Source organism: Gymnodraco acuticeps, unplaced genomic scaffold (assembly GCF_902827175.1).
Source record: "Gymnodraco acuticeps unplaced genomic scaffold, fGymAcu1.1, whole genome shotgun sequence".
In the NCBI taxonomy this organism is placed as follows: domain Eukaryota; kingdom Metazoa; phylum Chordata; class Actinopteri; order Perciformes; family Bathydraconidae; genus Gymnodraco; species Gymnodraco acuticeps.
The window spans coordinates 610,683-754,196 of record NW_022991180.1 but is presented as its reverse complement, the minus strand read 5'-3'; the positions used below and the strand labels follow the sequence as shown (position 1 = coordinate 754,196).

The window sequence follows — 143,514 nt, the reverse complement described above, 5'->3', positions numbered from 1 at the left end:
CATAGAAACAATGGCTCCTGCTCTCTCATTACATGTTGCAAATGTTTACCCACCTACAGCCGTAATCAGATCAACCTTTTCATTTCATTCGGATCATGTATTGTTTTCGACCAATCATCTGAAAGTCCACGCAGCTGCAGGGACTCGGTTTGAATGTCATGCACCTTTTGTGTGTATTTATTTGAGTGTTAGAGCGAGTCTGCAGAGGTTAAAGTTGACGCTGCTTTGTTGTCCATGTCTGTCATTCAGTCTTTCACCCGTTTGTATAGAAAATACCTGTTTACATTTGCCTCCACACGTTTCATCATTATGGCCACATCACAGTTTTTTTTCATTCTTTTGTTTTTCCTACGTTTTATTTCTGTTTAGTTCTTTTTTTGTGGCTTTTAATTATTTCTCCCCCTTCCTCCCCTACTTCACTGCGTCTCTCTTTCTGTCTACTCAGTAAGTTTCCCTTCCCTTTTTCCATTTATTTGGGCTTTTTTAAGATGGAAACTGAACTGAAAGTTACTTTTTTTTTCATTCCATACATGGCATTCAGACTGATACTAGCTGCAGAGTACTGTGGGTCTATATTAGCTTATTTCTTGTATTCATGAAGTGACTGCCAAAAGATTTGCTTTAAAATCTTTTCACTGAACACCATTTTTCGCTTTGAATCAAATTATGAAAGGTTAATTTGATACAGATAGAGAAGATAATTCCACAGCTGGCACTTATAACTCAGCATGTGGCAGCTACTGGATACCATATCGCCCCAATGTGCAGTTATGGCAGCAGCATCTGCTATTTGTTTTACTTTTTTAACCATCAACACTGTCAGTTGAAGTTTGTTTGTTTGTTTGTAACTGTTTTGAATTCCCAAGTCTGAAAAACATGCCTGTTTATTTTCACCATAAATAACACACAGTTCTCTTCTGGGGAAAAATAGTATGTCATATTCAGTGTGATTAAAGCTCTTAAACATGCTAAAGATTCCCCAAGTAGCCATTTATTTTAAGAGCAGCAGGCTTTACCTGAGTTGACCGTTTAAAATGAAAGTACCCTCACAATTAACCTTGCACAAAATCCCTTTAATGTCTGATCCAACTTTATTATAATGACTCCATTAGTCAAAGTACACACTGTACTGCCAATTATAATGTTTAAGAGGCTCTGGTGTGGCATGTGATGACGTGAACTAGATTATAACACACACTTGGTTTTACTAACAGAGCAGAGCGTTCATAAAGAAGGGGATTTATATGGACTCTTTTAAAACTTGTTGTTGAGGGTGAAAGACAGTCCTGCATTTATTTGTATAATGAACACTGTAATTTTGTAATATATGCCTGAGTCCGGTGCGTATTTTCAGTTTTTGGGTTTAATTCTGTCTGTTAGGTACACCCTGAGCACCTCCAATTCAGCCATCGCCGCTCTGCTGTGCGCCCTGTACCCACACTTTCCTGCTCACAGCACCGACAACCGGTGAGAACACACACACACACACACACACACACACACACACACACACACACACACACACACACACACACACACACACACACACACACACACACACACACACACACACACACACACACACACACACACACACACACACACACACACACACACACACACACTGTAATAAAAAGACCTCAGTCAAATTGTGTATGTAGTTGCTTTATAAAGGAACATTTTGTTTATGATTGATGGGTGAAAGACATTTAAGATATTAACAAAATACTTGCTGTCAGTCGATCAAGTTTTTCCCCAAAAGGATATTCCTAAAACCTTTTTAAAAAACTAAAATATATGATACAATTATTTATAAACTCGGCAGGTTTTTCAGTTGTTTTTGTAATAGAGAAGCTTCAATCATTATAAAACGATAATGACATGCCTGTTATTCTCTGAATGTGTTACTGTGTCTCTCTTTGTTTTTTCATTGAAAGCTACTAAACTACTACTGTAGTCATTAGCAGAGTGTTGATGTTGTGTGTCTGGCTGCAGCTACCACCTGCAGGCCCTGCGGCACCTGGCTGTTCTGGCTGCAGAGCCGCGGCTGCTGGTGCCCGTGGATGTGGACTCTCTGAAGCCCTGCTACGCCCTCTTAGAGGTCACCTACAAGGTACGTTGCAGCCTATCCTGAGATCCTTTAACCGTGCCTTATCATTGCACTTTTAGCTGCAGCCAATATTTTAATCGCTTTTATGAATTATGTTTTTGTTTGTGGGTTTGTTTTGTTTTGAATTATTATGTTTGAAATGCCTATGTGAAGCACTTTGAATTGCCTCTGTGCCTTTAAATGTTCTATACAAATAAACTAACCTTGAACTTTACGTTCATCAGGTCACACTGACAGCTACACACAAACAGGGCTGCACAGTTAATTTAAATGTTATCATAATTGCAATATGGACTAGTGCAATTTACAAAATATGTGAGAAGGGTTATCTGGAAAAAATAGTGTGGTACTGCAGAGAAGTCCTGGCCTACAAATGTTAATCTACAGACTTAATACAAAATCCTTGTTTGGTACAAAACCTATTCAAAAATCACACCATGATTATTTTTTAACATGTTTCTTAATGAAAATGTGTATGTAATGTTCTCAGAACTGGTCATTCCCTCTTGTCCTTACAGTGCTTAAGTATAGAGCAATCTTTTTTAGCATTGCTTCACCTCCGCAGTACCTTCAACATCCAAAATCTACAAGCTAACATGCCTGACTGAAGCCTTTGTTCCCTTGTTTAATATGTGTAGTGAAACATGAGCAAACACTCAAGTAACATATTTTTCTCTGTATGATGGCATCCACTTCCTTCCTCTCTCTATTGCTCTCTATCTCTGTCACACATGTTGTCAATATCTGCATTTCCTCTTGACGAGCTTTTTGACATGCAACCACACATACTGCTTATATGCTTACACAAACTGTAATGTAGGTGAGAGAAAAAAAAACTTCACGCCTGAAATACTTTTCTGTTTTTCTGTTTGCTAGCATTACTGCTGTCAGCTGGACAGCTTCCTCAAACTGGAGTTGTAATTGGTATATTTTGTTCAAGCAAAGATCAGCTCTTTACCTGTAACCTTAAATTAAGTTCACTCTTTATCGGAAAACGTAAACTACCACTGCATAACAACTACACTGTGGCATCTCATCCACATGTATGCTTTACTTGTTAGGTAAAGCAGTAGATTGATGTGTTTGAGTAGCTAACCAGCTAACATTTATCATTCTTAATGTGATTCCCAATTGCTTCTTTTGAGCAGTCTTCTTTGGGATCGTAAATACACACAAATTGGACATGGGGAAAACATCTCCACATCATTAGTTACAAATAAAGAGGAAAATAAAATAAGAAATATATAATTCAACACAAATGAAATGGTTAATACATTGTTCGAAATAAATACATGACTACAGAGTTAGGTGTTAACACTAAAACGATCCTAACTTGAATATATTTCACTTGCCGCCGTTTAGATAGCAGCGCACATCAAATGCATTTGTTAACAGATTACAATCTAAGGAAGCTCTGTAACGAACTCTCTTAACAAGCAATGTGTTTTCAGAAACATGCACAGTAGTTTGCAGTAAGATAGTGGTCCGGAAAAGTCTTTAAAACTGTTTGGGATTGCTCTGAAAAACGGCATCTTTTAAAATCCAAAAGCCCTCCAGTGAAACGAACGAGGAGTCATGGTGCCTCTTTGTGCCAGTTGGAGCCAATGTGGTTCAGACTTCCGGTTTTGCGTCTCCAAAGTGGCACAGTGTGTCCATTCATTCAGATCACGTGCGCTCTGTCACCACTCTTTCCACATTTGGAGACTCTTTCATAAAAACAACAACCCGTTATAATGTTCGACCAGAAAATGAGACGGTTAAATAAGAACTAGATGTTTTTCCATGTGTTCGATATTTTTACCCTGCTATTATTATCCTCCAGTCTATGTGAAGTGCATCAGCTTTTAAAACATGTACTTTCAACAGCAATTGCTGCAATACCGTAGCTGTGTCTCGACAGATGCAGTAAATAGCTCCTGAATTACAGGAACAGTCATTTCTACATTTCCCTCAGTGAGGTTTTCATGCTGCTTTTTTTAGATGAGGCTATTTGAGAAATCTGTTTTGTTTTAGAAGCACTGTGAGGTTCTGCTGCTTGAAGTTTTGTAGTTGTGAAGTATTTTGATTTTAAGCCATACTGAATATCTTTTATGTTTTTCACAATACTTCTTTAATGTTTGAGTAAACAATCATCCACGTGGCTGTGCTTAAAGTAAAATGTCTGACCTTTAGAGAAAATGGGAAACGCCGAAAATAGTCTAACTGGATTGTAGGTGGAGTTTTATTGGAGGCCTGTGACTGTAAGTTTGCCAATATAAATCCACGATCATGTGGAAACATATTTTAGAGGAAAGTGAATTAGCAGCACCTCCAGGTTTATGACAGGAAATGAGGGGGAGATAAATATGCAAAAGTCATCCCAGGATAGACTCAAACTGAGGAAGTCAGGACCACCTCTGAGAGCATGCCTCACCTCAATTTAATTCATATCTGAAAGCTTAGTGTGACACTGTGAACATCATCAGTGCTTACGTCACTGCTTGTGTGAGCGAAATGCAAATAAATGATACATCTTAAGCTATGGAGGTGTGTTTTTATCTACTGAATGGACATTAAAGACAGTTCGACTCAATCTGAATTAAATTGAATGAAAACATCTTTACATCAATGAAGTTCTGTTTATCTCGAGTCTGTTTTTGGCATCCAGCTATTTTGTTTTACTGCTTCTTAAACCAAATGGTCTCTTTTACTCTTTCATTGATAAAGTACAAAAGCAATACTCACAGCATGGCTATATAGAGTAAGGCAATGCCACATGAAGCCACACTGGGTATCAGTCCAGCTTTGATGCAATGACGCCATTTTCTATTGTTTTAGGAGACAAAGTGGTACGACGAGACAACTGTAGAACTGATGGCTCCCACCATGCTTCCTGAGCTGCACCTCCTCAAAACGGTAAATCCTGAGAACAACAGAGTCTAGTAGAAACGACACTGTTCAGTGTAGCTCCCTCTCTACTGAGGACTAGCTATGTGATATGAATGAAGGATATTGATAAACGCGAAAAGAATATAAACGGCATCAATCACTTAATCACTCAAATGGTTTAAACAAGGCATACCCCCATTTATTAATTATTTTATTTTCTGATGTGTGTGTTCATTTCTTTATTGCAGGTAAAGGTAAAGGGGCCGAGATACTGGGAACTGTCCGTAGACCTCAGCAAGGAAACACAGCATCTAAAGTAAGTATAGAGGGATTCAACAGTGCTTGCATCTAATCAGTCAAATAAAAACCACTAAATAGACAGTGTGTGAAAATGTCTAGGAGTAGAGAGAAACAACATACACCAGTGTAGAATTGGTATAATTATAGGTATTTATTTATATATATAATAGTGGTAACAAAATAATAAAGGCATACAGCCTGGCACAAACAAAGGGCCAAAATACCGGTTGACAACAACCAAAAGAGAGTCTTACAGATTATTCACAGTATTATTCACAGTACACAAAAGGGAAACAAAAACCTCACTTTTAACGTGGTACCCGTAACTGAAAAGGCTGTAGAAAACACAGCTGCTACTAATCGACAGGTGCTAACCGCTAAGCTACCCTGGATCCTATTTACACAATTACACTGCAATATCTACCTAAACACAGAAGCTCTAAGTTAACACGCTGTTAAACAATATAGCTTTCACACAGAAGTCACTAAACCATCACAAGAATATCAAGAGGCTAGAGGCGTCTGTCCCACATCACAGAGCCTCCAGAGTGATAATTGCCCCCAGGCTTTGTAGTCATCTCCAGCAGGTGTGCGCCGGCTGTGCGCTGCGATTGGAGTGCGTCGGGCCCGGCGTGCTCCAATCACAATCTTCAGGGATGGACCAGAGGATGGGCAGCCAATGACGTCAGGGCTACCGCACATCTCACACACACAGCTGAAAACACTCACAGACAGATTACTGAGCAGATATAAGGCGGAGACCGTAACACCCCCCCCCCCCCTTAAGACACAAACTTATAGTTTTGTGAATCAAACACACTAACAAACCTACCTAATAACACACACTAACATCACAAACTCAACCTGGACAATACATCGGCCAACACATTCTCTGAGCCCTGTTTAAGACGGATGTCTTATGTGGTAGTCCCGCACGATCAGAGCCCATCGCATGAGACACTGATCGTGCTTGTGCACGCTAGGGCAGACTACGTAGGGATCGTAACAAAGGAACACGACTATGATTGGCCAAAGGCTGAGTCCTACACAGATCTCAACATGTTGTAGAGCTAACACCAAAACTAGGATGAGTATCTGATAAATTAAACCAACTCTTTTTTTAACAATTACTTACTCACCGCAAGACTGAAATGCTGCGCTATCTCATTCAAATCGTCCTTACGACACCGGTCCAGCTGCTCATAGGACGGACAGACTAAGAAAGACTCAAAATCGAAAAGTGCCATACTCAGATGAACTGCTTACAAACCTTACCAAATTGTTTCCAGCTATAAAAAACCACCTATAACCCCAGGAATTATGTTAAATATCCCGGACGAGCCCCCATGTAAGTTACGCCCCTCTCTAGGAGTAGAGAGAAACAACATACACCAGTGTAGAATTGGTATAATTATAGGTATTTATTTATATATATATATAATAGTGGTAACAAAATAATAAAGGCATACAGCCTGGCACAAACAAAGGGCCAAAATACCGGTTGACAACAACCAACAGAAAGAGTACTCCAAAAGGGAGTCTTACAGATTATTCACAGTATTATTCACAGTACACAAAAGGGAAACAAAAACCTCACTTTTAACGTGGTACCCGTAACTGAAAAGGCTGTAGAAAACACAGCTGCTACTAATCGACAGGTGCTAACCGCTAAGCTACCCTGGATCCTATTTACACAATTACACTGCAATATCTACCTAAACACAGAAGCTCTAAGTTAACACGCTGTTAAACAATATAGCTTTCACACAGAAGTCACTAAACCATCACAAGAATATCAAGCGGCTAGTGGCGTGAGAGTGATAATTGCCCCCAGGCTTTGTAGTCATCTCCAGCAGGTGTGCGCCGGCTGTGTGCTGCGATTGGAGTGCGTCGGGCCCGGCGTGCTCCAATCACAATCTTCAGGGGCGGACCAGAGGATGGGCAGCCAATGACGTCAGGGCTACCGCACATCTCACACACACAGCTGAAAACACTCACAGACAGATTACTGAGCAGATAGAAGGCGGAGACCGTAACAACCTTCTTTGTCTTTTTGTGCCACAGATTGATTAGCAGAATCCCAGGGGAAGCTCTGATCTCATGTATTGACCAATGAGTCGTCAGATGTAAAGGTCAACCTGTCTCTGAATACTTACCTCTCCCTCAGGTCCATCCTGTGCAGAGATGGCGTGTTGTACGTGAAGCTGCGGGCTGGACAGCTGCCCTACAAGGACGACCCTCAGGGCTGGAAGAGCCTGCTGGCTTCAACCGTCAACCGCCGCAACTCTGGAGTCAGAGCGTTCAAGGTGCACACATGGATATCACATGTAGTGCTATGAGGATATAACTGGGATACATATTGTATTTTCCTCTGTGTGTCTATTATTGTGTCTTAGTAGGGGCTTTATATTTAATACGTCCAGCTGTAGATGTTGTCACGCCGTGGCTCAAGGACAGACAAAAGAAGGAGACCACACATGATTCATTTCCAATTAAAGTACATTTACTTAAAGGTGCAAATGCACTTTTTGATGTCTTTTATACATAAATATGTGTCCCCGGTGTGTCAGGAAATAAAACCCTCTCTCTTTTCCTCCGTACCCAAATCTCTAAAAACGGGGCTACAACGGAGCTGATCCAGATTTGCGTCCGATATGACGTAATATCGGAAATGTGGACCCACGGCCCTATCAGAAACGTTGCTATCAGAAACAATGGCCGACTGTTTTGGACGTAATATGGTCTGTGTTCACATTAGCATCGCTAACACTCAGAGCTAACCTGTACTGGAGAGCATGTGTGTGAAGAAGCAGGAAATAAAAAGGAACTCACCTTGTGGTATAACCGGCAAGAGAGAAAGCCTTTGAGCTCCAGACTGTTTCAGAAATACTCCTTGATAATCCATGATATGGCGTTTCATCACGGCAGTATTTAGTTTAGACAGTAGCTGCCGGGTCCCGCATGAGCTCGGCCCCCTCCTTTTTTATTTTTTTAAAGCTTTATACCCAAAATCAGCGCTTTAGAAACAGGAAGTGAAATAGAGGGATATGAGGCATGGCTAGAATGGGTGATCTGTTTGGTATTTTGTGCAAAACACCTCATAGACATGTTTTTTATATATTTGTATATATCTGAGACCTATGCTATTGCCTAAAAATAGGTGACCTTTAAAGAAACAAAGTTAATTAGGAAGTCAGTTAATCAGTAATGTGTGTAGTGTACGGGTATGGGGCCGTCACAATGTTCTGATACATTTTCAGAATAGATTACATCGAACAGTTTATCACGAACAATGTTAATTGGTTTTTCACATGTCGTTGCTGTCAAACAAACTACAGGTCTGAAATGCCCTTAGTTTTGCATTTCATATACCCGGGTTTGAGAGACATTTAAAAACCTAAATCTGCACTAATAACCAGCTATAAATAGACGTGAGTTGAACTGAACTGACCCCCTCTCCAGTGGCTGGATGTGTCCGGTGTTGGCAGGTTGTCACTACAAGTAACGCAGGCCGCTGTGTGTTTGACAGACTATTACTGGTTTCCTGATGGCCTCAGTGTGAGCTGTCAATACACCTGCAGGTCCGCAGGGATACCAACAAAACATTACTGTTTTATTCCTGTCTGTGTCCTTCTCCCCTTTCTCTTTTTGTTTTTATGCATTCATTCTTCAGTGTCTTGACCAACTTTTCTGGCACCCTTTTCTTCCTTACACCATCCTCTTTTGTAACCTTCCTTGCTTCTCTATACATTATTCATGTGCTGTCTCATTAAAATAATTGTGAAATGTTCTTATGTGTGTTTCTGCAGCCTGAAGCCATCTCTACGTTCACCTCAGAGCCGGCCTTGGTCTCATTTGCAGAGTTCTTCTGTAAAACATCTGAAGAAATAAAACAAGTGAGTTGTACACACAAATAGCCGCTTTCATACCAAATACTTTGCCGCACTTAGTTCCCAGCACTTAGTACCCCCATGGAACTAAGAGCCGATCGTGTTCACACCGGAATAAGTTCCCTGAGGGAAGATTAGGCAAATGAAGCCGCTGACGTCACTTCTTCTTCTTCTGCTTTGGGTTTACTGGCAGGCCACAAACAACTTCACGGCGTATACTGCCGCCCGGAATCCCCGGCCGGAAGTCCCCGGAGTTGGGGAAGGCTTCAGTAGAAGCTGCTGGGACTCCCAGCTGCTTCTACTGAAGCCTTCCGAGTAAATCACCAGAACGCCGACAACTCCTCATCACTCCACTGCTCCCATGTTTTTTTTTGTGTTGCCATAAGTTAGTCTCTCTGCGTTGGTGCGTGGGGCTAATGCTAATGCCAGCAAACTTTTTACCACCTCTCTAGCAGGCCCTAAAAAGGGGGTAAAAGTTCTCATGAACTAAGTTCTCTTTTTCCCAGGAACTATCGGAACTAAACGGGAAAAGTACTCCGGTGTGAAAGCGCCTTAGATGTAGCTGAGGCCACTGTTGCTCCTTGATTGCATGCCATCTGCTATTTGATTTTCCATATTGTTTTGTAAAAGGTAATGAACGAAGAGATTACAGTTGTCTCTGGATTAGCTAATTAGTTTCACCTGTGTCTGTGTGGTGTTGATGGAGATCTTGAAAATATCCAGACAAAGACATTTAAACATGACTTAAATGGCCCAAAACAAAATATTAATCTCTGATATGCAGCTGCCTTAAAAGGCTTGGAAACTTAAATGTAGAACACAGAGCAGGCACCAAAGGTTTTTCTGCTGCAAGATGGCAGATGTTTCAGCCTTAAACACAAATGACTATATATAGCACATGTGATTCACTGAGTACCTAAAGAATTTAAATAGATTGTATAGATTGTCATGAACAAATGCTCACTTTGCTTATTAATCACTTGACTCTTATTTTCCGAGTTAAGAGGTGGCTTAAGGTTAATTAGTTGGATTGCACATAGTTCACTGGTTTCAGATTGAAGATTGAAATGGAATAAAATGACTCATTCTGTAGCCTAACATTCGGTAATTGAATTGAATGACATGGCAATTTTCAGTCCTTCAGTTTCATTCAGAAAACCTTTAAGGTCATTTGAAGTCATTAATTTTGTATATAGGAAGCCTGTTTAGAAAAAAGAACTTGATGAAATGCACTTTCTGGTACGTCAGTAGTTGTTGAACTTAAATGTCAAACATTTCCTGAAATTTGAACTCTTACTCCCAAATGAGGAAAAAGTTATATTTTGGCTGCTTTTTCGCAAATTCCTTATGAGGTTATTTATTTGATTAACAGCATATGTGCTCAAATGGAGAGGTGCAAACTGTTTCCAACATAAACTATCATTCAAACTTTTACACACCAAGCTACAATGTCCCTAAAATAACTGAACTATAGGCTCAAATCAAATATAAATGAGTTTGGCATATGAGATTCTAGGAACTGTTTTTTTTTTTTTACTTTTATACGTTTTGAACCGTCACCTAACCTGTGTGTGTCATGTTTGCAGAGAGATGATACTCTCGTGTTGTTCTCGGCGATGCTGTACGAATGTGTGACGCAGGAATGTCCAGAGATGCTGCCCACCTATATTGCTATTGAGCAGGTAACACACACACACACACAAATATGTAAACTTTACTTTAAACAATCTCGCCATTTTTAGTACATAACTTTACCAAGCAACAATAACTTGACGAACAATTGGTAGTTAAAGGGGGAGTTCACGTTTTTTGGTTGTCGGTCTTCAAAAATTGATTTACAAACCGCAGTGAAATTAACTGAAATCATTTGAAAATCATTTATGCTTTAGAGAATGATAGAACAAAATGTAAAACACTTGCAATTTAGGGATTAAAGATAACATTTAAAGTTGAAGGTAGAATTTTGTGAATTGTCAAGCATGAAAAGCTGTTTGCTGGTTGCAATTGTGTTTCATTGTTGCCTATCTCTAGACCAGAACTTATACAAAACTTTCACTAATGCCCCTTTCACACCAACGCGTTTTCAGCTCCGGCTCGGAGCTGGAGCCTGAAAAGTACCGTTTTTTCCTGTTCACACCGCAGAGGCGCCGCTTCTTAGCTCCGGAATCCGGTTCACTTCCAGCTCCAAAAAATTGTCGGTCTAGAGGCAAGAGCTTCGGCGCTAAGAGGCGGCGTCGCTTACGTCTCTCTTACGTCGAGGCGGGTTGAAGTAGATGCTGAAGACCACAAAGAAGTCTTGCATTTCACATGTGATGTTTGTAAAGTTCCAAGTAAAGTCGTCCCTTGTAAAGTCGTCCGATGCCTTCCATTTCGTTTCGTAAGAGGATAACCAAAGCGAACAGCGCTTCAATACAATCGTCCATTGTTGTTGTTGTCGATGTGAGGGATTTCCGCGCGGTTTGGATTTTATGAAGCAGGCACGTAAACGGTGACGTCATGACGCAGCAGCGGCAGCTCTGGGCGGTGTGAACAGAGCGGGAGCAGAAAAGGGAAACCGGAGCTGAACCAGAAAAGCTCCCGCTCGGAGCTAGAAAGGGAAAAGCGCTGGTGTGAAAGCCGCACATGAGAAAAATGCAGCCGTAACATTACTAACGCTGGAGTTATGCTTCTGAGGAAATGTTTGTACATTTATTTTTTTGTAGACCTACACAACTGAAAAACAATTCTGATCAGGTTGAGATACATGTGATGAGTCATACAGTCCACTTTAGAGAAGCCTACATTTTTAATCATGGGAAGGATCTTAAAGGTAGGGTAGGTAAGAATGGAGAAACCAGCTTGAGTGCGCTAGAATTTGAAAGTACGCAGCCGAAATAAATCGGCCACTTCCTTCAGACTTCCTTACAGAGCCCCTCCTCCAACACACACGAACGCGCACATGACCAATGAGGGCACGAGATAAGTTTGTGCACGAGATGGAGGGCTGACAGGCAGGTAGGCCATCCAGTTACTTTAGCCGGGCCGGCTCAGATGATTGGTCGTGCTTTTTACAGCGCTACGGCTTCCTCAGATGACATTTTTTTTAATGTATTTATTGTCAAAGCATTTAATATATTCATTGCTATCGGGATGTTAAGAGCATTCCATGGAATATAACAACAAGTGTTTCTGAAGTGAATTACCTACCCCACCTTTAACATCAACCCAAAAAATTATTTTGCAGTAAAGTTTTCTTTTTATAAACCCATCCAAATAAAAAAACTAGACATATGAAAACATATGATTTCTACCTCAGGTATCTCCACTTTTCGGGGCCTCAGTTCCTCTAATTAAGGATGTTGTCAACCTTTAGGCTCGCTCGTGTGAAATATCTTGTGATAAAAATCTATTCTGCGTTCGGCTCATGGCTCAGTGGGTAAGACTAAGTCCATGAGGTGGGGCTGAATCCGGGGCCTGCAGTCATTTAACACAGTGATTCTCAAACTTTTTTCAATAATGTACCCCCTTTGAAAAGAATATTCAGCCATGTACCCCCTGATCAGTGCAAAAACTATTTGTTAGGGGAAAAAAGCCTATATAAAGAGGTACAGTACAGCCTTGCACCATCAGTGTCTGATTTATTAAAACAACAACCTTGTAACTGAGAAACACTTAAATGCTACATTTCAAATGTTTACAATCCATCACTAAATTCATGGCAAACCAATTTTAACATCATGCAATAACACTAAGACGACATTAGTTGCATTGAACTGATCTTTTTAATAAATTGTACTTACAATGTAGTGAGAAACATGGGCTTGAGCTTCACTGAGGATCTTTGTCATTCTGACAGGGAGGCAAACTTCAGTTATTACACTTCGTGTTTTGAAATATGTGTAACTCTAGTCTATTAATATAAAACCCACACTGCTCACTGCTTCTTTTTTTCATTAACATAAAATAAATCTCACGTACTCCAACGTACCCCTAGGGGTCCGCGTACCCCCATTTGAGAACCACTGCTTTAACACATATCATCCCCTCTATCTCAACATGACTCACTTTAAATGCTAAACTGTCCAAAACCATTTCCCTTCTTCCCATGTGCCGGTACGTTACCCTGTGCTCGCTGCTGTCTCCCAGGCGGTGGGGGCTCTGCGTCGGAGGGATCTGCTCCAGACCTTCCCCCTGTGGCAGATGCGTCTGGTGGTGGAGCTGTGGGACAGCCGGGTGCAGCGGGGGCCCAACAACCGCCACGACGCGCTGCTCACCTCCGAGTTCCTGCCCGTCATGAAGAACATGGTGGATGTGGCACTGGACAGCTGGCTCAAAGGTGAGGAGGACTGTGTGTGTGTGTGCATAGGAAGGCATATAAAAAAAATTCACAGAAGGGGCACAAAATACCAAATATGTACTGAAAATGACTATAATATTGCCTCTTTAAAACCCATTAAAGCTTTTAAGGCGAGACACGGCAGGCAAAAACATCGTTTTTCAAGTACTGGTCAATTTTGAGATTTTGTGCTATTTTGATTCCATAACATGTTGTCTTTCAGGCTTTTGGAAGGAAAACGTACAAAATACACATTTAAGTGTTTATTTTACTATAGTTTGTCTATTTGCGTCTGTAGATTTCTCCTAAATTCACCAAAAGTTATCATTCTAACGTAACATAAAGTACCGCGACCGCTGTGTGCACCATGTCAACAGAGGTATCGCTGGAAAGCTGTGTCTCTCCTGCACAATCTCATCGGATCCAAATATGGTCATTTCCTTTGTATCAGCAACCAATCGTGAAAGCACAAAGGGGTCTTAAACCAAGAAACGAAATCTCATTGGCTGGTGTCAATTTCTGACAACGTGATTCGTTCAGATGCGTCACGTGATGTGCTAAAACACTTCCTGGTTAGCTTTCAGCTAGAAATTGAAATCTCAAAATGCCAAAAGAACAGCGAAAAAAACGTTCACAGAGAAGACGACAACAATTGTCACTTGCACGAAGCAAGGTTATATAAAAAAAAATGACCCTGAACATGAAATACCTTCACGGAGTGCGTCGATGCGCAAGCTGTCATCCAAAGAACAGGAGGGTTTAGCGAGCGCCTCACTGCAATCTTTAAAGGTCGTTTTCTCAAAATGAGTTTTTTCTCCTACTCTGAGTTCGAAATGTCAACTTCAGTAGCACGTACATACACCAAACCTTCCAGTTATATTCCTATCAATATTATGAAGGCTTTTACAGAAGGGTTTGTTCATATATAATTCATAGCCTGAATTATACAACATTGTATACCTAAAAACATGGCGAAAATGGATATTTTAGGGCTGTTGACAGTATTTTCTGATTTATGGAATGATAAAAAGAGATATCCAATATCCCTTCTGTAAAAGCCTTAGATACTAATATGACTACAAAATCAAACAAGAATTTTGAATCTGGCTATATCCAAAGTTCAGATTTCGATTCCTGAAATGTGTTAAAATATGTGCATATTTAATGAGATAATGGATAATTTGCATATTTAAACATGCTATTTCAGAAAACTTGTAATACAAAAGACAATTTCCTTATTGTAAGTAATTAACTGGAGAAATGTCTAGCTGATACCTTTTGTTTAGAGTTTTGAGAGGTCCTGATAATTTATTCCGGTAAATTACTCTGACCTACTAATTGACCTTTCCGAAGATTATTGAGTCTATGTAAGTTTGCTGCTTGGCTCAGATCCACCAACGTCAGCAAGATCTCACCTCTTCCTAACCCCCCCGAAGAACCAGGTTCAATTAACTGCTGTTTCAATTCAGACAACTCTTTTTTAATCTGTTTAAGCGATCCCGAAGGATTTTGATATCAGTAAATGGAGTGTGCTCCTACCTAAGTGTGTGTGGCAGGGTGCAGTCTTACCTTTGACGCAGGAGAGGAGGGCACAGGTGTCTTTTAAAGGATCCCAATCCAACTGGTGGGATTCAGTTTATTTGAAGAAAAATAGGTCCAAACTAATACAGGGTTTTTACCTTCTCTCTCACAACATTATAATCATACTAACAAAAAAACCGTGCTGTGATCATGTTCAAATGAAACTTTAATTCACAGTCTTACATTTATTACCAAAATGTTTTAATTTCAACTGCCCATTTCAGTTGTGACATTTTAAAATTCTCCCGATAGAATTTAGAGGTATTTCCTCATAAAAAGACCGGTGACAATAAAAAGCGCATTCAACTTTCCATTCACCCATTTATTCACATCAGTTTCATACCGTTTTTTCCGACACAGACGGCGGATTAACACTCAAAAACCCATACCTCTCAGCAAAATTCGGGGGACCAGATTTCCCCACAGGTCGCGGTATTTATAAAGGTTCATACACACATCTCTCATCAAATCATTCCACTCAGCCAACAACCAATAAATTCGAGAGATATTTACCCCATCTAGAAGGACCTTACCGAGAGCTATTAACCCAGCTCTGAAGCACACAGCCTACCGGGAGAGAGTCTACCAGGGGTCACCCCCCCTCTCTCGCGCTCTCTCAAAAAACCAGTCTCTTTATGCTAAAAAAAACTGGATCCTAAACCCAAAAAAACAAACTCCTCTTCACGTAATTTGTGAAGAACTGCGCATGTCCTATAATGTACAAGGCTGAACATGCCTCAACATGTTCCACAGCTGTTATGGGATAAGACACCCTTTCATATGAGGTAAAAAGGACATGAACTCTCTTTGGCCTCTTAATGTTTCTCCCCTTAGTGTGAAGCCCCCCCCCCTTCCCTGTGGACTGCTGCCAGAGGAGAGGAAGAAAACTCAACCTAAACACCACTTTGTTTTGTTTATACTGTAACTATAGAAAACCTAAAATATGAAGCATTTTCATTGTGGGTTATACAAGAATATAATTGATTATATTTGATTATAACTAACTTTCGTTTTTAAGTATTAAACATACTATGAAAACTCACAACACCCTCTTTTCAAAACGCAAAGTTATCAAAATAGCAACAGAAAAAATTGTAAGCATAGATACATATTCAAAAACCGTCAAGAAGCATTCTCATTATGGGTTTATACAAGAATATGATTGATATATGATTTATAATTAACTTTCGTTTTTAAGTATTCACTTCATACCATGATCTCAATTTACTTTCGTTTTAAGTATTCACTTCATATGAAGATCTCAACACTTTAAGTTAAAAAAATTACCCTATTCACCTGGGGTGTCTCGCCTTAAAGGGGTAATATACTCCTTATTCTTAAAGGTCCCATGTCATGGCCATTTCTACTGATCATAATTCCATTGTTGAGGTCTACTAGAATAGATTTATATTGTGCAATTTTCCAAACTCACATTAGTTTCTCATACAGCATCTCTGTATGTGTATTCACTCTCTGTCCTAAACGGCTTGTTGGAGCTCCTGCCCCCCCCTCCCTGCGAGACACAGCAAAACGAAACACACACACACACCCGCAGCCTGGCTGGGAGTTTGTGTGTGTGCCCAGGCTGAGTTCCGCGGTGTCTCGCCGACACATCAGTGAGCCGGCTCACAGTGTCCCGCTCCTCGCAGCAGCGAGCCTCGCAACGTCCCACCGAGTGTGTGAGTGTGTGTGTGTGTGAGGAAGTCCGCGGATTGGTCGAAACGTCACGGCTCCGCGGACGTAACGTCACTATACCCGAAATACGTCACTATACCCAAGAAGTAAACAATGGAAAAAGAGATATCTCCAACGAGGCGTTCTGGGGCAGCATAGACAGTTTTATTCGCTACAGGGTGTACTTTGAGGATTTGTGACTCTGCAGACCGTTTACATGCCGAAAAAGCTACATAACACACAAGGGGACGGGTAATAACCAGAAAAGCATGACTTTAAATGTCAGGCAGGTCAGGGAGTTAAAGTCCCTCTACAGGAAACCTGCGTCAGCTGAAAGTGAGAAAGCCTTCCTCAAACAGTTCACATCTCATATAAATGTTGATCAGACGAGCGAGAGGAGTCATTTCTTAACATTAACTTAAGGAATTCACATTTTGGGAGTGGAGAAAACGAATCGTTGACTATGTGTTTCAGCTGGATTTCCTGTAAAGGGTGTAGCACGATAATTACTGACAGCCTGTGTATCACTCCAACAAACACACATTCCATACCTTACTTGCGTGCACACACACACACAAACACACACAGACACCCACACACTTACAATAATAAATGCACACTGAGAGGCATGGGAAACAGGTGACTGCTGTCATGGTAACAGTTCAAACATGCCTTTACTTTCATTTCTCATGAAGACTTTGGCAGACATTTCAAAGGAAAAACAAACTAGCAACTAGCTTGACATCAACTTTCAGGAATGTTGCTTTTGACTGGAAGTCACACATGATGAAATAGGTTTTCTGATACAAACCTGTTTTGTAGGATTTTTTGTTTCTACTTGGTTCCATTTGTCTTTCTCAGAGGTCCTTCTTTTTCGATAAAATACTGGAAGTGTTTTACAGACAGAGAACTATCCTAAGGGATGCAGTTTCGAGGAGTTTTAGTTTATATGGTTTTATCTAAGTGTTCCAGTTTGTGTTTAAAAAATAGTTTATTATTTACTGTCTTTATTTTGGTTTCTATTTAAAATCCAAATGAATTCAGATGAGGCATTATAAATCTAGTTTCCCCCTGTGCGCAGATTGTATTTACTGGCCAACAGTGATGTGAGCAAACGTGTTTGATCAAATGTTTTTACATCTCACACCCTTTTTTTTGTCAATCATAAACCTGCTTTTAAATGTGTCTTTTATTTGTATCCTGATTAAAAAAGACATTCATTTATTTAAATCCCACCTGTAGGTACACCTGATAAAACATTGTGTGCCTTGTTTGTGTTTCCTAGAGAACAGCTCAGTGTTGAGGTCCTACATGAGGGGCGAGGCCCTCCCTCAGAACGGACAGTCCATGGCGCTGGCCTGCTTCCTGGTGTACCGCTCCATCCCCTGCCTCAGGAACACACACACTCAGCTGGAGAGTAAGACACACTCGCTCCTCTCACTGAACCTCACCTGAGTGTATTTGCATGTTAACACGTCCGGTTCACACAGCAGCAGGAATAAAAGCTCTCTTCAACTCCTGCTGCCGTTAGCTTACTCAGTGGTGAAAGTAACTAAAGGTATTTCATTTAATAATAATTATACGTTTATTTATTATAGCACCTTTAACAGAAATGGAATTCACAAAGTGCTTCACAAGTAAGAACAAAAGTAAAAATGAAGACCACAGAAATATGAATACAATAACCACATGAGGCAGAAATGTAAGGTCAACATAAAAACAAAACACAGACCACGTGGAGTCCTGAAAGGAACAGACATAAGAACAGAACACATCACACACAGTTCAAGTAGACAAAAAAGCCAATGTAAAAAGATGGGTCGTCAGTAGTTTTTTAAAAGCTTCTACAGAGACTGCAGAGCGGAGGACTATAGGGAGAGAGTTCCACAGTGTTGTTAAGATTTGATGGTACTTGTACTTTACATAAGTATATCTACTTTATGCTGCTTTATACTTTATACTAGGGCTGTCAGTCGATTAAAATATTTCATCGCGATCAATCGCATGATGTCCATAGTTAATCGCGATTAATCGCACATTTTTTATCTGTTCTAAATGTACCTTAGAGGAATATTTTTCAAGTTTTTAATACTCTTATCAACATATGAGTGGACAAATATGCTTTATGCAAATGTTTGTTTATTATCGTTGGAACAATGACAAATATTCTCCTGAATATTCTCAACACAACAACCTGGAACCTCTCTCTCTCTATCTTACACTCTCTCCCAACCCAGTCTACTTCTCTGCACTGAGCCAGTTGCTCAAACAGACAAGCCTGTTTACAGTTGTCGGCGAAATGCCGCTCCTCTGTCTTCATAACAGTCAAAGCATGAGACTGAAGTTCCCACTGTGGGTCAAAATAACGCCCTGTGATGTGCAGTCGACACGTTGGATGCGATCCGAATGATCTCACGCAGCCCCTCGTCCTCCACAATGTTAAGCTGTAGTCACCCATTTAGCTATCGCTGTTGTTGTCCAGGCGTCTCCCCGGCAAAGCGTGGTCTGCCGCAAGCGAGCAGCAGGAGCGGGGCTGTCAGCATCAGCTGTGGGCGTGGCTTGCTGTTTAAAACACCTTTTTTTGTATCCATATCTCTCGCTAGAATCTCCCACCATCCAACTAACAACAACAACAACAACAACAACGTCAAGCCTTTGGTCTCTGAAACTACGGGGCGGGCCAAGGACAAATACACATGCGTTAATCGCACGTTAAAATAATTAGTGGCGTTATTAACGCGTTAACTTGACAGCCCTACTTTATACACTTATACAAGTTACTTTATACAGTAACAAACGAGCATTTGCTGTTTACACTTCTCAGATTGTGTCATTATCAACTGTTAAATATGAAATAAAGCAAAGATTAGGCAAAGTGCTTTGTTCTAAACCTTTGTCAACTTTCTTCTGGCATTAATGATCTAATGATTCCCCTAAGTTTTAACTTGTGGTTGTCACTTCACTACCGACAGTATACTTGATATACAAATAGTTCAAACTAGCTCCATCTCAGACTAACAGAGTATTTATAAATTAGAAGTACTTTGACAAATGAATGAACTTACTTTTATCAAGTTACAAGATTGAATTAAATGTGTGCTGGAGGATATAACTTGGCAAAGAGAGCATACAAAAATTTCAACATCAATAATAACTAAATGTTTATGACCCCACATAGCTGTCTGGTGTCTCCTTAAGCCAATCCCCATCCCAACATCCTCACGCAGGACTCTTCTGATGCTCCCTCCTCTCTCCTCTCTCCTCTCTCTGCAGGCTGCAGCTCTCTGGGAGATGTGTTGTCTCGTAGCAGCCAGTTGAGGATCCCTCTCAGAGATCTACTGCGACTGGTTCCCGTCCTGCTGGGCTCTGCCTCCGGAGCATTCCCTCTGCAAGCATTTTGATCCCGATGCTCAGTACTAGTCACCTGGCTAGCTCCCTCTCACAGGTGCTCTTCGTAACCGTACGTTCCCACTGCGAGCACAGGTAGGATCTGATTTCTGTAACACCTGCGAGTGTGTGCAGGAAAGGGAACAACGTAACGGGTGTCCTGCCTCTGAGATGAACTGTTTGGAAAACACAGACTTTGTTTTCTTCTCAGTCACTAATTAGTAGAGTTTTGTAAAATAATGTTGCCATTTAGTTAGTTTTTTACAGCATGAAGACATTAGGCTGCAGTAATGATGCAGCACATGTGCCATTTCTTTGGTACAACAAATCCAGTACCGTGGCTTTTTTTAGATGGGTGCCTCTTCCTCAATGTTCCAACAGAAAACACATTTTCTCCACCGCCAAACAAGGACAGAAAGGACCGGTCAGTACGATGGAAGGATTCGCCTGTAGTTGTATTGATGTTGCCTGTGAGCTCAGGCCACTGTGTTCTGTCAACGAGAAGGCAGGGGCTATCAAATAAAAAAGTACCTGCACACTTGATGTTACTGTGAGTAATTATGTGTCTACATTTCCCAGTCAGCCAGTTCTGGTGCTGATCCGGACGACTTCCTTTTTATTTGTACTCATAGTATGTCCGCTTAGTTGAATTACACTACTTTAGCTGAAACTGCTCAGGCTTCTTAAAGCGTGGTCCATCATGTCTTTAGTATTTTACACAGATGTCGTTGTGGTTACGATCAAAATTCACGGTGGGTTTTCCGGGTGGTTCCCTGCATTAAGGGAGTCCCCTGATCTGCTGTAATACAACACTTTTTTAAAGACGGAATATACTCTTTTTTGCACAAAAGTTGTCTTTCATTGCGTTTGTGTTTTTGTCAAACAAACCAAATAACACCTTTTAAATTGCTTTGTGCTTTGCTGACAGCTCTGATCATCTGGCCTGTAATGAAGCTGCTTGCCTCTAATGTTTGTTATTTAGGCAAAGTAATACAACGAGAAACCACGTTCATGAAAATAACAATAAACAAATACTTATTTTAGCAGACCCAAGTGCCCAAAATACGCTTATTCAAACCACTTAACCTAAAATGGTGAGGGCTGCTAAAAACCAGACAAATATTATAAGAGTTTGTAAAAAAAACGGTGAAAGACTGCTTCTGTTATGTGCAGGAAAGATTACAAATGTTGCCGATGGGAATAATCTGACATTTAAAAAGGCACATATAGCATTTAGAAAGTCCCAAAAATACAGTCACACAGCAGGACACATGCACACAGCTTGTAATGTGATATAGTCCACAGGGGCAGGGTGCTTTCTTGAATACATTTGCACAGTTATGTGAGACTGTTGAATTTTCTCATGCAGCTGGACCTCAATGATGTGTTCAGCCAACACATTTGAAACCCAAGAATGTGGGACTTTCCTGCCGGTGCATGAACGCAGCATGAAAGCCAATAACATGGAGACAGTTGCTATAATTCTGAATAAGGGGATCCCACAGTGTCAAATTTGGAATGCCTTTCACTTTTAAAATCGTCGAAAGGTCTTGGATTTTGATAACCAACTGAGTTTGGAAACCTTAATGTCATGTAGCTAGCGTGTGGGAGGATATACAGTGTGTGTTTGCACCGAGTCTTTGATGTTTTCTAAACAACAGCTCTGAGGACATTCCAGAGCAAATGGTAAACACACGAACAAACAAGCAAAACACACCCTCCGCACAGAGCTGCAACACACAAAGCTGCTCCTCACACTCACATCAACGTCTTTCAATTAGCACTTTTAATTTTTTTACCGTAAAGTTAGTGTCAGAGTTGATTAAAGTACCTCATAGCCAAGGTCATCATTATTATGAATGGTAGTCAGTGGTTAGCTGCACAAAAGCAGGATATAGTGATGTCTTTTCTATCTGTCGTTCGTCTTCTCTACCTCATATACCGGGATCATTTCTCTGGTTTTTGGGCCGAACAAAGCACAGGATTTGAAGCATCTGTTAAGCTCTGGTGTTTAAATGTGGGCGGACTAGCATTTTCATTGTGCTTTTTGCTGAGCAAAGTATTAAAAAAAGCCTTCTCTCAACGTTTTTTCTCAGCATTTGAATTAGGAAAATCCCTTATAATATCCCGCAGACATGACACATACTTTTTTATAGTTTGAAATACTTTTTTTAGACCTGACTGCATGTTCTTTCTTTTTCACTTTGCCACAAAAGCACATTTTGTAGTTATGTATATATCTAAGTACTTCCTGGCTTTTAATTACCACATCAGTTATTATGGTGGAAATTGACCTGAACAATAATACTGTATTGTGTCAGCACTGTTGTGCTCTTACTTTGTGGATATTTTACTGGTTGTGTGACAATGGAAGTTTGTGCATCCTTTTTTCTTGAGCGCTAATAACGTTTACATTTTTAGAATCATTGCCAACAGCAGATCCTGGAGTGATTGAAAAAGTGATGGGGAAAATGACCATCTTTCTCTGTAAAGTCAAAAGTAACTTGAAAATGTTCTCGAAAAACAGTCAATACAGTTAACTCTAGAAAACTCACATTTAACAGTCTCGTTTCTGCTCCAACAGTGGTACAAGTGAGATGCATGAACCGAAAACACTATTGAAGCTTTAAGACAAAGACATGGAGGTCACCCAAACCAGAAAACCACGAGGTAGCAACCTCTCAATCACAAGGTAGCCACGGTCTGATGCATTCACTGCTCTATTGTGTGATTTACTCCAAATGGCGACATAATTCACTGAACGGACACCATGACCAAATCAAGGGTAATCTATATATAGTCCAATATCACAAAACATGTCTGTCTCAGTGTGGGGTTAACAGATTAACAACAACATTGTAAACAATATGAGGTAACGAAGAAGACTTGAAAATGGCTATCAAGACAAAAAACTCTTAATGAAAATGTTTAATAAAGTTCATAAATCAGTTCAGAAGTAGGACCAGCTGGGCATTTGAAAGAAAATGCAGCTTCAAAGCACTTTGCGCTGGCTTCACTTGCAGGTTAATCATCATATTTACCTGAGGACGCATGTCGTAGTCCATAGTCCAATATATACAACAATAATGTTGACTTTAGACTGTGTGTGTTGACTGAAAATGCACTACATGTTGCCCTTCCTCTGCTGGATGTCTAACTTGGAAACTGAGCTCACATGTTAAAGTTATTAAGGTCAATTTTGTGTTTCTTTAGCTTGTTCTGCTGCACCTAAAAGATGAGATCAAGATTAGATGCAGCTTTAATGCTCCAAAACGAAAGACTGGTAAATACTATTAAACATTAAACGGCAAAAGATGAATAAGATAAAAAGTTGACTTGAACATGTTCGGCATTAAAGTAGTTATTAGATAACAATCTTATCATTCGGCCCCCTGCCACCACAATAGACCTCGCTTCTCTCTGTGCCAACACACGGAGTTTACCACGCTTCAATCTCCAGTGTAATTTGTAAGATAACCAAGCCTTCGGCGTCTTGCTGTGTTTAACTCGCTGTGTGTGTGGTTTCCTGGAAACACTTGACGCTTTCAGTCAACACGTCCTAAAAAACATTCCAGGGAAAATGTCACATGAACTGTAAACGCAGAGTCCGGGTCAACAGGAACTGGATTAGCTTGCAGGCGTCTCTGTTTGTCTTTAAGAAGTGTTAAACCCGAGAGACCCCGGTTCCGGGGGCCTTCTGCAACATCTTGCAGGAAACAGTGTCTGAGGGCATGTTCATTTAATAAACTATGAATGTTTTATATTCATGTAACGGAAAGAAACTCATCTAACTGATCATTTAAAAAAAAATTCTCAAAAAAAACCCCACAATGCTAACACTGAGCCTCTGAATTAGCAACGAGCGAAGAATGCTAACAGATGACTGCACCGAAATTCACTCACAAAACCTTATTATTTATCTTTGCTGCACATCTCAACCCATCGTGAGGAGACACAGAATTGATGGGTAGCCTCATTATCACTCAATGATACGAACTCTCGGAGATAATAACAAGAACACACATCAAAATATATGGAGCTAGTTAGCCAAAAACGGCAAAATGGCTCACCTGTGTGGTAGTCTGGTCAAAAGTGAAAAACGATATAAACGATGCTGAAGTTAATCCATAGGTTAATCCAATGTGTCTGTGTCACTTTGAATGATTTCTGATAATCCATGAGAAATAAATCAGCTTTTCGGTTTTGAGATGTCAGACCTAGAGACAGCTTCGCTCTGGAGCAAAACTGTGAGCGAAGACACCATTTTTTTAAAAACGTGTGTGTGTGTGTGTGTCTGTGGGGAGATTCCCCTTCGATTCTATTGGCTCTAACGGTCAGAAAGAAATGTCACATGTCAACATCGAACAAGGGGGGCCAGAGATAAGGAAAATCCACCCAAATGGCCCCAGAAGAGGTTTATTTGCTAAATCTGTCTAAACATGTCAAATATCACTTATTTTGCATCAATCTTGATACAGGGTCAGTGGCGGTTCTAGAACATTTTACATGCGGGGGCAAAGGGGAGGCAAGAGGTCATGCCAGGGTGGCATAGGAGGGCGGACAGTACGTGGTATGTTATACTGTATATAACCTATTTATTGTTAATTCATGCCCTAACACAAGTGTTCTTAATGCACAAGAGAAACAAGGTGTTCAGACAAACAATCGGGTGCCCTTTGAGTCCCCCAAGCTTTCCTCAACCATTTTAAATGAAAGGAAACTACTAAATGTATTTTAAAGCAATGAATTAATGGAACAGGTTGTTTTGCATTACAATGTAAAATTAAATATATATATATATATTTTTTTTAAATTGGTTGTCTAAACAAATCAAAATGACCAATTATCCCAAAATGTTGCTGCTAATATAATCACATGCTTGTCAACTTTAACTGATCAAAAATCAATTCTGAAAAAATACTTGAATTATCTATGAAATTGCAATATTGTCCCTCAGTTTGTTTCAACCCCGTCACGCCATACCATTTACCCTCCTATTAAAATAATGGATCAGTCCATGTGTGATCTGCATTGAGGGAATTACATCACAAAAGTGTCAGTTTCTTCTCTTACCTATATTTCAGATTAAGATTGACAAACTCAACATTTCAACTATGTTGTATGAATTAATAATAGTAAATAATTGTTTATTACAAAAATAAACAATAGTTTTGCAAAATATTACAATTTTGTAATGTCCTTGACTTCCATGTGGTGCCATATCTTAGCTAAACAAGGTCTCATGCCTACTTTTTGTCAAAAACTTCAACCCTGTTACATTTTTTCAAGGAAATTCCTAGTAATTATTTATATTTTGTGCCTGAGGTGGGAAAATGTAAGTAGTCCACTACCAGATGTTATGACCAAACATTTTGGTTTCATTTTTCAAAGATATAAAGACCCAAAAGGCACCCGATTCAGAGAATACTCAGAATTCTGCATGCTGTAAGTACTTAATTATAATTAAGTACACAAATGACATCACCCACCTCTTCAGAGAGCTAAAGGTGACCTGTGCAGCAACACATTTCAATCAATATTAGTCAATACTAAGAGCTGCTAGATTGTGCTGCTGTAATGGAATATGTAAGGAGAATAAGAACATACCATGTGGTCCAGCTGGAGTTTCATCTGCCTCCTGATCCCTGCCTCTGGCCCTCTTTCTGATACTTCATCTTTATTCCTCACATATATTTCTTCTTCTTCACTAATGTCTTCATCTCCTCCTCTTCCTCCTGCTCTGAGCCTCCTGGTCTCTTCATCTCCTCCTCTTCCTCCTGCTCTGACCCTCCTGGTCTCTTCAGCTCTTTTTTCCTTTTCCTCTTTCTGTTCGTCCTGATCACTTCTCAGATATGTCTTTTTGTTGTTGTTGAATCACTCCTATACTCTGGCCTGCAAGAGTCTACTTGTGAAAAGCACTGGTACAAATGCTTGTATAACTTTACACGTTAGGGCCATGTAGCCTAGCTAATATGTAGCATATCATAAATATAACATCAGAAAGTATTGATCAAGCGCACACATGCAGCTGTGTTTGGATCCAGTTTTTACGGTAAAGGATGTATCCTGGTTTCATTGATCTGGCCTCATGGCTGTGATGTGTAGTTTACGTGGATTTAATAGTAGGCAACCGCGTAGATCCGCCCCTGTACAGGGTACTTATTATATGTTGTACTTTTGATTCCTAAAGCTTTTAGTCTACTAACCCATCATCCAAGGTTAGTTTTCACTATAAGTACAACATATTTTTTGGACGGACAGTATAATTTACAGTTTTTTACCATGTTCAATCTGAATTTTCTTTAAAATAAAAAACATCTATATTGATTCTGACTTTTCTACATCCAACTCACAGGTTTATCATTACTTTGAGAAAAAAGATTATTAATTTAACCCTTTTAGAAGGGAAGATATGGTCATTTGTTCTGGGAATGTCATTTTCGAGCCTGAGACCTGAAAAACAGGCTCAGGGCTTAACAGGTTAAAGTCAAAGTCAGGTGGTTTTAAAGACCTGGAGTCTCCACTGAAAGCCTGTTTAAAAGACTCTTCAATATTTACTTCTGTTTCATTGAAATAAATTGTCAAAAAGTCATTCCAAAAGCTGTTTATTGGCAACATTTCACATTTACGCCTATTTGTTCTCATGGTTATGTCTTGCAAATGTGAATTTACCTTTAGAAATATAATAATTTTAAACCTTTGGTATCATAGTTTAATGTTTCCTATTCGGCAAACAGACCTGGTTGAAACTTGTGATAGAGATTAAAAAGAAAATTCAAACAGAGAGAAAGTGAAACTAAACTGACTCTTACTTTATCTGTTCTTCGTTTCATTGTGGTACACCAGCAGATAACACTTGGCAATACTCAAATAGAAAACACTTTTGATACGAATTTGACTTATTAAAATGTCGAGAGTGTTCAGGAACCGAGGGGGAGGAAATTAGGCCAGGTCAAATGAACCCATTAAGTCTAATATATAAAACCACAAACATTAGCCTGATTTCCTTCTGGTGAGCCTGGTTCCTATACTGTCGGTCTGTCACATTAATAACGACTTATTGCACAGTATTTTAATATGACCTTGATTGCGTTTGCTCATCTCAATATTGTGCATTGTGTTTACGTACCTATTGTATACATTAGTTTGTCGCCAACATGATGCCAGAGTAAAAACCATTATAAGATTTGGTCATTGAGTATTTTTTTAACAAAGCCCAAGAGTGAATTTTAGCTATTCTATTTGTTGGGTGGTTATTTTATTTCTATTCTAATTATTGCGAGTATTTACCTTTTTTAGTAACATTGCAATAACAAAAGTCAATGACATTATTTTAGGGAATTAAAAGTTATATAATACGAGCATTATATCGATGCTGGCCTAAAATAGTTTTAAAATTACAATAACATTGTGGAGTTTGACATTTTCAGGTTGAACTTTAAAATGAAATCCCAAATAAATGATAGGTACACCATTCTTGCTGTAAACCTGTCAGCCTCTATTCATTTTAATTTATGTATATTGTATATGTTATGATGAAGATTACCTTGAACATTGAATAACCCGTAATATTGGGGGCTTTCCTGTTAACTAGAGCTAGCTTTCCTCTAGTAAGCAGGGGCGGACTGGGACTAAAAATCAGCCCGGGACTCTCGAGCGGCCCACTTCGGTACCGCCGGCCCACCTCGGTACCGCTAGTAAATACCGCTAGTAAATACCGCTAGTAAATACTGCTAGTAAATACTGCTAGTAAATACTGCTAGTAAATTGTCAAAGTGGGGGGCTGGTGCTAGTGACTTATCTGACCGGCCCACCTCGGTACCGCTAGTAAATACCGCTAGTAAATACTGCTAGTAAATTGTCAAAGTGGGGGGCTGGTGCTAGTGACTTATCTGACTGGCCCACCTCGGTACCGCTAGTAAATACTGCTAGTAAATACCGCTAGTAAATACCGCTAGTAAATTGCCGATGGGGGGGCTGGTGCTAGTGACTTATCCGACCGGCCCACTTCAGTACCGAACGTCCCGATGGCCAGTCCGCCACTGCTAGTAGGCCATCTCGAAAGACAATGTGGAGATCCAACCTTTTACAAGGGTGTTAGATCACTAAATGCGCTTCCACAATCAAAACCCCAGTACCAAAATATTAGTTTTCAGTCTGGCTCATGTCCTTCGCCTCCCTCGCTTCCTACTGGTATGTTGATACTGCATTATGCTGTACTTACTTTAAAATAGCTCTTGGTGGTGAGAACACAAGCTCAAACAGGAATGCAGATTGAGAAAGGAACAAAAAACAAACAAAACTACATAGCAGAACAAATAACACGCCAAAATACAAATATTATCGTACTGTATCTGTAGAGGTTACATAGTCATGGGTTGAGCTAACTTTTAATAGATCACCACAATACTGAATCTATAATACAGGTGGTGTGTAATCTAAACTTTCTATTGTTGCATTTTTTGAAAGTCACACATCAGATTTAAATGACCAAGGATTGGTAGGATTGTGTAATAGTGTGGGAGTTGTGTTGTGTCCCAGACTACACCGAGGCATGTGTTGTGAAACAGACAGCCTCGAGTGTTTTAATAACCGTGTGTCTGTATGAGCCTGTGGGAAAAAAGAGTTCTGACTATAGGAAAATAATCCTGTTTGTTTCCACAATATGCCCAGCTAAGTGTCATAATGATCACGCCCTCTCACCCACTGGCTTTTCTCACATCTGACTGTACAGAGAGAGTTTTGTTTCAACCCTTTACATAAACAACCTCACAAAGGACACTTTAAAGCAGTGGTTCTCAACTGGTCAGGCCTCGGGACCCACTTTTTACTTTGTCAATAAATCGCGACCCAACATTTTTGAACCACTCAAATCTATTCAACAAAAAATCGTGCTGTAATATATACGCTTTTCAGCATACAATAGTGAAGTACAGTGCATATATCCCTTATATCCCTTCACAGAACCACAGTATGCTTTAAAAAAAGGTTTAATGAGATGATGGAATCAAAGCTGAACTGTATCACATAAAAACGTAACATTCTGAAAACCCAACCCCAGAAGGGGGTCTGGGGGATTTTTTAGAAATACTAACATATAAACTACGCATTCTGGTACACTCTGAGAAGAAGAAATATATATATATTACTACCGACATATTAATAATATTTTATGCCATTGTTTGTTTTTCACTTTGTTCTGACAGCTGAACTTGTCTGTGTGAATTACTTTGTGGGTAAGGGTAGATAGCCCCCATTGTTCTGTGACCTGTCAGTCATCAAACCGGGGGTCATATTTCATTGTGTTCATTTGTATCTGAAGTTGTACCCATGGATGTATAAAGAATAGTTCTACCGCAAAGTTATTCTCCGTGGGGACGTCCGGCAACAATCTTGATTCTGATTGGCCTGAAGACTCGAAAAAACATCAGATGTTGTATTGCCTACTGCATGCACAGCGTTAGAAAATCGGGCCTTCAAAATAAAAGTTTGACTTGTTTCCCAAAAAACAAAAACAAACAAATGTTTTTTTTACATTTTTTTTCTTCCCTCACACATCCCACTCGAAACGGGTTCGCGACCCACTTTTAGTTTGCGACCCACCAGTTGAGAACCACCGCTTTAAAGGACTCTGACAGCAGCTTCCTTATAAAACCATATTTAATAAAGCACAACAAAGAAAGAGTTAAACTTCTTTCTATCCTTTGACAGTTGTTCGCTGCGTCCTGGCAGCTGGGGGATAAAAGATAATCCACATTTACTTTCTCTTTATAGTTTTGAAATTGCACTCATCAACCCTTTAAATTACTACTTGAGTAATTGATACGAGAGCTTGATTTTGAAAAGAGAGAGAAGAAATGAAAGAGCAATGACTAATGAACACGTCTCATCTTGTTCGCCTAATATCTACAAAAACTAACGTCTATTTGTGAGTTATTAATGGTTTTCATGTTGGGTTATGTGCTGTTAGCATCTCTTGACCTAAGTATAACAATTGTACGTTGCTCTTGCCCGCTGTTTTCAATCTTTATGTTAAGCTAAGCTAATCACCTGCTGGCTCTTACAAATATTAAACGCACGAATATAAAGGTGGCTTCACTCTTTTCAGTTTACTAATGGCAAGTAAAGCCCATAAACAAATGAACAAAACAACAACTATTCCTGAAAGAACAAGTTGTCTCCTTGCAATACCGTCGTCACGTATTCAACTCAAGATCAACCTGAAGAAATAACAACTTATAATTCTATAGAAAAAAGGATAAATACATGCATTTGTTTAATACAATTGCATTTTTCCTGCATTCTTGCCCTATAAATCCTCTTTAAACCCAATCAAAATGATCTTGGAATTCTATTCTGGGGACACACTGATCTGGGTTATATTTACTTTTATTACACCAACTCACTTCAGTGCGAGTCCAAAAATACAAAATCCTACAATAGATTCCTTAAAATTAGAGGATGAAAGGGTTATTTAAACATCTATACTGGGACACTTTTATTATCACAACATAATGACGCGTTTCCACACACATGTCAATCGTAACAGGACATTTCGCACTTCTCATTGACGCAAAAACTGGGCAGGGCATCTCTTCGTCCATTTCAAATACAGAAGTGTGTATCTACAAGAGGAAGTCATCATATCTGTCCCATTGCAGCTTCAGCAGAACAATGACTGACAGAAGTTGACACTTACAAACATGCAAAGCAGTGACACAACACACCTCACATTTCCCTTTTTTCAAAACCTGGTGACGACTTTTGAGCAAGGCATTAAACGTAACATGAAACAAGCTGCAGGGAAGTCGCCCGAGCTCTTGACACAACTTCTGCTTTTACTTCCTCTCTGTGAGGTTTGTGAAAATGAGCTGAATTTCCCTGACATTCTTTTTAAAATGCATGACTTCTTTTCATATATCTGCACAATCTCCTGTATTATTAGTGAATGAAGCATGAGGGGAGGAAAAGAGGAAATATCCTCTGCATGTGTCCAGTGTGGCTTGTTTTATAGGACGCAACACTAATGTAGTATTTATGGTATTATTTGAAAAGTAATTGAAGTGATTTATTGAATAAAATAGTCTTCCTGAGTTATTGATCTCTGGTTTTTGGTATTTATAGCTTATAGTATGTTCTCTAATCAGTGTTTGGGGTTCGGATTGGATGGAACAACTGTTATTACAATGGTTTTTGGATTAAAAAATGTAACTTTGAAGCTTGTAACTTAGAGTAGTTTGGTAAGAGACTATCATGTTCTTTTTAGCTGAAAAAATTGGGTACAGGACAAACTTCTTACAAAAAATTAGTTTTAATTGACTCTCCCTGGACTCCAATGGCTGGATGAAAGAACTTGAAGACCACCTGCTGAGAAACATCAGCCAGGTAAGTTTTCATGAGGTCGTAAGGGTTAGTAATAGGTTTGTGAGCACTTTAACACAATTGTTCAATGAATGAATATGTCTATGTGCATTACAGTATGTCTCACTGTCTGTGAGGGATCCAGTACACTACTGACAACCATAGAGCTTCATTCACGACGAGGCGTCCCTTCTGCAAAGAGAGGGAAGGACTGAAAGGAGGTGGGTGTGACCAAAATTACAAAATGCATTACACTGGAGGTCTCGCAGCCACTTCAGTATGAATGGTAGAGCTGCTCAGGACATCTGGTGCAGCAAGTAAGAAAGTTAGTGAGGGAGATAGAGAGGGAGAGGAAGCGCTCACATGCTTTGCTCAGGATGACTTTTACTCCACCAGGCAAAAGTTTTAAAGTGAAAGAAAATGTCAGGTTTGGTGCAAATCTACAGTCTATGGTGCAAATGCGTGCCGTGCAAAGTAGAAAGGGAAAGGACGTGCAAAGTTTGCGCATGAAAGCCAGTGATGAGGGGTAAGTGCGAGTTTTTTTTAATGAATAAAACTCACTTCTAATTTTTAACTTCACAGGTGTACTCTCTTCAAACTCCAAACCAGGAAGCTGTTGGTGGTTTTGATACAATTGCATTCACTTAGGTTGAATTTGTGCAACTACACAGTGATATTTCAACACTTTACACAGAAGTAGACATTGTACAAACTGCAGTTTCTAAGAAGTTAAGTGTATTGCTCACTCATGCGTAATGGGCGGTTTGCAAGATAAAAGGAAGTATGCGGTGTCAGACAGAGATAGTAACCAGGTCTTCCTCTTTCTTTTGTATTTCAAAAAAGTTGTTGAATGACATGACTTTACACGCTTTTCTATGGTTGCACCCTGTTTTTTCTGCGTGTATGTGTGTGTTGTATCCATGAATGAACCACAAGCGTCAGAGGAGCAGCATCCGGGTTTTATTAACATTCTTGTGACTTGTGTTAACTTCACTGATCTTTTTATAGTCTGATGATCATTATCAGCATGTGGAGTTTGGATGGTGAGCGTCACCTCCTGGAGAAAGTTACCAGAATCCGGTGGGCGTCACTTAAATACTTGAATACTGCACTCTCAGTAACTAGCATATGCTGCGTTCAGGTGCTGTCGGAAACGAGTAAAGCGGCCATTTATATGCACCTGCATCAGAATAAACAACTGATTGACCTTTTATTTAAACATTATGACAAAACAAACTGAAAATGATGATATTTAGCTGTTAACATGGTATGTGCAGCATCAAAACAGTAAAGAGAATATTCGACTCATAATTCAGGTTTTCATTTGAAAGAACCACACATTTCATGACTGAATTTGGTACCACTTTACAATAAGACTACCCTTATAAAGGACTCATAAAGGGTTTATAATTAGGTTGTAAACACTTTATTAATCATTAAGAACCATTTATAAACCAGTTCTAACATAGTTTTCATTCATCAACACAGGCTCACTATTTGGCAAGATGACTAAGCCTTATATTGGCTACTTAGCGGGAATCAAGTCAGTGAACAACAGATACCAAGGATGCTGGCTGATGAAGAAGACAAAGTAAGCTAAGTAGCCAATATAAGGCTTAGCAGTGCAGATAAATGTGGGCTCACTATTTGGCAAGCAACCGGTCCCAGTTGCCCTGTTTATCTCATGTCTTATAAAAGCTTATTAATGATTTATAAAGTGTTCACAGCCTAATTAATCAATGAATTACAAACTATTCGTAAACCCTTTATAAGGGTAGTCTTATTGTAAAGTGGTACCCTGAATTTTACAGTGATACACTTAACATAAGTGTGGATGTTGCCTATTCATACTCTGCCGCCTTGTCAGAATCAGTTTTCTTACAATTGCTCAGGACAAGTACTAAATATTTTGCCCCAAAGTCCATTCAGTAATTAAAGTGCTTTGGATTGCATCACACAATCTTCCAAAAATATGAAAGCCATGAAAAAGACCACAAGAGGAAAGAGACACTACAGAAAAAATTCTACCAAATGTTGTCTTATTTTCACTTCCTAAGAAATGTTTTTTCTCCCACTCGTAAATGTTCAATGACTTTCAAGACTCCCTGGACTCAGAGATCTTTTATCTTAGCGGGACTTACCGTCTAGGATAAATTGATCAAGTTGAAAGAAAAAAGCCTGACACGACATCGCTCAGCTTTTTATTACCTTCTGTTACCCATCATCTTGTCACCATTTCATTTCTCCATCATTTGGATTTACATTTGGATCAAAAAGATAGAAGGCAAGGCAAGGCAAGTTTATTTATATAGCACTTTTCAACACAAGGCAATTCAAAGTGCTTTACAACAAATGAAAGACATTAAGAAAATGGCATTTAAAATCAGTCATTAAAAAGAAAAGCTAATAAAATAAACATTAAAAGAAAAAATACATGGATAAAAGTTACAGTGCAGTTTAAGATGTGAATAGTTCAATTAAAAGCAGCGACAAAAAGAAAAGTCTTCAGCCTGGATTTAAAAGTAGTCAGAGTTGCAGCGGACCTGCAGGTTTCTGGGAGTTTGTTCCAGATATTTGGAGCATAATAATGAACGCTGCTTTACCATGTTTAGTTCTGACTCTGGGGACAGAAAGCTGACCAGTCCCTGAAGACCTGAGAGATCTGGATGGTTCATAATTTAGCAGGAGATCAGAAATGTATTTTGGGCCTAAACCATTCAGTGCTTTATAAACCAGCAGCAGTATTTTGAAATCTATTCTTTGACACACAGGAAGCCAGTGTAAAGACTTCAGAACAGGAGTGATGTGATCCACTTTCTTAGTGTTAGTGAGGACTCGAGCAGCGGCGTTCTGAATCAGCTGCAGCTTTCTAATAGATTTTTTAGTGAGACCCGTGAAGACACCATTACAGTAGTCCAGTCTACTGAAGATAAAAGCATGGACAAGTTTTTCCAAATCCTGCTGTGAAGATGAAGATGTGTGTGTGTGTGTGTGTGTGTGTGTGTGGTGTGTGTGTGTGTGTGTGTGTGTGTGTGTGTGTGTGTGTGTGTGTGTGTGTGTGTGTGTGTGTGTGTGTGTGTGTGTGTGTGTGTGTGTGTGTGTGTGTGTGTGTGTGTGTGTGTGTGTGTGTGTGTGTGTGTGTGTGTGTGTGTGTGTGTGTGTGTGTGTGTGTGTGTGTGTGTGTGTGTGTGTGTGTGGTGTGTGTGTGTGTGTGTGTGTGTGTGTGTGTGTGTGTGGTGTGTGTGTGTGTGTGTGTGTGTGTGTGTGTGTGTGCGTTTCATAATGAGTGACTTGGGGTTTCCCTGCCCCTGTTTCTTCCATTCATGTGGCTGGAGATGGAGGGTATAGAGCTGTCAACCCCGGAAACCAGCTGAATATTGAGTGAATGAGTTTGAGGGAGAGAGAGGAAGAGTGACTGTAAATGTGTGACAGTGAGCAGGAGTGTGTGTGTGCCTGCGTGTGTGCTACAGCAGTGAGATAGATTGTGTGTGAGGGAGAGGCAATACAAGGGAGTGTTTGCATATTTTATTTATACAACATACCTTTATTAACAGTGGTGTGTTCTTTCAGATCGTGTGTGTATGCTTGCTTGCTTGCTTGGCCTTATTAGCACAAGCTTCCTCTTCCTAACTTTCACCATTTTGCATCCCTAGCGACTAAATAATATGATGCTTAGCAGGAAGGAACAAACACACACACGTTAACCATGATATCATATGTTTTTGGCACCGACACAAGCTAACATATAACATTAAGAATACCTATACATTGGAAAGATAAACTGCATTATTCCCAGGCAGATTTTGATGATATGCAAATATTCCAGCTGCTGCATACATTAAGTTAAAGATAATCTGTAACTCACATCAACATCCAATCATCAATGGCAATGTTACTATGGCTGGTAATAAACAAAACTATTTATATACTTGTATTCTATTATCATGGAATCATGATTATGAGTAAACATAATTCCTGCAATTGAAATACTGCATGTCTGCGAGTCAGTCGTGGCCTCGTCCGCCTCTGTTGATCTTGTTAATGCTACTAGGGGGCAGTGCTTCTCCAAAACTGTGTGCGGTCTTAAATTCGTTTTGAAATCAAAAAATCAGAGCAGCTTGCAAAGCAATCAAAGTGAGACATTAAGGATTAGAACAGGTGATCCTTTCAACCCTTGCACACATGTTATATTTCATATGGTACAGTACACAAATAAATCAAAAAGCCAAACAATCAAACCTTCTCTGTTTATAGTTTCTCAGACGTTAGGAATGGCTGATTTGTAGTTTGGACTAGTATGGGACAAGACATCTGAAAATGTCATATAGTGCTCTTGGGAAATGCGCTGGGATTTTTAAAAGATAGACAAAAGTACTTATTTTTTTACATTACATTACATGTCACTTGTTAGACGCTTTTATCCAAAGCGACTTACATACTCAATACTGTGGGCAATCCCCACAGGAGCAATTTGGGGTGAAGTGTCTCAGGGACACAACGACATGCTGACTGCAGTGGGGTTTGAACCTGTGACCTCCTGATCCGAATACCAACTCACAACCCACTGCACCACACGCCTCCTTATTTCATTCTCAATTCATTCATTATGAATATCCCATTATTTTGCAACCCAACTTAGGCTAGCTTTGCATAGAGACTGGAATCGGGGGTGCCGCTAGCCATATTATTAACCTTTTAAATGTTTTCCACCTGGATATATGTAGATATTTCTGTAATATGAAGCCTTAAGGATGGGAATTGATTCAGCATTGTGAAGTGGCACTTTGATGAGAGTTAAGAATGACCTCTCCATCATACCTGGGATATTCAGCTTTTGTGTCGTGCGCTGAGGTGCTGCATGGAAATGCATTCAAAGCAGGAAGTGACTGATAATAGGTGGCTCTATTTGCTACGCCACCGCTCACACAAATGAGGGGAAATGAACATGAGAGATGTTGCTATGGAGATGCAAGCAGAAGTGGAGAAAGGTGTGAGCCAAAGGTGTGAAGTTCATCACAGGTTCAAATTCATCCGTCACAGCCGAGTGAGATAACAGTTCAATATATCGTCAGATTGTCAGTTGAAGTATTTGGTAGAGAGAGAAAAATACAGGAAGAGGAACCAGACTTCATCTAACCAATCAACATATGGCTGCAGAGGGAAGTGAAAGCATATTGAATGCTCGACTAGAATAATCTAATATAATCCCAGTTAGTGTTGCATAGTCAGGCCTCCCTTTTCTGTCATGCTCAATGAAGTCTGAGGATATTCCTTCTGGAAATCTGAGCACACTGTTGTTGGAAAGAGGCTAGACGAATAGGTAAGAACAGGGCAAATACACTTTTGTCACAATTCAAACACTACAGAAAACAGAAGAGGAAGCAAACACAATGAACTGTCCAATCAAATGGCTGAAAATGACTGCTTAAATAAATTACCATGTTTTTTTAGGAACGAAAAGATTAACCTTGCAATGCCCCTTTGTTAGACCAGGAACAAACCGAAAAACACAACATATTTTTTCCTGTTTTGGTCCCCACCAATCTCCTGAAATAGAAATGTGGATCTTTAATTGCTAAATGCGCAACTGTGTTAACAGCAGGTAGCTCATTTCTGTCTGATGTCTGATGCTTGGTAGGTGGGGTAATCTGCTACTTTTGGTGGCTTCATTGTTAAGAAAAAAAACAAATCGTTGACGTTGCAGATGTAAAACCAAAACAATGAGCTAGCAGATGCTAAAGCGCTCTGCTGAGCTGAGGGGAACTGCTGGGTCAGGTCATTGTTCTCTGTGCGTTTGCCACTGCTAGAGACCCCTTTCACATATTTGAAGTCATTCGATCCATTGTGAATACAAATATTACTCAGCACTAACAATTTCAAACCGTCAGAGCATACAAACTTAAAGCCAAACTTACTCCCACCAAGGTGACCGAGCTGGCTGCTACAGTTCAGTCATTAACAGAAGAGTTTAAGTGAGTTTGCTTCACTTCCCTGAGCATGCTGCAGTCAGCAGACGTCTTTAGAGGCTTCCTCTGCTGCAGAGACATGCAAACCACAGGTAGCTCATTCAAATGAAAGTAAACCTTGTGTCTATTTGTGCAGGGTCAAATACAAATGTGTAGGCAGCGATTTACATTACACACACACACACACACACACACACACACACACACACACACACACACACACACACACACACACACACACACACACACACACACACACACACACACACACACACACACAAAGACTAAAAATAGCTCGAGTCATCTTAGTCCCATGTGTAGTCCTTTTGGAAGCCATTGAAACATAGATTTGTCCTGATTCAATTAAATGAAAGCTGCAACTATGCATGGAGGGGATTTACTTTGAACTCTACTAATACAGGATTCTGTGTTTGATTAACACCTTAAAAAAAAGGTTGCAGCTGCATTTCCATTTCCATGTTCTCACTTCAGTTGAAGCAGTACCTTGTTCCTCTGCGTGTTCCTGCTGTTTCACAACCTTTAGTTCCTGAAACCTCTTCCCAACCGCGGTGGATACAGTCACAGATAAAAAGTGGCTTCTCTTAATTTTTTTTTTTGAACATTGTGTTTTCCCAAGCAACTACTTTGTCTCTCGTTCAGCAGGAGTAGTTTCAGTGAAGTGTTGTAGACTCTCATTATGGTCTTGTATAATTAGTTTGACATAAAAGGAAATGCTTATTTGCTGAGCGTTGGATTAGAAGATACCTAGCCCTCTTATAAATGGAGCCAGGGTCGGCAGCGAATTAGTATAGCTTAGCATAAAGACTCAAAGCAGTGGGAAACGGCTAGCTAACTCCTACAACATGAAGCTACGATGAGGAAACGAGCAGAGAAATCAGGAAGTCACTGCACTCGGTTGCTGTTCATTACAGAAATCTGCATTGGCCAGAGATGCTGCTGAAAAGATAACCTTGTATTCTTTTGAGAAATATTTCCAGCACACAATTCACCCTAAATGATAACACTTCTGTATATGTAGATTGAAAACACGAGCTACCATGCTGTTTGTAATTAGATAGCTTTATCGTTGGTAGGCACGTTATTGAACTTTGGTGAGAACAAGGCTTGTAGCGTGCCCCTGCCTCCAGTCTCTATGCGCAGCAATCACATCATGGTTTTAACTTCATATTTAGTACAAACATGAACATGTTTTATCTTCAAACTCTTGGCAAGAAAGCCAAATAAATGTTTCCCTAATCGCCACCTATTCCCTTAATGTTCTTGGATTACTTTTCACCCTGATATGAATATTTCCTGCATCATATGAAATGAAATTGCAAAGAAAGAAGTACGTCCACCCTTGAATCATAGCTCAACTTCATACATTGTGCAGCCTTACTTGTAAGTGCTAAAAGCTTTCACATCCTCTTTTGGCCCTGAAGATGTCGGGACATTGCAATGGTGACACAATGTTGAATGACAGAGTGTTTGAGTCCGCATTGGAATACTATTAACAAAAGGATACAGTTAGTGTTCAGTGTGCACTTCCTCTTCTGACTTTGTCAAGCCTCGAGCGATTCTGACATGATACCCCTGCCAGGCAAAACCCCTCATCCTCATCCTCATCCTCACCCTATCTCACCCATCTACACTGTTCAGGAACTAATAACAACGACCTTGTTTGTAGCTCGACAGTCAGCGTGTTGCATATTTCAAACTAGCCAATGGGCTTTGAGCTTTTTCCGAAAGCCTGTGAATTTATGAGAAACAAGATCTTTTATCTGAGGTTGAAAAACCACAACTTGTTTTAAACAATTTTCACATGACAAGAGCATTGTTTCCGTGAGGGTTTTTTAGAAAAGTCTGTGAGGGAGTGAGAGGAATGCATGTCTGTGCTCACCTTAGTGGGAGTGTTTAGTCTTTTATGTGGATTTTACGAGGTTGTTTGTGCATACTATAAGAGTGAGTGGGTGCATACCTGTCGCTCCTGTGGCCAGCTGTAACCTTTTATACTATTATTTTGTTGGCATGCTAATTAGGACAACCTTTCAGCAACAGTCATGTCAGGTCTTAATGTGTGCACATGTAAAAATGTGTCTGACTGTGTGTATATATATATATTTGCACACATATTTTCACATGTTTATATACATTTGTTTTTATATTCGGGACTGTGGGAAACAGTTTTTCGATCTCTCTGTCTGTACACACAAACTGTAAGATTGACAAGTTGACTTTGACTTATCAAATTAACTATTTATCTTCTGAAATCTTATCAGCTGATAACTTACAGGAGATTTAGTCTGTGTGGGTGGGTCTTATCACGTGTTTGTTTAACTACCTCCATGAAGACAGACGACAGGAGGGCTGTTTTCTTTACTTTCTCTTTCTCAGAATGATGTCTCAGAAAGTGTCTGATGTGGTAGCACAAAAAACAAGAAAATAGCTAATTTGTTTTGTTGCCAATGCTATCCAGATGCTTTATTTGCTCATTGGTGTCACAGAAGAGGTCTGGGCCTGAGGGCTAAATGTGCTAATAGGGAGAGAAGAGGATGAGGAATAAACAGAGAGCTAATGTGTAAGAACAGGACTGTTAAATAAGAAGATGTCACAGGTTTGTTATAGATAAGCAGAATACAGTCCATATAATAGTGCCGGAGCCATATGGCCAAAATCTTCTGCCAAGATTTATCTTACTGTCCCAGCGATGTAAATAACCATATGTTTGGTCAATAAATAAATGGTCTATATGAAATAGCCACAAGGCCAATTTTGGTATTTTTCTTTGTGAAATGAAGACTCAACACATTTAAAATACATACGTTATAGTTCCAACTTATTTACAAAGAATCACATTATAAATATTTCCGTTTATACTCTGATGATTGCAATGAACCGAATGGTAATGTGAAGTTGGATATCATAAAGAAAAGTCGCTATCTGTTCCTCAGAACATTTCGGACAAATTTGAGAAGGGCTGGGCAATAATTACATTTCATTTATGCAATGGAACTGTATTTCATAAACATGTACATCATGATATCCTTATAAACAATAATGGCATCTACCGTGATAATAACAAGCACATTATGGATATTAAACAGAGTTTGAGCTCGTTATCTCAACATATGATTTCATCACGATACCACTCCATTAAGAGATGATACATTATCATATTTAATTATTTATGCAAACAACTGTGCAGAACCTGTAGCATTTTTACATCGCAATAGCATGAAGGAATAATACATGTAATCTTAATAAGCAACACTCCCATGTCTTTTATCAGCATTTAAACTTTGAATTGGACTTTGAGTTGCTCTGTCAGAATTGTAGTTGTAACAGCTCACTCACACCCATCATGTTTGTGGTTTTTGTGGGCAGGTGCTGTTGGGCGGCCTTGCTGGTTTACAGTTAAATCTACTGGAGTGGTTTCCAGTAAGATGCAACTGGGTGGATGTACGATGTCTGACAGTTCATGCCTCTAACTAACGGCTCCCCAATGTGCTCAGTATACTGTAGTGGGGTTTTTAGTCAGAGCTACTGGTTTCCAGTTAAGACCCAGTGCCTTCACAGCAGAGGAAGTGGTGGTGGAGGCTGAAACTGTTCAGAAAAAGAAAAGGAAAAAAGTTCACATGCATATTGCTTATCATTTATGTAACATATGTTATTTGCATCATTTACATATCTGTTTTTATTTAATTGAGCTGATGCTACAGTAACTTCATGTGAGCGACACAGTGACAGAGAAGGGTTCAAAGCCACAGCACACTACAATTAACACAAGTTCTTTTTTTTAAACAGAGCTGATATTTGTTTTTGTCACAAAAACTACCAAAAAAATTATGTCCAGATTAATTTTAAGATATTTTGACAGTAAAGTTACAAAAAACACCCAAATTGAATTTACTTTTTGCTCTCCGCAGTTTTTAGCACACCACACTTAAATGCACGTGTAGCCAACGTCATCACATTGTGCTAAACACAGGGTTATATCGCCATCTGGTGGAAAAGCACAGCCATGCAGCTAAGTGTAGGGACCTTATAGGGACGCTCTTCTGCCAAATATCTGTCTGAACAATGAGTTGCTGCCGCAGAGAAGAAAAGACACAGCAGGTTAATCTGATGATGTTGAAGTAGGATTATGTAGTTGGATTAAAAAGGCAATAGTTTCTTATATGCTGTTAAAAGCATTGAAAAGGAATACATCTTAATAAACGTGTAATGGGAAATGTTCATTATATCTTTGGCATTTTCTAAACTGTACCATTAATAATTAATCAATTAATCAAAAACACAAGCTTGATTTCACTCCTTGTTAGCAACAGTTTTAATCATTATTCAGTAATCTATTTTTTCTATATATTTTTTTATTGAGTCAGGCGCAATGAGTTACATAAATACGGTCTTTAGTTTTCCTCCTCATCATTCGGTGGTCAGGTAGTACTCCTAAAATGGCAGTTTCTGCACATGGTGTCAATACCACGTCCAAGGCCTCAGCAAGGTGTTTGAAAATGCTTGTCCAGTATCCTTGTAGGCGAGGACAAGACCAAAACATATGAGTCATGTTTGCTGGTGACATCTGTTACAGGTATCAGTGACATTAGGGTATATTTTGGAGAGTTTAGAGTTGGTGTAATAGATACGGTGGACAACTTTAAGTTGTATAAGGTTGAGCCTGGCACAGGACGTACTATTGTTCACTCTCGCTAATGCGCCATCCCAGACCTCATCATCTATTGCTTGGACTAGTTCCTCTTCCCAATCTTGTTTGATTTTACCAAGCGATGTTTCTGTGAGACTGGAGATGGAATTGTAAATTCTTGAAACCAGACCTTTTTCGGTTGTTAGTGTCCAGAATTGAGTCAATTATTGAATCCGGAGGGATATTGGGGAAGGAAGGGTTATTTAGTTTAACCCAGTTACGGACCTGGAAGTAGCGAAATAGATGAGAGGCTAAATTTGTCAGAGAGTTGGCTACCGAAAACATTGTTGATGGAAAGGTCCCTTACTCTGATAAGACCTAATCTCTGCCACATAGAGAAGGCTCCATCAGTGTAAAGGGAGAGAAAGAGATAGTTGTTGCGAATGGGACGAATAGAGGATCCATGAAGTCCATGAGCACTTCTAAATTGGGACCATATTCTTAGGGTGGAAACAACTATCGGGTTATTCGAATATTGAGTTGGCCGGCTGGGTAATGTAGATGTAAGCAAAGCCAACAGTGAGGTATTAGGACAGGATTTGGCTTCAAGCTCACACCAACTCAATGTTGGTTCCTTAATCCATACAATTATTTTGTGGATATTGGCTGCCCGATAGTAGTGTCTTATGTTTGGAAGCGCCAATCCTCCTGTAGATCTGTGCCTTTGTAAAAGCTCTCTCCTAATTCTACTTCCCTTGCCATAAAAAAGAGGAGATTAGTGTGTCTATTTTGCAAAAAAGTGATTTGGGTAGGAAGACTGGCAGACATTGAAAGAGGTACAGGAAGTGAGGAAGCACGTTCATTTTGATACAGTTTACCCTCCCAGCGAAAGTTAAATGTAAATGTGAATTCCAAATCAAATTTGAGTTTGTCAGTTAGTGGTGGGACGTTGTTTTTGTAAAGGTCTGAGATTATTCAGTTATCTTGATCTCATTTGATTCTATTCTCTTTATTTGAGTTATTGAGTTAGACGGCCTTTAGACCTGGAGAGAAAAGAAAGTCAAGCACACATTTATAATTGTTTTATTTAATAGGCACCATACATATAACCATAGCAACATTGCATTACTGATATCTGGAAAAGGAGGGCTTGGCAGCATTTAACAGTGTGGAAAATAAACTAAGAAACTGAATCTTTTAAACATAGAAATCTTGTTATATGAAATCCCTTAACTGCATAGAAAAGTCTCTATAAGGGCAACAAAGACACAGATATATGTAGGGCGTACTTAAATCAATAGAAACAACTAATCTGGTAAACATATCAACAAATAGTTATGTCTTTGTCAGTTTTGTAGAGGTTTTTGAAGGCTCCATTTTATTCTCAGCATCTCAATGATAAATAAATGACCTTGTTGACCTTGGTGTATGTCCCTGTGATCACCAGAAGAGGGCAGTGTTTTCCACATCATCCCCTCAGCTGAGTGTCTGTGTGCTGGAATTGACTATTTGTGAGTTTGTGCCCTGCAGCACACAGTCAGTGGTTTCTTCCAACCTCTGTCATTTCCAGAGGGGGAATATTTGAAACCCGACCCCCTGAGGAATGGCTGCTATCGATTGGTTGGGTGTCAGCTGCTGGTATTGATCGGAGACTTCGGGGGAGAGCAGTGAGAAGCAGGCAGGCTGCGGTTCACACACAGTGGAGGAGCTCAGCTGTGCCAGTGCATTAGGCTAATTCCAGTGTGTGTGTGTGTGTGTGTATTGATTGAGCTGTAGTTGAAGTTCTCTAGTATTGTCTAACAGTGAAGCAGCTGTACCATCTCAGGACACTACTCAGGATGTATATGTCCATCCTCGAGGGAATACTCCACTGTTTGTCGCCTCTTCTTTTACAGAGAACAGTTGCTGTTCAAAAAACAAAGAAAAAGGATTCCAGTTTATGGTCATCATGTTCATCCTCTTATGTGTGAGCATGCTAACATTTGCTAATTAGTACCAAAGCACAGCTCAGTTGATGAGAAAGTCATATGTTCATTATTTTAATTATTATGTATATATACATTTTTTAAATAAAAAAAACATGTAATTTATTTATTTACTATATTATTTAATTATTACAGTTTATCCCGAGGGGAATACAAATGTCTAAAACTAATTCTTATGACATTTTATCCAATAATTATCAAGATATAGAACTAGAGGTCAACAAGATCACTGTATCAGGTTTCTTGTCTATTCTTTAAATAATTGTTCAGATATTGTCTGAAACAAATGAACCCTTATGTTGTGTTCGGGTCTTCCGTGACCCGTTTCAATTTAAAATTATATAATAACTACGCTCTAGTTTTTTTTATTGGAACAAGGCTTCATGATATCCTCCAAAACAGCTGTATAAACACTACAAAACTGATTTTGACAATGTAAAAAAAAAGTGTATAATTTGGTGTTCGGGTCTGGGAAGACCCAGCAGAATTATTTTGGGTGACTCGAGGTAAAATTTGGCCCAATCAAGATTCATCTTTGACTTTAGACACCCCACCCCCCCTTCATCAACTGTAACAATTTTTTTCTCGCAACATGCACCTGGTCTCCCCTCCCTCTGCCCCCCACGGGAACTCCACCTTTCTCAAAGAATATGTACACTAACACTTGAACCTGAACACACACATGCACGTGTGCAATATGTGGTGTAATGTGTTTTGGGCCATAACATTCAATTACAACAGGATTGTACGGTTATGAATGCATTATAAGTTAGTCATGATGTAGTTAAAACAATATTGGATGATAGTCATTTTTGTGTTTTGGACTGAGATAAATCATGGGTCAAAATTGACCCACGAACACCATGAACGGTAACAGCTTTTGAACACAACACAAGGGTTAACAGACAGACCAACAATGCCATCACTGACTGGATTACTATGCCAAAAAATGCATGATTGACACATGAATAAAATAAAAATAAAATAGAATATTGAAGTGCAAGTAATCGCACGTTTGAAACTTCAACCAACCACTAAATAATTTGAATTTGTACTTATGAAATGAGTTAATGGTTAAGCTTTTACCAAAATACTTTCTGATAAATGTTCTGTGACTCAATGAGTCAGGCACTCAACTCATTGTGGAGCTCTAATATAAACATTTGTAAAAGCAGTGACTTAGGAAAATGGTGAATTTGATTAAGTCATGCCTTGATGATTCCCAGTGTAATGAATGTGGGCAATGATAATAATAGTAAAGTATCAGATTAGGGCGATACTTTTATTAAAGCATGGGTTTCAACGAGACACTGAGTCATAACTGGACAACCACCTGCAGCAGAGACCCTGGTGGTCTCACTCAGGCTTTAATCAGGGGAAACACACACCTTTTCCCTCTTTCTGTCACACACTCAGCCAACAACATCAAACACATGCACATCTGGCAATACACACACATGCCTCACACACTAATACAAACTCATTGGCAGAGGCCCCCACACCGAAAAGGGAAATTCCCTCACTCCACTCCTTTTCTATCCCAGCACCCCCCATGTCTGTCCGTGTGTCCCGGTGGGCTAATCAGAAACACAAAAGCTTCTCAGTGAACCGTCTGGATGGACATGAGTCAGCCCCTCTGACTCATGACATACATCCAGACCAATCTGTGGGAGGGTGAGGAGGGATGTGGGACAGAAAACACTCCACGGTCTAACATGTGCCTAAATGAGACAATGATTACTTTAGGTTGAGACTGATTCATCTTTATTTTGGATTCTGCTCGCTGGTTGCTAAGTAAATATCCTGTTAGGATGCAATACGTCAGTGTTACCGAGTGACCACTGTTTGATGAGGTTACCCTCTTAGATGTGAAGTTTTTCTACATCATGTTTTGTGTTTCTGTTATCTTAGAGAGATTCGATTTTTACATTCGATATTTAAAAAATACAACAGCCAGTCTGGTAGACAGACGGATAGATAGTTAGATACATAGATAGTTAGATAGATAGATATATATATAGATAGATAGATAGATAGATAGATTGATAGATAGATAGAGATAGCCAGACAGATATATAGATAGTTAGATATACAGACAGATAGATAGATGGATAGATACTGTAGATAGATAGATACTGTAGATAGATAGATAGGTCGATATAGATAGATAGATAGATACTTTATTGATCTCAATATGGGAAATTATTTCGTTATAGAAGAATGTGTTCAGACATTGAAATACAAAAACTTAAAATTGAGGTAGTCTTGCTGTTTTTGCTGAGCATTTTAAGCACCAAGCACTGTTTTTCTAATGAAACACAACATCACTGAAAACTGGAATTTGCTGTCTCAAAGAAAATGTTCTTTAAAAGAAAGAATTTGTGGTCTGGTTTCAGGCGCTGCTAAAATGAAATGCTCTGAACATGCAGAAATAATACCGTGATGAAAGCAGAAGACCAGGTCTCCAATGTGGACAGATACTGACCAGCAAGAAGTAATGACTTAAAAGTAATTACATGCCAGTTTGAGGAGGAAAATCCAGCTCAATTTGTTTTAAGACGTTTATATATAGAGAACAGTTGTATTTTTGTCCTTTTTTAAAGAGGAAACTCAAACCGTTGATGTAAGACAGACATGTTTGTATGCCTTTAGCAGATGTTTTAATAGTTAGAAAGCTCTTCAGGGTCCCATTTCTGTCACTTCCTGTATGACTACGTACATTGCGTCCAGCTTTGTCAAAGAGCATTTGTGTGTGTGTGTGTGTGTGTGTGTGTGTGTGTGTGTGTGTGTGTGTGTGTGTGTGTGTGTGTGTGTGTGTGTGTGTGTGTGTGTGTGTGTGTGTAGTGTGGTGTGTGTGTGTGTGTGTGTGTGTGTGTGTGTGTGTGTGTGTGTGTGTGTGTGTGTGTGTGTGTGTGTGTGTGTGTGTGTGTGTGTGTTAGGAAAAGTGTGGGAGCTCCAGAGGAGGATGTATGTTACAACATTCCCATGATTTCCTTCGAACAGGAGACTGAGTTGGTTGGGTCGGGAATTAGTTTGTATCAAATAGAAAAGGCTGACTTGTTCAATCCAGAATGTATTACTTTTAATATAACAGATCATTTCATGTGTTGCCTCTCTGAAGTACGTAACTCTGTCCTGAAACAGTATCAGAATGTGTGTAAGGTAACATCTGACTGTGCAAGAGCTTTGCATTTAAAAAAAAGACAGATGATACATTGTCAGCACGATGCAGTCATTCTTGTTTTCCCTTTACCAGTCTAATAACTGATGTGTCACTGTTTAAAACCATGGGCAAGATGACAAGTTCCTAAATGTCACAGAAAGTAATGGTCGGGGCTGAGGGTGCAGATGTTTCAGATTTACAAAAGAAAATACAGATTACATGGATCCATTTGTAATGATTAAAGCTCCCATGTCATGGCAATTTCTACTGATCATAATTCCATTGTTGAGGTATACTAGAATAGATTTATACTGTGCAATTTTCCAAACTCACATTGGTTTCTCATACAGCATCTCTGTAAAGTATGTGTATTCACTCTCTGTCCTAAACGGCTTGTTGGAGCTCCTGCCCCCCCCCCCCCTGTGTGCCCAGTGTGCTCTGATTGGTCGTGAAGCTGAGAGGCTCGTTGCTGCTCGCAGCTGTGTGAGCTGCTGCAAGGAGCAGACAGGCTTTCCGTGTCGGCGTCTCGGCGATACAGGAGAACAAGCGAAAATCATCCTGAGCACACACAAACACTCACAGCCGAACTAAAAACAATAAGTGTGGCTTGAAATTGAGTAAGAAAAAGGTCTATAACGCTGTGAGAATGGGTCTGCGGAGAGCATTTCTCCGCGATCCCAACCTAGTAGTCCGAAAAACGTTTACCCATTTAAAACAGTCGTGGTAGATACCTTGTTTGTTTTAAACATCATAAATACACAAACAACAATGAATACTTACAGGTTGTGTACCCGAATCTCCCGCTGTTCCAAACAAAGTAGGATAAGCATCGTTCTTCAGTGCCCTGTGCTGTACATATCCGGCATGAATCGCTGAAAGGTTTGGGAAGCTTTGTTCGGTGAAAGCTATGAGTGAAAGGCTGGCAGAGGGTGCGGCCATAGCTCTGGGCGTGGCTACTGGGTATCCCTACGTAGCGATACCCAGGAAGTAAATGAGAAATCTCCAACGAGGCGTTTTGGGGAGGTATTTTCTGTGTTTTACTCCCTACAGGGTGTACTTTGAGGGTTTTTGACTCTGCAGACCGTTTACATGCATAAAAACCTTCATAACACACAAGGGGACGGGTAATAACCGGAAAAGCATGACATGGGACCTTTAAGGGGTCATCACAGGTCACCACACATGAATTTCTTGACCCAAGGTTGTGAAAACATTCACTTTCAACATCAGCCTTATTTCCTGTTTTGACCGAGCTTCACTTTTGCTAAACCACTTCCGTCTATTTTCTGTTTGTGCTTTACAGGATTTCAGATGAAGTGTTTTAAGAGGCAAAAAATGACTGTTGGTAATCACATAACTTTTCCTCAAAGCTCAGCTGTACACTTAACTGCACTATGTGTGCACTGTGTGATAACAAAACCTTGGTTTGGAAATTAGCTTTTTTGACTTTTTTCTAAAATATAATATGAGATATTAACCTCACATTTCTGTGATGAGGACAGAGCTGTAGACCTTCAGGTGGCGTAGATCAACGTACAGTAAAGTGTTACAGTGTGGGGAAACAGCTAGCCAAGTTAACATGTTGTACCTTCTGGTTTACAGTACATTACAAATATATATTTCTTTATAATAACAAAACCAGGCAGAAGTGACTCTGCACAGCCTGAAGTTGAGACATGCCTTTACAGAAGTCAAAACTGAAACCTAGACAGAGATGCTGCAGCTGCTCTGAAGATCATTTGGTACAGTGTTTGCCAATAAATAGTTTCAGCAAACAGCACCTGCTAGAAATCAAAGCTTTTAAAAAGATATATACTTTTATCTGTAGGTATTAAACAATCAAGATGCATTATTTAATTAGCTTTAGAGTTGTTGGTAGGTATAGAATTTTGCCCCTTATAGAGATATAAAGTCAAGGAATTGACTCAGTAATGTCTGGGTCTATTAAACTTTGGCTAACATTAGCCACATAAGCTACTTGTCATATCAGACCAAGCAATGCTGTAGCAACAAAAGCCCTGATGGTACTAAATGGAGTGTGATTTATTGTCTTTTAAAAGTGTCGATTTCTTTCAATCATAAGGTTGATATTCATATAATGATTCCACTCAGAAATGTACCCAAACAGATTAAGTATTTCCTCAAGTCAGGCGATTCAGTAACCCTTCACTGGATGGAAATCATTTAACCATGTCTCTGGGAATTCTGGGAAATGGCAAAAATATGTTTATTTTGGAATGTAGCCGCATATAGTGCTGTTTCTCATGACACACATCGCAAGGTCAGTGTATGTGTCCCCTTCTCAGGCTTTCTTCTGAGAACACACACACACACACACACACACACGCGCACACACACACACACACACACACACACACACACACACACACACACACACACACACACACACACGCACACGCACAAAAAAATAATTGTTGGAGCAGTTTGAAGCTGAGTGAGGGAGGAAGCTTGCAGTTTGAGTAGGAGATTCTGGTGTGTGTGTGTGTGTGTGTGTAGGAAGTGGTTTGTCACTGATGACTCAGCCGGGCCGAGCCTCTCATTTTCTCTCCCTCCCTCTCTATCATCTACTTTTCTTTATAGACTCAATTCATGTCTCTTTTTCTACTCTGTCTCTTTTTTTTAATGTTCTGTCCTTCTCTTATCTTCTCTCTCCCCCTCCTCTACTCTCTTTTCCTCATGTATCCTTGACCTTTGGAGGTATTTTGATGCGAGAGTGTGTGTGTTGGTCTGCTAATACACTCAGAAATGTGTGTGGGAAGCTAACTGGCTTCTTTCAGTGACATTAAAACATTCCTTTTGTCTCCTTTTTCCTCTCTTCTCTTTCTTTCTTTGCTCTTCTTAGTGTGCAGTGAAGACTTTCTGATGAAGAGCAGGATGGAGACTGACTGACAAACCGGTGAGTAAAAAAGCGCTGGACCTTTTTTTCAACATTGGCTGGTATTTATCAATCTTTGAAGCAATGCAGTTCAAGGAAAGTCTCTTTGGTTTTACATTTCAATGTATTGGCTGGTAGAAAAGAACTGCGCCGTTATTGTAGATCAACATTTCTGCTTTGAAATCTTTGAACATGGGGTTTAAAAGCAGGAAGGATTGAAGAACTGAATGGAAATGATTGCGTTATAACATTTTTCGACTTTGGTGGATTCGACTTGTGTGTGAGGCGCTGCTTGGCTGCCTGATGGTACTTTCAGTTGATTTATAATCTCTTAAATCTTTAAAAAGCAGTTGATAGCACAGCATGCAAAGAGGTTTTCAGCCCTATAGCAATGTGATAAAAATGTGAACTGTAATGTAAAAATGAACTGGATTCTCCTAGTGATTAGCACTGCGAGGACTAATGTGTTGAGATATTTGGTGGTTGATCTTGTTGTGGCAAATATCGGCTATATTTGGCACCTGGCACATATCCCGCTACTTCCGAACTTAGTCATGTAATCACGGTTTGACGCACTGACCGCGCCTGTGAAGGGCTGAAGTGAAAGTAAATCCCGCTGATATCACAGCAGCTGATGGTACAAGAGGATCAAAGAGCTCCAACTTTAATCACCTTCATCGATCTGAGTACCAGAGCCTTTTATTGACGTCATTGGGAGTTTCACATTCTGTATTGACGCACAGTGTACAAGATCTGAGAGCAGAAACACATATTGCACTCAATTTTGAATCCACTTGTTGATTGGACTAGCTATGAGTGGCGACTTGTTTTCTTCAGAGATTGCTTGTGTAGTTTAGTAATCATTTGTAACACATGCTAACAATTGAAATATACATTTTCCTCAGTGGCTTCTTTGTAGGTCCAGTAATACTGCAGTATCAGAAACTCGAGACAAACGTTGCCAACACGTATCAATTCCTCCAGCCAACCTCAGAACATCTGACTGTATCAGCTCTACTTGGCATCTACATGCTCCACCCTCTGGCAGCCATATTCACATCAGGACCGTACTCATGTAGTATGTGAATACTATCTATTTTGCTGATTGGGCAGTGATCATTTCACCAGTGCATCAATATGACTTTCTGTTTGTCTGATCCTCAACTAGCTTGTAGTGTCATGAAACCATCCCTTCTAAAAAGTATTTTGGACATCAAAGCTGAAGTTATTACAATACTGAGAGTACATTCAGAGTGTCTCTGACACACAAAGAAATGTCTCATAGTTTAACAGCCCTTACATTTGAATGATTGTACAAATACATTCTGGCGTGTCATGTTACTTGTAAATCTGACTGTGACACCACAACAAATGCCTTCATGCACACTAGCGGTATCTATCAGATGCTAGCAGTAGTGCTGAATAACACAAAGTATTTTATGCTAATTTAGCTTACTGAGCTAGCTAAACATTAGTATTATGGTTTGCAAAGGTACATTTCCCATTGCAATATCTATGCAATAGTTACATTAAATAAAAACCATGTTACATTTTCCATAAGATGCCTGTTGTATGTTTTTTTCTTTTGAGCAAAGCCATTTATCGTCTTGGTTCATATGATACATTAGAACCATTTTGAATGTCAGTGCTGATCATTATCAGGAAACTGCGGCCTAGAGAATTGGTCAGTACAACACACACACACACACACACACACACACACACACACACACACACACACACACACACACACACACACACACACACACACACACACACACACACACACACACACACACACACACACACACACACACACACACACACACACACACACACACACACACACACACACTGCCTAACCTATGCCAGCCCTGTTCCATGAAGGCACCCCCCGTTTACCGTAAATAAGTGTTTTTGTCATCCGTGGGCTTCGATCTGGTGATGCAGTAAGTTTTGGTATCGTATCCGTGGCCGAGTATCACTGAGAGATACTGAGAGCAGTGCAGCGTGGGTAGGCGTGGGAGGGCTGCGTTAGAGATGACTCAGCGCTCTGTTGCCGGGTAGAAGAGCACCAAACATCTCCCACCCCCATACATCTGAAGGAATACAGTATCTGATGTAGCCGTCAATGTTACCCTGACCTTGAATAAACTTTAAACTGAACAAGGATAATATTTGCATGACTCATTAAGCAGCGCCAATATTCCCTCTAGTTCAAAGATAGCTGTGTTTAAATAATGGATTAATAGATAACAAAACCAGAAATACCTGGAAAATATTGTCGTGGATGGACTAATATTAAAGAAGTCCACTTAACAAGGCTGTGTTACTTGCTGTTTACTTCTAAAGCTAATTCACAAAGCTTATTAATGGCATCCAGTGAAAATCTAACCAAAACTATTTTTGTAGCTAGTTAGCACTGACTTCATACTTTGGTTAAGCTGCAACAGTGGCCTCTTAGATGCTCCTATGCTATGCTTTGTAACCAGAAAGCTCTACAGTAGTAATCATAATAATAAATTGAATTTATATAGCGCTTCTCATCTGCCAAGACAAATCCCGAAGCGCGAAACAGTACATTCTGAAGCTAAGGAAAGGCAAAAGCAAGCTGCAATAAAAAGAAGAGAACAACAAAGTGCAGAAGAAGCTAAATAGGGCAATAATAGTTGTTATGTGCGTGTCTGCATGTGTATTCTTAGTAGTGGTTTGAATCAAACTTGCTTTGGTTTGTTTGAACATGAAACCGTGACATTGGCCTTAAAATGCTTCTCACTGCAAATACTTTATGTGTCAGTAGTTGCGGCTTATGTCGTCTAAATTAAATGCAACAATTGAGAGCTGATGATTGAGTTGACTACCTAAGTGATGATAAACCATATGTGTGTGTGTGTGTGTGTGTGTGTGTGTGTGTGTGTGTGTGTGTGTGTGTGTGTGTGTGTGTGTGTGTGTGTGTGTGTGTGTGTGTGTGTGTGTGTGTGTGTGTGTATATGCTCATCACTCATGTCAGGTTCAAGATCAATAAATGTCAAAGCTGAGATGAAAACAAGGCAAGTTTATTTATATAGCACTTTTCAACACAAGGCAATTCAAAGTGCTTTACAAAAAACGAAAGACATTAAGAAAATGGCATTTAAAATCAGTCATTAAAAAGAAAAGATAATAAAATAAACATTAAAAGAAAAAATACATGGATAAAAGTTACAGTGCAGTTTAAGATGTGAATAGTTCAATTAAAAGCAGCGACAAAAAGAAAAGTCTTTAGTCTGGATTTAAAAGTAGTCAGAGTTGCAGCGGACCTGCAGTAGGCCACTAGTTTGTGGGCGGGCGGAGGTGTGTGTGTGTTTTTTGTGGGTTATTTACTCATCAGAATTGTCCTGTGAGTTAAAGTAAATGACTAAGTGCACCACAAACATCCCTCTGCTTATTAGTGAGGAGTTGTAAGAAAAGTTACAAATTACAAAGATGTTTTCAAAAGGTTCGCTGTCTCGTTTTTTGCCTAAAACTTCTCTCTTATTTTCTGTAACTCTTTCAAGTCCCATAGACAAATGAGTAATTTCCTCCTGCCTGTAGAGACGGTGATTCCTGCGTTGTGAAATATGAAGGTTACGCAGTTCAACATGTGTTTTAAAATGGCTTTGAGGTCTGTTGGCCTCTAGTGGCCTCTAGGATGCATTATTTTTGTTACGTTGCTTTTAACAGTCAAGCTTGTTTTACTCACTGTTTTGAATTTAATACAAACTTTATACTTTTGTTGTGTCTACTTTTCCTTCTGATAGATTGATCCAAATCAAACAACATACAGAACTTAAAAAGTGAAAACAAATCTGAATATATTATGAGCATAAACTAGGACTACAAGGACATTTCCTGGATTGGTTGATCTGCGAAAATGAATTGGCAACTGTTTTTATAATGAATCATTTTAGTCATTTTTATGCTTTTATTTTGTCCTATCTGATAGTAAATTGAATATTTTTGGATGTTAGAATGCTGGGAGAATAATTATAGCAATTATAATACCTCTCTTTGGGATTCGTGAAGTTATGACATGCCTTTCTTACGCACAAAACCAACAAAAGATGTCGCCAGTTTGGACAATTGTCAGGGAAGTACTCAGATCCCTAATTTAAGTAAAATTACCAATATCATAGTCTCAAAATACTCCATTTTAAGATGTTGTGGTCTGTTGCACAAAGCCTCCCTAGTTTTTTCTGATAAGGGCGTGATACTATAAGAAAGAAAAAAAAACCTGTTGGTGCTTTTATCCAAAGTACAACACATCCACAATGCTTACAGTGAACATAATTTAAATGTAACACTCATAAAGCTGCATTAACATGTAACTGTGTCCACTTTAACATAACTTATCAGAGTGTTTGGCCCTGATGAAGACTGTACATTTGTGCTTTCCAGGAATCATTGGCAAAGTTTGACTGTTTACACTTCATTACAGCATTATTGAGAAATGTTGTGTGTATGTTAGGGATACTGTGTGTGCAAATACTGTAGACACATGGGTTTTATACAGTTTCCCTGGGTGGGGGCAGATATAATGTGTATGGGTGGGTGTATGAAACCAAAAGCAGGCAGATGACTGACACTACAAGTCATAACACTGGTAAATAGCGACAGTATGATGAGGGAGAAAACAAGACAGAGAAGGATGCATGTACATGTCTTCTCCACTAGAGGGCGCCTCCTGCCCACAGAAAATACCCTGAGCTCCCATCACTGTTTTTCTCTGCAACAATCCTCCATTTTATCTGCGTCTAAAATACTCTTTCACTCAACTTAAAGCGTTGTTTTCGACGCTTTTATGTTGAATTTCGATGTACCACCAACATAAACCACACACCGACACCGTTAAGCGTTTATTAATCACAGTATGAGCTGCAGGAAGTAAGCTATGTTATTATCTTTTAAGTATTTAACAGTTTAAACAAACACTTAAAACAATACTCCTCCAAATAATCGCTATACTATGCCAGTAATATGACTTTAAGCTCTAATAATGAAGCTCTGGCAATAAACTCTGAGTTGACAGCCATTTTATGTTCACCTGCTTCATGCTGTGTGTTTTCTCTCTGATGCATTTCTGGTATTCCTACGAACTGAATTTAGCTGCTATATGTGTACATTTCACACATAAGTATTGGCTTTTACTTAACTACGTCAATTTCTTAATTAAAAGTCACTTAATATGTTAGTTTTTGTTATTATGAAACACTGGTTTTGCTGTCAACTATTTCGCAACAGATCTCCCTTTGTCGTGCACCGTGTAGTCCGTACATTAATTATTAAAGGTGGCCAGTTAGTCAATTTTTCAGTTTTTATGATAGACAAGACAACCACAGGTTACATGTGATTTTTAACAAAACGAAAAAGATACACATGAGTTTTCCAACATGGGTTTATCAATTAATGTTTGAACTACACACCACCCGTTTCAAAGAATAATAACACAACGTATAAATAAGTAATTAAATGCATTTGAATAGTGTCTAATAAACAGTGCAGTGTTGAAGCTGTGGATATTAAAGCATTCATCAATTTTTTTTTTCTTACCCCGGATAGGATAATAAAATAACTTTAAAACTTTAACACTTTAAAAAGTGTCTCAGCACGTCGTTACTTCAGTAGATGTTATAAAATTCAAAAGCAGCAAAGTCTCTTCATATTTAACAAAAGCACTTCTATTACCTTTTCTGCTGTTGCTGGGAATTACATATACAATGTCTGGAGCTTCAACAAAAAGTATGACTAATTACTGGTCCGAAAGTGATGAGTAATTATTAGTCTACTATGTTTCCAAATGAATGTCTGTGTATTTTCGCTTCTTGTTTTTCTAACTCAATCAGCCACAGATTTAAACACAATGTATGTTGAGACATGATGGCCTGCAAAACTCATAACATGTCAGCCGATGCTCTGCTGCTTTCACAAACAAAATGGAGCTAAAAAGGAAGAACAATGAAATAAAATGAAGTAAAAAAATATGACATTTGTTTTAAAATGTTAACATATTAACGTCCTGTATCCAATGTGTTTCCTTTATACGTTTGTATTGTAAGGTGGAGCTGCGGGGATTTAAAGGCGAGACTTTGCTTTTATTACCACATTTAATAACCTATTAATTTGTACTTATTAATCTTGTTATCACTCATGTGCATACTTTATTATTTCACGTATCGTTTCACAATAGCCTCGGCAAAAGTTGTATTTATCTATTAAAAACCAGAGGAACTCCAGTAATTTAACGCTATGCGCCTTTTAGGTAAAACAGGTCCTCATTGAATCAGCACTTCAGGTATTTCCTTCATTATAATACGGTTGAGTTCTTAGGAGAAAACAAATCCCGTGCGATTTAAATAACATTTCTAAATGTCAAGTTTTGCATGACTTGAAAGTATCCGTTTGTGTCGTTGTTTACGGCACATTTTCATTCTGTAAACATCAAAACAACACCGACTGATATTCTAAATGTCACAGCAAAATATGCTTCCTGTGAGATGACATGGCAACCATTAGATCTTTCACACACACTTGTTTTCACACACACAGAGAAGGAAAACCACGCAGAGATTAACGATGTGTAAAGAAATGTGGACTGCGCTTTATTAATGTTAATACCGAAATAAAGTAAAGACTGCCGTGTCTCAAAATAATAAAAGCTTTACATTTGAAGTGGTTTATTTAATAATTCTTCCATCTTTAAAGAAACAGTTATTCCAAAACGGGAAACATGTCTAGTTTTTGTAATTTAGCAAAACTAATTAATTAGCTCTTTTTCTTTTTGATTGTGGAATTGATTAAAAATATTTACAGTGACGTCCATTTTCTCTGTAAACTTGAACTTTATAGTACATGGCTACAATTATGTGTAAGATAAAGAGAAGAGAACTCATATTTAACTCAATAATTGAGTGATAACACAGAAAAACATCCCAAAATCAGTTGTAAACATGATAAAAGCAGCACTGAGTCGTGAAATCTACTTCAGCTATTCGAATTTCATTTTCTTTGAACTTGAATATATAAGGTTTCACATCTTAATTCTCCTGTGAGTGTGTTTCTGAGTCACATGCGGTTGTGAAGAAGATAACATTTAACCCACTGTCTTTTCTCGCTTTAAGTCAACGTTAAATTGATATTAGAAATGTTAAAGGTTGCTTTCTGCAGGCGTAGAGGATCAGACGTTTAATGTAGGAGGTGGATTGTTTTTGCATTGTGTCGCTTTTGCAACCTGGGCAAACGGCTGCTTTAAGACAACACATATATAAAGTGTGTGGGGAAGAATAAAGGAGGATGCTTTTATTGTTTAGCCTGTCTTAATTATAAATGGTGTGGATAAAAATAATAACACATTAAATCCTTCCTGATGTGTATTTATTGCAAACTGTGATATTAGACATCATAAATTATTTATGAAGTGGACATTTTTAACACTGTAAAGCTGTATAGCCAAAGAACACTTAAGATTAATTCATATATTTACTAGATTTTATTTATATATTTAAGGGTTTTAGAGGTGCCATTTTCTGTTATGGTGCTCTTAATACATGTTCATGTGATGGTAAAATAAGGCCTTGGGTATTCAATTGTGTTAGTAGTGGATTTTACTATTTGACGTATGTAATGACTCCTCCTGGCGTATTTTAAGAGTTATACAAATACTAAGAACATGTTTTTATTTGTCTGCTGTTGTTAAGATACTTGGTATTCAAGGTAAAAACAGAGATGAATAAAACATTTGAGTAAATGATTTCAAAGCAGTCTAGTGTCAAACTCTGCACAAACATAATCCTGCACACTAAAACTCAAACCTTCAAATGTGGTAAAAAATAAAAGGCAAAACATATTTTTATATACAACATTTTATTTGTCTTTATTCCCAAACATTTAGGAAGTGTCAATCACAACATTTTCTCTATCACAACGGGGAATTCAGGAAAGACACTTTAATTTGTTCTAAAGCAACTCAGCTTACAGTTTGTATCCGTGTTTTGTGCTGGTCCCCTCATTGTGACATCATTTAGATGGAAATCCAACCTTATCCTAATAGCAGATAAACCTCAAGTGAAACTACATAACTAAACAAACAAAGCGGTAGGCTTTCTTCCAAACGGTAATCATATAATTGGAGCACACACCTGCTTCTTCTGCAGGCATCAAAGGAGAGCATGCTTTATCACTCTGTTAATGATAATCCTGTGTCTGTCTACTGTAAGTGAATGTTCAGTTTCAGACATAAGGGAGACAAAATATCTAACCGTTACACTCGGGAAGCATAAAATGCGACATCTTAATGAATATATTTAAGCATCATACTGCTTCAAGGTGACTGTAGTGGCTATTTGTCAACAACAATAAAACTTCAAAAGGCCACTGAGGTACCAGGGGGGTATACTACGAAGCAGGATTTTCGCTTAGCCGGCTAAATTCAGGGAAAACTCCGGCTTTCCGGTCCTACGAAGCTGGTTCTCTTTTTAGCAGGCTAGATCTCCATGGTAACTTATGCTTAGCGGCTAACCTGGGGGGTATACTACGAAGCAGGATTTTCGTTTAGCAAGATTACTTCTGGGATTTCCGGTACTACGGAGCTGGTTCACTTTTTAGCGGGCTAGATCTCCATGGTGACTTATCCTGGAACCTAGTCTGTGCTCCGAAGCAGGATAGGTTCCAAGATAAGAGATCAACTCAGCGAAAGCACCACGCCTGCTGACCAATCAGAGTTCAGTGTGCGGAGGAAATACAGTTTAAACTGCCGTTGCAGGAAAGACGGCCGGCCAAAATCACCGACTGTGTGAAAATGAATTGAACATCACCTCCCATCTTCATAGCAATCTGACTATTATAACTATTATACTATTATGTTAAGAAAGCTTAATTAAATATCTGCCACAACATAAGTAACCGGATCAAAGTAACATTGCGTAGCCTATAGTCCACGCCGCGGCACTGTGAGGGCAGACATCGATATGTCCCATTATAATTCATATCGCATCATAATGTATCATATATTTCCTTATCTGAGTCAGCTGAGCCGTATCTGGCTGTGCAACACTCACAGTGTCACATACTGTATGCATAAGTATTATTTTAAGCAACACATAAGTTGACGAAACACTCGAGACAAATGTAATGAAAGTCAGATCGTGTCTTAGATGGGGCAGTGATATCATAAACCTGTTAATGTACGCATTCAAACACTTTTTCTTTTGCCAGCTGTATTCACCTTGCAGGTGCAGCTCTGTGGCTTTGATCCTGGATAAAGTGTTTAAGTCATGGATGTTTAAAGTTTAACTTCTTCATTTTTGACTAGTATTAAAGTTCACTTTTCATTCAGGAAGTATGACGTTGCGCTGTTGGTGCGCTTCTCCATGTTTGTGATAGGTCGAATGCTCCAGATACCACCCCTTTCATGTGAACGCGCACCTAACTAGATAGGGAACGGCTGGCGTGAGCGATCCACTTGATAACCAGTGTCGTAGTACAGTTTAGCGAGAGCCCGTATGTTTTGGATTAGGCCAACCGGCTAACTCAAGCATATCCAGGTTAGGTTGAACCAGCTTCGTAGTATAGGCCCCAGGTATAGTGGATCTTACGCAGATCATGAGTTGGTAATGAGTCCATTGTCCAAGGCATCAACGTTTTTGTGGTATTTATTAGTTTCACCTTACGGGAACAATACAGCAAAAGGTGTTGAAATGTTAGCTGAACTCAACCCTGATACTGGTAAAAAACCTTTCCCGGTGCCCACTGACTGCTGCTGTGCCCTGATTGACTTAAATAAACCCAGCTGTGTGCCCAAATTGACCCATCACCTTCAAAATAAAACATTTTAGCTGGAACTTAACTTAAATAATATGGCTGTAAATTAATTAATTCTACAAAACAAAAAATAACAAATAAATACATTAAATAAATGTGAAAAATACTGAATAGCTTCCACAGTGATGCTGATGACTTCTTTATTTAATTTAAGCTGTTATTAATGTATTGTATTCTATTATCTCTCTTATTTCTGGTCTGCATAGTGATCACTTGCAACATTTTCTGGCACTTTCTAATTCAATTTATGTTTCTTTTTCTATCTACATTGCATCGTTGGGGGAGCCTGGGACTTTTTAAGACTTTCATTGCCAAAACAAGCTATTGTGCACATACAATAAAGCCTTTGAATCTTTGAATGACGTTCAGTGTGGAGACCGTATTCTCGGATTTGATTCAGGGGACCTTGTTTCGGGAAGAATCTAATCAAACAACATCTGAGGAGGCGATTGGCAGTGAAACGATGTGCTTCTCTCAGGTGTGCATGCCAACAGATTTAGGTTATCTAAAGCCTCCATGCAAGACGATGTTGAATCAATAACCGCCTCACTGTTTACATCTGTCAGGGATGTAGTTGTCCTACAATAACTGGGTCACTTAGAAATGCTGAATTGCAGAAGACATGTTTTCCAGTTAAGGTCTTTTTTTAAACTGTATGTAATCACCTTTATGCATGTGTCATATTTAAGGAGGAAGTTAAAGTGTGTGACACCTGATGTTTGAGTTGCTGTTGTTGTGAAGTTTAATAAGGAAATGATAGGCAAAGACCCGCCGTGACGCAGGCCAGTAATGGGAACGTTGTGTTGAGTCCAGGTGTGGTTTTTATTACATCCAACTCCTTACTTTCTCTCTTCCACATCCAAACCTCTAACCACCAGCACATGGTCGATCTAGTGAAATTATATATTTTATTTAGTTTTCTAAAGGCTTTTGGTAGACTGGGATATTTTTGGGTCACCTTGACAAAGATCTTACATTTTCTGTTTATTTTATGTATTTTGCAGCTTGTTGTAGAGAAACTACTTTGTCAGGTTAAGTATAAGATCATGGTTTGGCTTACAGTAAGACATACATTTAGAGGACATGGACTTTTAGTTTTAAGGGACACAAACAGCGGTCTCCTGCCGAGACTTTGATTAGATAAGTATTTTTGATTTTTCGCAAACACATGTAATACGGAATGAATATGTTTCCTCTTAAACTAAGGACACTTAATTATTGTGAGACTGCCAATAAGGCTTTTCAGCATCTTTTGTCACGCTGACCCTTGCTGACAGATGCGGGTTCAGAAAGTATTATTGATTCTTATGTGACAGTCAGTTTCAGGTATATTATATTTCAAGGCTTTTATTGACATTCGTACATAGCTACAGTGTAGTTATGTCGATGAAAATCTCAGGTCCCAGGCTCCTCCAACAGTGCAACACAATAAAACAGATACAATAGTGCAAGTAAGTACAATAAAATAGAATAGAAGTAGTGCCATAATATGTAAAACTGCTCTCAAAGACTGCATAAGTCAGCCAGCTCTTTGAATCTCATAGTCAATCAAATGCTAATATAGAAGCCCACCATCAGCTGCACCATTCGGATCAGACGGTGTTCTGATCATGATTACTGGTTTAGGGTTAGTTAATACAATGTTCCTGTGATGGTAAAATAAGACCTTGCGTACTTAACTGTGTTTAGTAGTGGATTTTTACTATTTGACGTGTGTAATGACTCCTCTTGGCATATTTTAAGAGTTATACAAATACTAAGAACATGTTTTTATTTGTCTGCTGTTGTTAAGATACTTGGTATTCAAGGTAAAAACAGAGATAAATAAAAAGTTTTAGGGGTCAGTCACTCTGATGGTAAAGCGTTTAAGCTAGGGCTGTCAGTCGATTAAAATATTTAATCGCGATTCATCGCAAATTAATCGCACATTTTTGATCTGTTCTAAATGTACCTTAGAGGAATATTTTTCAAGTTTTTAATACTCTTATCAACATATGAGTGGACAAATATGCTTTATGCTAATGTTTATTATAATTTGAACAATGACAAATATCCTCATGAATATTAAACACAACAACCTCTGAACATTACAAATATTCGCCTCAATTCAACCTGGAACCTCTCATACAATACAAATGGTTTGTGTGTGTGTGTGTGTGTGTGTGTGTGTGTGTGTGTGTGTGTGTGTGTGTGTGTGTGTGTGTGTGTGTGTGTGTGTGTGTGTGTGTGTGTGTGTGTGTGTGTGTGTGTGTGTGTGTGTGTGTGTGTGTGTGTGTGTGTGTGTGTGTGTGTGTGTGATGGATCGTTGGAGCTATGTGCAACTCAAGGCATGCTCGAACGGGAGCTGCCTGGATGCTGCAATCATGTTGCGCACTATCCGTGCTGAGTGTGCTGACTTTTCGTACAATGTCCCACTGTCTGGCTTCCTGCATAAAGTCAAGTGTGGCGAAATGTCGCTCCTCTGTTTTCATTTAAACAGCTCCTAATATCCGTTAGCGCAGCTAGCTAGCACCAGATGCTAACAACAACAATGCACGTAAGGTCTCTCTCTCGCTCGCTCGGGCCACACATACACACACCCTCCCGGTCCTCCCAACAGCCAGTCGGTGCCTGCCGGTGAGCGTGGAAGTGTGGTCTGCCACAAGCGGGCGGCAGGAGCGGGGCTGTCAGCATCAGCTTGTAGATGGTATTTTAAACTCGATGCGCTCTGAAACTACGGGCCGGCCGAGGAAAAAAATACACATGCGTTAATCGCGTTAAAATAATTAGTGGCGTTAATTTTTTTTTGCGTTGACAGCCCTAGTTTAAGCACATGTTCATCGTGTGTGGTAAACCAGCATCGTAGAATCATTAAAACTCTGAGAACTTTAGCCCTTCTGTTCCCGTCAGCGGATTTGTTTAGTTTTCAGGACTTAAGTAATGTCTTCCTGTATTTGTGTCTCTTTAGAGGACTGGACCGTCAGGGCTTTGAACAAGTATTTTTAACCTTCGTATTGGGAATACAAACTCTGGCACCATTTGTATTGGACTGATTCATTTCCTAATCATTTTTGCAAGAATACTGTACCCAGCCGGAAATATGGAACTAATTACAGTAAAAGTTAGGATGAAAGGTCTGGGACTTATTTTAGTAAGCGTTAAGTTGTTGATAGTACTTTTCCTGGGGAAAAAAATACATAAAATGTAAAAAAATAAGAAGCATACTCTGTAGATTATAATTAATAATAATTCCTTACATTTATTATAGCGCTTTATCAATGACTCAAAGCGCTTTACATATACACACATTACACATGCAATGGTCAGATACTGTGGACAATACCCACAGGAGCAAGTTCAGGTGAAGTGTCTTGCCCAAGGACACACCGGCTTTACAGACGCAGCAGCGGCGGGTTTCACCCCTTGATCTGATGATCATTGCACAGCGCACTGCGCCACACCGTCCATCTTCACGCCTCGAAGACATCGAGGCGCTTTTACAGGTACACATTGGTATTATACATGTACTGTGGACATTACCCACAGGAGCAAATCCAGGTGAAGTGTCTTGCCCAAGGACACAACGGCCTGACGCAGTGGCGGCAGGAGCGGGTTTCGAACTGGAGTTCCCCAGCACTCCCCCTTGATCTGATGATCGGATGCACAGACCACTGCGCCACCCGTCCCATATAGATTGTTAGATATGTTGAAATGTGCACTCTCTTTTTGGTGTCCGTCAGAAACATTATTTACACACCAGCAGCACACAATAAGCTGTGTTTTCTAAGCAAGGATGTACGTGCATCACGGAGGATAACACACACACACACACACACACACACACACACACACACACACACACACACACACACACACACACACACACACACACACACACACACTACAGACCTGAATCACGACTGTAAATTGAGTACAATAATAACCAGCTGGCTGAGTCTTTCTGTCACTTTCCTCGCCGCAGGTTGATGCATTTCCTGACGTTCAACAGGCATGTCTGGCATTTAGAGCAGATGAGCATGACCTTAACCTTTTAACATTAAGAGAACAACTCATTTGAATATTGCACACAGCTGTAATTAGCAGGTGCATCACATCGCAAGAGTGTAAAAATATGCAGCTTTACAAAATTAATCTAGAGATACAAAGTGAAAAGAGAAAGGAAGTTGATCTCTGGACGGAAGGTGTGTGTTTTGGTGACTTTGTCGTGACATCTCTGAGCTTTTAGCTGTGCACGCAATGGCTGAACACATACAGAAGAGAAACCATTTTGTTGTGGCCTCCATTCCTGATGGAAGTGAGTAATATCCTGTTGAAGAAAGAAAACTAGTCAGGGCGTCTAGTTTTCTAGTCAGGGCGTCTCCTTCAAGATGTAGCCCCCTAAATCTTGAAGGAGACGCCCTGACTAGTTTTCTTTCTAATGTCAGGGTTAAGGCGATGTCTGTGGAAACTGCAGGGGGTCCAGAGAGGAGGGGAGGGAGGAGGTGAAGTGGGTTTTGACTAACAGCTCTAAGCTCTTCATGATGATGGAAGTGAGTCAGATCATTAAGGCGGATTCATGTTTTTTATGTTTTTGGGGACAGGAACGAGGGTGTAGTGTTTTTGAAGCATGTGAACTAAAGACTGCAGCAGGGACCTGTTGAAGATGTCTGTGAACACCTTTGTGACTTTAACGCCCCCCCACACACACAGACACACACAGACACACACAGACACACACAATCCAGCACCAGTCACTTCTTTTTACGCTGCTATGGACATTTTTGAACTTCCATTTGCACTATGTACATCATCTTTGTTAATATATAACCTGCTTACTTGAAGTAAACGGTTATTTTGTGTTTTTTTTGTAAATTATTGAGTGTTCTTGCATTTTAATGTGTGAGATTTTTTATACCCCGGGACTGTGGGAAACAGTATTTTGATCTTTCTGTGTGTACAAACATATTTTGAGATTGACAATAAAGTTGACTTTGAGGCCCAACAGCAGCATCTCATAGTTAAAATATCCCACCCTTGTCAGTGAAACACTTCTTTCATCCCCCCATTGCTCTTGCAATGTTTTGACAGTGTGTGCTGATTTGGGACTTGCACCTGCAATGGACCCTGTGCTTTAGCTCCGTTTCCCTGCTGACTGCAGTGTTTATTCAGCGATTCTCTCCCCCCCCCTCTTTTGCTTCTGCTGCGAACCTCAGCTCCCTTTCCTTTTCTTCTGCTTTCTGATGACGGGCGTCCCTCTCTCCACCACCCTCCTATCCTTGTGTTGTGTTTTTTATACATCAGGCGATTCTCTCCAGTCGACCCCCCCATCCTTTTACTACTACTACTACTACTACTACTACTACTACTACTACTACTACTACTACTACTACTACTACTACTACTACTACTACTACTACTACTACTACTACTACTAAGTACTACTTTTATGTTGGGTGATCCTCTCTACTCTGCGAACCATTGACCTCCAACCATGAGTCATCTGACCCTCTCAGGAACCATCATACCCACACAGTTCCTACTCACTTTGAGTTTTTTCCTTTCTTCACTTCTGTAGTATCTCATTCATGTGTTTCACAATTGTCTTAAAGGTCACATGACATGGTCATTTCTACTGATCATTATTCCATTGTTGAGGTCTACTAGAATAGATTTACATTGTTCAATGTTCCAATACCACATTGGTTTCTGCTGTATCTATTAGCTACTGTTTGAGCGATTAATTACTACAACACGGACACATGTTTGATGGTTAGTATGTTATCTGAACATGTCTCCAATTGACAAACATATATAGATCAGTTCCGAGTCAAATCTGCTCAAAAATATATAAAATAATGTGTTTAATTATGTGTACAATACTCAATTTAAATCCAATGATTATTTTTGTCCAATCATTCTTTCTTGATTCCTAATTAATACATTCATTGTTTTCTATAAAATGTCAGATTGATGACAAGAAATTACACTTTTTGTTAGATAGATACGTATACCCATATATATGTAATTCAACATCAAAGGAGACAAAGAAAACCACCTCACATTTCGAGCCTAAAAGCAAGCCTGAACCAGTATATTTAGCTTACAAATTATTCTTATCTATTAAGTTTCTATGGACTATTAGTTTGAGCTTTACAATCAGCTGTTAATGAATGTTGTTTAGAGAGGAGAAACCTCAATATGGCTGCTGCATCACTGAAAACCTACAGAACAACAGAGACATATTTCAGTTGAGAGGAGTGTGTGGGCTTTATTTAGCTCCAGAGTTGACACACACACACACACACACACACACACACACACACACACACACACACACACATACGCGCACGCACGCACACGCACACGCACATGCACACACACACACCAAATGTTAAATGTCAGCATGCAGATATGCCTCCTATCACACATCTCCCTGAATACTAAGCATGGAACCCACAAACCTTTTCTCAGTTTTGTTTTTCACAAGAAAAAAAGTGTTGTTTCACCTTAAATCTCGTGTTTGGAGCTGAGATTTATATTCATATTCCTGGAACTCACGCCACAATATCCCGACCACTCATCACCTGTTTATCAGAAACAGTCGATGGGTTTCTCCATCCTGGTCTGTTCTTGTGACACGCTGCTGTACGAGGAAGCGATCCGGTAATTTGAGGTGAAGAGATCATGTGACAGGGGACTGCTTACCGCCTGCATCGTATCTGATCTGAAGCTGCGTCATGTTTAAAGCAGTGACTGACTCACACACCTGAACTGCACTTTTATCATATCTATCCCTTCTGATGCATGCTTACTGCCTGGCTACAGCTCTACAAATAAGGCCTGAAACAACATGTTTTTCTATATTAACTCAACTAAAATCACTAAAAAACGTATTGCTTTTGATACATTGTTTCCTTGTTTTAATGTTAAAAAGGAACATTGTTTTTTTGGAATAGAGCCAAACACTGGGCGGATATATTGCTTGATAATAGTTAATTGATCATTTCAATTTGGCAAATAATTAACAAGTTATGCTGTAGTATAGATTAGACGTAATGTTTTCGTACAGTATAGAATGGCAAATATACTGTACATTTGGATTTCCAGTGGTCGAATATTATTAAGTACATTTACTAAAGTACTGTACTTAAGTAAAAAATGTATGTTCTTGTAATTTACTTGATAATTTTCCCATTAAGATGCTGTATACTTTTACTCTAGTACATTTTGTAGGCAAATGTTGTACTTTTAACTCTATAATGTATTTATCTTACATATTTAGTTATTGGTAACTTTGCAGTTTAAGGTTATTAATAGAAAACATGAATCAACTAATACATGATTATATATCATTATAGGTTAATCTTCCCCGTATATTATAAAGTAATTAAAATAAACCCAACTTTTACCAATAATATTTCATTTGTTTTAATTATAATACAATCATTTAAAATATATGGTGCTTTGATGTGCCGTTCTGCATAAAGATTACTTTTACTTTAGGTATATTTTGCTGATAATACTTTTGACTTAAAGGTGGGGTAGGTAATTCACTTCAGAAACACTTTTTGTTATATTCTATGGAATGCTCTTAACATCCCGATAGCAATGAATACATTAAATGCTTTGACAATAAATACTTAACAATATTTCATCTGTGGAAGCCGTGGCGCTGTAAAAAGCACGACCAATCATCTGAGCCGGCCCGGCTAAAATAACTGGATGGCCTACCTGCCTGTCAGCCTTCCATCTCGCGCCTCTCCATTCTCACCTACCTTTACCTTTAAGTACAGTTTCTGAATGCAGGACTTGGATATGTTCACACTGTAGTATAGCTTTTTTTTTTTCAAAGTCAATAATCCAGTAATTCTTCCACCTCTGGTGATTTCACAGCACACTTTGTCAGCTGTGAATTGGAAAAAGATTCAAGGGATTTCTTTAGAAACGTTTGTATGTATTAAGAGGATCTATACAGGAACAGTTTGGTCCACACTGTTGCAGGAAGATAAACAAGGCTTACCTCAGTGGGACCTGATATCTTGATTTATTGTGGCTCTGCTGTAAACTGCTTTCATCTCTCCGGAGTCACCGGTGAGTTTGAGATGACGTTTTATCTTGGTGCGCTCACCTGTTCAAATATGTGCACTCGGATAATTGGCCTATTGTGGATGTCTGGAAACTTGCCACCAAGCCTTAAGTTTGTTGTTGTGTTTTTATTTCAAGTGAAGGATGGATTAAGGAAACTCTGCAGCCCGTAAGGCTTTCTGAAAGTCTTCCAGAAACCCGCTGTGTGGTCGTCAACACTGTTTGAGAGAGAGAGAGAGAGAGAGAGAGAGAGAGAGAGAGAGAGAGAGAGAGAGAGAGAGAGAGAGAGAGGAGAGAGAGAGAGAGGCGAGAGGAGAGGAGTAGAGCGAGAGAGCAGATGAGATCAAGAATAGAGAGCTCATTCGCGAGATCTAGATAGACGAGAGAGAGAGAGATTGCACGCTAGAGAGAGAGAAAATGGGAAAACACATGGTACTTCTTTTAAACTGACACAAAATGATGCAAGTGGAGGGACTATTATTTGTGTGACATTTAAAAAATGTTGGACCTTTTAATCACCAATTCACATCTGTGTCTTTATTTATACACTCTTCCTCTTTGTGTTGATTATATCTATATTTGCACGAGAAAAAAACTGTCACGTGTGGGTAACTCAGGTGTTGTCTTTGAGTAGTTGCTTCAGACAAATATTCTGAAACCCTTCAGGAAACCTACATTGCATATTATTTAGTTGTGTGTTTAAATCTTTCCACCTGAATTGACACAAGCACACAACAAAAACTCGAAATCTTGCCAAGTATATGTGTCTAATATCTAGTCATATTACATTACATTACATTGCATTTAGCTGACGCTTTTGTCCAAAGCGACTTACAATAAGTACATTCGACCAGGAAGACACAACCTTGAAGAAAACAGAATCATATAAGTACATCAGGTTTCATAGAGCCAAACATTTCAAGTGCTACTCAACTGGCTTTAGGTAATCCAGTCCTTTATTAGTATAAAAGTGCTTCGTTAATCGTTCTAACGCTCGAAGTGGAGTCGAAAGAGATGAGTTTTCAGTTTGCGCCGGAAGATATGTCAAATACACCTGATATAAGACATTGTTATGACACACAGACAGATAATACTTTGCAAGATAGACAGTAAAACGAGTGTTCAGTCTTATCAACAGTAAGACCATGCCAGTGTGTGTGTGTGTGTGTGTGTGTGTGTGTGTGTGTATGTGTGTGTGCGTGTGTGTGTGTGTGTGTGTGTGTGTGTGTGTGTGTGTGTGTGTGTGAGAGAGTATGTATGTGTTTGTGCATGAGAACCCTCCTACTTGTGGTTGTCTTCACTCCAACATCGTAGGAGGCCTGCAGTCTCTCACATCAGGACGGATAGACGAATTTGCATGCCACACACACACACACACACACACACACACACACACACACACACACACACACACACACACACACACACACACACACACACACACACACACACACACACACACACACACACACACACACACACACACACACACACACATTGTCTGCTTATCTGTATTATTGTGTTGCATTGATGGAGAAGCCTGTGACCTAAGATTTTCAAAGACATAATTACTCTGTAGCTATGTTAGTTTGACAATAAAGCACCTTGAACCTTGAACACACACACACACACACACACACACACACACACACACACACACACACACACACACACACACACACACACACACTGAGTGGAGAGAAAGTTCTCACGTTTTAGGACACTGTGAGACAGCAGCAGTCAGTTTACCTCCCACATGAACAGATCAAATCAACCTCTCACCAGCATTAGTGTGTACTGTCTCTGCTCCTTGTATGTTCTTTTATTCTGTGGTGATTTATAAGGGTATTAAGAAGCCTGTAGATGTCTGAAAGAGCCCAAGCTATCAATCACGCCCATCTCAGAAATACACTCTGGCAGGCTTCAAAATGCATTCTTGGAGAAAAAAAAGGTGTTGTTTGTTTGCTGTCCATGAAAAAATAAATAATTGAATCATTACTGGATTTTGGGAATCAGGAGTTGTCATGTGATCATTAGGAGTGTGTCACGGGCCAACATTATGCTGGACTGCTATATATACTATAAAGATACTGTATCATCACAGCTCAAAAAGGCTTAAGTTGTGCAGAGACTAAATGTTTCTGTAGTATCTTGTATTCACGTGTATGTGGATAACTTCGCATTAAGTCCCATTGTTATGTAGGGGGAGGCAGGCCAACAGCAACAGTTCATGTTGCAGGGAATCTGTTGTTAGATAAACCCAAAGGTCACAGGTTTCTATCAAAGCTTTTTGTCTTCCTAACACTCAGTGGTGCACACATATTAACATGTCTCCTAAATCATAGAAGAGATAATAAAACAAGACTGGAAAACTGACAACAATTTCCATGAAAATACCAAAAATATCCCACAAAATAACTTATTACTCCTGTTTAAAGATAGTGTAAGTAAGTTTGAGAAACCGTCTCGAGATACACTTTTTGTTATATTCCATGGAATGCTCTTAACATCCCGTACAGACTTATCTCGTGCCCTCATTGGTCATGTGCGCGTTCGTGTGTGTTGGAGGAGGGGCTCTGTAAGGAAGTGGCAGATTTTCTCCGGTCGTGTATTTTCAAATTCTAGCGATCTCGAGCTGGTTTCTCAAACTTACATACCCTACCTTTAAGTAATGTTTGGTGAAAACTACAGTTGTAACATACCCTTTTAAACACTTGTGCTCTGAGCTAAAAGCTAACATCAGCATGACACCATGTTCACAATGACGATGCTAAAATGCTGACGCTCATCAGGCTCTGTAGGTTTACCTACTCACCATGATGTTCAAACTTTAAATGTAGTCTGTCCGCATGCTTTTTCCATTTATTTGTTGCCAGGAAGTGTTCTTTAATGGTGGGCATGCAAAGTGTAGTCAAAGTCAACTGTCTTGTCAATCTTTGAGTTTGTGTGTACAGACAGAGAGATCGAAATACTGTTTCCCACAATCCCAAAAACAAAGATACAAATATGTAGATACCTATATATATATATATATATACACAATCAAAAGACACATTTATACATATGCACACATTAAGACATAAATAAAAGCACAACAATCGAAAATAACAGTCACTTAAATATCTTTGAGAATCTACAAGACTGTCCATAGCAGCGTACAAAAAGTGTCTGGTGCTGTCTTTGAGTGTCAAAGGAGGACTGTTATGTTGCAGCACGGCATTGGCAACAGGGTCGGCGTCATGGGGGGTCATTCGAGGGCCATGCCCCCCCAAATGAGTCACTGTGCCCCCCCAACGCAGGGTGGGCAAGCCTTGCCACTTTGCCGTTTTTTGTTTTTTTTAATCATATAAGTGAAAACGTTTCCACTAAAGGTTTTTTGGTGTGAAATACATCAGAAATAAAGAATACAAATATAAAACACAGCCTGAGGTGTGCTCACTGCTGCTCTCTGATTGGTGTGTTGCTTGACCAATGACCCCCGACTTTTGTTTTGTTATCATTACGTGGCTGTGTGTTTTAGATGAAAGCCGGTGGCAATCTGTTCATCTGTTACACTGATTATACAGTAAAGCCATCGAAAATAATATGATATACAGTACAGTACAAGTAGCCTACTTCTGGGTCTCTGTGTTTCATTCAAGCTCGGCTCTCTGTGTGTGGCACGATCGCATTTTGTGAGTGCGCGAGCGGTAACGTGGAATGTTGTTGTTAGCATCTGGTTAGCTGGCTATGCTAACAGATATAAAGAGCTGTTTCTACACCAAGGTGGAGGAGAGTCCTCTCCTGTCAGACTGAGAGGATCTTATAACGTCAGCTCAGTGAGGTAAGGACTCTCTCAGTGTTTAGATAGTTCACTTTAGTGTAAGTTATCTCAGTGGGTCTCAAACGGTTTGGTCACCATTTATGTAAACAAGTATTTGCGAGGAACACATGTATATGATCATTAGCCTATAGCCTAGTTATTACAAAAATAAGAGAATAAATGAAAAACGGGTATGAAATACTATAGGACAGTAACACAAGAATACAGTTTAAAAGGGGAGTGATTAGTAAAATATCCATAAAGAAAAAGTAAATCTGTACAGTTCTGTTTCATATGGATGCTGAGAGATGTAGGCTATCCATAGATCTCTTCATTTTGCTCTCAAAGTGCACCAGATTGATGCATTTAACTTCAATATTTTAAAAATAATCTTCCCGGGGGAGCATGCCCCCAGACCCTCCTAGAGGAGGTTAGGTCCACCCCCCACCTAAAACATGTTCACATGGATAGGATACAAAATACATTTGCACACTTTTCATATGGTGGCCTATGTCCATATGTTTCTGTTTTGGTGGTTGTGCCACAACCGTGCATGTCTGCACAAGTCATAGGTGCGCTAGGAAATAGCACATACACTCCTGCAATGTGTGTGAAAGACAATAGACTTTACAGCATGTTTTTTTAAATTGAAGTTGCGTTGGTGTTTGTGTGTTGGTTGTTGACGGCAGTGTGTGCCCCCCCTTGGTAAATGATTGCCCCCCCATTCGATTTGTTCTAGAGCCGACCCTGATTGGCAACCTAGTTCTTATCTGTATTTACATTATATTGGGAAGTGCAGACAAATTCTAAACAAATCAAAATGATTTTCACATCAGTATCCTCTCACCTCTCACTTCATAAAATGCGTTGTAACTCAGTGTAATTTAAGGACATTTGAGCAGACAGGCCTCTTTGTTTGTAGATCCTCAACACTTTTGCATATAGGAAGAGATGGACGTGCTCTTTCCTATGAGCTTCATTGCACTTGGAAACAGCAGGTATCTCTGTTTCCTCTAGGATTCATGTATTTAACTGCGTTTAATTGCAATACAATCATAGTCATACAAGAGTTAATGTCTAATAAAGTTGCAGTAGTGTTTGACCTTCAATACTCACACTGATGGTGTGTTTGTCACCTCTGATTCTTTCTCAGTGCAGCTGATCAAAGTGTTTACATAGCCTCACCCACTCTGTGTGATATCAGTGATTGTAGTTTCGATACGTCAATCAGTTGTATTTTTGGCTTTTATGGCAGCTTTCTTGCGTCTCAAACACAATTCCTGCCCTTCATTTGAAAGACTTAAAGACTGTAAACTGAAGGTTAGTTGATAACTAAGTAAAAGTTGTTATTGTGCTCGCAAAAAAGGCCTGAATGGTCAAACTACATGCTGGAATAATACTCTGGATATGGTGTTATTTTAATGCAGTAATACTCTGTACTGTAAACTTTGAAATGAACAGTGAATGTGTTCTTCTGAACAACTAATAACAGTTTTCTTGTCCTTTTAATATGTTTTCTTCGCTGTTATTTATCCCATAAACGAAGAGCATTGAGTTCAAATATTATGATATCTGATTTTATCACCTACTACTCAGTGCTTGAATTGGAATGAAAAAGGTGCCAGTACTCTAAAATCAGCAACTTTTTCAAGTCAATTTTATATATACAGCCCACAAACAAGAATTTGGCTACTATAATGCTGGTGGGTTTGTCTCTTTACTACTGTATATTTTAGAAAGGTTCACTGTACTTAACATTTTTTATGATAGGCAGCGGATATGGCTAAAGCTCAGTAAGGTCAATATTAACTGAAAATATAGCAATCAAAGTCTAGATCTTCTGCTGAAGACACATGAAGCAGAGACCTTTCAGGTGAGAGCCCCTCTGGTGGTGTTCAACATTAATGACAAGGAAACAAAGCTCTGGTCAGAAGCATTTTTTATAAAAAGCTTTAACAAAATTAAGTATTTCTGTACATTTTGAATGCAATCTAACTTTCCAACTCAGAAAACGAAAAACGAAAAAGTGCCAAAAGTCTTCTCACATGGCTGAGCTGCTTTGCAATATACTTCACCACTGAAGAATACAAATATGTATAAAGTAAACTATGATGCAATCTAACTTTCCAATTCAGAAAAATGATAAAGAGCATGAACAAAGAACATGTAAAAACAAATGCAAAATTTGCACAATCTAAAATGAGAAACTGTAACTGCAAGTAACAAAGTCTGAGCCATGGTAAAGAGTTACATTGAACCCCAAGCTGATCAGATAACTCCCTGGTTGGTCTGAAGTCCTTCTATCTCCAGGATCTGTACAATCGGCACATTATGCCAAAAGTCTTCTCACTGGGTGAGCTGCTTTGTAATATACTTCACATTGTTAGAAAAGGCTCCAGAAGGCCTTGGGGACATCAGTATCAGGGGCTGGAGCTGGACAGGCTCTTTCATCAGCACTTCTCCTTCCCTTTGCCAGCCAGGACCTCACATACTGTTCCGGATTGAACTGTCCTAGTGATGGTCCATTACATTTAATGAAAACCAGGCTGGACAGTCGGCTGACAGAGAGAGCATTCCTTTTTGCAGTAAGGATATCGTTCATGCAGCTAAATGCCCGCTCACACTCACTAGTGGAGACAGCGATGGTTCGGACTGCTTTCAGTAGAGGCTCCATGGCAGCAGGTGTACGGGATGCCCTGGTTTCCTTGTATTCGCGAAAGCCCTGAACAGTCTCTCTTCTGTCCACTTTCAGCACTTCGCACAAACGTAGCACCTCTTCGTCCCCATACTGTACGTCTAACTCCTCTTCAGGCCAACTTCCAGGATGGATAACTTTCATGTCCTGGATTAGCTGATTGTCCCGGGCCTCCCGGCCATGTAATGGGATTTCTCTTGTGCTGACATGAGAGGAGGTTGTGGAAGTCATTCTGTGTCTCAGATTCTCTACCATACTGCGGAAAAACTGACCTGCATGAATCTGTACAAGCCTGCCATTCTCACGCAGGGCAACACCCTTGAAGGACTTCTCAGCTAGAGCTGTATGAACTGTAGTCATGTGTGGGCCAGGCATGGTGACCATGGATTCAAAAACTCGTATTTCTCGAGTTAAGAGCCTATCTGCTGTAGGCAGTGTCATCTCTCTTTTTTGGAGTTGCCGAGAGAGGTCGCTGAGCTCTGTGAGCGCATCGTACATCAGTCCCAGATTGCTGACAAACGTTGCAGATGTGAGCACATCATCCAGGCCCTTGTACTTTGCTCTGTCTCTGGAATCCCTGCTCGTGTCGTTTGCAGCATTTGTGAAGTGATCATGAAGCACTCGGTAGTTTTCCCAGACTGCTCTGACGCTCCTTTCACTTGAAGCCACCCAGCGGATGGACAAAACACGCCCTATCACCAGGAGACGCTGTCCGACTGCTTGCGCACACTGCGCTAACTGCCTCTGATTTTTGGGGGAGGCATGGAACAAGGAATAGAGTTTGTCAAAAAAGATCTGGAAATGATTGAGCCCTGAGACCTCCTTGACCACATCCCCAACTGCCAGCTCTAGACGATGATTGGAGCAGTGCCACACAAACAGGCTTGGGAATTTACTACACAACTGGGTAGCAACGCCTGTTCTCTTCCCTAGCATGACTGAAGCCCCATCACATGCAAAAGAAACGAAACACTGACCTAAAAAGTCCTCGTTAAAATCTCTTCCAAGACACTCCATTAACGCCTTTGTGATGTCATCAGCCGTTGTTCCATCCAACTCGATCAGCTCCCAAAAAAACGTGGCTCAGCATCAGCTAATGCTGAGCGTAGACACACAACAAGCACCGTTTTACCACTAATAGTGGTAGATTCATCGACCAAAACACAGAGTTTTCTTTGGTTTTCTGTAATGTCTTTTGCCATTTTTTTCTTCAGTTCATGAGCTATGTGGTCGATGATTTCGCCACAGGTTTTATTGGAGTGCAAAACCCTGCCCACGTTCAGCCCATTCAGTTTCTGTACATTCAAATCAATTGGCATGTCTGTGAATGGCCGGCTATGTTTGCCAATTTTATATGCCGTTCGAAAAACTCTGATAGTGGTGTCTAATTCAGATTTATGCATAGACTGCACTTGATGTTGAATAGTTTCACGTGAAGCAGATGTAAGGATGTCAGCAGCTTTTACATGGGCTTGTGATTCTTTATGTTCTTTGATTTTTTTCTCAGGCTAGCTTGTTGTTTGCCCTTGTCAACACCGAAATGAGACACTGCACACTCACCCCATTCAGTTGACAGTTTCAGTCCTTGTCCAGTGTGTATTCCCAAAGATTTGACATCTCTGCATATCCGACATCCTAGCTTCTTATCTTTAAGAAGGAGCCATGCATTGGTCTTGCAAAAATATTGCACCTGGTCCGTTGTCCAGCAGTCAGGTGCATCGCTTTGCCCGGTGTTGGTGGTGGCAGTTGCGCCAGCAGCAGCTAACGTTAGAGGCTCTGGAGGAGGCGGCGGAGCTAGTGCTAATGCTAATGCACTAGAACTTGGAGCAGGAGGATCAACCAAAGAAAGCTCCCCATCAGACACAATTTCCAACACAGGCACAGCATTCTCTGTATTTGAAGTTTCTTCCGGCGACAACCGCTGTCTTTTTGCACTTTTATTAATCCACGCTAACATTTTAGAAATGCTAATTTGTGACGTGACTTGCTTTCCTTCTCTCGGGGGCGTGCCTGCTCTGTTCTATCACTCTACATAGCCACCCACTGGGTGGGAGTTGCACTGCATAAACACAACACACGTGCATCTAGGTATGTAAATTGTAAAGCATTAAAACATGGTTTTACTAACAGTTTTCAGTATGTTGTTACTTCGGCATTATTATTATTATTATTATTTTGAAACGTGTATTACTATTAAATCACGGTCAAATAGGTTAATTTTGACATAGTCGTTTCCACCACAGTATTTACATGGAGAATATAAGCCCCGCCCCCTCTCCAGCACGTTCTGTTTGAATGACAGGAGTAAACAGCTGACAGCCGCTGTGAAACTCCAGCGGTTAGAGCGATGAGAATGTCCGTTCGGCACCTCATGACGCATCTACTGAGTACCGGGCGGCTGTATATATATATATATATATATATATATATATATATATATATATATATGGATGTATAATAAGAACGGCGGGAGAGTGTTGAGTACTGGCACGGTGCATGAGTACCGGAGTACCGCCAGCATGCCGGTACTGAGCAAGAAGTGCCGGTACTCCATGGGTCAGAACCAGAAGTGCCGGTACTGCGTACCGGTGAGTACCGGCCCAATTCCAGCACTGCTACTACTAATACCTCATTCACACTAACGCAACTTCGGTTCAAGCTCCGTGTTAGAGCTTTTCAGGTTCAGAACCGGTTCTTCGGTTTAGCTCCTGCTCTTTTCACAACGCCCAGAGTCCGACTGGTGCTGCGTCATTGCGTCATCGTTTGCATCATGACGTAACCGTTTGCGTGCCTGCTTCATAAAGCCAAATCGCGCGGAAACCCCTCACAGCGCTCACAGCTGACACCGACAACAACAATGGCCGATTGTGCTCCAGCTTCCTCTGTACCTCTTCAGAAGACCAGATTCCCAATAGGTAGCTGGTCTCTTCAGTGGACCACTGTTGCTTGTTAAGTTTCTCCATCGTTGTGTACAAACTGGATAAAACGCCGCCTTTTTGTTATTGTTCAGGAGTTGTTCCCGCCTCTTCCCCCCGCCTCGACGTAAGCGTGATGTATGTGGTGCTTTTGCTCTACAATTTTTTGGTGCTTGAAACGAACCGGATTTTGGAGCTAAGAGGCTGCTCTTTTGCGGTGTGAACCGTTGCTTTTCAAGCTCCGAACCGGTCCTGAAACACCGTTGGTGTGAATGAGGTATAAGAGTCCTTTTGAATAGGAAATTAGGGCTAAAAGGAATTGTTTTCATAGAGGTTTGATTCTCTGAATATTCTTTCCATTGGTTGTTCATTAGTTTCATTTCATTTTGTCCGACCAGCAGTGCAAAATAATTCAATTTGCTTAATGTTTTAACAGCAAATTCATGAAGAATTCTGAGTTAATCCGCTGATCAATGTAGGCCTATGTCTTTGGAAAATGATGTGGAAGGGAAATCAATTTTCCTCAGGGAAACCTAAATCACTTAACGTTAGGAGAAAATATGTTTACATAATCAGCCTGTTCCCCGTTTCATGGCTGTGCTTGACGTAATTATAACACAGAGCATGCTAGATATTTCAGATCAATATGCTGATCAGAGAGGTTTCTCAATTCTTTCCCATTTGTGGGGTTTTCTTAGGAGCTTTTTCTTCTACGCTGCGGGGGTCTAAGGGTGTTAGATGCTGTAAACACTGTAATCCCCCTGAGACAAAATGTGTTATTTGTGATATTGGGCTTTATAAATACATATTGATTGATTGGTTCATTGGATTATTATCAGGTTCAAAAGATGCTCTGCAGTCAACCAGAGTTTGATGCAAAATTAAGAAAGTGGACGTGTTTGCTCCCTTTATAGGAAAAAGTCCCCGACCTTATCATTGATACGCATTGATCTTGTAATGTTTTGACAGTTTGTTCTAATTTGAGACATGCACCTGCAATGAGCCCACATGTTTGGCTTGATTCTTCTGCTAACTGCAGTACATCCCATGTAATAGAAGATGGCCGACTATCCAGCCGCTCTCCCTCTCTCCCTCCCCCTACATGCTTCAGGTCGACTCCACTGCAATTGAAAAGACACAGCATAGCTAGCTAGAGTGTGTACCATGCCTTTTTGTTTAATTTCCTTACAGCCTCCTTACAGTTTGTCCTCCACATGAACGCACACACACACATTCAGGTTGTGATTTTATTAAAGGGATGTGTACCAAACAAAGACATTTGATTATGTCTATAGACAAAACATTTTTCATTTGAACATCAGGACATCTATGCAGCAACACAATATTTGTTTCCTAAATAATATTAATGCATATTTTGCCTGTAACACATATTGAGCCTCCTGTGATTTGAATATTGCATAAGTCCATTTTGCGATTGCATTTCGTAAACTGTGCAGCCCTATACTTTACCTTTCCAATGAAATGACTAGTGTTTGGGGAAACTGATAGTGAACTGTAGGTCGTCAGCCATTCCAACAACTAATGAAAACACCATATAATGTACTGGCAGCTCAGCGCTCCTGAATATTGCCAGAATGCACTTTGACTTGCTTTTGAGCATTTTTATTTGTAGTGGTTACACAAACTCTTGTTGACTTCCTCTCGTTGACTTCCCCTCGGAAGATCCCTGTTGCCACTATTCATCACGCTCCAATACTCAGCTGGACATCTGTGAAATGACCCATCAAGATACGAGTGTGTTGGAGTTTCAAACATTTGTTAAGAGCTAGAAAAGCATTGTGAGATATTGAGCTACATTTGTGGGTTTTCCCCATAAGACTAGGACATGATAGCGGCTCAATTTTACACTCAATATTTAGGCACTAAAATGGCTGAAGTCTTTTCTGACACACTCCTGATGAAAGTAGTAGATTTTCACCATAACAAACATTTACACACATTGCATTGTGTCATTAACCACACATGCACCATAAGCCTGAAAAGCAAGCACATGTGATGGCTTAAAGGCATTCATAATAATATTTCTGTGTAGTAACTCTAACTACCTGAGCTGCACCAACGTGCCGAAAACTAAGTGGTTGAGTGAAGTGATAATAATACATGATATTAACACAAAGAGAACAGAGGAAATTGTATTTTGTCCAACATTAGACTCTCATACAGTCCATATTGTTACATAGAATGTAAAAATCAGGCAGCGACTTACATATGAATACTTGGATTTAATGACCTGTTGAATATATCTGCAAAAGTATAAAACAAAAATGTGTTCCCTCACCCACCAAGTTTTTTGGGGCGAGTTTTACATCAGTAATCATGAGCATTTGACAGTATTGCAATACTACGTGTTACACATGTTTTCCCACTGCTTTAAAGCCAAAACCGCTTCGCCAAATGAAAATCGGCTCCAAGAGAAACCATGAATGAACCTTCTATAACAAACATTGAAGCATTGTGTGTGACCCCGACCATGACCTGAACAGCCAATATGAGTTTTTACCAGCAATTGGAGATGCAAGGGTCCCACAGTTTAACAAGGTTAGACTGAGGCACTGCTTGTGGGCATCAATCCTGACATTAAGTATGGAATGTAATCCCAGATCAAATGTCAGTGAAAGTACTGTCTTCAGTGATAGTAATGTTGAGCTGCTGTGTGAAAAATCTGAATGGATCTGAATATAAAGCGTTATTTTGAGTTCAGGAGGATTACTCATTCACTTTCTCCACATAGTTTCCCCGAGCTCCACTTTCACAAAGTTTCTTTTTTACGTCAGCTGCGCTCAGGCAGGGCGTGCTATTAGTCACAATGAATAAAGTTATAACCACTTTTTATTATTTGGTCCCTAACACCACATGCTTCAGTACTCTCTGCATGATTTGAGTCAGAACCATCTGGAAAACAACGCAGCAACAAATAGTCTCACTTTCTTTGTTGCAAAAGATATAATGATTATATTCTTGACACGGTTGTTATCTTTAAGTTCAGTTACTGTGGAGGTGTGTGAGGCCTAGTTATAATTGGTTGTTTGTCACCACTTCAACCCTTTCAACAGAGGGTGGTGTCGTTCTCACATCTCGCTGCAAAATGGAGACGTTTGTGTTTTTAGGCCACAGCTCTCCTACGACTTTTGTTTTGTCTCTGATGTTCAGCCTCCCACATTTCTCTGCTCTGAGCTGTCATTTGAAAAGCAGGTCTGCACGCACCACAATTAAACCAAAATGACTCTTTCTCTCTGTCTCTTTTTCATGTCTCTTTCACTGTTCTCTTGTTGTTCCTGCTTCAGAACATTCAGAAGCAAACAAAGGAAAGGAAAGTACATGTTTTCTTTCAGTGTCAGTGAAAAAAAGAGAACTGCTTTGATCGATGAAGCATTACAGGTAGCATGATTCAGACTGAACCGTGTTGTTAGTCTTAGAAACTCATTTCTAGTGAAATTATGGATATATATTTTCTTATTTCCAAATTCAAAAGCCCTCTATCTCTTTTTGGTTTTGTTTGTTTTACAGTTTAAGAATTTAACTTTTTTTTTACTGTCCATTATTTCTTTTGACAGTCTCTTTCTAAACCAAAACTATGTGTAAGACAACACATTCCTAATGCTCTCACTTGTGGATAATTATTTGTTCCCCTGTATATCTTCCTTATTTTTTCTGCCTCTTTCTTGCCCCTTATTTTATTTATTTTTCAACTGACAAATACCAGCGGCAGTGAAAGAGGAAAAGCAGCTCCCCTACTCACCGTTCTCTCATCCTCTCTGCTTCCTTTTCACTTTTTCAAACGCACACCGCGCTTGTTTGGCATCAAAGCAGAGGCATCGACGTCTTCTCCTTTGCTCTCTGACTAACTGAGAATAAAAAAAACACCACGGAGAGCAAACCTGACTTTCCTTTATATTTTTAGTCCACACAGTCACGCTGGGTTACGTTGTATCTTTAAGTTGCACTTTGTGAAATAAGTCGGTGGTACGATGGTCTCCAGTGACGGCTGTTTACGTCCCACAGAAACAAACCCAGGCTCGGCTGTCTGGGGAAAAATTGTCCACTTCAGATCTGATTTGACTTTGAGTCTACTGTTTTAGTCAGACTCTGGGAAATTGTAGTCGGCTGGTTGGTGTTTTGTCACAGGCCTCTGAACGTTCCTCAAGTGTGAATCGGAATTAAACTTTGTAGTGTAGGAAAGAGTGCTAAGTCATTTATTTGACCCTTTACTGGAGCACAAACCGGGGGCGTTGGTTAGGGTTTTTGTATTTTAATAAATAAAACTACGAGTAATAGTGAAACTCTGAATCAGAAAGAGAATCACTTTGATGGATGATCCTTTAAAGGTGACATATGAGCTCTTGAGTGGTGGGTGGGAGCGGTGTTAAATGTTGGCAAACGGTTATTTTATTTCTTTAGATACAATGTACATTTCTGAAAATGTATTATTTTAGATTAAAATGACTAAATAAGAGGGGTTAAAGTCGATTTATGGCACTATGTATTATCTCTGGTAGTTAAATTACTGTGATTGTAAATGATCTTGTTCTTTAGACTATTTTAAACTGATTTAACAATTTAAATTCTCTAATGTGAGCCTTGCACAACTCTTTAATTGTCTCTATGAAATAACTGGTGGTATTAAAAGTGAAGCAGATACCGACAAGCTATCACAACATTTATTTATGTCGTTTTATTTTTTGAAAATGTAAGTCCTTTTCGTAATTTGTGACTGTATTTTGTGTTGATTTGTGTCAGACTTGTTTTCTTCTTATAAATAAATCCGTAAGTCATATTGAAACTGTGATGCTCTGGAGTGATAATATTACCAGAGCACCGGGGGAAATTTGCCTTGTGAAATGTTCGGTTCTCTGACAACCCACTCAGTTTCGACTGGAAAAAAAAATCTTTTAACCTTTTCACAAACAACAAATGCATGAAAAAAAAAAAGGGTGAAATGAGGGTGGCTGAATATTATCCTGCAGCTAGGTGCAAGGAGCCATAATTGAGCAGAAAACACTCATCTGAACACACAATGTGACTCACTTTCTGTATTTCTTTTAATGTTTAAACGTGTGTTACAATTTCTAATTCACGTATCTTGTCTGATCATTTATTTCTCGTTTGTGACTGAGATGAGCACTTTCAAAATGAGAGGTTAAATATTTCACAGGGTTGAATATAATATTACTTTTTGCCGATGACTCACTTGTGACTATTGTAGTTGCAATGTAATTCATGATTCTGAATTTGTTGAGGAAGTGTTGGTCCTTAATTCACAATTTAGAGATGTATCGCTGCTGATGACTCGAATGTAATCTATATTAAAATAGCTTCGGGACATTTGCTACTTAGTTTATTATATGTTAGATGTTGTTTTAATTATGAAAGAGGTAAAAAATCGGTACTGCATTTAAAATTTGACCCTGCACGTAAGACCTCGGTTGCTGATAATGTTATGTGTAATTATTTAAATGAATACACAAATGATTCTGTCTGTGAAGATGTTGCCTGCAGTGTTTTCTCTCAGACACAGTATGTTCAGACTCCCTGATCTTAAAGGAGACGATGATTAAATATAAACATGTTTATGGTTTCAGTCCGGCAGCGTTGCGTGCTCAGAGACTGTGGGTGGAATCACTTTGTTGCCACTGGCGACCGTTAACTGACAAGTCACCTCAATAACGTGTGTGTGTGTGTGTGTGTGAATGCATGAATGTTATTTAACATGTTAGCATCTCTTAAATGACTTCTAAATGATAAATAACATCAGTTGTGAGCTTTTCAAATATAGTCCCATGAATATTAACAATATGAACAATACTGTAGTGACTCATTTCTAAGGGGTCTTGTGAGTGTGTGTTTATACTTACATGACTGCATTAGGTATGCTTTTATGCATTAATGTGCCTTTTTGTGTAAGATGGGAAGATGTGTTTGCACTTTTACTCTTATAATTCAACATCATATGTGGAAGATGTGTGTGCATTTGGTTCTTTTTTTGTTTACTTCTGCAGTTTTGTTTATGTGTTTGTTCCTTAACATACAGTGTGTGTGTAATATACGTTCTTTCTGCTTCAGTTGTTGTTTCTATCAATAGAATATTTATCTTTTTTCCTCATGATGAACATGAAGGTCATCAGGAAAATATTTGTGTTAAAGCAACCCAAGTGAGTCTTATTTTACCCAACACTAACCCTGCACCCTTTATTTTCCGCCTATACAACTATGAAAGTAGCATTTCATATGTAATATCTAACCTTAACCCTCCTCCAAACAACACAGAGGAATGCCTCTAAAAAGAAAGTCTTGTTACATGTAGCCTTGCACCCCATTTGTTTTTCACTTCATGAATTCATTCTGATATGCCAGATTTTAAATAGAAAGGTTAAAGTATTTCCTATGTGCTGAAATGCAGCTTCCCTTGGGTTGAAATGAGCTTAGTCAAGTCTGATCTGAATTTCCTGCATCAGACACATGTTATGCTATTACTCCTACTGCGTATTGTATGTGTACTTGTGTGTGTTATTTCTGACATCTGGCTGTATGAGTGCACCTCTGAAAGTGTGTGTGGGTGTGTGTGTGTATTTGAGATGAATATCTTGCTGTGTATGTGCTTCTATGAGTCTGTTTACTTCCGTAGTGTGTGTGTGTGTGTGTGTATGTGTGTGTGTGTGTGTGTGTGTGTGTGTGTGGGTAAAATGATCACCCATATAGTATCAGTCCCACTGTGTTTGTGTGATCTATATCTGACAGTAGTCAGTGTTTGAACATGCGGTTGTTTTGTATGTCGTCCATTATTTGTGTCCGTTTATTCATACGGCACATCTCTGTACATGCCCATATATAGTGTGTGTGTGTGTGTGAGTGTGTGTGCGCGTGTGCACTTTTTAAACATTATAAAATATTATAGTGTTACGATGTTATATTATTAATATAGGCATTCTCAATAATACTTAATTTCTGGCTGTTCACCTGCTTCTATCAGTCTGTGTTCTTGTTTATCTGCAGATGCAAATGGGTGACAAATGAAAGGAAAATGTTGCAGAAATGAGTTGAGAAACGCACACACTGAATCATTCGTGTTGAAAATGCACTCGCACAGTTTGTTTTGACCCACTGTTTGCTTATATTTTAAAATGTCCTCCGAGTTTTTTTACTCAAATTAAAATAAGTCTATTTTTGCTTGCACAACAAGCTCAAATCTTACCCAACACTGTCACAAATTATTTAAAGAAAACAAAATAATTTACATATTACATTGAATAATAACAAATATTATTGTAAAAATGCAGATTAAATAAGTTTGCAACCATACTAAAAGCAGAGTCTTCCATACAGGGTTACTACATGCTCTGATACATATTATGTATATTATGTTATGTCTTTATATTCACAAGATCTCAACCTAATATAGCCTGCTGACAAACATCATTGAACATCACATTTATTCTGGAATACAAGTGCTGTTCTGTAATTTGTAAAAAACCTACATTTTATTAATGCACTTTTTCCATTAATTTGCCAGCCATCTGCATGCCCCTTTATATGTGTGCATCAGGGTACATCAGTGTGTGTCACGGTATGTCATGTGCTAGCATGTAGCTTGTGAGTGTGTATACAGAACTGTGCATGTATTTGCATAATCGTGGCCGTGTGACAGAGTTTGTTCCCTCTTCTCGCTGCTCGTGGTCGGTCCGGCTGACATTTACACATTCAAATCAGAGACTGTTCCAGACACAGGACAAGATATCCGTGCTTCACTCACACTTTAAACCACTAACGTCAACGACTCGTAGATAATCTGTTCATTGTAAAACAAATGTCACACAAAGTAACCGGGAGAAGCTTCAGGAGCTAAGAGGCACAGCTTTGTTTTTAATTTCACCACAATCTTGATGTCATATTTTACTGAAGTGAACGTCGACAATACTGGGGCAAAAAGTGAAAACCATCATCTAACAGATGTGTGGTTTAAAAACAGGTTGATGTACATAAATACATGTCAACAAAACACAATGAATAACGTACTCATGGGATGAAAAAGGACTTATTTATTTACTTTAATACAATTTCTATATTTATAATCAATTATTGTTTTTAGGCGATGTATCTTCCCTATAATCATTTTCTGTTTTCATTTGACTAGTGTGCATTGTTTACTACAAGGGTGAAACTACAATTATAAATATAACAGAAATACACATTACATATGGAACAAAGTTTAGTAAAATGGACAATTAAGCAGTTTGTTTCAGAAATGGTACATTTTCCGTTGTTCTTCTTGACATCAAACTTTTTTTTAAAACAAAATGCTCTGAGAGGATGTTTTTAACTTTATACAGCAGCATGTTGACTTTCACCTCAGTAAAATATGGTGTATTAAAATATAATACATGTAATCATAATTGTACAATCTGTACCTCATCAGCTAAACATATACATATTTTTTTTATATATCTGGTATATTAGTAATCATCGAAAGAAAATACTTATTAGACTTTTTGATTTTTTAAAACTTTTTTACCGTGTCATTTTTTGTGTAACTTTAAAAATGTGGGATTATTGTTGTATTAGCAGCTAATCTAATGCTGCCAGGAAATCAAATCATCCTACTATTACCACAAACACCTTGATATCTTTACCCTAATTTATACCCGTTATTACAACTTGTAATGTCTATTCTATCAGTATTTACTGAGCTCTTCCCAACCATGTGAAGTTACACGGGTTAGCACACAGAGGGTGTGAGTGTGAGTTTATATTGAACATCCAGTCAGTCACTTTCAGATTATTGATACAAGGATGTTAAGTGTTTGTGATCAAAGGACTTCAAGTACAAAGTAAGAGCAACAAGGATCCTGACTTCTATTAAAGATGTCATACAGGTTATTATTAAAACAGTGGTTTCACAAAGGTATTCTGCTAAATGCATTCATTAAACATTCTGGATGTACAAACCTCTCCTGTTTATCATTTGTTGTACTATTACACTGCCGATACTTAGCTGACTGTGTGGCGCTTTGGATAAAAGCGTCTAACAAATGACATGTAATGTGTTTACTTTGCACAAAGACAAGGTGGCGTGACTGCCGCTCTTTAGTCTATGAACCTAAACCTAAAAACTAAAGCCAAGATTATGACATCATTGCATTCAATGTAGTCTCGTTGCACGCCTATTGATTATTGATTTTACATGAAGGGACCACAAACTTCCTTTTACAGTAAATATGCTTCTCACCATGTTTGATATGCCGTGCCTTGTTCATGTGTAAATACAAAAATGGTGCATTACATAAACAGTGTTGAAGCGGCCTCTCTACCAATGTTTTTCATCTGTCAGAGTGAGTAAGTGTCTTACTGTATGAGGACAGCAGATGTTCTTTTGTGGCTGATCACTTGTGCAAACACAATGCATGTGAAGTGCATCACACAAACCCCATTTGGAAATGAACCCTTCATGCTTTCACCTATAACACTTGTATTATTCTGATCTCTTTTTGACCATTTTAGTTTGAATTGTTCTGTGTAACATCCCTTATTCTCCCTACAAACCTGTCTGTAAAGCATTGCTAAGATACCATTTTATGCATCAAAGAGTACAAACTAAAGTCTTACTGCTAAATGTCGACTGACACTTGACTTTAACAGACTGTCCAGGCTCTTAAGACACAGTATACCGTGGTGGATTGTGGGATACACATTGTTATGAGTAACACTTTGAAGTGGTAAAAATAAAATGCTGCATGAAGTAGGGTTTAGTGTGGGTATTGCGACAGACATATTTTTAAAAGAAGGAACTTACATCAAGACACTTTCAGTTGCATTATGGGAAATGGAGGACTTAGTTTGACCTATATAGGAATTTAAATGTAAGATATTTCAGCCTCTTTTACTCAGCTTTGACTACTTTTGATATTTTTCTTGCACGTTTTCAAGTAAGTCAGTTATAGTTTATCACAACTATGTTGATGTGACAGATAATGTAACCAGGTGGCACAAAATGTTACCTAAGTGGGCTAAAATCGAGAGATAACAAGATTGTTTTTGTGAGCTGTTTTTACTGTGTGTGAGAGTCCGAAGAGTATTGAGAGAACTTCCCATACATATTACTCTGACTCATGTTTTTTGCAAGATTCTGAATGCAGGTTCCCAGGAATATTAGTCTTATCTAAAGCTTGGTCACTTCTGCTCATCCCTGCTTGCTATTGTTCTAGGAATCACTGTTATACCAGGCATTACCAAGCAGTGACCTGTATGGAAACCTCAGCTTAACGTTAAAATGCAACAGTCTGCTGAGAATTGAAACACAATGATTGTGGATTTTCCCTGTACTCCGCAGTCTCAGAGACTCACTGATATTAAACCTCTCACTTCCTTTTTGAAGCCGCTTTGTTTACCAGCTAACATGCTATTTTTACCGGTGGCTCTCTGCACGCTCACAGCCTCAGCTTACCGTCGGAGAGGATGTGTCCTCTGAAGCTCTTCTGGAACAACACACACTTACTGTACTGTCCCTTTCACACATGACAGACATTAGTTTGTAAAGCTTGCTTGTTTTTCCTTTAGTTTGAAAAGTTTAAATCCAGTGCAAATGCCCACGGATGAATCATACATCATGTGAGGTAGTTTCTTTCAGTTTTTTTTGTCACTTTATTGTTTCAGATAAGAAACTTGATTTAAAATCAGGTCCACAAGATACAAAAGTACAACACAACAACGAATAATGCAAAAGAAAAGGATACAACTGAATTTAAAATGTAAAAATGTTTCCTAAAATACATTAAAAAAACACAGATCACTACATTACAATATTACAAATGGGGTTTGTTATTATTTAGGGTCGTATGTGTGGCTAATGTGTTTTATATACATTCAAACAGAGCCAGTGTTTTGCAATAAGCTATGCTAATCACCTCCTAGCACTTTAGCTTCATACAGCTGAGTCACGCTGCTTCCTGAAAATGACAAAGGGAGAAGGAACATACTTGGTGTCTGGTTTAGAGTAGTGTATATCTCTTGTTAACGTTGACACGATATATAGCTAGCAGCAGCTCATATTGACACAAAATGAGACGGTCACAGCATGTTGAAATAATACATGTATATTCTTTCTTTGTGAGGCTTTTTTTGCTTTCTATGTTGAAGCATGTTGAGTGGTTGTGTGGTCATTTGTGGGGCTATAGTTGTGTTTTTATGGACAAAAGCTGTTTTTTTTGTCAATGAAGTTAAAGTGAGTAACAGCAGTAATTTAGCTGCCTGGCTCCACTTGCTGTGAGTCATATCAAATCTGCTTCCTTGCAGCTCTTACAAAAGTGTTAATGTGCCGAAACAGGTTTTACAGGAGGACAATAACCATCAGGTCCAAAATGTGTTACAGGTCTGTGAAAAGACTTTGATATACAGACAGTTTCCTAATAAACACGTAATTTAGTATACAGTACTGTTGGCTAACTTTTGATGTCAGTAGTATACAAGTCAGATGAGAAATTCAGTTCACATTTATTTAGACAGAGAAAAGCACGATATGGCCAAAAAGGCTTTTAATTTTGACACAATGTGGGGTCGCCTTGTTTGCATTTTTAGCAGGTGTATGATAAAGGATGTACAGTATTACATCCTGGCTCAGGACTTAGACGCTGTGAGCCGCTAGCCTCTACCAAAAGTAAATACAAATATTTCTTATTAGCTGGTTTGCCATCCTTGTGGACAGGAGAGTATGGGAAGGAGAGGAGAATGCTGTGGGAAAAAGGACGAGAGAATGTTGATGGGAAAAGACTGGAGAGTCTGGTGGAGAAAGGACGGGAGAATATTGTGGGGGGTTGCTTTTGGGAATGGACTGCAAGAGTACTGTGGATGGGGGTTGCTGTGGAGAAAGGACAGGAGAGTATAGGAAAGGACGGCAGATTGATGTTGTACTGTAGCTTATATTTAGCTACCTGCTGCTGTTTGAACCACAATGTGTTGTTTTCTTCTACATGAGGCAACATGTGGGTGTGAGGCTTCGGAGTTTAAAGTTCAAATGCATCTTTGATGACTAATTACTAATCTAATTACTTTAACAATTCCTTACAGTTTTGTCTTCCCCTCTTTGTGTTGAGACGTAGGCCTATAAAAACGGCAACTAATGGGGCAAAGCCTGCGAGCTAGTTCAGGCAGTCAAGTCGAGCACCAATGATACATTAACACGCGACGCACCTCGTCCCTCTTACAACCAACCAAACAGATTCTCCTAAACATGCCGCTGTAGTGACCACTCATTAATACACTGGGGTTCATAATTCACACATGGAACTACAGTTGGGGTTTTGTTTCCACACGGACATGTTACATGTTTTCTATATAACAGTTCTTAGGATTTAGCAGTCAGGTATATATTACACAGTTATTAATGGCATATGTATATAATGTGTATATATAGCACATATTGCACATAGTTTGATGGTATTTAACAGCAGCAAGTTACACAATTTACAAAATGCAAAAAAAACACACCTTGTAACAGTTCTAAGGGTTTAGCAGCCAGGTATAAATTACACAGTTATTAACGTCATATATTGCACATAGTTGATTGGTATTTAGCAGCAAGGGGTGATATAGTCTGTGTTGTGGTGTGTGTAGGGAAGGGGGAGGGGGTCTACTGGGGCTGTGCTGGTTGTATAGTCTGACCGCTGCAGGAAGGAAGGACCTGCGGTATCTCTCCGTGAGACAGCTGGGGTGCAGCAGCCTGTCGCAGTGAGGACAGGGTGTCCTGGAGGGGGTGGGACATATTGTCCAGCAGGGAGGACAGCTTGGCTGCTATTCTCCTGTCTCCCACCACCTCCACAGTGTCCAGAGGACTCCCCAGGACAGAGCTGGCCTTCCTTACCAGTCTGTTCAGTCTCTTCCTGTCAGCAGCCGAGATGCTGCTGCCCCAGCAGGCCACACCATAGAAAATGGCTGATGCCACAACAGAGTCGTAAAAAGTCTGAAGGAGTGACCCCTGCACCCCGAAAGACCTCAGTCCCCTCAGCAGAAAGAGTCTGCTCTGTCCCTTCTTGTACAGAGCAGCAGAATTATCAGTTGGAGATCATATGCTGCTTATAATAAACATATTAAGAAACACATGAGTTGTCTGACTGAACATGTGTTGTGCTTTTGAAGCACTGTTAAAGTTACAGTGTAACCAAATGTGTACTTTCCTACATTGAGAAACAGCAGTGTTAGCAATAGTGTTTGGAGTAGTGGATCTAGTAATAATCAAAATGAGTTAAATTGTGTCAGCATTATTGGTGTCTTGTTGATGCAACACGGGAGTTGCAATGGTAGCTTAGTCCATTATGCTACACGAAAAACAAAAAACAGTAGCAGTGCATTTGCAACAGGAGGAATGGAAACAAAGCAAAACAATGGTGAATCCTCTGGGCCGATAATATGGCCGGCATATTTTAACATGTAAAAAAAATCCTTATCAGGGAAATACTGTTTACTAGAGGCCTTACAAGGTTGTATGATGGTGGGAAGTCAGCTGCTCTTAATCCAATTGCTCTATTGTTAATGAGTCTATCTCTGTCAGTGCTCTAGTAAACATTCAAGAGGAAATGAGACCCGAAAGATAACAATTAAAACAAAAATAACCATGCCGCTCCATCTACATGCGCTCTCACAAGGACATAGTGTACACTTGTCTAAAAAGGAGGCACGGTTGATTCGATTTTTTTCCTGTCCTGTGAAGTAATAACTGTTTGATATAAAGAGCAATTTGCACAGGTGAAATGTACATATGGAAACTGTACACAACATAATTTAAATAGATCTAAACCAACTTTTAAAGGTCAACACATTTTAGACAGCCTTTACAGCACATGCTGAAACACCTGCTGTTTTGTTTTGGAGGGCTTTGGCAGTTTCCAAGCATGTGAACAATACACTGACACTACATCTTGAGCCGTCCTGACTCACCCTGCGGCACGGTGAAGACACACTGAAGACACACTGAAGACACACTGAAGACACACTGAAGACACACTGAAGACACACTGAAGACACACTGAAGACACACTGAAGACACACTGACATTCATTCCTTTTATTTGAACCTGGATTAAGTGTTGCAATCTTTTTTTAAATGTTCTGTTGTTGTGGGGCGAATTTAGTTTGGGCCAAAGGTTAATTGAGGATAAGATTATTATTGACACATGAGTTTTATGTACAGCGTGTCCTGATGCTGATAGTGACCCCCAGTTGTTGTCTCTTTACCTGACTGCCTCTCCATAACAGCGTGGGAGGAAGAAACAGAAAGGTAAAGAGGAAGAAAGACACCTGAAATTTAAGCCGCGTGGAAAACACTTTACAGCCGGTACACAATGTACAGACTTATATTTACATAAAGGGAGAACATGGGAACATGTAAGTGGACTTTAAAGGCACCTAATAAATATTCAGTAGGTGAGGTGAGGTGAGATAATGCTTCGGTTTAAAATGTTTAATAGTTATCAAGATGGATGGATGGCAAGGATGATGGCAAGCGATGTATTTATTAATTTAAGGCACTTTACTGCAGTGTGATCATTTTATGATATTTAAAGTATTTAAGGGGCATGCTGGAGACCAAACATATATTGAAGATATCAATTAATTAGAATAAATATATTTAAAAATGGAAGAGAAGTTATTACACAGATTCAAAGTAGACCACCCACATCCTCTGACACTGTCTCTCTGTTACACGCACGCACGCACGCACACACACACACACACACACACACACACACACACACACACACACACACACACACACACACACACACACACACACACACACACACACACACACACACACACACACACACACACACACACACACACACACACACGATTTATTCAAATCGCTGCCCACTCACAGTCCTCTCAGCATCTGTCTGCTGTGTGTGTGTGTGGGATGGACTTTCAGACAGTGTGTCAAGTAATACACTAACACACAACAAGTGAGTGATATTTAGTGTGGGTTAATATGAAATAAATGTAAAACTTTAAAAACATAGTTCCCATGGTCTCTAAACATAGTAGGGAAGAATAATCTAAATTAGCTTAGACTACAAGTGGGAATTCTGTGTATTGTATAAAATTACTTTTAAATATTGCTTGGCTTTCAGAGTATTGCGGAACTTTTCACATAATCTAATATTTTAAAATATTGAGAAAGCTTATTTGCATGTATGTTTTATTTAATTATGGAACAAAATGTCGGAACGATTTGTCTTTCCCTCTGTCTCCCTCTTTCAATTCTGTCTCTACAATAAAGGCACACAAATCATTAATAAAAAAAGAAATGACTTATTCAAATTGAGATTTTCTTTCTTTTGCAGGGCTAAGGCTCACTGCAGGAATGTCAGACTGCTTTCCACAAAATTCACCAAACCTGACTCCTGATGAGGAAGACACCTCAGCAAAGCTCATCGGGTAAGAACAGGAAGTCTGATCTGTAGTGATATCAAAAAAAAATCACCATTCCTGTTGTGTGTATCAGCATTGATGGCTGTTCATTTGAGATATGAAACCAGAGCCCAGTCTGCTCTGATTGGTTAGCTGGCCGGCTCTGTTGTGATAGGTCAACCACTTAGAGATGTCCCGCCCCTTTGCCTTTCACGTACAATGTGTTGGACCGCTAGCCAATACAAGCGTGAGCGTTACACAATGATGTGACTTTGTTACAGAAGTAAATAATGGAGGCATTTCAGGCAGGGGGAGGAGACTTTCTCTGGAGGGAACTTTGGGATTCTAGTCTTTGCAGACCATTAACATGCACTGAAACCTATATATCCCACAACAGCAAAGGTAAAAAAACCCAAAAGCATAATAGCGCCTCTTGACTATATTCTGTGATTCACCCAAGTGACTAATGTCAAAAACGCATCCAGACACTTTCAGTGGTTTGGTCCTTAGAGCAAAATGACGTCACCGTTTTCCATTTCCATGTAGCACGTGAAAGGGATTTGAATATGATCTAAATGTGACCTAAATGTTTTGAAAGGCCTGTTTTATGCAAAATGTAAAAGATGTTTTCATTTTCACTTGAGGTGAATCATGTGATGTTTTCTTTTCAGTCCAGTCAAAACAACAGGTTTCTAATTCACACCTTATTTACCCAGATTTCAGGCCACATTACATTACATTTAATTTAGCTGACGCTTTTATCCAAAGCGACTTACAATGACCAATTACGGGGACATTCTACCTGGAGCAACTAAGGGCTAAGTGCCTTACTCAAGGGCACACTAGTGGAGGTGTTCCAGGCGGGATTTGAATCTTCCGATCTTCAGCCCACCTCACTATCCATTAGACCACCACTACCCCACATCCTCCCTCCTCTTCTCTCATTCTTCAGCTTTCCTTCCTCTTCTACCGCTAACATTTCAGCTGTTCAGTTCACTCTCTAATGCTGACTGAGTGAGTGCAGCGGCTCAGATTAATTAACTAAAGTGGAGGCACCCATTCATCACAAAGACCCGATGATCAATAATAATGTGTCATGGCGTCAGACAGGGCAAAAATGCGAGTGTCAACACCAGAAGCTCTTACGTTACCGAGTGTAAAGTATGTGTGTGAACGTGTTTGTAAAGTATGTGTGAACGTGTGTGTAAATGTGTGTTAGGAGCGTTATGCATCACACAGTTTGACTGCCTGGCAACAGAGGCGATGCCAAGGACTATAAAGCAGCTGATAACTGCAGCTGACGAAGCATTTTGAAAATCTAGAGATGAGAAGGAATTGACGATGCAATTCACAAGACAACGTGGGCTTTTATCAAGGTTACATTTCATTGTTTTTTATATCAAGGTTGCCAGATGTACAGTAGGTGTGTTTGTAGAATAAAAAGGGAAACAATGTGGTTGCAGGACTCACATAACCCTCACTTCTCATGATATAACTTTGATAAGTGCCTTCAGGGTTATCAGAGTAACCTCCAGTATCTGAAGTACTCTGATTTGACAGGTCACAACCATAGACTGTATAAAGGTCACAACATGTTTACATCTACATCAGTTATTAAAGTGTGAGCCAGTTGCTCGTGCGCTTAACCACAGCAGCTCATGTGTTTCTGTCAGCTTGTTGAAACACTTGCAAGGACAACATGCCAAATGTACGAGTATAATGGGTACATTTTGACAGCAATTATGGTGTCAGTACCGGCATGTAAACACAGTTAATGAACAAAATCAATCGTGGCTTTCTGATTAAAATGTCATCGCTGTAAAATGCAGGCTTTAAAAGTTTTTTTTAATCCATTTGGGTTTAACGTTTATGTATTTATTAATTTACACAATGTGCCTTATCTGTTTTGTCAGCCTAGTTACTCACTAACTGTTCTCAAAGACTTATTGTATATGGTTAAAAAAAAGTGAATAATGTTAAAAGGGAACGAGTAATCAGCTAACGCCTATACTTTTTTGCGGTCAGAAAACATTTGCTAGGATTGGTCCCTATTTCAAAGTAATGAGTTTATTTATTTTATTTGTTGTTCAATTGGAAAATGACCAAAAAAACTGACTAAATGACAGAAAAACTGAAACAAATGAGTAATCCTGCAAACACTCATACATTAGCCAAAGGAACACTATGAAAGCAGTGTGTTGGATGGGATAACAGATTTTGCCAGTTGGCCATTTCCCCATATGACACAGTAAACATTGTTTAAAAGCATGACTATAAACTGTTTAACCTTAACATTGTACTCATTTCCACATTGCTCTTTCCAAATCCTTACCGAAACGTCACCATTGCCACACACTGAGAGAAATGTTCACTAATGACGGAGACATCAAACAACATTTTGGGCCGTTACATAATAGTAGTATGTCATTTAATCTGGAGGATGTATTTGCAATGAGCTGCAAAACATGTTTTTGTTACACTTCATGCTGGTTTTCGTATGGATACAAATGTACACATATTCAATTATTAACTGAGTTTGAGTCATGCTGGTAGGCGGACTTTGTTTGCTTTGAACAGAACCAGAAAACTGTTTCTTTGTTTTTCCAGTTGTTATGCTGTAAGATGACCTAACCGACAGCTGGCTACACCTTTTAAAATACACACATGCAATAAATAAAGCACATTACTTAAACTGTCAAGATATACGGTTTGTAGGGAGAGTGTGTTTGATAGCATGTCTTAAACTCTCTTGCAGAAATCTGCGGCTTCATGCTTTTTAACCGACATGATCCAGTTTGTTGGTGGTTTAGATTATTTGTATACGATGTGTGAGCAGCAAAATACACTTTAAATTAAAATCTAAAAGAATTATAAATATATCTTGGGAGTTTGTAGAAGATAATTTAATGTGTTTCTACTTCAGATTAAAGCCATTTAAGGATAGGATTGTCTTCCACGTTGAGTCGATACCACAGGTTAAGTTGGCTTAACCGAGAACTGTAGAGACCATTCCCTTGGATAAGTCAATGCTGCGATTATAATGCCTTAAAATAAATGAAGACCTTTCTAAGCTTTGATTTGACAGTGACGATAGTTATTTATTTGCAATTTCCAGTGAGTGAGAGTTTGTGACGCATCTGTGGGTAGACTGAGAGGTGCATGTCTGTACGTAGGTGTCCCCCATTAAAATCTATGAAATGTTGTTTAGACTGAGGTGAATGTGCGTCATCTTGTCCCCACTTCCTGCACAGCTGCATTGTTTTCTTTGGAGCAGATAACTGAGAGTCGTCGCTCCAGCTCTGAATTCCCTTGTTCTCTCCTGCTGAGATTTCCCTCCTCGAACCATAGTTTCACATTGATGCGTATAGCCTCCAAATTAAAGTAAGCCATGATTCATGTTATTATTTGCAGCTGTGCGTTTTGCTACTCTATGAAAGAAAGAAGGAAATGGTTTGATGGGTATGATATAATAATAATAATAATAATAAATTTTATTTCAAAGAGCTTTTCCAGGTGCTCAAAGACGCTTTACAGTGGTTTGATAAAACATGATAAAATAGAATAAAGAATACAAATTAAAAGAAAAAAAAATTAAAACAGCAACACAGCATAATTCACAAATTAAAAGCCAGTCTGAAGAGGTGTGTTTTGGTCAGTATTTTGAAAGTGGGGGGGTCGGTGCAGTCTCTGATGTGTTGTGGAAGGGAGTTCCAGAGGGTGGGGGCAGCGATGGAGAAAGCTCTGTCCCCCCAGGTTCGGAGACATGTCGAACACATCTTTAAAAAACAAGTCTTCAGTCCCAATACACCCTAAAATGAAACATACAATGAAACAGACAATTGCAATGCAAGTTTGGCCATTTGCCATATTGTCCTGCATTTAAGAGATTCATTCCTTTTTTAAATTTGTGCTTTTTAAGGCACACAAGGTCATAGTGTCTGTTTCTATATGGGCCTCTTACGACTTTATTTTAAATATTTTTTAATGTTATATTATATTTTCTTATAATAGTTCTCTATCTCTGTTTTTTAATTTTTTGTTTTACTTTTATGTATGCACCATGACATCAATAAGATAAATGTTAATATGTAAGCAGAGGCTGACAAAAGACATAAAAAGTCAATAAAAAGATACACTGGATTGTCAGGAACGTTTCAAATCTCTTGCATCTTAGCTAAATGTACTTTATATACAGGAAGTCAAGGGCAGATAGCACACAGTTTATCCACAGTTAAGATTCAGGTAATGGTTAAAAGGAGGATTGTCAGGAGGAAGACAAGTCCCTCGCCTTCACCTTTGATCTCCAGCCAATACCTGCAGCGGGTGTTAAGTACTCTTAAACCTGATGCCACTTTATCAAAAGAGACAACAAGACAAAATACCAACTCATCCATCAAACTGATTCATCTCCTTTCACCGATAATGAATGGACTGATTTATTAGGTGGAGATATCGCATGGTCTAACCTCTGATCTCCAACCGATCTGCAATTTGTATTCACCCCTACATGGTGGAGTGAGTGTCAAGAAGGAGCTAAAGCATGACATGAATGTAATTTACAAGCAAATGAGTGGCTTGTATAAATGCTAGGCTTCGATATCGTCATATTTTTCAGACTTTAATAAACTTGTAAGCAGACTAATAGGGCAACAATTCTCACATGATTTAATGTGTCATATTATTATATAAATAATCGCTACAGAATCTCTAACATTATGTAAAAAAACTTCAGAAATTACAAAAAACTGGGGCTAAATGTATTTGTAGAAATTCCATATTTAGCGGTTAATCTAGAAAATTACAAAAAGATAGCTAGTTTCACATAATAATACATTGCTAAAAAATAACTAGTCATTATGGCAGTGAAAAAGCAATAACACAGGTCTGAAGCTCTGTGCTGATCAGCTGTCTCCTGTGTTTACTGACATCTTCAACACCTCCCTGGAGACATGCCACGTCCCAGCATGCTTCAAAACCTCCACCATCATCCCGGTTCCCAAGAAAACAAGGATCACAGGATTAAATGACTACAGAGTCGTCGCCCTGACCTCTGTGGTTATGAAGTCCTTTGAGCGCCTTGTCCTGTCCCACCTAAAATCCATCACAGACCCACTCCTGGACCCCCTGCAGTTCGCCTACAGAGGACGACGCTGTCAACATGGCCCTTCACTTCCTCCTCCAGCACCTGGACACAGCAGGAACCTACGCCAGGATCCTGTTTGTGGACTTCAGCTCCGCTTTCAACACCATCATCCCGACTCTGCTGCAGGACAAGCTCTCCCAACTGCGCGTGCCCGACTCCACCTGCAGGTGGATCACAGCCTTCCTGTCTGACAGAAAGCAGCACGTGAAGCTGGGGAAACACGTCTCTGACCCCCGGACCATCGGCACCGGTTCCGCTCAAGGCTTCGTTCTTTACCCTCTGCTCTTCTCCCTGTACACCAACAGCTGCACCTCCAGTCACCAGTCTGTCAAGCTCCTGAAGTTCAGACGACACCACGCTCATCTGACTCATCTCTGGTGGGGACGAGTCTGCCTACAGGTGGGAGATGGACCATCTGGTGACCTGGTGTAGGGACAACCACCTGGAGCACAACACTCTCAAGACAGTGGAGATGGTTGTGGACTTTAGGAAGAACGCAGCCCCACCCACCCCCATCACTCTGTGACTCCCCAGTAACTGCCGCTTCCTGGGCACCATCATCACCCAGGACCTCAAATGGGAGCAGAACATCAGCTCCCTCATCAAAAAAGCCCAGCAGAGGATGTTCTTCCTGAGGCAGCTGAAGAAATTCAACCTGCCAAAGACAATGATGGTGAACTTCTACACCTCCATCATCGAGTCCATCCTCACCTCCTCCATCACCATCTGGTACGCCACAGCCACAGCCAAGGAAAAGGGCAGGCTGCAGCGGGTCATCCGCTCTGCAGAGAAGGTCATCGGCTGTAATCTGCCATCCCTCCACGACCTGCATGCCTCCAGGACCCTGAGGCGGGAAGATAGTGGCCGACCCCTCCCACCCCGAACACAAACTGTTCACCCCCCTCCCCTCTGGCAGGAGGCTGCGCTCCATCAGGACCAAAACCTCTCGTCACCTGAACAGTTTCTTCCCCTCCGCTACCGGCCTCTTAAACAAGGCCCGGCCCCCCCACTGACACTTACCTCAGCCACAACGTAGTCTCTATATGCATTACTAAGCGTCTTTGAGTTGTGTAAAGCGCTATATAAATAAAATGCATTATTATTATTATTACATTAATGCACACAATGTTCATACTGCTTACTGCACATATTTCCTGTTTCATATTTCATATTTTATATCCTATCGGGGCGGTAGTGGCGAAGTCGATAGGGACTTGGCTTGGTAACTGGAAGGTCACCAGTTCAAGTCCCGGCAAGACCAAGTCCTACTGAGGTGTCCCTGAGCAAGGCACCGTTCCCTACACTGCTCCCCGGGTGCCGTTCAAAATGGCAGCACACTGCTCCTAACACTAGGATGGGTCAAATGCAGAGAAACAATTTCCCCTCGGGGATTAATAAAGTATATCAAATCAAATAATTCATTCATAGCATTCTATTTCCATGTAAATTACTGCTTTATTTTATTGCTATTTAACTATATTTTTATTACGGTGTCCTTAAAGATTTCTTGTTTTATATTTTATGTCTGCACCATGACATCAAGTCAAATTCCTGGTATGTGTGAACCTACCTGGCAATAAACCTGTTTCTGATTCTGAAAAAAAAATGTCCTGTACATGCAAGGGCATCAGCTTTAAAATATGTTTTACATGAAATGGGGACGCTTTTGGCTGTCATCACTTCACGTAATTTAAATATCAAACGCAAAAATATGAAATGTACTAACCTTAGAAAAACCTCCCTTTATATCAGTATCTATACTCAACATACAGTATGCTGCGAGTTTGATTTAATGCTCATCAAACTTCATTGATAAATAATAAAACCTGATTTATTGTAGTCATTATCCCAATCTAATTTCTGTCCCATACAAAATAAATATTTCCTTTTTTTTTTACAAATGTGCTTTTTGACTGCAGGTGTATTCAGAGATAAATCAAGCATATTGTCACTTTTTGTTTTCCTTTATAAATGTTCTCTGCAGTTTTTAAATCTGCCCTCGGAGAGCTTAATGCATTTCCACTTTATCAGGCAGGAAGCGGAGCACAGAGTCATCCATCAGACTTCACTTCAGTAAATTATCCACCACAGTTATACGTCTTTGTCCTGAGTGGAGAGGATCTCTGGAGTGAATAAATGCCCCTGTTTGTTCCCTTTTTCCTTCACTGTTCTGTGCAAAGCCAGGCATAAAGAGGGCAGCCGACTCATTCAGCTCCTCAGCTCCTCACACAATGATTAACAGTCTCTGAAGCCGAGACATTTCAAACCATCTGTCATGGCTGCGCTGAGGAGAGAGGCTGGGTTATAAAAGGAAAACAGTCATTTATCTTTTTTCTCGTCGTCTAACAAGGTCTTTAATCACAGTGTCCACCTCTGGGTCTTTAAGACGTTTATCAGCAGAAGGAGAGCCTGTCAGTCAGGAGAGGGATCTGAATGAAAGGTCACCTATCAGGCAAAATGCACTTTTTGATGTCTTTTATACATGAATATGTGTCCCCGGTGTGTCGGGGAACTCACAAAGTGTCCGCAAATAAAACCCTCTCTCTTTTCCTCCGTACCCAAATCTCTAAAAACGGGGGTACAACGAAGACGTCTTCCAAGACGGTAAATCACCATGAAAATAGTCTATATGATTGGTATTAGGAACAAGTTGAAATGATTTTTATTTTGTCTTTTTAATTCACTAAAAAATACTTACATAGACAGATATTTAAAAAGACACACTTGAACAGAATGCACAAAGGAATGTTTATGTATTAAAGAAACAAAACATTTTATAAAATTTTTTACTAAATATTAATAACGCACAAATTACGAGGCATGGTTGTCAAAATAAAAAGTATTCAGGCTGTGGAAGACCAAGTATTGTTGCTTCCTACATTTAAGACACTTTTCCAGATAAATAGGCCTAGCTTAAGTTGCTGTGTCCTTTTATCTCTTGTGTAAAGTCTGTCTGCTGAATCACTTCTGGCTCCAATTATCTATCAATGTTGTGTTTATTTTACTGGTAAAAATACCTTTAAAAAAGCCAGAGTCTCCCTGAGAAGATCTCCGCCTCGTACTGGTCGTATGGTTTTAATTAGGGACTTGTTCTGTGTTAAACATTGCAAGATGGCCAAGGAGTCAAATGTGGGGCCAGTACAGTAAATGCATCATTTCCCCCAATAGAGGGCTTTTCTGTTTTCTATTTGTCATCAGTTTTTCTTGACCAGATGTATAAAAACTTTTTAAAATGTCATTTTTAACATATGCACAATTCAGTATACATTCACCCATTACTGCCTGTTTGTAGAGTGTATGTGTGTCTTCAGTCTGGACAAACACCGGGCAGAAAGTTTAGAAGGAAAGCAGCTTCTTATATATTATGTACAGATGTTTATCAAATGCAAGTGTAGAAGTAACTTAAGACAAACCTTTATTGATCCCAGAAGGAAAGTCAGGTGGCGGAGCAGCAGCAACAAAGAGAGACAAGGAAACACAGCATAGGGAAGGTAAGAGTTCAAACAGAGATACAAATAAGTGTAAGAGTATACATTAAAATAACGACAATATAATAAGGAGCTTAGTATATATGTGAGTCCAAAGGTATGTACATAAGGTGCAAGTCGTTTTTTAAATGCCACTAATACTCTTAATGTTTTTTCATTTTTGTAAAGCACTTTGAATTGCCTTGTGTTGAAAGGTGCTATATAAATAAACTTGCCTTGCCTTGAGGGTTTCATCATAGCACTGAGGTCAAGAGAACATTCTGTAGAAAGCGACTTTAGAAAGAGAAGAAGCCTGTGTGAATCAGAGCAAGACAATGTGGGTCAGGGAAGAAATGGAAGAAGCCTGGAGAGCTCAGCATACTTCCTGAGTTTAGCAGAAGGGTCTGTAAAAAGACTGACGATACACCCATAGACAAACTCAAACTGAGGATGCCGTCCTTTTTTGGTGATGTTTTTGAAGGAGAACAACAGAACAACAATTAAAAGCTCTGGATGTACATTTATGACACACACGCACACTTTCGACAAGATATACTAACTGATATTTTCTACATCCTAAACTATTTAGTTTGCTAGTATTTAGTACCCTGATCTTCAAATCAAGGGGTTAGCAGTTCAATCACACCTCTTGACAACATGCCAAAGTATTGTGGCAGTTGCTGTACATAAAGGCGCCCGCTAAATACTAATGTTTTCTTTCTTTCACATCGTCGTTTTTTGCATATTTCGAATATCAAAATGTGTTAATATATATATGTTTTTTTTTCCGGTCATACTGCACTCTTTCATGGAGCTCATTTAGATCATCTATACTGCTGGAAAGCTTAACCTATAATGATATGTTTCTTTATTACTTCATTTATATTTCGAATGAGCCAATAATCTAAATCTGTAAAGTAGCTAAATTGTGAAATAATGGTAGTGGACTAAAATACACATTATCACTTCAAAAATGAAGTAGAAGTATACAGTATATAAACTACCAGTACCTAAACATTGTAATAGAGTACTAAAAGTACTCTATTACATTTGTATCTATATAGATCAGTTAGTAACACAACCTATCCACTGTTTTATTTGTTTATCTTAGCCTTGAGCAATGAGCTAAGAGATCATAATTAGCGTGTGTGTCGGTGAATGAAACAGCCTTTAGGAACAATGGGAAACACAGAGCGTAGGTGGGTTTTCCATCGCACTCTGACAATTATTTTCTCTGTTTGTGTTTATTTAAGATGGGTCCAGTAATGACCTCATCATCATGAGACCCAGATGAGGTGGTGCTGCCCGTCACGGCCGGCAGCTGCTGCTTCCTGCCTGAGAAACAGAGATGGGAGTCGCCTCAGGGAATCTTTTCTCAAACAGTGAAAGGCTTTGAAGTGGTTTGAGGGTGCAGTAAGTAACGTTTTTTAATCTGTTTTGTAAAATAACTTTATGATGAAGACACAAGCTGTGAAAACCAGTTGAAAAATGTAAAATTATTAATATTTGATAACAGTCTACAGGCATCCTTTCAATGAAATGGATGAAATTAGCATTGATAGAATGTAAATTATCAAAGTGTATGTATTGAAGTATAGTGTATTTTATTGTGTTCCTGTATGTGTTGTATCTTGATAATGCACTCTGTCTATTATGTCATTAATCAAATAAATACATGAAATCCAGTGTTTGTTTTGGTATTTGATATAAGGTCAAATTGAGTAAATAAATGCACTAAAATGATTCTTTTGCACATCTTGAATAATAGTGCTTATGGTACAGTCCGTATCCATCCATGCAGATCAGTATATTACTAAATGAATCCATGTTTGAGGTCATGAGTTAAAGAAACACATTTATCTGATGAACTGACTTTAGAAAGAGAAGGACAAACTGGAAGAGGAAGGAGGCTTGTTCATCGGAGAAAAGACAGCAGGAAGAGGAGTTTAGCAGAAGTGTGAGTAAATGATGATACACCCATATTCAAACTAAGGATGCTGTCCTTTTTTGGTGGTTTTCTAAGGAGAACACACACACACACACACACACACACACACACACACACACACACACACACACACACACACACACACACACACACACACACACACACACACACACACACACACACACACACACACACACACACACACACACACACACACACACACACACACACACACACACACACACACACACACACACACACACTTGTTTCTTGGCTGACGACAATACTGCAAAGTGATAACAGCAGACAACAAGTGATTAAAGAATCTACACATTTGATTTACAACTCTAGGTGTGTTGTAAAACTCCAGTTCCACAAAATACAAAGGGCAACAACACATTTTATTGACACAACAAATGTTATAACATTCCTGATGTGCTCACACTTTTAAACGGGCACTAAGCAAATGTACTACGGTCAGTGTTGGAAGAAGTAAGCTGATCCTTAACTTAAGTTAGATACTCCATTGCAAGTAAGAGTCCTGATTTCAAAATGTTACGTAAGTAAGAAAAGTATAAGCAAAGTATAAGCATCAATTATGTCAGTACAATAGTTAAAATATGTAAATGTACTTACTTACTTTCAGCCAGGTGTTAATGCTAAGATCATCATAGCTACAAGTAAAAGTACATCTAAACACTTTTAACACTTTTTTCAATAATTGTTTTGGAAAGAAGGAATATTCAAGATGTATTTCAGTAGGATAAGTTCAGTATATCTGGCCTCCAGCTGTGAGCAACATCTCTGTTTCCTTTGACCATTGTGGGTCACTAACAAACTCAAACATCTATTTACTTTTAGCATCCATATGAATAAAATAAAATAATCAGTTTTCCTTTTTGAATACACTATACCCTCACTACTAAGGAGGATAACACACTTGGCGTATACACTAAATCAGACTTAATTTGCGTTAAAGTGAACCCTGCCTGAGACAGACATTTCACAAAGACGCACCACAACAAACTAACTTACTACTCAACAGAATAACCTACAGTAGCTGTCTCGTAATAGCAGAATACCCTACAGTAGCTGTCTCGTAATAGCAGAATAACACTATAGTATTGTCTTAAAAAACAGCTTAAAATCAGATTTAGCAAGCTACAGTACTCTTTCCAAGGGGAGCCTCAATTTGTCCACACATTGTAAATCATTGTTAATACTTTCACAGGTGCAGCACACACATTCAGACATGCAGACATGCAGGCAGGCAGGCAGGTGGGTGACCCAGGTGAAGCTAGTGTTACACAGTCCTCTGATAACGTGAGTCACAGGAGTGTTCTCGCTGCAGACGTCATACGATAAGAGGAGTGTAAACAGATATTCATCTAGATCTGCTTCACGTGTTCTCTGGCACCTGGACCTCTGCCTGTGTGTCACTTACAATGTGTGTCTCGCCTTTTCACTGTGCTACACTCGTTAAAGTTTTAAAGAGGTAGGCTTGCTAAGACTCACTTGCACTTGGTGGAGATCCATAAGGCACTTAAACTTCCATAGTAAACAGTCCGTAACCATTTGTTGCAACCAACAGTCATCACAACTTCCTAACCCTTGCAAACAACACTATGTTGCACCCAAATATTCTTTTTTAACAGGAAATACAATGGTCAGTTTTAGTGTAACTGGCAATTAGGCTTTTCTTTACTGGGCTTTTAATACTCAAAAGAAATTTAATTTCAGTGTTTCTGGCCCTGGTGTGTAATATAGGCAAGGTGCAACACCACTTCTGTGACTATGGGATACACAGCTTAGGTTTTAGAAATATAACAAGGAAACAAGTACACCCTTTCTAAGAATATTTCAACAGACAGGTCTTTTTTTTTTTTTTAAGATACTGTTGTATAACATATGAAGTGTATTTCTCAACATGACAGACTATGGTAAACACTCGGTTTTGTTTTTATCTGCGGGCGAGCTGACTAATTGTGATGTAACCGTGCCAAGCTGCCGTACAAAGTCTTGTCTTGTTTTTTAGATTACAATTGCTGAACCAGACTCATGTTACATTACAAAGACAGTATCACATAAACACAGAAAACAAATAGCAGGTCAACCTTTTCTAACACAGTGATGACAGCCAACTGGAGGATAAACATAGAGGACCGATCGTAAAACAGAGAGTCAATAGAGACTCCAGTGTTTTATTCCTCCTTCTGTAAAAGACCTGTGTTAGCAATGATTTACTTCTTTGTTTAGTTAAAAAAACTGTTTGTGTTTTTTTTAGGTTTTAATTCGTGTGTGTTTATGCCACATCTGTCATTAAAAACTAGTGTACATGGTGGTTGTCCTATCTCTCCCTGTGTGTGTCAATGCACTGCTGCAGAATATGCCCCGACATGTCTAAGAGCAGCCTTTACACACACCCACACCCACCCACACCCACACCCACACACACACACACACACACACACACACACACACACACACACACACCACACACACACACACCACACACACACACACACACACACACACACACACACACATACCATGTATACATCACTTCAGGGGACATTACATTGACTTTCATGCATTTCCTGGAGACTTATCCTAACCTTAACCATAACCAACACATGCCTAACCCTAACCCTAACCCTTAACCTTACCCTTACCTTAATCCTAAACCTAACCAAGTCTTCACCCTAAAATGAATGATTCCCTTCATGGGGACCTCCAATTTGTCCCCATAAGGGAGGTGAGTCCCCACACGTGACTGTGTAAACAGATGTAGGTCCCCACAAGTATAGTAATGCTAGGCCACACACACACACACACACACACACACACACACACACACACACACACACACACACACACACACACACACACACACACACACACACACACACACACACACACACACACACACACACACACACACACACACACACACACACACACACACACACACACACACACACACACACACACACACACACACACACACACACACACACGCACACACTTTGGTTAAAGCCAGCTGGTTTACAGCCCAGATTAGATAGACAGTGCAGGTTGAGTCTCACTCTCATGATGGACTCACTGTTCTGGTAACATTACTGTAACAACAACCAATGACCTTGATGACACATAGTAATCAGAACTCAGTGAAATACGTACAAATGCCCCCTTTTTAAAGAAAACATTGGCAGAAATCTCACAGATGGATATCTCAAAAACCTTGGAAAATAAAACCAAAAGTATTTGCACAGATATAACCACTAAGGTTTTACTTCTAACCTGTTTTATTTTGGTTATAAAAAACGTTTGAATTTGCCATATCGGCTTTGTTCCACGTGACATAAGGATGAAGACAAACTACCAAAATATAAAAAACAATGTTGTTTTTCCTTCCCTAGAACGATTCAAAATAAAAGATGTAGGTGAACATACGTTTTGTAATGTAGGTGGACACATCATTTAGTATTCCACTTTTAATTCTGATATAATGCACATATTTTATTTGCCATATGTTTTATGTTTTCAATATTTTATTTAAATATTGAATGGTATAATCGTTTTTTAACTATCTTTTAAAATATTTCCTCCCATTGCGTTTATGTATGCATGATTATACACCAAAGCAAATGCCTATTTTTAAATCTACTTACAATAAACCTGATTCGGACTGATTATTACAGTGCCTGTTTACCACATGCTATATTTGGTATCATCTGCAGAATATAGCTCATTAATATTACAAGCAGCTCTTAGTATGGTAAACGTTCAGAGATTGTGTAAAAGGGAAGTGCTAAGAAAAGAAAAGGAGAAATGAAGTTAAAAGTGGAACATGTTTGTATTTTCATCTACTTTCCCGCAGTGGCTAATGCTCTTATGTAGACAGACTGATCATGAGAAAGCAGAGAAAGTAGAGACCTGACGCCTTGCTCAAGGACACGTCAACAGAAGTGGGAGAAATCGTAGCGTTGGATTCACAGATGATGTTATTGAATCCAATAAACACTGGTGCCTCGATGGAGAAAAACAAGTGTAATTATTGGTCAAATGCTTACATAGACAATACATACAGAAATGTTAAAGGTCCCCTATTATACTGTTTCAACAATATATGAAATACTCCCCTCTGCGAAATGTTCGGTTAAAAACAAACAATGGAGGAGATTCAGGTGATAAGGTGGGCGGGTGTTAAGTTGGTTGGTTATTGGCTAATGGTTACACAACCCCAAAAACACATTGTGACCAAATCTGAGAGAGAATCTTCTTTCCTGAAACTTTCCGAATCTCTTAACACAGAGGGGTGAACATAATGTATAAAAGATGTGAAAAAGAGGAAATTGACCTTTAAGTAAAAATATGTTACTTCCAAAAGAACAGTTGTTGAAGTAAAAACACATTTTCATCTTTAGAGTGAGGCACTATGATAAAATCAAGGGAACCGCATGAACCCATAGTTCCTTAAACGTCTGGGCAGCTTCCTTGAAGACGGTTCTGTTGCAACTGCACAATCATATTCTATAATTGGTGAATTACCTTACCCAGGTGTTTACGAATAAACCGTGTCAAAACGTACAAAATACTCACAAACCATTACAGGGTCTTGACATTGTTGTGTTTCTGAAAAAGTATCTCTGTACTGTTGATGGGTAATGTCATTGTTTGTTTTCACAGCAGTAGAGTTTAGTTTATTTGTTTATAGTGTCGTGGACAGTCCCCATTGATCAACTGTTACATTTCCAGCTGTTATCCCCGGCCAGATGATTATAGACACCCTTCAAATCACAATATATGTCACAACAGTGTTCATATACAGCTAATTAAGGGAGGAAGGATTATAAATTATATTCAAGGTAAAAATACTTGGAGTAAAAGTACCATTGAAATTTGAAGTGATGTACTTGGGAAAAATAGACTTTGATATAAGGGATAATGACAGTAAGTAAATGTTTTACATTTTAAGGGTGCCAACCAAAAAGTCAATACCAAGGGAAGTGGATGAGCCAGGAGCTTATGATATAGGGAGAGTGGATGGATGTGATTTGTGAGATATATGTAATGGAAAAGTTGAGATATGCACTGAGATTACAGAGTGAAAGGTTTGAAAAGATTTGGTGAGGCCCACAAGGCCAGACTTTGTTTATCTGATAAAAGGAGGAATGCTATATGAGAGCTCTTGCCTGCGATCAAAGAATAAATACCCCTTCTGTCATGTCTTTATTTTTTTTGCTAGTGTGGTTCCTATGTATGTTTGATAACCTGTAAAGGAGGAAAATAAAAAGATTTTTACAAAAACAAAAAATCATCCGTGCAGTTCAAAAAACTACAAGAAAGATCTGAACGATTGAATGTAAAGTTCTGAAACATTGAACTATGGTATTGACCGTGTAACTTACATTTGTATAATTGTTGTTATCAGAACAAATATTAAAATCATATACAACAGGAACATGATTTTGTGTTTTCCAGTGTTTTCCAGCATTAAAGAAATCTCATCTCATGGAGAATTCATTTTCCAGTCATGACCACTTATCATGTTCGGCATAACAGTAACATGGTTGAATATTAGAGCTGTGGATAGAAACGATTTTGATACTTATATACTGGAAAGTGAGTTGAATCCTGCACCAGTGAGTAAAACCACACACACACACACACACACACACACACACACACACACACACACACACACACACACACACACACACACACACACACACACACACACACACACACACACACACACACACACACACACACACACACACACACACACACACACAATGTGCTATTTTAAAGAAGCTGGGTGGAGAAGATTTTCATCCGTGGTTAGGGTCATGGTGTGACAACTGAAAAATGTTAAATGTCAAATCTATTTTCGTTACGGTTTGTTGTTGTTTACGTGTTATATAAGCTTTTCGTGACGTAAAAGTCAAGTGAGGAGAGTTTTCATCAAAACCTATTAAACAAACAATGTTAAGTTAAATGTATGAATAAAACAAACTATTTCCCTAAATATTTCCCCCCATAAAAACTCATAAATCCTCTGTTACATACTTTTTTAATTTAAATTAGTGCAGTGCTGATATTCAACCCTTATGGTTTAATCAGGAAAAGAAAATGTTTTTTCCGGTCAGATTTTCACTGCCCAGTTGCAAAAACAAATGTAAAGACCGATCTTTTCTTAAAATGGAGAAGCACCGACAGACGGACGGACACACACCCGCACACACACACTTGATGATGAGTCTCAGCACATCGTCTTCCATTTTCAGAAACACCAGACGTTTGGCGGACATGTTGAATTTGCTAAACTGCAAGTCATACTCAAACCGACGTTGACGTTATCAGGAAGTGTTGCAATGTTTTCTTTTTAATAGGAATACCGCTGTACATTCATTTCTTCATTTACTAATTGCTTATGACTAAGGTTAAGGATTTTTTCTCATTTGAACATCACACACAAACACTGTAGATGTGTGTGTTAGAAGATAATGTGAACACATATTAAATACTTGCTTTATTATCTGTTTGTGTTTGTAAAGGTTCCATATAACCCTATTACTATTGTTGTTAAAGTTTCATGTCTTTGAGAATGAAATGAGCACAAAATACATACAATTAAATTATTCTCCAGGAAACTGTGATGAGCTTATAGACATGTTGTTTGTCGGGAGAAAATTATCTCTCTCTACGGACTTTTTAGTTTGGCTCTTGGTTAATATTTAGTCGCCTTAAGGGGTACCGACACTGCTGTTAAAGTGCCCTCGTTATTTAGGATTTAGCCAGTTTGTAAGAAAATCTGGATTTAAATACTGCTCATAAAAGACGAAGAGATTCCCTGTGGGAAAATGAAATGGAAAAATGAACAGACAACAGATGTACTGTATACATGAATAAGCAGTAAAACAGCATAAAGTTGATCAAGCAGTAACATGGGACAGAAAGATGAGACGCTGACAATATCAAGTTAACTTACAGTATATTTCATATTGGAAAGATTGATTCATTATCTTGTATTGATTTACAGTCATATTGTATAAGCTAGACCAGGGGTGTCAAACTCAAATACACAGTGGGCCAAAATAAAAAAATGGGTACTCGTCGAGGGCCGGACTGGTTCAATGTTTATTGAAAAGATTATTGAAAATAACTTATTGCACATATTAAACCTGGAACTAACAAAGCTTAAATGATTGCCTACAAAAACAACATTAAACATTAAATAATCAGTTGCATTCATTTCTTATGGCTCTATCTGCAGCCTTTCCGGAGTCATTTCTTATGATTACATTTCCCACAGGCCAACAACAGCTTCAAGAAAACTATTTCCCTCAAAGAAAAAAGCAAACATGCCCTGTTGTCTCAAGAAACAAAGTGCAAGAGGAAACATGCATGTAAACTCAGTCTGCTGCTCTGTGATGCTAGTTCAAGCCAGATACTTAGCATCTCATCCTGGGTGCAAGTTCATCAATGTTTGGGGTCAGGCTCTGAGTTGAGGAAACCCTCAGGATGGAGTGAAGGTGTGCGTGCAATATACCGGCGGGCCAGATCTAATAGTAATTAGAAATTATCCTGCGGGCCGAAATTAAATCCACCGAGGGCCTGATTTGGCCCCCGGGCCTTGAGTTTGACACATGTGAGCCAGAGTGACAATTGAAAATACTGTTGCTTTACCTTATCATTATGAAGTAAATATTGATTAATGACTTAATCCCAGTTTAGATAACAAAGCCTTACTTCTTTACTAATCTACTGCTAGGGTTGTCTTTCTATTCCTTTATCATTTTTCTATTTTCCAAGATACAAGATTCATAATAAAAGTTTTCCTTAAAATCTGACCTCTAAAAACACACTTATACTTAATCCACACAACATCAAAAACAGCACTTCTTGAACCACAGGTTACCTGTTAAGGGTACCTGCATGCCACAAAATGGAACTGGGTTATGTTTTTATAGTTAACAACCAAGTGATTGACCTTTTAGATGTCACTAGAACTGCCAAATAAAATCCACAAATTGTGTTTATCATATTTTCCCATTGCCAACATACAGTGAGTCTGTAGCCTCCCTCACTCTGTTGACACTTCCATAAAATCTCTGCTGGGTTTATATATCTGTCCAAGAATAGCTCAGCCAATCACAAGAAACACCAATCACAGGTGGCAAATGTCACTTTAAATCAAACAGAAGAATCACTGTGACAAAACAGAGCCAGAATTCTGCTTAATCTGATTGGTGGAGAGAGTTCTAAACCACCCAGCAACAGTTCCTGGTGGACACGCTAACCAATGAGAGTGAGAGGGAGGGAGTGGACACTATTTTTGACTTTGGCTAATATTACCTCATATGCAGGCGTTGGTTGTCAGTTATAAAGCATGTTGGTACATATACAGGTGACAAAGATACACACAAAAAGGAGTTAATTTAAAACTATTGGTTTAAAAGCTTTTTTGTTTAACTATTTAGAAAATATAGCTTTCTGCTAATCCAGATTGATTCAATGACTGGCTCTTTCACCTCCATCACACTTGGCATTATCAATCTAGTATCCGGGTTAAATCCAAAGAAAAGATTAAAGTGTAAACATGTAGATGGGGATCTTTCACTAGAAGTCTAACACCGCCATATTTCTGCAGTCTCAGGACAGACAAACCGAACTGTGTAAATCGTAGTACAATAACCAAGACAAAGGTTTTATCTTCTTACTGTACAGTTCAATCCAAACCCATTATTAATTTGCATGTATTCATTAATAAAGCAACTTGTTAGCGACACATGCAGATGACACCTTCAGTTCAAACCGGAGAGACGTGATGTAAGAATTACATATTTATTGTTTACACGTCATATGAATGAAATGATTGCCATGATAGTACAACAGGAGAATGTAATGGTGTTTGGCGATTAGGCCCCCGGTTTACAGGATAATCATTCAGGAGGGAAAGCACCGCTCCGATGAAATCCCCGGGGTCTAGACACTGGTGGTGGTGATGAGTAGGTGAGACCGGTCTGAAGGAGGAAGGTTTAGCTTTGTCCTGAAGGAGACGGGAGGCGAGAGGGGTGGAGGCGGGTTGCGTGTGATCATCGGCAATGACAACTGACAGGGAGGAAGAGCAGGTATTTAAGGCATTTAGCATGTGCAGCGATTGGCTGCTGAGGCGTGACGCCCTCCTATTTAATGAGGGGGGAAGGGAGCCATAGAGTGACGTGTGAGTGACTCGAGTTAGGTCTTCCTTATTGAACTTGCGCTAAAGCTTTCATTTCAAACCGGAGAGACGTGATGTAAGAATTACATATTTATTGTTTACACGTCATATGAATGAAATGATTGCCATGATAGTACAACAGGAGAATGTAATGGTGTTTGGCGATTAGGCCCCCGGTTTGCAGGATAATCATTCAGGAGGGAAAGCACCGCTCCGATGAAATCCCCAAAACCAGTGAAGTATGAATACTGAGATGAACTGAGTTGCTTACCTTGTGGGGTGACTGGTGATCTGGGGAGGAGAGATAATAGATTAACACGTATATGAGCGACACTGTGCCGGAATCACTGCCGGAGCTTACTGGTCATGCCGAGACTCTGACTGCCGAAATCAGTGCCGGTCTTATCTGAAAACGACCTGCGGGTCGCATGCCTGGCCAGCAGGGCTTGACTACGCCGAGGAGCGAGCGGTTTCGTTTTGTAACGGTGGCCCAACGTCCACGACACCGAAGTGTACGGTAGCCTTCCGCTACGACACCGAAGTGTACGGTGGCCTTCCGCCACGCCTGACTTCGCAGGCTATATATATATATATATATATATATTTCTCTTTATTATTTTTCCTTTGTTTTGTAACTGACACCGAAGTGTACGGTGGCCTTCCGCCACGCCTGACTTCGCAGGTTATATATATATATATATATATATCTTTTCTTTACTCTTTCCTTTGTTTTGTAACTGACACCGAAGTGTACGGTAGCCTTCCGCTACGACACCGAAGTGTACGGTGGCCTTCCGCCACGCCTGACTTCGCAGGCTATATATATATATATATATTTTTTTTTCTCTTTATTTCTTTTTCCTTTGTATTGTAACTGACACCGAAGTGTACGGTGGCCTTCCGCCACGCCTGACTTCGCAGGTTATATATATATATATGTATCTTTTTTCTTTACTCTTTGTTTTGCAACTGACACCGAAGTGTACGGTAGCCTTCCGCTACGACACCGAAGTGTACGGTGGCCTTCCGCCACGCCTGACTTCGCAGGCTATATATATATATATATATATATATATATATATATATATATATTTTTTTTTTTCTTTACTCTTCATTTCTTTTCCTTTGTTTTGTAACTGGCACCGAAGTGTACGGTGGCCTTCCGCCACGCCTGACTTCGCAGGCTATATATATATATATTTTTTTTCTTTATTTCTTTTTCCTTTGTAACTGACACCGAAGTGTACGGTGTCCTTCCGCCACGCCTGACTTCGCAGGTTATATATATATATCTTTTTTCTTTACTCTTTGTTTTGCAACTGACACCGAAGTGTACGGTAGCCTTCCGCTACGACACCGAAGTGTACGGTGGCCTTCCGCCACGCCTGACTTCGCAGGCTATATATATATATATATATATATATATATATATATTTTTCTTTACTCTTCATTTCTTTTCCTTTGTTTTGTAACTGGCACCGAAGTGTACGGTGGCCTTCCGCCACGCCTGACTTCGCAGGCTATATATATATATATATATATATATATATATATCTCTTTACTCTTTCTTTATTTCCTTTGTTTTGTAACTGACACCGGAGTGTACGGTGGCCCGAGTCCACGCGGACTGCAGGAAATACATTTTACACTGATGCGTTTGAGCAAGGCCTGGGAATGAAATACCTGTGTGCCGGAGATGAAGCCCGTTACATGTAGTTGCGGCGTGAGACGAGACATTATTCCCTGTGGGCGGGGCCCGCGGAATTAGGACAGGAATGCAGTTTTGAATATCGGGAACCTTAGTGAGACATGTATACTTGTGAATGTGTTTGAGCCACCACCAGTTATATGTATAACTACCATAGTTAGGGTCTGAGAGATCTTTGGGAAGCCCGTACGGCGCTGATGTCCGGACGAATGAAGGTTGTGAAGGCGGAGGAGGACCACCGTCCTAGTTGTTGTAGGGATGAGGTAGAGAGACCTTGATTAGCAGCAGAGGTGGCTGCACCTATCCTGAAGGAATGCCCGGGTATGATATGGGTGATAGGCTGGATTTAGTGAGAACTTGCTTGGGTAGAAATTGACGGGGCCATGACCCTGCGAACCACTCTCCCTGGAAGAAACCCCCCAAAACCCATGGATGGGCGGCATCCGTGAAGACTCATTGAGTCAGAGGAACGCACGAGGCCATCGTAAAATAAAGTAATTCCGTTCCAGTGGGCGAGCAGGAGGGACCAGAACCGAAGGTCTGAACGGCAGCCTTCGTCTAAGAAAACGCAGTCATGGAGGTTGTCGACCGCTGATGCTGCGTCCAGGAGGCGGGAGATGAACGAGCGCCCCTGGGGGATGACGTGCATGGCGAAGTTGAGGTGTCCGAGAAGGGAGAGCAACTGTTGTTTTGTGATAACTTGTTGCTCGCAGTATGACTTGGTGATGTCCTGGATGCGCTGCGATTTGTCGGAGGGGAGAGACGCCTTCATGTCTATGGAGTCGAGGATGATGCCTAAGAACTCTAAGCGTGTGACGGGACCTAACGTTTTCTCTTTGGAGAGAGGGACACCTCACTCCTGAAGCAGTGTTTGAGCTTGGCCAGTGAGATCCCTGAGCTGTCCTGTGGCGGGTTTATGGGGAGGAAGTCGTCCGGTAGGTGAAGGACGGAGGGGATTCTGACGATGTTCAGCAGGATCCAACAGAGCGCTTCCGAGAAGGAATTGAAGATGCAGGGGCTGCTTCTGCACCCGAAGGTCGTGCGAACGCGAAGATAGAGTTTGGACTCCCACTTAATACCGAACAAGTTCCACTGAGACGGATGAATGGGGATGATTTGAAGGCATCGGTAATGTCCGCTTTGGAGAGCCGAGCTCCGTGCCCTGTGAACTTGATCATCTTTATTGCATTATCCACTGAGGCATGGTGAAGGGAGAACTGATCTGGAGGGATGATGCTATTGACGCTGCAGAATGGGCCGGAGCAGGGAGCGGACAGATCGAAAATCAGCCTTTTATTTACGTGTGGCTATTCCGATGGGATTTGAACGGAACACTGAGAAGGGGGAGGAGCTAAAAGGACCGATTATATATCCTTTGAGAAGTTCTTTGTCGATGAGCTGGGAAACTATGTTGGGTTCTTTAGCGGCTGACTGTAAGTTTATTGCTACGAAAGTCACTGTGGGAGATGGGAGGACCCCTACCCTGAAGCCTTGGGAGAGCCCTGACGGGAGATAGTCAACGAACACGGAATCTGTAGATAGCGCAGCTGCTAGCTGAGGGATGTTAATGGGAGTGGAGGGGTGATATTCCAGAATGTTTTTTTTTTTTTTTTATGTTTCTGGCGCAGAGCCACTGTGACGGCCCGTCCACACGGTGGCGTGCGTTACAGCTTCCGACGCTTCTGCCCATTCACTTTGAATGGGGTGACGTCACTTTTAGTAGAACTGTATTTTGGGAAGCGACGTGGAGCGTTTGCTGGCGTTGCTCGCTTCAAAAAGTTGAGCAATGTTCAACTTTTGGCGCCTCGGCAGAAGCGTCAGCCAATGAAATCCCGTTTATGCAAATCTGCCGGTACAAGCGCTAGCCAATCAGACCGCGTGTATGTTGGGAGAGACTACGCAGGTAATTCCTCATATTCCAAAAATGTGAGGGAAAATTCATTATAGCGGTAGAGAATCACCCGGTGCTGTATGATCAGTCTCTGTTCATCTACCGGGATACAAACCAGAGGAGCGAGGCATGGAGGGAGGAGGCAGAGACAGTGGGTGAAACTGGTAGGTTTTCGCCTGTTGGGGATTTTTTCTTTTTTTTCTTTCCAGTTTACTTAGTTTTAACATTGCTATTGCTTTGTGTGTCGGGGGCAAGAGATTCATGTGATTGGTTGTTGCTGCTGTGCGGACCAGTAGCGTAGGCAGAAATTTACTTTAGGGTGGGCCTGTAAAAATATAGGGTGGGCCAGATTTTCTTCTGCGCATCGGAAACTAACCACGATCCCGCCGGTACCGGTGGCAGATTACTTTTAGAATACTTCCTTTCCTCTTTCCTCCTCTTCTTTTTATCTTTTCCTCTTCTTTCTATCTTTTCCTTTCTCTTTAGAATACTTTCTTTTCCATAACAGATGGGTATGTTTTGGTGAACGGGAGACACGTATTTTACTGTTTTAATGGCTTATGAAGAGCACGAACACAACATTTTAGTGTCATTCTGGACAGCTCTCTCATCTGCACCGCACATAAAAAGAAAAACTCACCCAGACTGCATTCTTTGTACTGTCTTAAAACCTTTCCTTGGAAAAGTTTATGCATTGTAAGGTGTCCTTGGGTGCTTTGAAAGGCGCCCCTAAATAGAATACATTATCATTATTATTTATTATCTGCAACGATGTAATCACTTTTAAAACTTTTCCCAGTTACTTGTCCCATGCATTCGGCAGCAGCAGGCCATTCAGTTAGATTTGATCCCGTTATGAATGTCATCATTCCGACAATAAATAAATGCTACGTAAACGTTATCTTCCACGTTTTATCTAAACATCTCCGTTTCTACCTTCCAATATGTTTTGAAAGAGAACTCTCTCTCTCTCTCTCTCTCTCATCTGCGTGCGGGGCGGGGCCTCACGGACACGCTGCATCTCTTGCTCGCAGATACGCTGCAGCGCTGTGCACACGGTTCTGCCGGTAATGAATATTACATTGTGAGGAAACTTTCCACCAATAATTCCAATAAGTATTCACTTCAGGTTTACGAGAGTAACTGCACTCAGTTTAATCGTTTTTCAAATGTAACACCGCTGAATATACTGATTTTTTTTTTTTCTTTCTTTATTTTTCTTCTGATTACGTAACACCGTTACATGTATTCCGTTACAGCCCAACCCTGTGTAAGGGTCGAGTGCAAACGTTTTCGTTAAAACTAGTACCTGAGTGCAACGGAAGTTGAAGCTCCTGTGGCGGAGTCTTCCAGAGCCTGGAGGCGAGCATCGATAGCTATCATGGAGCTAGCCAGGGATTGCAGGGAGCCGGCCGCGCTACTCTCCATAGGGGTGTGTGACGCTACCGGACTGGCGAGCCTGAGAAGGGGTGGATTTTTTGGAGGGGGACGGGATCCTGGAGGGCTCGACTTCCTGCCCTTTTTTTTTTTTTACCTCCGCGGCTGCGGCCTCGTCCTGCTCTCTGGGAAGCTGGCTGGAGCTGCTGCCCCGGACTGGGGAGCTACGCTGGAGACCTGGTCCGAGAGCTATCGCAGCTGAGAGAGAGTGAGGCCTGGGGCTGTGGGAAAGCCCTGCTGCAGGAGCCCGGCGATGAGGAAGTCTTCCTCTGTTGATAAGCCGCTGTGGGGAGCCGAACCGGGATCGGAGACTTCCAGAGAAGGTTCGTGTTCCGAATTGTCCGAGTTGGACATCTTGAGCTAGTTGTTTCTTACGGTTTTTCTCACGAGAAGCAGTATTGTATTGCAACTACCATTGCGTGTGATCATCTGCAATGACAACTGACAGGGAGGAAGAGCAGGTATTTAAGGCATTTAGCATGTGCAGCGATTGGCTGCTGAGGCGTGACGCCCTCATATTTAATGAGGGGGGAAGGGAGCCATAGAGTGACGTGTGAGTGACTCGAGTTAGGTCTTCCTTATTGAACTTGCGCTAAAGCTTTCATTTGAAATGATTGTGTCACTCATTTGGTCTCTTGTTCCTTAACCTGTATCTTTTCATTTTTATTGTACAATATCATGTCATTTTATGCTGCTGCAACACAAACATGTCCCAAATTGGGATCAATAAAGTACTATCTTATCTTATCTTATCGAGAATTGGGCAACAAAGCATTATCAAATCACCGCAGTGCTTCACTTTTGGGTCAAGCACTGACTCAATCTTCAACGGCTCTGGGTCCACCCAGAGGTGGGAAGTAGTGGAGTACAAATACTTCGTTACTGTCTTAAGTACATTTGTCTTGTATCAGTACTTTACTCCACTACTTATTTTTCTGACAACTTTTTACTTTTTACATTTTGAACACAAATACCTGAACTTTCTACTTCTTACGTTTTCCAAACAGGCTGGTTCCTTTAGTTTGAATGTGTGTTTGGTGGCGTGATCATTATTATTTAGAGTCATTGCGTGCCTATTGATTCGAACACGATCCGTGTATCCATCATTTCCTGGTCTTCTCTAAAGAAGAGGGACCAATGAAAACGTTGTCCTTTTGCCGTCTTTCAGCATCGAAACATTCATTAGCTAACAATGACATTATTGTTCTATTAATATAAAGGGAGGTCAGGTACTCTTTAAAACAGCTGGTAGTTATGGGTACTTTTTACTTAAAGATCAAATGCAAAGCTTCCAAATATGCTACATTTTTATAGAAATGTTGTTTTTAAGACTGCCTGTATTTTTTATTTTATTTAAATCGAGATAATACACCCAAAAAAAAAGTTTTTATTGATCCAAAACTCGACCCAAAGCCGTCTGAATTTCTGACATGTAATTCCCAGCAGCCTCCGCGCGCGTGACGTAATAGTGGCCAAACAGTCTCTGGACCAAATATCCCGACTCGGCAGTCTCGGTCACATGTTTTTCGAAAAGAAAACTGAATTAACATGGGTTATTGTTGAGCTTTTTGTTGTACGAACGATGCGGGATCTGGGAGAGTTTTACATGCATTTCCCAAAGACCAAATCATCCGCAAAAAATGGAAAAAAAATTTGTTTTAGTGAATCGTGTTCTGACCACTTCGCGTGTGATGCATACGACGTTGATCCTGCTATCATGAAGTCTGTTGGTGGAGAAGCATTAATAGCACATCGGAGGCTGAAACCCGGAGCCATCCCCTCCACATTTCAGCACAAGAAACCACTGAAAGAACGAAAGAGCCGGGCGATGCAGAAACGCCAAAGAATTGAGGTAAACAACTTTTGATTAGATTTCAAAGCGCACGGAGCACAGCAGATAACGCAGATAACGGAATTGCAGTTTTATTGCTTATAGAGGTGGGCACCGTTAGATTCTGTGTCTTTACGATCATAAACAATGTGTTGGATGTGGAGCTAGGATAAGTAATAAGGGCACTAGGAGTGATAGGTTAGCATTTTTCGCTCGGGGCTAATTCACTGTTAGCATTGTAGTTTATCTGCAGCTCATTCATCGCTCCTCCACTCATAACGGAAAATGTCGAACGTCCTACAGTCGGTGATGCAGACTTCTTCTCCCATCTCTTCCTTCACTTTCCCATAGTTGTGGCAGCACTTGTTTTCTCGGCTTGTATGCATGGTCTGGCAGTTTCCACATCTACACCAATTCTCAGCACCCTCGGCCTCTTCCTCAGATGGCGAACTTGAATCATCGCCATCAGCACTTTCATCGGTGATATCAGATGACGTTTCCTTGTATTTCCTCTTCGACATCAGAGGCTCGTATAGATATGGTTGTATGTCGACAACATACTCAAGATATTGGGTGGCCTCCGACTCAGAATCAGACATGATAGACGAAACTAAGTTGTACTATCGGCGGAAGCCGCTGTGAGCCGCTGCGAGCATTTTTCGCTCGGGGCTAATTCAGAGGCTCACTCAGAGCGCCTGGACTTTATTTTTCTAAATCTCTCTAAAAAGGTCAAATTTCACTTGTTTTGCATCAATCTTGATACAGGGTACTTATTATATGTTATAGTTTGGATTCCTAAAGCTTTTAGTCTATAGTCTACTCAGAATCAGACATGATAACGAAACTAAGTTGTACTATCGGCGGAAGCAGCTGTGAGCGATAAGACAAGGTTTGTTTGTTTGGCCACTGTGACGTCACGCGACGCCATCTTGCGGAGGAGCGGCTGAGAAAATAAATCGTCGGACTTGGTATTGGGGGTTGAACTAAATAAATATTGCGCATTGCTAGACGCATATTATCTCCGATTTTAATACTGCAATATCTTAGATAGTGTTGTAGCTATATGATTTCGATTTTACTGGCAATTATAAAAAAAACTTTGCATTTGATCTTTAAGTACATTTCAAAGCCCATACTTCTTTACTTTTACTTGAGTAAAGAAGTTTAGTCAGTACTTCTACTTTTACCAGAGTAGCATGTACTTCTACTTGAGTAAAGGATGTGTGTACTTTTGCCATCTCTGCTTGGACCATAATGTACAGTTGACCAATGACCAACTTATCCCACCACCCACACTTCTTCAAACTCCAGGCTGCTGCTTTTATTTGAGTCATAGACTAACCCTCAACACACACAACAGCTGGTGAATAAAAGCCAACTCGTTCATTATGCCGCCCAAATTCCCTCTCAACACAAACAGTACGATGGTGCATCTTGTTCTGATTAGTTGTTTGCTAAAAAAGAGTAATATCCGGCCTTTCTCCCCCTCTGTTTGATGTTAAAAATGAAAGTATTGTGGGGATCTCGATAAGTATAAGAAAAGGGAAAATACAATTGTTCTTACCTTCTCTCTTTCTTACAAATAGAGAAATCCTCAGAGACATCCTGCTGTTCAGAGATCAACCAAAATCAGGTTTGGACACTTTAACGGGGGCCTATTATACTCAAGCATGGTTCACTTTTTATTATGTTGTATTTTGCTTATATATTATTATGTTAAGTATTCACAGCCAAGGCTAGGGAAAGATTGAGGTGTGGGTTAAGTATTGAAAAAGTCCAAATCAATTTAAGCATGAGACATGAAGTATTTATTAACGTTATCATATAAAATAAGATTGCCCTTTTTGTCTGCTACAGCATACATATCCCTCCTTTGTTCCCCTTTTCGAAATTAAAACAGAACCAAAATGTAAACCTAACCCTAATCCTACATAAAAAATAATGTGTTTGTAGTTTGGCTGTCAACTGTTAATGCGTTAACGCTTGGGATTGATCTGGAAATCTTAAGGCGTTAAAAAATGATCAACACAAATTAGTCACATTACCAAGTTGGACCCGAACATCCTCCCAGATTCCACCTCAGATGTTTACTTTTTTTGTAAATTGTGTAACTTTTTTTATTATATTTTTTTAACTTTAAAGTGGACCTATTATGCTACTGTATATTGGGAACATATATTGTAGGGCCATACCTATACAAAACATGTCTGTGAAGTTGTTTGCTTAAAATACCAAACAGATCACCCATTGTAGCCATGCCTCATACTGCTCATTGTTTCTGATAGCAACTTTCTGTGGGTCCGCCACCGATTTGACGTCATATCGGCAGCAAATCTCCGTTTTTAGAGATTTGGGTACGGAGGAAAAGAGAGAGGGTTTTATTTTCTGACGCTGCGTGAGTTCCCTGACACAACGGGGACACATATTTATCATGTATAAAAGCAAAAAGTACATTTTGCATGATAGGTCCCCTTTAATACTTTCGTATGCATGCTTAGGTAACATTAAGCTGTCTTTGGTTCTTTTCTGCTGTAACAATGCAAATGTTCCCTCTGTGGGACTAATAAAGGTCTGATTACTATTAATTGCATGGCATTGAAAAGGCAAAGAAAGAGGAGGATTTTTTCCAGTTCCATGTATTGCACAGTTTGGAGACCTTTAGACATTAGTAAGCAGCCATAACTTCCTCTGTGTAATCGGCACAACTCAACCATGACATATTTTCCCCCTCATGTTTATCGGTGTGGTGGAGAGGCATTCTACTGAACAGGAGAGGGAGATTTCAGACCAGCTGTACTTTCAGTATAAACTCTAGTCTGTGAATATGAATACTACCACACAAGCATATGCCCTGTGTAGCACACATTATACAAGATGTGCTTTAGCTAAGTGTTGGAAAACGGTCAGACTTCATGCCAATAATTATGACATCATGTTTTAATAAAGTAAAAACGAGATTTCATGCATTTCTTTATTACAATACCACAATCTAGTAAATACTGTATTTTAAATGTGTGATTATTCAGGATTAATCACATATTATTATTGTGACTTACGTGATAACAATTAACACTAGTGATCTTAGGGTAGATCGTTTTGTGTTGCTTAGGACAAAACCAGTTTCCCGTGTTATGACTAAGCTAAGCTAACAGGCTGCTAGCTGTAGCCTTACTCACAGATGTGAAAGTGTTATGAAACACTACACCAGAAAGTGAATAGTTATATGCTTTTTATATGCAAATGTGTTGTATATGTTTTTTATACGAGTAAAGGTAAGAAATGGGTAACAACCTTTACATTAACAATATGGTTTAGCAGGAAAAGGGTCAACCATAGGCTACAGGAAACACACGCACGCACGCACGCACGCACGCACGCACGCACGCACGCACACACACACACACACACACACACACACACACACACACACACACACACACACACACACACACACACACACACACACACACAGTGTTATAAGAATGAGTGGAAACTTCAGGGAAATTCAGAGGCAGGATGTAAAAAAGGAAGAATCTCACAGATGGATGCCTAGCCTACACAAAGTATAAGCATGTTTATGCATGTTTCAAAGCAGACAGTTTATTCCTGTTATTTAAATGAGACTCTCGGCTTATATATCTGTAAGGTACTTTCAAATAGGACCGGAATTTACCATGTGCACAAAGCATGAAACAGAACTCAACAGAATAACATTATCCAACTCAACCGCCCAACCAAAGGGTGCCTTATCAGAAATACTATATATATTTTTAGAAATGCTGATAATATTCACAGGTTCATATTCACTCTTACGTTTAAGGCTTCATCCTAGTGAATGGTATACGTTGTCTCTCCACAGTTGTCCATAGACATTCAATTAATTTTTCTACACAACTGTTAAAATAATGATAAAAGACAAATGTGAATGCTTGTGCTGCAGATTTGTCAGCAATCATGTGATCCCTGATTCATCCCTGATGAATGTTGAGGTCATACACATAACCTTTACACACAGCAGAGGGACTGACAAATCAGACTTAAGGTATTCAAAGTGCTGCATTCAGAGAAAACTTGAGTCAGCTATTCAAAAGGAAATTGTGTCACAGACTCACAGGTTCAGAATTAGACATCACCAACATATGCAATACGGGTAAAAACAATGTGGGAAACATGTAGGGATCTCCTAGAAAACTAAAGGCACACATGGTTCATATTTGTTTTAGGTGCACGATTAAAGATTGATTTATCATTGAATGATTCATAAAATGGCTTTTGGATTATATACACTGTAGAGAAGTCAATTGTGTGAATGTCAAGCGGTTTATTCCTGCAGGTTGATGGGAATCTGCCAGGTACTTTCAGGGAGGACAGGGAATTACCTTGTTGCACAAACAGGGTAATAGAACATTTAATGACACTCAAAATAAATTGTAAGAAATGAGAGATGTCATACAGTATTAAAAACCTGAGTTTATACGACAATATACAGATTGATTGATGTGTGTGCAATGTGATACAGGGATGTAGACATGAAAAGGAGAACATGATACCACATGTTAGTTGGCAAAATGATCTGCCAATGCAAATTACTTAAATATTATATAGTAAATGAAGCACCTTGAGCTGAAATCACTTTCAATGTGTGTTTTTAAGCAGTGTGGTGTCTAGACAGTTGTGTTAAGTTAATTTATTTAGTTCAGTCCTTTTGTCTTTTGCCTTGTCTTGTGATTTCCTGTTTTATTTTGTAGTAACCTTTCCCTCTCGTTTCAGAGCATTCCTGCCCTGGTGTGTTTTTCCCACCAGTGTGATTGTCAGCCCCTCCCTTAATTGTTGCCACCTGTGTCCCCTTACCTAGTGTGTATATATAGTCTGCGTCTCCCTTTGTCTTGTGTCAGTTCGTCTTGTCTCGTCAAGCCTGCCAGTCATCCCTTGATCGTGTGAAGTATATTTTTGATAGTCATGTAGATGTTTTTTGGTTTAGAGTTTTTGATCCTCCAAGTGAGCGTTTTGTATTTGACCTTAATTAAAAGACCTTGTTAATTCTAATCTGTTTCTGGTGTTGTGCATTTGGGTCCTGAGCCTCGTGACATTCTTAACAAGCAGTTGTGGAAGACGTATTCGGAACATTTATGTAAACAAAGTGAAGCAACAATACTGTGTAAGAAAAAGTTTGACATACAAAACTTTACCCATGTACACTTAATCCAGAAAATGGCCCCTGTAGGTGTTATTTTACTTAGAAACCAACTAAACCAGTTACGAAGAAAGTTACGCATTTCCTTTTGCCTCTGATCTGAAGAACACAGAAAACGAGTCTTAGAAAAGAGGCGGGACTTCCTGTATGATGTGATTATGGGTGTGACCAAGCGGCAAACTGTGGGGTAGAGCCGGGAAGCCAATACGGAAGTGCCACACACTGCAGTTCATATATTGGCCGATAGGCGATGGCTGCAGAAAGGAGCAATTTCCATAGACCCCCATGTTAAAATGCCCGATTTTACAGCAGGAAAAAACATGTTTCTACCCCTGGCTCCATACATTTTATTATCGATATAGTTAGATTCCACCTTCATGATTATGGATCTGTGAGTGAATTGTTTTCTAACGCGACCCTTTATATTTATATTAGGTCTTAAAGTTTGTGCATACATTAGGGCGTGGTCACTTTGATTGACAGATACGTGCCTCACTGTCAGCTAACAGCAACTTGTCCAATCTGCTAGGCTACAACAATAGAGGCTACAACGTTAGTTAGTTGTAGTTACTGTACTTGATCCTTTAGCTGTGTTCGTGGTGATCGTGCCTGTTAGGGAATATTGTTACAAATACCAGATAATTAAAATGTCGTGCTGTGCGCTTGAATGTACTAACAGATCTTCCAAGAAGTCTACTTTCAGCTTTTTTCGGTGAGTAAAATGATAATATTATACATGTTAACCCCGTTAGCAGGTGTTTGTGTGCTTGTTAGCTTAGTCTGTTATGTAGCTTATTAGCCAGCTAAGGACGTAACCCTTTATACATATATACAGTTTAGTTTATGATTCAGCCTTGGGTAAGACTTTTATACTATATGGCTATGACGCCCATAATGCTAAACGGGAGCAAATGTTAAAAGGGGTGGGCCGCCGGAGTCCACGCCGCCGAAGCTAACGGGGCTGCAGGGTGCTAGCTCGCTAGCGCGTCCCGGCGGCCGTAGCTAGCACCCTGGGGCTCCGTTAGCTTCGGCCAGCGGCGGAGTCCGGCGTTATAACTGGAGATCAAGGCATGCATCGTAACGCGGACTTGGTTCGCCTGCAGCCCGCTGTAGTATTAGCTAAATAAATGATGTTGAGCAAGGCTTATTAAGCTGAACACCGCCACAATTATTCTGCTATGTATCGGTACTTTTTTTATTTTATTAACGTGTGAATGACAAGCATTAAGAATAATACAAAATAGCTAATTATCTTGCAGATTGTCTCGTTTGATTATGAATGTAACGTTTATATAGTGGAACTACACTGTTTTATCAAAACCAAAGTGCCACGCAGTGACTTGGGTATGCATGTATTTCAGCAGGAAATGTGCAACCTAGATGACATTTACCAACACAGACTATATAGAAATATTTGTAAAAGTTGTTCATGCGTTACTAAGTGAATATGGCATTAACCCTCCTGTTGTCATCGGGTCAAATCTGACCGATTTACTACTTTCATCAATCATGTTTTACATTCGATTGATACTGAGAGCATGTTAGCTTAGCTTCTTAGCCTGAGCTAGGACTCGAACGTCACGCTCGTTGGCAGCAGGTCCCGCCCTGTCCCGCCTCGGCTCCGCCTCTTTGCCCTTATTTGGAGAAGGCGGGAGTTAGACTCTGACGACACCGTCGAGCCGTTAGTGGCCGACTCCGCCTACTAAGGGCTTCACAATCCTATGGGTGACGTCACGGACCCTACGTCCATTTATATATACAGTCTATGGGTGTGACAGATCCATAAGGAAAGTACCTGAAGATTTCAGATGGGCCAAGAGTCAAGAAAGAGCTGAGTGTGTGCATGTGTGTGTGGTGGGGGGAAGTTCTGTTTTCTGCAGTGATTTTTGGTGTACATTTGTTTTCATAAATTATCAAATATAGTGAGTAACAAGTTATATTTGGTATATTTTTTCCAGTTGGTCTAGGAGGAAATGTGTCCCAGTCCCCCTAATTTAATACAAATAATAATCTACTGCTATTGAAAAGCTTGTTGCAAACACGACAAATCTTAATCTGTGTTTCATGGATCAGAAAACCCCTCACACTCACCTCACGCTAGCACAAGCGTGGAAGAGGAAGTTGACAATTTCGTTATCACCATGTAATGAATCCAAGGTTTTATTGAGAAATAGTCACATAATAAGAAGTGGGAAGATAGATATAGAGAACTCTATAGAGACTCTCCCTTTGCGCAACCTCGGTCCAGTGTCACATTTTCCATGGCCATTCGGGAAGCCTTTAGAAGTTGAGTAAACCTTGAAAAAAAAATATCGTAAATCCTGCATTATGCAACATAAGATACTTCATCAGAATCGCACTTCTTCGTGAGTACCCATTTCCTTGAAGCACAACACCCAAAGAGTGTTAGCCAGGCTGATGTTAAAGAAAAAAAGTGGAAGTCTTTGGAAGCTCGTCCAAAACAGCATAAGACCTAAAACTGCCAACTGTGACACTGAATATGATGAACAACATCTGTTTGGAGTATCTGCTAGTGAATATTTTCTGTATTTTTTTGTTCTCCTGAATCAATTTACCTCTCAGTTTTACTCGTTTTATTACAGCACTATACAGTGTTTGAACATAATGCCTGTAAATGTTTAAAAAAAAGTCAAAAATAGCCACTAAAACAAGTTTGAAGGGCAGAGAATGACAGAAAACAAAGTGTGTTTTCTTCAGTATAGTGCATCACAATGAAACCAAAAACAAGAAAACAAAACGCAACGCTTTGCAACACACACCCTGTATATCTATAATAACGTAAATTACATGTTACTTGTTAGACGCTTTTATCCAAAGCGACTTACATACTCAATACTGTGGGCAATCCCCACAGGAGCAATTTGGGGTGAAGTGTCTTGCCCAAGGACACAACGACATGCTGACTGCAGTGGGGTTTGAACCTGTGACCTCCTGATCCGAATACCAACTCACAACCCACTGCACCACACGCCTCCTGAAAATAAAAGCAATATCAAGAAACAAATAGTCAGGTTCATCTCAGATTTCAGCAGGAAAATCAATTTCGGGAGCGTGAGGCTGTTTATTCGCCCGAGGAGCAGCTTTGATATCTTTGTTGAAATCTTTTGATTCTGAAACCTGTGGTAGTTTCGTCAACAACACCCGGTTTTTACTTAAGAGGTCTTGCAGAGAAATTAGATATTTTGTCTGATTTACAGAGGCGTGATGAAACTTATGAAAGGTGGATTTGTCGTGATGGAAAACCTTAACTCGTGTGAGAGCTAAACTTGTGCTTCACGTGTTGTGTGAGGCTGTTATTACATCTGCTCTTTTCATATTTATTTATCGTAGTAAGCCCCTGTTACAGGAATTTCACACTTTACTCGACACCACCACTTTTTCCACATTGGAAGTACATGATGTGCATTCAGTCCCCTGTTTGATGATGTGCTGCAGCTGGAGATCAGATTAATTCAAGTGAGTAATTCAACTTTGAAGAACACAATTTCTGTGGAAACCCTTTCAAGTCTTTAACCTTATCTAAAAATGCATCTGAAAACAAATCCCTGAGCAGTTTCTTGGAAGAGTTGTTTAACCTAATCCAAAGGCTTTTCTTTTTCTGGGAGAACATATGAGCAAGAATAACAGTAGTAATAATGATCCAAGAGTGGGTTTCCGCCGCAGGTTTATATGTACGTAATCTGCGCGACTTGCGCTTCCACATCTCCACGTGCAGTGCTGCATAAACATGGCTGAGTCAGGGATAACTTTCGAGGGGTGGAGGTATGCCCATTATTTTGAGTTCGTCCGAAGAATAGACAGGAATATGACGGTGAGGTGCAAACAGTGTCCAGGCCAGAAGCTGTTATCCACTGCTGGAAACACCACGTCAAACCTCAACACACACCTGCAAAGAACACATGCTAAGGTGAAGCTAATGCACACGCTATTTGTTGTTTGTTTATATCACGTAGTCTGTTCTTCTTCTCTGTCTTCCGGTTGTTGCCTCTTTTGAATGACGCATACACACTACCGCCGCCTGCTGGTAAGGAGAGTTATTGCCACTCGCGCATGCGCAGTTCGTACGTGCTCGGCTGAAGTCTTTGCGGTGTGTTCCAGTGCGACACATGGCCAAGACGCAGGAGAACACGGCGACGCAATAGCGTGAGCAGAGATATACTGCGCAAAATACAGATAGCAGGAGACAGAGGACAGCCATGGTCAGATAGGAAAACTTTCAGGAGCTATCTGGATCAGTCTTATGCGACAATGGAAACTGAACTAAAGAGAACATTTGAAACATTAGCAGTCTGCGTGATCTGCCTAGGGAGGGGCGGGCCAGCCCTGAGAGTAAAGTAACGAGTAAAGTAAAAAGTTACTTTATGTAGAGAGTAACGAAGTAGTGTAATATATTACTTTTTTTTAAAAAAGTAATATGTAATATATTACATTTTTTTAGTAACGACCCCATCTCTGGTGATGTGTTATAGCGTGTAGGTGCTATATGTCCCCATGTAGTACAGCCTTTGTTGTCTAATCTAATTAGCCTCTGATGTCTGTCCTTTGATGCACCCTGGCAGTAGAGCCTTTGTTGTCTAATCTAATTAGTCTTTTATGTCTGTCCTTTGATGTGAGGGTTGAGGTGTTATAACAGGCCGGTGTGATATCGCACCGGCATGTTATAAGCCTCTGATGTTAATCTAGGTGTTAATTAAGGAAGTCTCTTTGAAGTTGTGTGTGAGACTGCCTCGCACCCGGTCCCCTCACACCCCGTCCCCCTCTCGCTCCTGCCTATCACACCCCCCTTCCTTTGGCTATGAGGCCAGAAGATAGTGGGGGGTGGAGTTAGGTAAAAAAAAGAAAGAAATCCGTGCAGATTAGATAAAAAGCCAGTAATTTCCACTCATCAAGTCACCTTTCAAAAAAGAAAAATGGCCAAGAGACGCATCGATATGGGTTTAATCAGCGAGACACCTGTGACAACTTACCGCCATCCGTCGGGAGCGCCATTCAAGAAACGGATGCAGTATCTGTGCCGGGTTCAGACCCTCCGTCTGAGGCTCTTCATGAAAAATGGAGTCTGGATGTGTGAGACCCCCGTCCCCCTCACACCCCTTCTTCTCCCCCGCTTTTTCTCCCCCCTCCTGTCACCCCCTGATTTTGCTGTTATCCTATGCCAGAAAGATAGGGGGGTGGAGTTAGTTTTAAAAAGAAATACGCTCAAACTAAATAAAAAGCCATTCATTTTCACTCACTAAGTCACCTAAAACTTTTATTGTCCTCTCTAAATTAGATTTAGTTTTTTTAATATGATTTGTGTTAACTAAAGATGTTCTTTTTTAAGTTGTATGGCTTGTGAACTAATGTGTAATTACTTTATTAACTATAAGGAAGTCTCTTTTATGAAGGGGTAATAATAATTTAAAAGATCGTAATGACCCCCTGATCTTGTATTTGTAATGTTTAATCACTTCACACAACTGTAAAAGCCCCTATGAAGTTGTTGTTAACCAAGGATGTTCTTTTTGAAATGGTATGACTTGTGAACTGGATGTTCTCTTAAGTTGTAAGGCTTGTGAACTAATTTTTGTATTATTTTATTAACTACAAGGAAGTCTCTTTGAAGAGGGTAATAATAGTTAAAGATCTTAATGCCCCCTTGATCATGTATTTTTTAATTACGTTATTAACTATAAGGAAGATTCTCTCACAAAGGAACTGTAAGATACACGTTTATGTATGCAAAAAGTTAAAACTAGAAAAAATGAAATACTTTGTCTAAATAGATGTTATTTAAGAATGTGACTCTAAAAGGCAAGTTTGTGATTTTAACACTTTTTTACTGACACTGGGCAGATTTAGCTTTTTTATCTCGTTGTCTTTCTCTTACTTTTTGGATAGAGTTTTATGTATGACAACTTTACAACTGGTAGAAAGTTAAATACTTTTTCTGAACAGATTTTCTTTAAGACTGTGACTCTTAGTTTTCTGGAAATAACTTAAATTATTTTTTTATTTTTCTCCTACAAAGATACTTATAGTTACACTTTATTGGATGCAACACTTTATAACTTGGTAAAATATTCATTGATTTGTAATGAATTGAGTTTCTTAAAGAATCAAACACTAAATGGAGATTTTGTGATTTTAACACTGTTTCGATGAAACAATGCAGTTTTGATAACTTGACTTGACTTGACTAACATTACTTTTTAAATATATGTTTATATGTTTTTAAATATATGTTTTTTAGATGAATTTACTGATTTTTCTTTTTTTCTGCAACCAAGATACTTTTAGATACAGTTTGTTGTCTGAAAACGTTATAACAGGTAGAATGTCAATTACTTTGTAACAATTGTATTTTCTTAAATACTGTGACTCTAAAAGGCAAGTTTATGATTTTAACACTTTTTTACTGACAATAGGCAGATTTTGGCTTTTTTCTCTTGCCAAGATACTTTTAGACACACTTTGAGGTATGCAAAAAGTTAAAACTAGAAAAATCAAATACTTTGTCTAAATCAGTGGTTCTCAAACTTTTCTGTCAGGCCCCCCCCTTTGGAGAAAAAAAAAAGTCGGGCCCCCCCAACACAAATAGTCAGGCTCAGTGGCGGCGCCAGAGATTTATTTTGGGGGTGCTGTGGGATAGCTTGACGTTTCATAGAGGGTGCTCAAACATTTAGGGTTTCCCATTAATGTACCGGTTGCTACAGTGGAATTTTCTACTGCAAACAATCCCCACGCATATACACAATGTACCCGCGACTGTTACAATGAAGGCTCGATAATCAGCTCACGGCATATTGGTGTAAGCAGGGGTAAAGTGCTATTTTTATAGGCGGTGTGTGGACCTCACATAGGGGGGTCCGGGGGCATGCTCCCCCGGGAAGATTTTTAAATATTGAAGTTAAAAGCATCAATCTGGTGCACTTTGAGAGCAAAATGAAGAGATCTATGGATACATCTCTCAACACCCATTTCAAACAGAACTGTAAACAGATTTACTATTTCTTTATGGATATTTTACAAATCACTCCCCTTTTAAACTTTATTCATTTTTTACTGTCATATAGTATTTCATACCTGTTAATTTATTCTCTTATTTTTTTATAACTATAATGATCATATAAACGTGTGCCTCGGAAATAATTGTTTACATTAATGGTGACCAAAACGTTTGAGACCCACTGAGATAACACTGAGAGAGTCCTTTAGTTCACTGAGTCTCTCAGTCTAACAGGAGAGGACTCTCCTCCACCTTTTTGTTGAAAAAACTCCTTATATCCGTTAGCGTAGCTCGCTAGCACCAGAAGCTAACATCAACGATCTCCGGTACCGGTGCGCTCTCTCTCTCTCGCTCGCGCACGCACACAAAATGGCTCGTTCCACCCACACAGAGCCGAGCTTTAATGAAACACAGAGAGCCAGACGTAATAGTACTGTACTGTATCATATTATTTTAGAATCAATAATCTTTCAAAATATTATTTTTTAATTATTTTTTTAAATAACCATTTTTCCTCCTGGTCTCTCGCGCCCCCCCTGTCATGCCTCTGCCCCCCACTTTGAGAACCACTGGTCTAAATAGCTGTTATTTAAGAATGTGACTCTTAATGGCAGCTTTTTGATTTAAGCAAGACAATCCAGTTAAACAATGTCGTTTTTGATGACTTTACTGATTTTAACACTTTTTACTGACACTCGGCAGATTTGTGTGTAATTCTCTCACAATGAACTGTAAGATACACTTTTTATGTATGCAAAACCTTAAACATTTTTGAAAATAAAATACTTTGTCTGAATACATTTTCTTTAAAGGCACTTTTGATTTTAACGCTATTTCAGTGGAACAATCCAGTTTTGTTAACATCAATGCTTTTTTCTCTTTTCTTGTGTTACTAAGATACTTTTAGATACACTTTGATGTATGTGTAACACTTCTTATCTTGGGCTATGCTATCTGACTAGAAGGATTCTGGGTTCTACTAGAGTGGGATAGACAGGTAAGTAATTAGACCAGAGACCAGGTGGTTTGAATAGAACAGCCCGCAATTTACTGACGAAATATCCAAAACATTAAACATAGACAATGAATATTTTCTGCAGTATAATCAGAGGTAAGTATATCACCTTTCCCTTGTTTTCTGATTTCTGTGACTGTGTAAATGGTATCCATACAGGCCCTGTCACACTGTCCCGAAATTGACACCCGATGGACACACGAATATGGAATTGTGAATTTCGCACGATGATGGCCCCGAACCACACACGAAGGCAACATTTACATTACATTTAAGACATACAACTGCAATGAAAGTACCAAAAACAATTATGTTACAGTACTATGATACTGTACTGATATCTTCAGACTTTGTTCTTTACTTTATCCGTCGTTATATGTAGAAAATATTACGTTTTCTCCGTAATGTTGTTTCCATAACAACAACAACTTCCTGTCAACTGTCCTTCAAAATAATATATTATATCCTTTTTAGTTTCACAGAACACAAATTGGGTTATTTACATAATATGTTTACATGATTTTGTTGTGCAATAAAACAACCCGATGGACACACGATAAAGGAAATGTTCAAATTCGGCTCTGATCGTAGCAACATCGGACCATTCGTGATGGCATCTTAAGCCTTCGTATGACCGCCGGTGGAGTTTCTCAGGCTCCGGCAGCAACTTCGTGAGCAGTGGCAAAATCTTTGGCATGCCAAAAAATTGCCGAAGGACCTTGCGAAGGTTCATTTTCGTGTTGAATTCGTGTGTCAATTGTGCCCTTCGTAAGGCCATCGTGAGGGCATCTTGTTATCATCGGTGCCATCGGGCATTCGCCCCGATCAGAGTGAGGGTGAATGCAGCGTTGATAACACGAAGATGACACGATTTGACAAGATGCCCTCACGAGTGCCTTACGAAGTTGCCGCTCACTAAGTTGCTGCCGGAGCCTGAGAAACTCCACCGGCGGTCATACGATGGCTTTAGATGCCCTCACGAATGGCCCGATGTTGCTACGATCACAGCCGAATTTGAACATTTCCTTTATCGTGTGTCCATCGGGTGTCAATTTCGGGACAGTGTGACAGGGCCTTACAGGATGAACGTAAAATTCATGACAAACTATTACTTATTCTTACATTTGACTTCTTGCTGCTTGGTTGGAAATGATAGATGAAAAAGCTACAAAGCTTAAAGAACTGTTTTAAAAACTCTCAATTCTACAGATGACTCCCCCCATTCAACGCACTAAGTCCCACCCTCCACTCAGCAAATCATCTAAAACTAAGGACCCCACTAAGACGACAGCTGAAAACTAGCCATGGATCTGAGAAAAACCAAGTCTCCCCCCGCGAGTTGCAGCCAGGAACAAACTCCTGGACTACCATCATCACCACCATTTTGGACACCCGAATCTTGCAGTACTACTGCTGCTGATTTTGCTCCTTGGGCCAAGACGTCTCTGTTTATGGACACAGTGAAATCGGTGTTGGTTGATATTGTGGAGAGGGTGATACATCGGTACAGAGAAGACATCTGCAACGGATGCCGAGTCAGTCACCCCGGCCAGAGGCAACACGATTTTCTGAACTACATGCCCGATCTTTTCTTCTGAAACAGGATATCGTTCGTTCTGGCAGTACTATTCCGGGTCATTGGGAAACGATTGTAAACGAAACATTTAAAGTGGTCCTGGAATCTTCATTTTCCGAAACATTCTGTAACATTATCTCAGAAATGAAACAAACATCAAAAGTGTATCATGTGCTCTCATTGTATGCTCTGTTTGTAGATGTAATGCATCTTTGTGTCGAAAACAGCATACACATGAATATTTTGACTGAAGTGAAAAAACTCCATCACGATATTTCCAGTAATATGGGGAATTCTAAGCTGGAGACGGTCCTCACGTTGTCACAGGCGTCTCGCTGATTAAACCCATATCGATGCGTCTCTTGGCCATTTTTCTTTTTTGAAAGGTGACTTGATGAGTGGAAATGACTGGCTTTTTATCTAGTCTGCACGGATTTCTTTTTTTTTTTTACCTAACTCCACCCCCCACTATCTTCTGGCCTCATAGCCAAAGGAAGGGGGGTGTGATAGGCAGGGGCGAGAGGGGGACAGGGTGTGAGGGGACGGGGTGCGAGACAGTCTCACACACAACTTCAAAGAGACTGCCTTAATTAACACCTAGATTAACATCAGAGGCTTATAACATGCCGGTGCGATATCACACCGGCCTGTTATAACTCCTCAACCCTCACATCAAAGGACAGACATCAAAGGCTAATTAGATTAGACAACAAAGGCTCTACTGCCAGGGTGCATCAAAGGACAGACATCAGAGGCTAATAACAACAAAGGCTGTACTACATGGGGACATATAGCACCTACACGCTATAACACATCACCCCTCACATGGGAGTGTGACAGGAAGGGGTGATAGGCAGGGGCGAGAGGGGGACGGGGTGCGAGGCAGTCTCACGCACAACTTCAAAGAGACTTATAACATGCCGGTGCGATATCACACCTGCCTGTTATAACACCTCAACCCTCACATCAAAGGACAGACATCAAAGGCTAATTCGATTAGACAACAAAGGTGCTACTACAGGGGGGCATTTCACACCTACGTGTGATGACACCTCACCCCTACATGTGATAACACCTCGAACAAAGGGAGGCGGGACTTAAGTCATTAGCATAATTGGGGGCGGGCCCATCTGTCACTTTGTATGCATACTAATGTGATTGAAACAGGATCATTATTACTACTAATAACCCTTTCTCATATAACGCTAATAATTTCGCTCTAAGTCACTGAATCAGCGATGACCAAGATTGACACACTGATTCACAAAGACTGTATATGCATGGTTGCCCTTCTGCCCCGACTCACATGACCTCTACTAGCTACACGGATATGGAGTGGAAGAGAGGGAAATTAAGCATGTGTCATTGTATGAACAAGAAGGGCGTGAAAGAACTGATAAAGAAGTAAAAAATGCTAAATAAAACAAGTCCAGCCTGTAAAATAAAGTGAATTCAACATAAATGGGACCTTTTCTGAAGCATTTGATCATTAAAGTAAATCAAAAAAGTAAACTTTTCAATTTGAGTTGAGACCTGAACAGAATAATTGATTTCAATTTTTAAATTAGTTATCTTTGTAATGTCTCCTCTTCTGCAGATGAAACCCCAGTTTGCACAGACAAGAATTATATGGGAGCTTCTAGTGATATGAAACAATTGCAGCGGTTGTCTTTGATTTTGATGCTGTGTTGGGAAAGTAAAAAGAATTCCCTGCCGTGTAAATTCCCCATGTTCTGTTTACTGGTGAAGAGAAAGGATCTTGTGTAAGACTCTGCAGACATGCATGTTCTCGCTCCTGTTGTAAAATAAATGAAGCCAGTAGACAAGTCTTTAGAGGATGTGTTTGAACATAATGCCAGTAAATGTTTAAAAAAAAGTCAAAAATAGCCACTAAAACAAGTTTGAAGGGCAGAGAATGACAGAAAACAAAGTGTGTTTTCTTCAGTCTTTCATATGCTCACTTTTATCCAGCTGGTCTTGAAAGCGTAAATGATACTGAGGAATTTACAAGCTTTTCATCCTTAAAAGCTGAATTAAAATGACAAGAAAATACAGTTACTAAGGCCACTCCTATGTTAACAGCCGTTTTAATCATAAAACAAACATATCTGTCATGTTAGGCCTTTTTAATCCGCACTAATGTGAGCTCATGTGTAAAGACCAACACGAGGTTTGCAAGTTAAGCAGAAACACCATGACTGACATTTCCAAATAACTTTCTGAAACTCAGCTGTCCTCCAGGCTTTGGGCCAGTGAGTAGCATTTCCTGTCAGAGGAGAAAAGGTTTGTGGGATGTTGGAGCTGTAAACAGGAAGTAAAGTTGAGCATGTGAGCAGGAAGTTCATCAGTCAAAAACAATTTATCATTTCCAATAACTCTAGTTCAGTTTGTTGCACTTACAGTAAGTATGCAGCCATAGGGGCACCGCAACATGGAAACAGGTATTTCCAATAACTGTTCATTATCCACATAGTATGAACCGGTAACTCCAACACTTCCCCACTTGTAGTCTCTCAGTCATTTTTTTTTAAACAGACACAGCCATTAACATTGGTATTTTATAAAAGTGATGTAGTTTACAAAATATAACTCAAACAGTAGTAAATAGTGCATTTGTTGGGGAGTATTTTTTGCCACAGATAAATTCACATTTTATGAAGTAGCAGGGAGTGTGTGTGAAACTACATTGAGTGTGTTCACTGTAATGCAGAAATGTGACCCAACTGTGTGTGGCCAACTGATGTGTTTTGATTATTATTTAAGAAGGGACAATGCTCTTACATTTACATGAGCACTTAAGATAACAAAAGACAAGATAAGATCAAATCAGATACGACAAATCCCCTTAGGGAAATCCAGGTGTTAAAGTAGAAACAGGAATAAAATGGAAACACAGGATAACACAGTTACGATACGTCAACAATAGGTCAAATAATGTGCTAAACAATGTGTTTGGAAAGCTGTTGGCCTTCTTTCATCCAACCCGAAAACGTACAATTATCTTGTCTATTATAAGCCCCGCCCACCACAGCAGCCTGATGTCACACATTCACAAAAAGGTGCCCATTTAAAAAACATAATTATATAAATACTAGATTACAGTTTAATTATACTGTAACTCAAAATATATCTGGTCCGATCTAACTCCAAACAAGAAAGCATATAATTGTACAAACTATTCTTTAAAGATAACCCTCACTGAAAAAGCACTAGATTGAGATCAACTGGGTTTGTTCATTTTAATGGTTGACTAATTGGTGGCTGGTTTGTGTGGATGCATTCTAACCAGCCTGGATGTTGTTTTGCAGTTAGCATGTGTTACCATGATTATTGTCCCTGGGTTGGGTTGGGTTTAATTGATTTGACTGTTTTTTATTGGATCCTGTTCTCCAAGGCAGTGTTTTGTTTACTCTGACATGTTTTGTCCTGGCCACATTTGTATTCGTTGTGATTAGTCTCCTAAAGCAACATGATCTACTTTGAATGTCACCTTGCATTGGACTAGTTTGAGTACAATTGGTTTTGACTTTTCTCCGCTTTTCTTTTCTGCAGTTTGACACAAGATGTTTTTAATTTCCTTTCTTTGGTTGACTTGTGATGTGTCCCCTCCCTCGGTTGGATAAATCTGACTCTAAAACGTCTGCCTTGTTATTCGAGGATGACTCTGGTGGTACACTGGTCTGAAATGCTCTAAAGCTGCATATCTCCCTCACTGAGGCTGATGTAACCCTGAGCCAAAGAGCTGCAACACTGCCGCGCTGCTCACATATACAGATGCTTTGATACAAGACAAAAACAGCCTCATATACTGTAAGTGCATGGACACACACACACACACACACACACACACACACACACACACACACACACACACACACACACACACACACACACACACACACACACACATATATTCTCTTAGAAAGCCACAGCCTCTGAAGCCGTCTTTCGTGTAGCTCTCATCAAAGGGACATCACTATCATAGGAAGTATACTCTACATTTTAATGAGCATATGTGAATACATTTTTAAGAAGAAAGAAGCAAGGTCACATGATGTAAGTGAACATGGCATAGATCAAAAATATTGCAGGAGAAATGCAAATAACAAGCTGCCCTACAAACAAGTCAAACTGTATTTTTTAGCATTGGGTCAATCTGCTTTTGACAGTGAGGGGAATTTCTACTTACACTCAGACCTGTTGATGATGACTTAGACAGATGGCAACTTCCTTGAAACACACGTTACACTTGCTATTTTGAGTTTGAACCAACCCATTTTGAGTGTATAAGTGTGTTCAAAAGTGTGGCGTAATGTTGTGTAAAATGAGTTCCCAGAGAGGGCCCTTACAAAGCTCAGGAACGCTGGACACGTCATCATATGCAAATAAGAGTTCAACATTATGTGTTTTTCCCTACTTGATAAACGCATGACCATACCACTGTCACATTATATTGTGTTACATGAGTGGTTTGTATTGATTTAGTACGGCAAAAAATAACATTGCTAGCTGGTGAGTTTGCTATTTGGCCACTGTCACTTCCTATGAGAAGCATTACAGCAGTTTGAGATTTAATACAACACTACCCAGTTTAAATGTATGCACTATAGTGTTCACAGTTTATGGCATGGCAATGAACTATGGGAAATTGGCCTCTACTAATGAAATTATAGTGATTTATTCTTTATAAATAAAGTGTATATCTTCTCAGAACTGTATTGATCAATCTCTTCCAAACATATTACAGTGAAAATAAAATAGGAATAAAAAGAGGAATGTGACTGAAAACAAAATGATTCAAACTTTATGGACAACAGTACCTCGTAATACATTATCTCTTGTTTCTCTTTCTTTACTTTTTCTACCTTTTTTTCCTACAGCATAGTAAAGTATAGTATAGTATAGTGTACAGTACAGTATAGAATGGTATATTAATAGAAAGCACTCTATTGTAGCTGTGTTGTATCATAGTTATGGTAAAACGTTGTGTATAATATTTCTGTGGTAGATGTGGGGGTCATTACTTTCTAATTTTTAATTGTTGAACAATGCTTTACTATAAATAAAAATGAAAAACTAAACTAAACTAAAATTCAATTGTACTGAACAAATTGTACAGTACCTCACCACTGCTGCCTACAAATACGTTGATCCTTAATTTCCTGGGATGTCAGCAGATATGACTGTCTAATCCCCACCTTTAAATTAAAACATTGTATTTAAATTTTGCCTAAAACCCAACATCTATTTTGTACGCCTATAATCCTTTCATAACATCCGCTTTTCAATATTTGGTTGTCAACAAACAGAGAGTAAACAGGAGATATCTGATAGCTTTGTGGAGAGTAATATCCAGAAGAAGATACTATCTGTTGTGTCAGGCGTTATCACAGTCGGTCTGTACGACGGGGAAATGAGCGTGAGTGTGTGGGAGGTTTCTAATCCTGATCAGGGCGCATCAGCTCTTACTGGACTGACTTTGGTATTTTATAAAAGCTATCATTGTGTGATGTGTTGTGCACTGTCAAAAATGCTAGTCAATCATGTTTCATGTTTATTTTGTATTGTTTTTCACTTCCTGTTTTGTTTTTGTCACGTCTCATTTCAGGTCCCTTGACTCCCTTTCCTCATGTGTTCTCCCGCCCTCATCAGTATCAGCCCCGCCCCTGATTGTGTTCACCTGTGTCTTGTTGTTGAGTGTTAAATTCCCCAGTCTCCCAGCGTTCAGTGTCAGTTCGTCTTGTCCTGTCCTCATGACAGAGCTATGCTCTTCAGCTCGTTTTGATTCAAAGCCTATGTTGACTCCTGAAACTTATTATAAGTTTAGTTCCTCACGTTGTGAGTGATTTTCTGTTTTGCCTTGCTCAAACCTTTTTTGTCATCTCTTAAGAGTGATCTTCTTTTGTTACCTTTTTTTGTACAAATAAAGTATCTTAATTGTACTTTACCTTTGGCTCCCGGGTCGTGCATTTGAGTCCTTATCCTTGTGTAACCAAGTTCATAACATGATGACTATGCGTGTGTGAATGTTACTTAGCATATAATTATGATGTCTAGGAACACTTATGTATGAGTGCTGTACATTGAGGTGTGTCCATTTGCATTTGTACCTATGTGGTGCGTGTGTTTAAAGGGGTCAAACAGTATCATGAAAAACTCACTTTTCAGCAGAGATGGCAAAAGTACTCACATCCTTTACTCAAGTAGAAGTACAGATACTCGTGTTTTAAAATGCTCTGGTAAAAGTAGAAGTACTGACTAAACTTCTTTACTCAAGTAAAAGTAAAGAAGTATGGGCTTCGACATGTACTTAAGTAAAAAGTACCCATAACTACCATCTGTTTTAAAGAGGACCTGACCTCCCAATAATAATAATGTCATTGTTAGCTAATGAATGTTTCCATGCTGAACAACGGCAACATGACAACGTTCTCATTGGTCCCTCTTCTTTAGAGAAGACCAGGAAGTGATGGATACACGGATCGTGTTCAAATCAATAGGCACGCAATGACTCTAAATAATAATGATCACGCACCAAACACACATTCAAACTAAAGGAACCAGCCTGTTTGGAAAATGTAAGAAGTAGAAAGTTCAGGTATTTGAGTTCAAAATGTAAGAAGTAAAAGTAAAAAGTTGTCAGAAAAATAAGTAGTGGAGTAAAGTACTGATACCAGAAAGATGTACTTAAGACAGTAACAAAGTATTTGTACTCCACTAATTCCCACATCTGCTTTTCAGTGCATCGTTTACATAGATTTGGGTTTATTGAGTGTGTCTACACACTAAGGAAAGACTGTGTGTACCCTCTCATATGTATTAGAATATACAGCCCCCTTATCTGATTATAAACTTAAGTTAACGCATTATGAGAGGCGCCAGTGGTATGAAACAGTTTTACTTTTCCTGTCTATCAAGTGTTTAATGTAAATATGCTATATTTAGCTAACATGAGATATTACACAGCTAGCATGTTAGAGCTACACAACTTAGATAGCTTTAGTTTTACAAACTTAACCTTCAGTTTGACTAATGTTATCACTCTGTGTACCAAATCTCAGATCAGAGTGTGTAACTGAGGGAAGCCAAATCAGACATGCTTTAATATTGGGGGGGGGGTCAGTGTGGGAGAGAAACTCCCTCTACTTTGCGACGTAGCCTTTTTCAGATCATTTAAATGTACAAAAACCTACAACAAAGGACCTCTTATTAGCTCGTGATTTATCCGTCTGAAAATGGACATTTAAGTGATCTAAATACTTGCCAGCTCCCTCTCTCTCTTTCTCTCTCTTTTGGCGCAAACTCACTAAACACGTACGCCCGGCTGAGTGTGTGTGAGGGGGGGGGGAGGGGTGAGACTGACAGAGAAGTTGAGAGGAAAAAGTTAATCGGGAAATAATGTGCACAGCACACACCTGTTTCCTGCTGTGTTCTACAGCTAGTTTGGAGGAGACAGGTGTTGGTAGCAACCAAACCATTGAAAACCACAAAGTGCAGCCATGATTTCAAGTGTTTCCTGTGTAATCATGGCCTTCGTTTTACTGTTAAACTACAGGCAGGACTTCTAACTGCTCTCACACTGAATCGGTTACTCACTGATCTCCCGGAGATAAACATCAACAACTGCACAGTGACACTGAAGTAGAGAAGAAGTAGTGACACTGTACTCTAACCGCTTGATTAAGCTTTAATAATTTGTTAATAATCATGTTGTAAAATGTTTACAATCCACTTTAATGTAGAGTTGTAAGCACATAAAACACTTCCTGTGATCCATGGTTAATAAAAAGACACTGGTGTATGAACAGATAATCAATGAGAATGAGTGAAAAGCAGTAATGATATAAAATATGTCATAGGATAATAAAATACTGTTGCTACATTGTGTGAAATATTGCAGTACATTAAATAATAAGCATTGATCTGGCTTATATTTAGCTCATTACGTTCCTATGAGTACAGTGGATATTGGCTAGTAGATATTAACTTCACTTCATCAAAAGGTATATGATTAAATTAAGTCATATGTTATTGTGCTACTGTGGCTCTTAAAAACGTCATGCCACTTTTATTAACTCAAAACTAAGGCCAGCCACACAGTCATTTTGCTAAAGCATATAAAAGCATTAAAGAATGTGAGAAGCATAATTGTTGATTACATTAGATAGCACTTAAAATAGCCTCATAGCTGCTTACAACTACATAGTGTATTATAAACATTATTAACATGTTCATATACTAATTATACATGCTTAATGGAGGGTTGATTTTACAGTTGAAGTACACACAGTGTAACTTTTACAAATCAGATCTGTTTGCTGTGCCAGAAAATAAGAATGCAATTTTATTTCATTTGGAAATAATGTTTTCTCACTCTCACAAAGGGTTGATCTGCTACCTCTGTCTCAGGAAGCAAAACCCTGCCAGACTACTGCTGACTCATACACATGTGATTGAATGTGTAGGTGTGTGTGGTGTGTGTGGTGTGTGTGTGTGTGTGTGTGTGTGTGTGTGTGTGTGTGTGTGTGTGTGTGTGTGTGTGTGTGTGTGTGTGTGTGTGTGTGTGTGTGTGTGTGTACGCACAAGACATATAATTATCTGAGCATGTGTTCTTGCCAAGCTGTGGAAGGCACCGTACTTTCCGTGTCCTGCAGACGAGCAGACGCAAACACACACACACACACACACACACACACACACACACACACACACACACACACACACACACACACACACACACACACACACACACACAAAACAAGGATCCGCCTCAGACAGTGTTACTCAAATGAAAAAAGAAACTGTCCTCATTTCACCTAAATTAACTTTTATGCCAACAAAGTTCAATGACCTGAACTGAGCTGTGAGGAAGCTGGTTGGCCAGATTTAATAAATAAGCTTTAAATGCATCATTTTCTTCTTTAAACGCATAAATACATTTTTGTTTCAACATATTTTTTAGGCCTAATTATGTTTTGGGGGGTTTTCCCCTACCTGTAGTGTGTTATATTGTTGTTGGTGCATGTCAATGGTCTGCAAAGGCAAACATCTTAAAGTCCCCTCAAGTTGTAATATTTATCTTAGTAGTTGACTAAACGTACTATTTTAAGTCCCTTTACTTAGACTTCTCACGTTCAGCTAACCTTTATTTTAAGGCAGGTGATCCCGCATTTTAAAGTTAAACCATTTTTATTTATATTTAATT

At 39.6% G+C, this 143,514-nt stretch overlaps 1 protein-coding gene and 1 long non-coding RNA gene across 3 annotated transcripts in view; both read left to right on the top strand.

The window, feature by feature from the left end:
* anapc1 (anaphase promoting complex subunit 1) overlaps window positions 1-20,668 on the top strand; it is an 88,663-nt gene extending 67,995 nt beyond the window's left edge. For both annotated transcript variants that reach the window (XM_034237842.1, XM_034237841.1), the window contains 10 exons: window positions 1,381-1,467; window positions 1,996-2,113; window positions 4,928-5,005; window positions 5,227-5,294; window positions 7,446-7,584; window positions 9,088-9,174; window positions 10,755-10,850; window positions 13,294-13,483; window positions 18,024-18,155; window positions 20,012-20,668. In XM_034237842.1, coding sequence (XP_034093733.1) covers window positions 1,381-1,467; window positions 1,996-2,113; window positions 4,928-5,005; window positions 5,227-5,294; window positions 7,446-7,584; window positions 9,088-9,174; window positions 10,755-10,850; window positions 13,294-13,483; window positions 18,024-18,155; window positions 20,012-20,139 — 1,123 coding nt within the window. In that variant the 3' untranslated portion in view covers window positions 20,140-20,668. The remainder of the gene's footprint in view (window positions 1-1,380; window positions 1,468-1,995; window positions 2,114-4,927; window positions 5,006-5,226; window positions 5,295-7,445; window positions 7,585-9,087; window positions 9,175-10,754; window positions 10,851-13,293; window positions 13,484-18,023; window positions 18,156-20,011) is intronic.
* Window positions 20,669-31,765: 11,097 nt separating this feature from the next.
* Window positions 31,766-103,159, top strand: LOC117560865. Its single transcript, XR_004571247.1, has 4 exons — window positions 31,766-32,012; window positions 50,109-50,162; window positions 92,798-92,891; window positions 102,728-103,159. It is a non-coding gene; the product is annotated as an uncharacterized LOC117560865 (long non-coding RNA).
* Window positions 103,160-143,514: the final 40,355 nt, after the last annotated feature.